General features: G+C 41.5%; 3 protein-coding genes and 1 long non-coding RNA gene across 6 annotated transcripts; 1 reads left to right on the forward strand and 3 right to left on the reverse strand.

The window, feature by feature from the left end:
• Positions 1-17,720: 17,720 nt before the first annotated feature.
• On the reverse strand, positions 17,721-46,591 carry mapk8ip1b (mitogen-activated protein kinase 8 interacting protein 1b). Of its 2 annotated transcripts, none has more exons than XM_028956854.1 (12): positions 46,500-46,591; positions 34,980-35,091; positions 29,355-29,597; positions 26,015-26,096; positions 24,432-25,391; positions 22,443-22,518; positions 20,419-20,591; positions 19,944-20,047; positions 19,436-19,549; positions 18,866-18,936; positions 18,652-18,750; positions 17,721-18,569 (listed from the first exon to the last, which is right to left on the reverse strand). In XM_028956854.1, exons 1-12 carry the CDS (start codon positions 46,550-46,552, stop codon positions 18,497-18,499), a joined length of 2,160 nt encoding a protein of 719 aa, XP_028812687.1. In that variant the 5' UTR covers positions 46,553-46,591; the 3' UTR covers positions 17,721-18,496. The 2 variants fall into 2 exon arrangements, with proteins under 2 accessions (XP_028812687.1, XP_028812686.1); XM_028956853.1 differs by lacking the exon at positions 46,500-46,591 and adding an exon at positions 39,534-40,126.
• On the forward strand, positions 24,745-37,776 carry LOC114766204 (uncharacterized). Its single transcript, XR_003742754.1, has 4 exons — positions 24,745-24,942; positions 32,724-32,786; positions 35,601-35,838; positions 37,703-37,776. It is a non-coding gene; the product is annotated as an uncharacterized LOC114766204 (long non-coding RNA).
• Positions 46,592-48,257: 1,666 nt separating the features above from the next.
• Positions 48,258-57,788, reverse strand: LOC114765992 (cryptochrome-2-like). The gene is made up of 12 exons (XM_028956575.1): positions 57,567-57,788; positions 55,566-55,674; positions 54,904-55,046; positions 54,284-54,468; positions 54,104-54,192; positions 53,528-53,668; positions 51,602-51,913; positions 51,343-51,494; positions 51,064-51,266; positions 50,307-50,378; positions 49,532-49,659; positions 48,258-49,201 (listed from the first exon to the last, which is right to left on the reverse strand). The coding sequence occupies exons 1-11, from the start codon at positions 57,722-57,724 to the stop codon at positions 49,559-49,561; spliced, it is 1,665 nt and encodes a 554-aa protein (XP_028812408.1). The 5' UTR covers positions 57,725-57,788; the 3' UTR covers positions 48,258-49,201; positions 49,532-49,558.
• A 1,116-nt stretch (positions 57,789-58,904) lies between these two features.
• On the reverse strand, positions 58,905-62,415 carry slc35c1 (solute carrier family 35 member C1). Of its 2 annotated transcripts, none has more exons than XM_028956674.1 (3): positions 62,275-62,415; positions 60,877-61,385; positions 58,905-60,780 (listed from the first exon to the last, which is right to left on the reverse strand). In XM_028956674.1, exons 1-3 carry the CDS (start codon positions 62,394-62,396, stop codon positions 60,215-60,217), a joined length of 1,197 nt encoding a protein of 398 aa, XP_028812507.1. In that variant the 5' UTR covers positions 62,397-62,415; the 3' UTR covers positions 58,905-60,214. The 2 variants fall into 2 exon arrangements, with proteins under 2 accessions (XP_028812507.1, XP_028812508.1); XM_028956675.1 differs by having other exon boundaries at positions 62,282-62,407.
• Positions 62,416-144,179: the final 81,764 nt, after the last annotated feature.

Genomic DNA, 144,179 nt, shown 5'->3' on the forward strand with positions numbered 1-144,179 from the left:
TTCTCCTGCACACCACGACTCCTCACCTTCTATGCTGTCAAGACAGGGGGTACAAACTTCTGTCCGAAGACACGCCGAGTTGCAGTTATATACAGTTTATAAAAGCTCATGTCAACATGCATGTTAAAATTATAACATTTATACTCATTTTACTAATGATTACGCATTCTATTTTTATATGGATAAAATAAATGTTATGTTACCATGGTTACAAAGAGATAATGTTTTCCCCACAGAATGGTGAACTTAACTTGAACCCCCTCTGCAATATAGTTTTAACATGGCCTCCAGACAATCAGAATCAAACATTCAAATGTACCATAAAACTATCCAACACTTTATATTCCTAATATTTTATAGTAAAAAATTATAGTATGTATTAATTTTACCAAACCCAGAGCATAGTAGATAGCGTAAACACTCAGTGTAAAGATCTATTTGTTAATGTTAATCATTCTTACTGCATCATTTAAAAATAAACATAAAACGTGGAGAACTGTTTAAGCAACCCCTAAAAAGATAAATATGGTGGTGTGCCATATTCCAAATTTCCTAGCTAATGAGTGACCAAACAAAAATACTCGAATGTGTTTAGGACAGAGACAAATCGATTATAAGCAAACGTTAATAAACTACTAGATAATTATAATGCTATAAAAGTAAGAATTGCCATGGCTGCCAATATTTTAGTGAAAGCCACAAAGGTTACATTGGGATCAGCACCTCCCTGCAAGTCTCATTTATTGCTGCACAGGTTGTAAGAAGAAAATATTTCTTATGTCAGCTGTAATGAATTGCTAATATCAAGGCAACTTTAAAAGAAAAACATGAAGCCAGATGTAAATCCTGAATTTACTGTCTGAAAAAAAGAAGATGAATCCTGTGCCGGATCATTCGCTGAGGAGGAAAAAAATGTGTTTAATAGATTTTCCATCATTTTTATGAAGTTACGTGCACTGGGAGTTTAAAGACGTTGCATGTGTCCATGAACTGCACTCACACACACGCAGTCGAAAGTAACCAGACCCATCAACTCCTTCCCAAGACAAAAGGCTCTAGTGTTTCCATCGCCTTTACAGTCCAAAATATTGCACCATAAATCCAGATTGTAATAGTTCTCTTAAAGAAGAACAATGGACACACTTATTATGGTGGCATTGTAAAAGTGTGTAAAACCTTATTGTGCACCAAAGCTCAAAACTGCCGCTCCGGCAGTTCTCAGAACTATTATTTGGAAATCATGGGAACCCAGCCCGGCCAATTAAGACTCATCCACCAAGATTAGTGCAAATTAACCCGCCGTGTTTGCATGTGGGAAGTTAAGAGGGCAAGTGTCAATTTGCCAGGGATGAAGAAGCAAGCAGAATGAGAAATGGTAATGTGGACGTATAGAAAAAGAAAAGGGGAGGAGCTGGCAGAGGTGGTGGAAGAAAAAAGGAAAAGCTTAGTCCGGTGCTCAGACAGATTAACCGTGACACAGAGTAGACGTTTTGAAGTTCACCGGAGGTGAGCGCCACCGGTCCGTGTCGTCATGTTCACTCCGGGCCTCCTGTTTGCCCAATCACGTTGTTTTTAGAAAGTGAACTCGGTGGTGTTTGATTAGCCTTTATCATGCAAAGAAGGGCAAATTGCTCCCATTCATTCCACAGGACTTGCGCAGACTTCATTACTAAACAATCAGCCAGGCCTCCTTCCCCCGGCGGCACAGCCTCCTCCAATCCACACCATTTTCCCCTCCAGCGCCCTGGCCTCCTTCTCTCTAGACTACCTCTCTGTAGAGTAAGAGGGCTTTTGTCAGTGGGCTTGACCCGGACCCTCCGTTGGTGAGCTTTAATTGGCCAGGCTCATCAGTATTCTAACCCCCAGCTCATGCGTGTACGAGAGAATCCACTTAGTGCCTGTGTTTGACAGATGTGGTCTTTCATCTGAGACAATAGGCTCATATGTCCACCCTCCACTGCTAAATTTACTCTACATAACAAGCAAAATATATTTGCCCGATGCACATGCTACTTATGGCTTTTAAAGGCCATTATGGACACAGAGTTGGGATAAAAGCTTCACGTAATCTAATTTCTTGCACCATCAGATTTTGTTATGAAATGTACAGTATTTTTGTGTAATGACATGCTTTGGTGCACTAGTTAAATGGGTTAAATTAAGTTTTCATGCTACAGGTTCCTCCCACAGTCCAAAGACAGGCAGATAGAAAGACAGGATAATGGGAATGCTAAATTGACCCTTGTGACCCATGTGTGTTTTAACGTTAGAGTGCATTGGCAGCGCTCTGTCCAGGGTTTGTCCATGTAAAAGATTTCCTCGGCCAATCTGCACAGAAAAAGAAAGAGACTGACTCCCCCATTGGTGATTCAGGGTGAGGGCTCAGTGACCTTCACATGTTTAAAGTGCAGCTTTCTGTCCTCTTGTTTTGTCAGGAAGTCAAATAATGCTGCTGCTCTTCAGTGAATGATTAGACTCGATGCCTCTCAGTAAAGTTGGCGAGTTGTAATGTCGGCGAGTTGTAATGACAGGCGATGGCAAAAAATGCTGATTAGATCTAAATGTATAAAACCATGCACAGAGAAAAAAAAAAATATATATATATATATACCACCACTATATATATAGTGGTGGGCCATTATCGGCGTTAATGTGCTGAGTTAACGTGAGACTCTTATTGGGCGATAAAAAAAATATCGCCGTTAATCTATTCACAAAGTTGGGTTGGGAGCTGGGTCTATACTACGCAAGCTATTGTGCCGGAGTTAAATGGTTACTCTAGATTTATAAGTATATTTCTTCTTTCTTGTGTCTTTTAGTTTCTTATTTCCTTAAGACTTTTATTTTGTTTTTGAGACCCGGTTCAGGTCTCTTGGACACATGGCGTGAGTTGGGAGGTGCGTGGGGTTTGTGTGCAAAAAGTTATTTTTTTCATTTTAATTTATGTACATATTAGGAATATTTTGCATGTGTGTTATTTTGTGAATATTTTTTGATGTCCTTTTAATTCTGTATATTGTAGAGAGAGGTGCAGAAAGACGCGATGTGTGACGCGATGTTCTGACGCGACCTTGCTTTTTGTACAGGTATGCAGTATTGTAAATTGTGAATGTTTTATGTTAATGTTCAGTTCTCTTGGACACATGGCGTGAGTTGTGAGAGAGAGAGGTGAAGAAAGACACGATGTGTGACGCGATGTTCTGATGCAACCTTGCTTTTTGTACAGAATACACTTTGCACAGAAAATCTCTTGGGTGTCAGCTCATCATTTGCGGTTCAAGAAACGAAATCAAAAAGTTACACAACGCAGAAGAAGAACCACTACACTATGATGACTTTCACCTTGATATTTTAGCGCGGATGTATACCTAGCCGAAATTCACTGTAGGGGGCGAGAACGAGACTTCGAACTGTGAAATTACCACATCAAACGTGACGTGGTAACATGGATGCAGCTATTAAAACGAATAAACACTTGGTAAACACAAGTACATCTTATTGAACATAATTTATTTTCATCACCAATTATCATAGTAGAACAGCTTTCTCAAGCAGTTTGTGATGCATTTTGGAAACAGGAGATGAGCCCCTGGTCTGATGCGCCACCTGGCTTGGGAAACCATTCTCAATGACTTACTTTTAGTCATTATTTGGGTAGCACACATATTCTGAATGCCTTCGGCAGAATTTAAATGAGCCATTAAAACTGTTTTCTCTGGCTTTTTGTTAAAGTCCTAGACCCTCATTTCACTTCATTTTGACGCAGTGTCAATTATAAAGTCCAGTTTATCACAGAGTCCCCCTGTTAGACACAGACAAAGTTAAATTCACCCTAGTTCGGCTGTCCTAGTTAGGGTACCGGGCCACTGTAGCACCAATATACCACTATAACCACATATTTCAGTATCGGTCGTACAGTGCAACCGCCTGCCGCTGCTTCTGTTTGTTTTTCTCCGAGACACGGAATCAAGCACCCAGACTACTGGCAGACCCCAGTGATCAGACCAGCAAATAAATCCTGGTTCCTGACAACTGCTTAACAAGGACATACCATGAAACAAACCAGAGGGTCACCACAGCCACCACCACCGTTACAACCACAGCTATAGGGATCTTCAAATGGACCAGTAACATCATTATGGACACGTAATCTAGACCATGACACTGACTACATCCTGGACTTCTCCAACCCTACAACTGTAGGACTTATTATTATATCATCCTCAACCCTGCACTGACACCATTTGCAGGCTCGCTCTACCCTGGAAGGGGGTCCCTCTCTGTATCACTCCTTCCCAAGGTTTCTTCCTTTCTTTTTTTCTCTCTCCTAGAGATTTTTGGTGTGGAGTTTTTCCTTGTGTGCAGAAGGGTCAAGTGTGGGGGGTGTCAACTGTAGGGTCTGTCAAAGCCCATTGAGACATACTGTATGTGATTTTAATCTAGATTAATGTAGATTAATCTAGAATCTAGATTAATTCCAAGATTACAGTGAGATTAATCTAGATTAAGAAAATTAATCTATGACCATGTCACGACTACGGACGTACGGGGGAAGGAAGCGCAGAGGTCTGACATACTGGGAAGGGGGTTTTTATTAACAAATAAACAATAAAGAAATACAAATAAACAATGGCGCGATGGCCGAAAACAATTTAACTTAAATAACGAACTGAAACTAACCCGTAGGCGTGTGGCGATTGCCAGAACTCAAAACACATGAAAACAAAACAAGGTCAAGTTCGTGCAGCGAGTTCACGAAAATGCCAGCGACCCCGAACGGGCGGAAACTTCCGGCATTTATGGGGCGTCAGGATTGGGTTCCGGTGTGGAGCCCAGCTGCAGGCAATCCTGACAGAGCCCCCCCTCCAAGGGCTACGTCCTCGGAGCCCCAACAGTACCATCAGTGGAGGCGGCGGGGCGGACGGCGGCAACCACAGGGCTCCTGCCCTGCTGTATCCTCCCCTTGGAGGACCGGTCCCCGGGCTGGCTCCCCGGCGTGGTCAGCGTGGCGGCCCCGGTCCCTCGGGCTGGCTCCCCGGCGGGGTCAGGCGTGGCGGCCCCGGTCCCTCGGGCTGGCTCCCCGGCGGGGTCAGGCGTGGCGGCCCCGGTCCCTCGGGCTGGCTCCCCGGCGGGGTCGGCGTGGCGGCCCCGGTCCCTCGGGCTGGCTCCCCGGCGGGGTCAGGCGTGGCGGCCCCGGTCCCCTCGGGCTGGCTCCCCGGCGGGGTCAGGCGTGGCGGCCCCGGTCCCTCGGGCTGGGGCTCCCCGGCGGGGTCAGGCGTGGCGGGCCCCCGGTCCCTCGGGCTGGTCTCCCCGGCGGGGTCAGGCGTGGCGGCCCCGGTCCCTCGGGCTGGCTCCCACGGCGTGGTCCCGCTTGGCGGCCCCGGACCCTCGGCCTGGCTCCCCGGCGTGGGTCCCGCTTGGCGGCCCCGGACCCTCGGCCTGGCTCCCCGGCGTGGTCCCGCTTGGCGGCCCCGGACCCTCGGCCTGGCTCCCCGGCGTGGTCCCGCTTGGCGGCCCCGGACCCTCGGCCTGGCTCCCCGGCGTGGTCCCGCTTGGCGGCCCCGGACCCTCGGCCTGGCTCCCCGGCGTGGTCCCGCTTGGCGGCCCCGGACCCTCGGCCTGGCTCCCCGGCGTGGTCCCGCATGGCGGCCCCGGACTCCCGTACCTGCACACAATAATCAGGGCCGATCCATCTGGGTACATGTGGGCCCTGTCTCCACACGTCCCCTCTGACACTTCTTGTGTCACCCCCTGCACCGCGCAGGGAGATTGTCCCAGAGCCTCCGGCGACTGTTCCAGGCACCCCAGGCTGGTGCCTTCTGGGACTATGCAGCCCCTCTCGCTGCACGGCCCTGGTGCCAAGGGGGGGGCATTGCCAGACCATCCGGCTAGCCCCTTCTGCGTCCGTTGGGACAAGCAGGGCCCTCTTCCTGCCTGTCCCAGCTGGGTCCTCATGCCTACCCGGGGGCTCTATGGCGCTCCACCCCTCTGGAGGCAGACGCAGGCCCATGCCTGGCCCGCCCTCCTCACTGGCTACCGGAGGACCCAGCTCCATCGCTTCCCCACCTCCCCTCCCCTCAGGAGGAGTCCCCAACCCGAACTGCACCCCCCCAAAAAATTCTTTGGGGGAGCACCCCCCCCGGCTGGACTTAGGGGTACCTTGGGGCTTGTCCACCTCGCCTTGGACCAGCACATTCGGGTCAGGAACCTCCTCCCTGGGGTTCGGCTCCGCGGCTGGGTCGCCATCTGGTGGACACAAAGAGGGGAAGTGGGGGCGACATACGGACACATATGCCACGCACACACACACAGACAGAGACAGACAGAAGAGAGGGTCGTCTAGTTCCCTCTCTGAGCACTCCGGGACCTCCTCAGGGGGCACAGCCAGGATCTCGGGAGGCGCGACCTTCTCGTCGCCCGCCAGTGCTTGGTCTTCTTGCCCCGGATCCTGACTGGCGCTGGATGTGGTGGAGGGGCAGAGTTCGATCCCTGGCTCAGGCTCTGGCCGATCAAACTCCGCCCTCAGTCTCTGCTGGAAGTCCCGAAAACTGCTGTCTGTCTCTCCCTGTTGCCAGAGGGCTGCGCTCCAGCCCCATGCTGACCCAAGCAGACCCGAGAGGATGGTGGTGGTCTTATCAGTGTCTGCTGCCCCACTGAAGGGTCCCGGGACAATTGGGCTGTCCCACATGGGGCTGGGCACGTTGCTGGAGATGGTGGTAGGTGTGTGGTGTGGAGGGGGGTGGACGTCTTCTCCAGCAGGTGTGGACGCTGGTGCTGCGCTGCCTTTTCGCTGGGGAATGTCCGGGCAGAGGGAAGGCGGGTCGGCGACTGGAGCAGGAATGGAGGATTCCCTGCGAGGCAGTCCCGGCAGCGCAGTTGCTGGCTGGCGACATCCCGTCGCCCTCTTCCACCAGCTTTCCTCACACTGCTGGGAGGGACGTGGGTCTCCACGGACCTCGTGACGATCCTGGTCGTCGTCCGTGTCAACCTCGTACCCCCGGAAGTCACATGGGTCATCATGGACGCCGCGATGATCTCGGACGCGCACGCTGGGCGGAGCCATCCCGGCACCGACCGCCCACCGAAAATCCACGTCATCATCGCTTTCGTCATCCGTGTCCTCCCACCGGTGACTCCGAGGGTCGTCCACCCTGCGGACATCCTGGACCCATGGCGCGATAAGCTCCCATGGGCAGTACTCTGGCCATTCGGGCTGGAGGCTGCCCACCTCCTCGCTGGAGGAACGCCGTCGTTGTTGTTGCCGCTTCTCACCCCCCTGGAAGTGACGTGGGTCCCCACGGACCTTGCGACGATCGCAGACTGGCGCGATGGGCGGAGCCCAACTCTCGTCTCCCGTGCTCTCGTCGTCATCCGTGTCGTCCCAGTCCACGGGGAGCCTTGCCAGCAGAGCGCAGAGTTCTTGGCTCGACATGCCGAAGATCGTGGGGGTCGCATCTTCTGCGCTCGCTGCCCACGTCACTTCCTCGCTGCTGCCGACGCCAACGTCCTCACTCCGCCTCCTCACCCGCCGACGTTGTCGCTTCCGGGTTTCGCGGAGTTTCCCGGGGGTGACGTCATCACGCGGCGCCGCGTACCACGGCTTCTCGGGGAGAAAACGCTCCACCAGAACGGGCGGCGCGTCTCTCCCCTGCCGTCCGCGTTCGCCGCGCCGCGCTGCGTCCTTCGCGGCGTTTCTTCTCCTCCGCTTTCCACCTCTGCGCTTTTGGGTGGGTCGCTGGCATTCTGTCACGACTACGGACGTACGGGGGAAGGAAGCGCAGAGGTCTGACATACTGGGAAGGGGGTTTTTATTAACAAATAAACAATAAAGAAATACAAATAAACAATGGCGCGATGGCCGAAAACAATTTAACTTAAATAACGAACTGAAACTAACCCGTAGGCGTGTGGCGATTGCCAGAACTCAAAACACATGAAAACAAAACAAGGTCAAGTTCGTGCAGCGAGTTCACGAAAATGCCAGCGACCCCGAACGGGCGGAAACTTCCGGCATTTATGGGGCGTCAGGATTGGGTTCCGGTGTGGAGCCCAGCTGCAGGCAATCCTGACAGACCACCTCTAATATATATATAACAGCAATGCTAATCCAGACTTATTTAGTTAAGGCTGGAATGGAATGCATGGAATAATGAAGTATAATAAATTATACATTCTTTATGTCTTTATGAGGGAAATTAATTTCCAATATATGACTGAGAAGTATTTTTCTGTTTACCTGAGCGGTTTGCCCCCACGTGGGTAGACTTCCACCCTGCAGAGGTGTCTAGTCGCACCTCAACCACCCACCAAGCAAAAAGCACCTCAGCCAAATACAGGACCCCCTGCGAAGGACATCTTCATAGAATCTCTGGATCCGTGTGGCTTGCCTCCTCTATATTCAAATGAGATGTGTTTTTCATTTCTAAAAATGGAGATTTCCAGGTTAGAGGAATGAAGAATGGTGGAGGGGGGTCTGCTTTTTGTCCTTGAGCCTTTTTATTTCTTTCTGCAAAACTTTTCAGAAAGACGATTACAAAAATTTCAAACACACTGGACGTATTGTTTGGCATTGCTCTTCAATGCCAAACAATATAACCTGGACTTTATATGTCCAGGTTAAATTCAAAGTTCTGAATGAGAGATAAACCACACCCCCATGTTGCACCACATTCTCTACTGCCCCACCACGGGCTGCTTACCTGATCCACTGTCCTCAGGTTAGCGCAAAAGAATCCCTGTGTTACGCTGCTTCTCCCCCCTGACACAGATGGCTTGAGTAAACACAGACAGGAAATCACACACAGTAAAAGTGCCGGGCGGACAGGAAGCTCAATCCGTCCAAACCTGAGGACTGGGTCTGAGTTGTTTTTATCCACATTGCGTCCCTCCCTCCCTCCCTCTCATAGACAACACACAAGTATGTGTAGCTAAAAAAAGACCATTATTTACAGGAACACATTTAATCACGCACGATGTAACCCATGGGATGAGTATTTATAACTTTCTCCTCCAAGGCCTCCTCCAGGACCCATAAAAATTTCAAGAAGTTATATGTCTCTGAAAACAACTTTCTGTATAGATTGTATAAAAACCATAATTATCACTCTGAGCTGGTTTTCTGCACTGAGCAGAGAAGTAGAAATTCAAGGCTGATACAACAGTCAAATACATGAACATCAGGTTCTCAAGTCATGGCAGAAATGTTCCTGTCTGTTCTTCAGCAACGGCCGGATGGGATTTCCCCCATCCCATCCCCCTGTAGCGATAAAACAATGACATGAGCGAAAGTCAGCCTGACACGGGCCATTTGAAGCTGTTATTCCTCCAAAACCTTTTCCAACGCAAGAGCGTTAATACGGATATGAAGGTACAGCAAATCTCGGCTCTCAGATTTACTGCGTGACCAGGTACCAACAACCAGGATTTTCATTTCCTTAATCGCATTGCTCTATTTAACAGGCACCGTTCAGATGGAGTACCACCATTCAGATGGAATGGGGGGTTGTTCCATGCCTTGAGAAATTCTGAGGAACAATGGAAACAATGAAAAATTAAATTCCCTTTCAAAAGACTTGGTGGGGTAGAAAAGCTGTAATTTAGACATCGATAAAACATATTCTGTCGGACGGAATGACAATGAGAAGGCAAAACGCATCCAGATGGTAGAATTGGGTACATTTCATGGCTTGCTGAGGTAAAAGGTAAAACTGGTGCCCTGGTGGGTGATTCAGGTCTGTCGGACACATTATCTATATATTTTGGTACAGAGCCGAGGGGAGGGTTTTTTTTTGTCTATCACTGAATGCATAGAAGCAGCATAGAAGGTACCTCTAAAAAAACCCGCCAAGAAACAAGACATTCTGAAGAAAGCATCTGCAGGATGCAACACGCTTGAGAGGGGGAGTAATCAAACTTTCTTCTGAATGCTGCCCTTGTTCACACACATCTCATCTTGGAGAACGCCACACGGCAAACTCGCTGGGAATGAACTGAGCATGCTCAGAGAGAGACTTTTAAAAAATGATCTGGGTTGACTGTAATTGTTCGGTAAAGTGTGGGGGACACAGGTCTATTGACTTGTTATTGCATGAATGAAATCCATCAAGACCTGAGAAACGTACCATTTGCTGTGCGAGCATTTTCACACATCAAAGGACGGGAGCGCCCCCTGCTGTTTATTCATCCTGTTATAATGATGAAATGCATTTATCTTTTCTCTGAAAGTCCAGAAACACATAAATTCGATAAACCATCTCAATAAAACATCTTTCCACCCTGAGAACTAATCAGCTGCCGACTTCACACTCAATGAAGCTTTTACAGAGAGGGTCTTCTGGGATTGAGTGCTTCAGTCGGACCCTCGATAAACACACCTGCTCTCTTTAACCTGCAGCCGGGCTTTCATACCTCCCTTTGATGTTCTCTCAGCCTTTGTGGCTCACAGCTTTCGCTGCCTGGCTCTCTCTGACTGGAAGCAGGGGTGTTTTACGATCAGACATTAAACCTCTGAGCTCGCGAGCCCATGCAGTGTGATATTGGTTTGGCGGTGGGCCAGGTGAACGCAGGGCCCGTCTCTCACCGAATCCCAGGTACAATGGGCCTTTGTGGAGCCTTCAGGATAGGAATTTATGAGGAACGGGACGAGCCACCCAAAGTATTTCAGCTTTTCATTTGCAGCCGCTGCAATTTTCACCTCATCCTTCAGTTTGGCCCAAGACTCACAGATTCTAACACACGAAAGAAAACACTTTTTTTTTCTGAAAAAAGTCAGACACACCCCCAAACACCAGTCTCATCACACAAATATGCGCTGTGTAAGCGATACTCTGGTTGTGTGACAATACAAAGATAGGGTTGCTTTGCTGTATTCTTCAGCTGCCTTCAAGAAATGATGGGAGAAGAGCTCATGATGCCCTACTTTCATCACATTGTGCACCACTTTCATCACATTTTCCATTTGAAATGCTATGACCAAAATGCAAAGAATGGCCTTGGAGAGGTAATCGTGCATTGTGCATCACTGAATAATGTGAGGGAGGAGGCACAACAAAGGAAGCCAAGGGAGAAAGTACGCAACACTAAAGTTCACTTTTTTCGGACAGCCAATCATCTGCTGTACAATGGCCTATCCAGGAAATATGAAGCCAAGTCAATTATTGCACAGATTCAAATACACCATTAAAGCCTGAGACCACCACGAGCTCTGTCAACTATTTTGAACGTGAATGGTGTGTCTTTTCATGGGCTGCGTCAAAAGGCATTGACCAGGCTGTCTTAAATCAGACAATGTTGCAAAAATGGGTCATGACCATTTACGTTGGTAGATTCTCACTGAAGCATCAGAACTATGAATGAACACACGTGGAGTTATGTACTTAACAAAAAAGGTGAAATAACTGAAAACATGTTTTATATTCTAGTTTCTTTGCTCTGATTACTGCTTTGCACACTTTGGTATTCTCTCGATGAGCTTCAAGAGGTCGTCACCTGAAATGGTTTTCCAACAGTCTTGAAGGAGTTCCCAGAGGTGTTAAGCACGTGTTGGCCCCTTTGCAGTCCAGCTCATCCCAATCCATCTCGATTGGGTTCAGGTCCGGTGACTGCGGAGGTCAGGTCTCCACTTTTTGTTAAGTACATAAATCCACATGTGTTCATTCATAGTTTTGACACCTTCAGTGAGAATCTACCAATGCAAATGGTCATGAAAATAAAGAAAACACATTACATGAGAAGGTGTGTCCAAACTTTTGGCCTGTACTGTATGCCATGAGTTGATGTTTATCTGTGAAGTTGAAGTTGCATGCTCGGTAGCACGGTGTAGAGAGTGTATGTAGACGGTGCTGTCAGAGTTGCACTTTTATGTCAAAATGACCATTCAGTTGTGCAGCTAGGGCTCTGTGCCCACTAATTTCCACAGGGCCCTGGCTCAAAATAACAGCCTGGTGGCCTTGCCAAGGTGGCTGCTGAGTGGCAAACTTTTCCTATAAGGACTGTGTGTGGCAGCCATGTAACAAATTACAGATGGAATAACTAGTAAAATACCACCATGAAATGTATAGATGGTTGAAATTGAAATTTGAAGGCATGATCAAAAACTTTAGGGCAAAACTTTTGTCTGATTTACAATACATTAGCATTCCTACTTTTAACCGATACGGTATGGCTATTGCTGCTACATTCCAAGACCTAGTTCTGGGAGGACCGTTCACATTGCACATACTTTGTAGACGTTGTTCCATGTAGCAATTCGAACGAATTAAAAATCAAGTGCAAAATAATCTGAAACACATGCCTTCAAATTGGACTTTCTCAGGCATCACCTAGTTGGAAATCACCACAGAGCATTTCTCATTTCCACACCACAGAGCCACTGTTCAGCCGTCACCCACGAGAGCCGCAGCCGTCCCCACTTTTCCCCAGTACCCATTGCCTGCTGTGAGGAAGGGGGGTGTGGGGCTCGTTGGGAATCTGCCTGTTTTGCAGATCAGGTTCTGCTAAGTACCTAAGACCTCAGGGGGTGACTGGGTAGTCTGGATTGGGGTTACGTGCTGCAATGGATCTTTGTTCACCGTATCCTTGGCCTTGAAACCATACCCGATTGGCAGGCGAAGGGTTATGTCACATTAGGCTGAGAGAAACACAAGAATAGTCTGTCCCGGGTAAAGACGCATGCTTCCACAGCGCTTCTTGTTCGCATTAGCACACATGGACGGTACCTGCCAGAACTCGGCGATTGTAGTCCGACTCCCGAGTAAAATTAATACAACACTGTACGGGTCCTTGACTTTACCGTAGCTGTTTACTCGGTTTTGTAATGTGTGCTTTCGAGCCCATTACTCACCATTGTTTGCATAGCTGCGCGCCCTCCCTAGCATGAGCCACACCGCGTGCGCTAGCCGCTAGCGACAACGTTAAGCTAACCCAACATTAATTGCTAAGAAAACAGCCAGTTTGGAAGTTCGTTTCTGACTTTCTGCAGAAGTCGGCCTCCTAATTGCCTGGACAAATAACACGTCAGCGTGGCAGGTATTTCCCACAAGTGCCATTTCGACAGGGCCTGGACGTGACATAGTGTTATTTTTCACCTTTTCACTGTCACCTCATGAAAAGGTGATAAAAGAAATAAGTGAAAAACTAATGGCTGCACATAGACCCAAGCACTTTATCAAGAGCACCTGCACATGCTTGTGGAAGGAATAAATAAGCACATAAATGGACTTTTCAAAGTGTTTATGCAACACTTTACTAAATGAAGAAAGGATTATCTAAACGTGAAAGTTACAGGGAGACTAGAGACTGGACACAGGGTCACCAGGTCATGCACACATGCGCACACACACACAGCAAATTGAAATGAAAGTGAAAAATTAAGTTAGTTTGAAGTGATTTTAACCCATCACCCTTGGTGAGCAGTGGGTAGCCATGAAATGCGCCCGGGGAGCAGTCTGTGGGGACGGTGCTTTGCTCAGCTTCTGATTACCGGTCAGTAAGTCACTGCTGAATCCATAATACCCCTGAAATTCTGCTAGTTTGGGAACACCAGCCATTAAATTTGTACTCCATTTTGTCATTCATCAGCCTACATTCATCCAGGACTAAGACTGGGAAAATAATAGATTAGACACAGGCAGGCTCTGCTATTGGAATCATCTCAGAAAGCATGAATGACAACTAAAGAAAAATTATGCAAAAGATTACATCTAATGTCCCAGGAAGGTCTCTGGCAGCCATGACCCACAATAGGAATTAGTAGTAAAGGAAAATGGGTGAGAGTGAGACTGAAATTAGAATGCATTTCATATAGTTAAATTCTGAATATAGGCAAAAAAGAGAAAAAGCAAGAGAACTGCATGATTAATATCAATAATTCGATTTTTGGCTAACATTTTTTCTTAAATCTCAATATTAGCCCTCTGCTGCCATCACGTGGTCAAAACACAATCGGGCAGAAGAAAGGAGGGCCTTTAGTAGGGAAAGGATCTTAAGCCGTGAAAGACGGACAACCCCACCCATAGCGAGACCCACCCATAAAGTTTGCCAATAATTCAGTTACTTGGGATTTTATTTAGAAAGCAGCAACCCGTTATTTGGCAGTGATTTCTGTGAAAGTCTGTAGAAATGTAAATATACACATACATTTTTATATATTTATATCTACAGCATTTAGCAGATGTCGCTATTTTACTTTGCCCGGGTGATTTTTGGTTTCCTTTTCATATGACACCTTTGAATATCTGAGCACTGATTCAACACATAGTATGCACTGTCACTTAAATTATGTACACTCACTTTAATGCAACTTAGCCTTCTGTGATTTATTTATTGCTGTTGCACTTTGTCTTCTATGTTTTCTATGTATCATGTTCTATGTTCTGTCTACGTGGGAGGGGTTTTCAAGTAAGAATTTCATTGTGCTCTGTACGCTGTACTTTGTACATATGACAATAAACTTCAACCTCAACCTGATAACCGGTAGAGGGCGCCAGCTCCGCGGTGACAGCACTTTAAAGCAAGCGCCAGTAGAGGGCGCCAGCTCCACTGTGACCGCACTGTACAGTAATCGCCAGTAGAGGGCGCCAGCTCCGCGGTGACCGCACTGTACAGTAATCGCCAGTAGAGGGCGCCAGCTCCACTGTGACCGCACTGTACAGTAATCGCCAGTAGAGGGCGCCAGCTCCGCGGTGACCGCACTGTACAGTAATCGCCAGTAGAGGGCGCCAGCTCCACTGTGACCGCACTGTACAGTAATCGCCAGTAGAGGGCGCCAGCTCCACTGTGACCGCACTGTACAGTAATCGCCAGTAGAGGGCGCCAGCTCCGCGGTGACCGCACTGTACAGTAATCGCCAGTAGAGGGCGCCAGCTCCGCGGTGACCGCACTGTACAGTAATCGCCAGTAGAGGGCGCCAGCTCCGTGATTATTTTACAACACACAGGTCAATTAACGTTGCTGAAGAGTTTATCGAAAACACTTGTGAGTTTATTATTCACACAAACATATTTATTACATCTCCGGATGCCGTTTATCTCGAGGTCAATCAACTAGTTTTGCCGTCGTTTATGTTAAAACGTTTGGTCAGCGGCCGTTGCATTTAAATGCCTGTATTACTATCGATGAACGTTAATGTCTAGTTTGCTAAAATATTAAAATGTTCCACAGCACTTTGTCGCAGTACAACCGTAAACGTTTTCAACAATGCGAGGATAAAAACGGAAAAAAATATATATACACACACATTTTAAACTTTTCACCATCTCTCCTGCAGCAGCTAATGGATCCGCTCGGTGCGAAGTGCTGCGCAGCTCTTCTGTTCATGTTACTCCTGGCTGGAGGAAGCCTGGAAGCTCCCCTTTCAAAATGGTAATATATCAGAAATGTCTTTACCTTTTTATTCATCTGTTTGAATTTGAAATTTTTTTTAATGTAAAAAGGCGTCATGCCACAAAATTGAGCATAGTTTCACTGTTGATTCTTGGAAATGTTGAAAGATGCAGCATACTCACAAACCACTAAACTAACGACTAACAAAATATGCTGCAGTGTTTTTTTTTGCGGCGTGCTACGTTTCGTAACCTTTATGTCTGCAGGAATGCATATGAGGATGAGGACAGCTTTCCACTGGAGCTGCTGTACGACCCCGGCCCGGTCCAGGAACACCTGACCCTGTTGGACGGTAGCGTCTCTCTACGCGTGGTGATGCTCGCTCCGAGCTCCCAATGAAACTCTGTCGTGTGCTGAATGAGCAGCCATTTGTGTTGCAGATTACGGCGTGAAGCCTGCTCCTCCTTTTGCGATGCCGCCGGTCAAGTCAACGTACCAGGGCACGTACCAGCCCCGCCTGGAGCACGACTACTACTAGAGCTCATCCTGCTTCTTCGTTCAAATAGATGCACAATGCAGTTGCTTTGCACTCTCATGATTCATTTAACGAAGCCCGAGGCCTGCCCTCCCCCACGACAGGCTGTCGGCCTTGATGGATGCGGAGATTAAGCGGCGCATCATTAGGCCGCTCCGCTCAGACTGTGCAGCTCTAATCGCGTCCCACCCTGCTTCCGCTGTGGAATCGAAATACAATATTCTGTTGCCTAAAGCACACCTTCTTTAAATAATTTCCTAATTTCAACTATTCACGTTGCCAGCATGGTTAGCGTTATATGTGAGTGAATAAATATGCGCACGTGGTCTGGTGTGGGGACTCACTAATTGCTAAGCATATCTTTTTAAAGTGATTAGTTCACTTTAAAATATCACCTAAACAACAGTGTTGATCCTCTTATTAATGTCACCAACTCAGTAATGTTGGCAGCCACAGTTGACAAGTTATTGTCATGTTTAGTGACATGACGCATGTCACTATATTTTCCACACGTCTTTAATGAGCTTATTGAAATGGGTTTGTCTCATATTATAAATATGTGACTTTTACCAGTAATTTTTTGGTTAACTGATAAGTGGGATCATTTCCTTTTCAGATTTCTCTATTGATGTCATTTTAAGACCCATCAGTTTGTGATTACCATAAGTCCTTGTGCCAGTTTTAGATGCAGAAATTAAATAACAAATCAAAAAGAGGAAGAGTAACTGTATTTTAGCATATTAAGACATTTCACCATCCAGTTCAAACACTCAAAAATCATTCAAAGACTACGTTCATTGTCTGAATGTGCAGATTACATTATTGGTTCTACTCAAGGAGCAGATTATTTCTTTCCAAGAACAATCCACAGCATTTGTACCACATTCATCAGCCCATAAACAAATATTCTCTGTTATTATCTGCCATTTTAATTACAGTTCATAGAACGATACATTGTGTTACAGGTCCTTGTTAAGATGTTATAACAACCTTGTAATAGTTAGGACAGAGGCCAGCCACGCCAACAGCACACATTTCAGCTCCTCCGAGGACGATAAACTGCTAACACATACGTATGGTGAGGATAAAAAAGAATGAGGCACTACTCGTGAAGATTTCGAAAGACACTGACAAGTCTTTACTCTGCTGAGGGTTTCCCAAAGGCCTCAAAAAGCCTTCAATGATTTTTAAGCTGTATATTACTGTATTTGGTGGGTGGATGTCACATTTTTAGCTTAGTTTGCCAGAATTAAATATGTCATTAAAAGTAGGGATGCACCGATTTATTGGCTGATATTAACCTCTTTGAATAACATATGACCAATATTTAAAACAAAGTTTGCCTCGTTGCCGCCAGGGGGCGCCCGAGCATCCACGCCACTAATTTTCCATATTCATGATGAATTGTTTTCATTAGTAAAAGTCATTTTTAAAATGCGTACGATTGAATTCAGTCATTCAGTACCCAAAGATACTGCGAGAATGTGAAGTGCTAGAAGACTAAATTGTTCAATTACTTTTTAACAAAAATTATTGGTATCATCCACATTTTCATTTCATACATTATCGGTATTGGCCCAGAATTTCAGAATCAGTGCATCCCTAATTCAAAGTCGTGTTAACCTACAGTCTACAGTCACAGAAGAGAAGCAATTAGGGGTTTTGTACTGTGACATTCATCTAGACTCTTCTCCGTCTTGGCCCCTCAGTGGTGGAATGAACTTCCCCTCGAGGTCAGAACAGCTCAGTCACTGAGCACCTTCAAACGACAGCTCAAGACCTTCCTCTTTAATATTTAGATTAAATTGTAACTTTCTTGTTGTCAAACTTGTGTACCGAATCTACAACAGAGTGAATAAAAAGATGTTTTCATAGTTGGGGTCCTAGTGAACCGGAATTGATCTCTAAATCGATGGTAACTTGAAAGCACGTTGTAAGTCGCTCTGGATAAGGGCGTCTGCCAAATGCCGTAAATGTAAATGTGACTACAGGTTCCCCCAAGCAGGAGTCATCCCCGTTTAAGCAACCCCCCCCTGCTGTCATTTAATGAAGGTAAACAGAAGTTCAGAAAGGCCTTGAATGGTTCCCAGCACACTCTCCAACCAAGTTGAAAATGTGATTTGCGGTCGCCCCTTGTGACGTTTCCATTGCCTCGTGGAAGAGAGGCCACCACACATTCCGCCTTGTACATCAGTGGGACACTGGAGGGCTTCAAGGACCCATCCAACTCACCCAATTCATTCAAAGTAATGATAATAAACAGCCACACACACACACACAGAAAAAATCATCTCACAATCATCATAGCTCATCTTTCTCTCTGTCCTCTTTGGCCCGTGGTACGCGAGGTCCATTCTACCAGGGTTGGGTAGAACGTCACTCGTACTGCAAGCCTTGTGCTTTTAGACGATGGAATTCACTGCACACACTCCTTTCATACGAGAGTCCTCCTGAGCAGGGCTGGCCTTCCTCTTCACGTGTTCACGTGCCTCTTATCTGGCCCTCATGATGTCAAGTGTGTTACGTTTTCACTCTCACACACTTATTTCTCTTTTTTAAATTACTCTTTGTCCGTCATGCAACATTGTTAAAATACACATTGCTGTACAGGGCTTTGCACTTAAGAAGGCAGGGGTGAGGCTATTCTAGGTAGATGTCTTCTGTGGGACACGTGAACTCCACAAATTCTTTATAATACAATTGGAAGGCTTTCCTGCAAGGAGACATGAACGCAATTATCAATTAAAGTGCAAAAAAAAGTACTGATGAAAAAAAAGAATCTTACTGCCACTCACCCTACAGCCTCTGCAAGAGGTTTGGTGGAGTTTTCGGACACAAACACATGACAGGCAAACCTTTGATCTGCAGGGTGTTTGGTGATGAAGCCAAAGTACCTAAAATGCATCACAACAGAAAGTGAGTGAAAAAACTTCAGAACAACCACTGTCGATGCATTACAGCCTCTAACATGGTGCTACACATGATGATATAAAGTGCTGTTCGACATACTTGTTGTTCTTGGGATGGTAGCCACAGAAAGAGATGTTCTTCAGCTGGAAGAAGTGACTGCACTGACTCTCCTACATACCAAAAAAACCCCAAGAAATTACAAAACAATCCAAAATATGTTTGCAACTAAAGAGCACTAATTGCAGGTCATCATTTTTTTGTTGAACAACAGTCACCAATAGGACAGAAATGGAAAGATGTAGACATTTTTACCTGCAATTACACGTTACAGACTGTCATCTGAGAATTGGCTCTGATTCATTACTGACAAAATATATAGATTTATATAGATTTACAATGTTCTGGTAAACTATATATGTTCGTGTTCACATTCAGAAATGTCAAATAATATTATTATTATCATTAGTAGTAGTAATAGTAGTTGTTGTACTGTGTATTTTGCATATTTGTTTTTAAAGTAAATAAATAACTTGCACATGCAAGTTATTCTATTAACAATCTGCAGCATATTATTCTATTTTCTTTTGTATTATATTTAGCTCTGTAACTGTCATTGATTGAACAGTATCAATCTGTGCAAGCATCCGTGTGTGTTTCATACATGCTTACCTGGTCATAAATACCATAATCTTCTTGTTCGAGCTTCACCCCTTTCATGTTGATCTCCAGAAAACAGGTAGATGGTGGGTTGTACTGCAACGTCATCCTCCTACTGGTTGCAATCTAAAGGCAAGAATTAGACATGCGAGGTAAGACAGTGCTTTGTATAATGTACTCACTGTAAGTCCCCCTGGATACGCTATGCAGAATATGCTATGCAGAATTAAAAAGCATGATCATGTTCAAATACAACACATACAATAATAGAGGCTTGTTAAGTGCAAGTTCCAAGTACAACTAGATAAAAGTGAATTAGATAAAGGTCCAGCCAACATAACTATTCTCGTTATTCCTTTTATTGATATGCTGATGCTCAGTATTTATGCTTTTGTTAATTGTACTTTCGCTTTTAAGCAAATTCAGCGTTTTTTATAAGGGATGTCTTCATTTTCAGGCCAATCCCCGCGTGTTCACGTCAAAAAGAAAAGAAATGCCTTCCGGGAACTGCTGGCTGTACCTTCTGCATTGCTGCACACAGCACATCGTTGCCTTTGTGATAGGGCACTTGGACCGAGCCCAGGAACTTCAGCCTGTACCGCTCCACCCAGTCACTGCTTTTCACTGCAATCATGGAGAGAAAGAACGAGAGAACGAGAGAGGGATCAGAAAGCAGGCTGTGATCATTATCTTAAACAAATCGCATTTGTTCACCATTTATTTCCACATGTCAGAGGCAAATAGTGGCCTAAACAATATCTGGTCAGCAGTAGTTCTTTGTCGAGAAACTGACCACTAAGCAATATGATAGTGATTGGTGTTGATCAATAGGGTAATGACTGGTCCCATGGAGCAACTGTACACCTTTAAACCGCATCTATATGGTAGTTGCAGATTATGAAATGTTTTGATTGATAGTAAGGAGTATTTGTAATTATCTGGTTTAACTATTGTCCATCAAAAAAGGAGAAAATCTCTCCCTCTTCTCTTGTTACCTTTGCAGTGCTCAGTCTCTTTGCTGACTTCGATGGCGTAGTATGCTGGGAAGATGCCACGGGCTCCAGTTCTCATGTTGAAGCCCTCATACCAGAAGTCCTCCGCCTGGACCTCCACCAGCAAGGGGTCATCAACCTCCAGTTCCAGCTCATCGTCATGACGAGGCACGAATCTGTCACAAAAAAAAAAAAAGCAATCAACATTAGTCTGGACAAAATGCTGCTATGTGACTGAAATGTCATTTCTAATTATGATAATAAGAATAACATCAATGTTGGTTATTACAAATCTAGAATAAGGTTACGGCAAATCATCCTTTTTATGTTATACCTGGGATAAAATTCTACAAATTTTTAGTATCATTATTAGTATTATACAGGGAGTGCAGAATTATTAGGCAAGTTGTATTTTTGAGGAATAATTTTATTATTGAACAACAACCATGTTCTCAATTAACCCAAAAAACTCATTAATATCAAAGCTGAATGTTTTTGGAAGTAGTTTTTAGTTTGTTTTTATTTTTAGCTATTTTAGGGGGATATCTGTGTGTGCAGGTGACTATTACTGTGCATAATTATTAGGCAACTTAACAAAAAACAAATATATACCCATTTCAATTATTTATTTTTACCAGTGAAACCAATATAACATCTCCACATTCACAAATATACATTTCTGACATTCAAAAACAAATCAGTGACCAATATAGCCACCTTTCTTTGCAAGGACACTCAAAAGCCTGCCATCCATGGATTCTGTCAGTGTTTTGATCTGTTGACCATCAACATTGCATGCAGCAGCAACCACAGCCTCCCAGACACTGTTCAGAGAGGTGTACTGTTTTCCCTCCTTGTAAATCTCACATTTGATGATGGACCACAGGTTCTCAATGGGGTTCAGATCAGGTGAACAAGGAGTCCATGTCAATAGTTTTTCTTCTTTTATACCCTTTCTTGCCAGCCACGCTGTGGAGTACTTGGACGCGTGTGATGGAGCATTGTCCTGCATGAAAATCATGTTTTTCTTGAAGGATGCTGACATCTTCCTGTACCACTGCTTGAAGGAGGTGTCTTCCAGAAACTGGCAGTAGGACTGGGAGTTGAGCTTGACTCCATCCTCAACCCGAAAAGGCCCCACAAGCTCATCTTTGATGATACCAGCCCAAACCAGTACTCCACCTCCACCTTGCTGGCGTCTGAGTCAGACTGGAGCTCTCTGCCCTTTACCAATCCAGCCACGGGCCCATCCATCTGGCCCATCAAGACTCACTCTCATTTCATCAGTCCATAAAACCTTAGAAAAATCAGTCTTGAGATATTTCTTGGCCCAGTCTTGACGTTTCAGCTTGTGTGTCTTGTTCAGTGGTGGTCGTCTTTCAGCCTTTCTTACCTTGGCCATGTCTCTGAGTATTGCACACCTTGTGCTTTTGGGCACTTGAGTGATGTTGCAGCTCTGAAATATGGCCAAACTGGTGGCAAGTGGCATCTTGGCAGCTGCACGCTTGACTTTTCTCAGTTCATGGGCAGTTATTTTGTGCCTTGGTTTTTCCACAAGCTTCTTGCGACCCTGTTGACTATTTTGAATGAAACGCTTGATTGTTTGATGATCACGCTTCAGAAGCTTTGCAATTTTAAGAGTGCTGCATCCCTCTGCAAGATATCTCACTATTTTTGACTTTTCTGAGCCTGTCAAGTCCTTCTTTTGACCCATTTTGCCAAAGGAAAGGAAGTTGCCTAATAATTATGCACACCTGATATAGGGTGTTGATGTCATTAGACTACACCCCTTCTCATTACAGAGATGCACATCACCTAATATGCTTAATTGGTAGTAGGCTTTCGAGCCTTTACAGCTTGGAGTAAGACAACATGCATGAAGAGGATGATGTGGACAAAATACTCATTTGCCTAATAATTCTGCACTCCCTGTATTTAGTATTATTAATGCAGGTTTCTCCGTGCTTTCAGGAGTTCCATGTTCCCTAACTGGAATGGAGAGTGGTGCTAGACAAACAATCGCTTACCTGTACACTGCTCTGTGACTCTGATCTCGCTCCTCTCCATTTATAACACAGGAGAACAGGCCAAAGGACTCTGCACCTAGAACAAGACAGGAGCCCGGAACCATTATGTTGACCATGCCGCACATGTTGACCATGACAACCAGGCATTTCAGCCTCTTTATACTCTTTATATGACCAACATCAACCATGGTTGCACAGTTCTCACTACGTCATGATGGCCGTGACACACACAGTTTTTTTGCCAATTTAGCAAAAGGTAAGTGCAACAGTAGTAGCTTCACATTACTTCAAATCTGCCACATAATTGTCTGACATGCTTCATTCTTCCAGTGGTTGAATATTTGGAGGAAAGAGATGGATCTTTCATTAATCCCGTCATTAAACCACCTTTATGTTCAGCAGACTGCACAGTTAGCCTTTTCTTTTCAGAAATAAAAGTTGAATTTGAGTTTTTTGATAGTTTGCATAATTTGATAGTTGTGCATAAATTGCTTCAGACATTTGATGTGATCTTCATAACAGGCATAAATAGCACTTTCATAAATAGCATAACAATCTGACCTCCTCATGTGGGCTTTGCATGTGCAACTGAAGATAAATGGCATCCCTGATGAACGCATTTGGCATCTGCTATTTACAGCTATTTGCAGTGTTTCATTTTCTGCTCTGTACTGTACGCGTCTGTGTAACGGGTGTTCTAATTTATGGCATTATATCACTATGCTGCTCTGAATGTGCTTGTAACAACTGAACAACAGATTGGTTAAACTGGTTAAGATTAAAGTATATTTTAAAGCTGAACAAAGCAGCTGCAGCTTAAAATAAATCAAAAGATTGGACAAGCTTGACCTTGTCCAGTGTCATAAAGAACTTCAGCTTGTTATCTGAGGTCTTCTGAAGTCAGCTTTTCATCTCAATTCTGTAGTGAGAAGCATTTTCATAAGCAAGGAAGATCAAAGCCAGGCCCTGAACCAGCTCTTTTTTTGCAGTGAATGCACACACATACTTATTCCAGCAGTGATATCCATACTTTTCTTAATTTTCTATTTTATGTTATTTATTTTGTTTCCATAATTCGCAACACACGAAACCAGGAGACTTTAGACAATGTGTTAAACTGGCCCTTCTTTACTCATCTGCAAAAGAATTATTAATAGTGTTAATCTATTAAAAGTCTCTTCAGTCTTATATACTCATTAAGCAGCTACAATTTTTACACATTTATAAAATTGTTTGGAATAGTTTGTTTTTCTGCATTCATGATGGCTACACTTCCGCTCAGGAATAATCCAGAGAGAAATTTTACTTAGTGCAGTGAGTCAAAATTACCACACCTCCTGCAGCATGGCCGGTCAAAGCCAAGAGTGCAACCCCTCCACAGCAGGTGGCACTAACCTGCTGCAAAGCGTCCCTGTGCTATCATAGAAGTGGTTCACTAAGGCAGAGCGAATGTGGCTCACCACATTCTTAGTCCCTAAAATAGCACAGTGTCAACTCTGGGGGACTGGGGAATCAACTAGCGCAGTGTCAACTCTGGGGGGCTTCTGATACCCACGATAGGGCGGAGCTATATAAATGATATGTCAGTCATTAACACGAATTTCCCCATTTCAAATACGAAGTGTATGCAAAAAGTCTCCCTAATTAGAGAAACTTGTGTAAAGCGGAGATACATCAAAATAAAAAAGCTTTCGTGGATGAATGATGATATGATGAATGATGCTACAGTAAAAACGGCTGTAATATTTGACATTTTAAACAGTTTAGAATTTTAGAATAAGACACTGAATACAAAGATATGATATGTTTTAATGACATTGTTTCTGAAGCAATGCGACTTTTGCTTAGGGACCTCTGTAACCCTCTGAAACTCAAAATACCTGGTTTGTAAGAAGAAGGTTCTAAACCTGGGAAGTTCCCTTTCCACTCCTTATCCCCTTCACATGTAGCCACCGAATAAGGGAAGAAGGAACAAAGAGGGTTACTTACTGGAGGAGCGTGATCTTCCATTCATGAAAACATTGAGGAACTTTCTTGAGAACGGTATGTCCGCCTCAGGGGTGGAGTCTTCTGACAAGCAGGCGGTGGCCTCTCGCCTGACCCCACCTACTCTCGCCCCTTCCTCTTCCTCCTCGTCCTCCTCATACTCCTCTCCCAGCGCTGACTCATAGGGCGAGGACACGCAGTTGTCATAGACGGTTGCCGAGTCGCTGTCGTCACTGTAACCGTGGTAACACTCTCGCAGGCTGACCAGCTCCAACTGAGCGTGCTCGTCAACTACCAGAGTGTATTTGACCGAGTCGTACGAGAGTCCGCTCGCCTCCGAGCTGCTCATGGAAGTCCAGGGTGCCCCTGAATTTCTCAACTCTTCTGAGAAGGTCTCATCCTGGGCTTGGGCCTCACCCCCACCACCCTCATCTCCATCAGCTAAGTCCTTGGTCACCCCAGGGTCTCGGGAGCAGCCGGAGTGCAGGGCTTCAGACGACGCCATGCAGGAAACGTAGGAGGGGGGGTACATTTCCTCGTCCTGCTCGCGGATGGAGCTGTTTGTGCAGTCGTAGAGTGGGGGCTGATAGGGCGGGGGTCCCTCATTGTCGGAACTGACAGACATGCGGCCGTGCTCGGGGGCCTGTGATAGCATTGGGGGCCTTTCTGGCTCCAGGGGGTCGGCGCTGCGCTGGACAGGAGTTAGGTAGATCTCCTCGGTGGTCTCCAGGCGCACGTCGTTGTGGTAACGTATCCGCTCGCGGTGCCCCTCCCCTGCTGCTGAGGCCTTGGTGGGTTTGGCAGCGGGAGGCGGGGCAGGGGCGTGGGTTTGCTTGGAAGAGACGGGACGTCTGTGTTGGGCGTCGGTGGACGTTCCACAGTCTTTAGTCTGTGTCCCGACGCCGTGCTGAACCTTATCTTCGTCGCTCAAGCATATGTGTTCATGGGGCGGGGTCAGCTCAGCTTAAAGAACAAAAGAAATTAACAAACACAATCAGACAAAATGTCACAAAATTCTGTTAATTAAATGAGTCCAGTCCTCACCCCTTGTTCCAACTGAATACAGAAATGTATTACATCATAATCCCGGTGTTAAGGCTGAATGTGACCAGACTGTCCCCGGTGTCCGGTGCCAAAGACTGACGCCCCTCATCAGTGTTTTCCTCTCACTCTTTCCTCAGTGCCACCACACACAACATCTGACCATGAATTTAACAGTGTGTATCCTGGATCATTATCACACTCATCAGAATGCAGTCAGCATGCAGTGTCTTCGTGACAAGCATTATCAATTAAAAAAAAAAAACCTGTAAACATTTTAATAATTCATATGCCTTCCAGCCATCTCACTGTCCATGTTCCCAGTATTGTGAATGTGCAGTTTAGACAGTCAAGTGCTGACTCTCCCAACATGGCCTCTCTGCTTTTGTCCCCAAAGCTGCTGAGTGAAAGTTCTCTGTTCCAATAGCAAAAACTGGGGGACCCACACAATAATTAATCATAACATGTTGGTGTAGACAACCAAAAATCTGATGAACTTCAAAGTCCAGAGCTGTCATGTTTCGGACAGGGATGCACCGACTCACCGGTTTTGAGGGGGGAGGATGATCTGGAGACCTTCTCCTGCCAGCTGTACTTCTTTGCCAGGGAATTGTTGTTCAGCGTATCCTGTGTGTCAAGTTGCACAGTTGAGAGGCCGTTTTGGAAAGAAAAAAAAATTGTGAGAAATGTGAAAGATTGCGGTGAGAGAGTGAGTGAGAACAGAGCAGAGTGTGTGAGTGGAAGAGCAAGACAGCAAGAGATTAATACAGAGAGAGAGAGAGAGAGAGAGAGAGAGAGAGAGGGATGGCAACTTTGGAGTGAGAGAGAGAGTTGCATTCACTCACACGCACACACATTCACACGCCAGTCACAGGCCTTGTCTTTTATTTGGTTTAAATGGCCAGGGATCTTTTGTGATACGTCCATGTGGGCAGTTTAAAGCCAACTTGCTCACAAACACACACACACACACACACTCACACACACACTCCATAGTGACACAGAAGGGGGACTGTTAGACAGATCTGGGTGTTGGTACTGTGATTCTGGCAGCCTTGTTCTGTACCTCACTAACCCTCCCCCACAGATCCTGTTCCCCTCAGCAGCTCACACAATGTAGGACAGCGCTATCACAGCACACAGGATGGAACTGAATGCACAGAACTTTTCCAAGTTCATGGAAAGCATTAAAAATTCATTCAGGGTTCTTCACGCCATAAAAAAATGTGTTATTACCCAAGCACACAAAATTCACACCAAAAAAAAAAAAAGAATTTTTGACACTTGTATGAGAAAATGTCATTATTATGAGAAAGAGTGAGAATTTGACAGAATGTATAATAAGAGTACAATCTGTAGCGATAAAGTAGTAGGGCTTGTTTCATTCTAATCGGTGGTTCCATTTCATCATCACGCCATAATCTATGAGCTACGATCCCCCCAAAAACTGAACACATTTTAAGCAATAATTTTCAAATATGAAGAAAGTGTTTAGAAACAACATCTATTTCAAATTAACCGAGGTCTCTTGGTTTGAGCTGATCATTCCAAATGGGGGACTTTGTTTGCTCCTGAAAAATAGTTTCTGACATTTTGCCATCTGAAATTATAGACTTATTATAAGTGCTTTGCTCTGTGGGTGAACATTGTGGTAGTATCCTAGTGGGTTAGACATCTATGAACCAGAAGACCACAAAGTCACAGGTTGAAACCCCACTTGCTACCATTGTGTCTGAGTATCTCCATTGTGTCTGAGTGTCTCCAGGGTGACTGTCCCTGTAACTACGGATTGTAAGTCGCTCTGGATAAGGGCGTCTGATAAATCCATATGTACACATGTACAAACACAAAGTGTGTTTAACTGAATGTTCCCATCAAAGCTGATGGGTTTTCAGTAAGGACATTTAAGTAGGAAGAAGAAGAATTTTGCTCCTTTTATGGTGGCAGCTGCAATTCTGGCAGCTCTACGGTGTGTGTGCGTGTGTGTGACGCTATTCCAAATATGACACCTCGTGATCATGCCAGCTCACCCACCCAGCTGTTATTTTCTCCTCCGGTCTGAGTCATCTCCATTGATGCTATCAGTTAAGGCAGCAGTCTGTCCCCATAGCAACTGCATCCGTGAGGTAGCAAGGCATGTTGGTGTGAATTGGTGTGTGATGTGGTACTAGAAATGATGCTTGTGGTTGCTTCTCTGTGTGTGTGCCCTGCTACAGACACCCAATTTATATAATCCTGTCTAATAATCTGAACTAACTACTGTTCACATTCTTTCTCTTTCTTACACGGTGGTAGTAGCCGAGTGGGTAACACACTCGACTATGAACCAGAAGACCCAGGTTCAAATTCCACTTACTATCATTGTGTCCCTGAACAAGACACTTAACCCTTTAGTTGCTCCTGGGGGGGGGACTGTAACTACTAATTGTAAGTCGCTCTGGATAAGGGCGTCTGATAAATGCTGTAAATGTTACACAAAAATAGACACTCAAAAATGCTAAATGGCTGTCCAGTGTCTTCTGGTGTGTGCTGAATGGAGAACATTAGATGAGTTTCCCTTCTGAACAATGCAAAGCATTATGGGTTCCCTGTTGGAAATAAAACATGTGGAGGCTGTTCCACGCTGGGCGTAGGCACAAGGCCAAGTGTGTTGTATCACTACCAGATGTGTGGTGGCAGCGTGTGGCTCATGCATGCCTAGATTAGAAATTAGATTATTAGATAGAGAATCCAAACTCAGGGGTTTCTCTTAACAATTAATGAGTTTTGTAATGCACATTCACACTGAACTATTCATCTCATCAATACTAAGAGAAAAGCTCTTGTGCATGTTTATTAACGTTATCAAATATACCTGATACACCTGGTCCAGACGTAACTGGAAAATTTTGCATTTGGATGAAGTATTAGCAGTCTAGATGGCGGGAAATAGAGGAGGAAGGGTGGAGATGGGACCTTGTGCTACACTTGCATGTGTCAATCGTCCCTATGGGCTCCTATCATTTATGGGGGTAGGTTATAAAAACAACATTAAACCCCATAAAAATCAGTAGCATAGACTCGTTTAGAAGAGCCATAGATGTGAAATACCAGCTTGAAAGAGGGTTACGGCCCTGTCTGGGACATAAGAGTGAAGAACTCATTTTAACCCTGTCTAACATATAAAGACATGGCTGACATTTCCCCTGGGCACTCAGCAGGGAACGTTCTGCAAGAACACCCCCATCTCCTGGTACACAAGCCCCGAGGACAGCGAACCAGGCAATTACACCAATGAAGTCTCTCCAGCTTCCATCACATGACAGTCACACATACACTAACACACAAGCATACACACCTAAAGACACACAGTCCCACTTCCTTCAAAGCAGGAATGACACACTGCCAAATATAGCTCGGCACTGACTGTGAAAGCTATGAGAGCTGTGTGTGTGTGTATTCTCAAACACGCATACACTGTTTAGCCCTTCTCTTAATCTGCATGAATGTCCAGCTTCATTACACCTAAGGGCTCAGTCTCATCAGTATACGAGAAAGAGACACTGAGCACAAACAGAAACCACACACACACACACACACACACACACACACACACACACACACACACACTCACACACAGACTTTTCTATTCTCATATGAGTGTGACGAGTCACACCCTTTTTGAAGCTTAAATACATGTTCACACACACACACAAACGATTGGAGGATTTACAGAGTATTATTTAGATTTTACTGTTATTAGAACTTACATATATACATTGCAGATTGAAAAGAGTGGAACCTTTTCAACAGACATTAACACACACACACACACACACACACATACAGAAAAACACACACAGGAGCATTTTAAGCACTGTGTGGTGGCAGCTCATGACGGGGTACCTGTGTGCGAGGCACCTGCGGGAACAGGTTGAGCGTGGTGGGTCTCTTTGGCCGGTACGTTTCCATAGTGACAGGCGTGGGGTCTTTGGCAGATGCTTTGGTGCCGGTCGGACGGACTTCCAGCTCGCGAACACCGTCGGCAGCATCGATTAGGTCCAAGTGAAGGATTTCTGCCTGGATGTGTCCAGCAGCGCCAGCCTCCACCTTCCCCTTGCTGCTATTGGCTCCCCGCATCACATGGGCCTGTGAGGATAGGTCAGAGCGTATGTCAGTCAAGCAAGAGGGAGAGAGTAACGGGAAAGCAGTGGAGGGAGGGAGGAGAAGATGCAGAATGGATGTATGTGGATGTCTGTGGGTGGGTGCGGTGGGTGACATCGAGTAAAACAATTAACCAAAAGCTCTGACATCAGGGTGTAACGCTCTCACTGCCAGATCTGTGCTTTCATCACGACTCGATGCAGAAGTGATGGTTATCAGCTTCTCTCATAGAGTCGGACAAACAGCAGGGGAAGTAAAAAACTGGCCTTGACGACGCAAAACATGTTATATCCATAGATGTCCATTGAGCTCAGTAGCTATGGCAACCAAATGGTGATGCTTCCATCTGTGTTTTGATCATCTATCTATCTATCTATCTATCTATCTATCTATCTATCTATCTATCTATCTATCTATCTATCTATCTATCTATCTATCTATCTATCTATCTATCTATCTATCTATCTATCTATCTATCTATCTATCTTTATTTATCAGTATATCTATCTGTCTTTTTCTGTCCAAGTGAAGTCTAGAATCTGTAGATCTGTAGTGGGGCACTGGGGTTTACACTATTCCATCACACACATATGTATTTTATCCTCACTGTGTAAAAATCCTCATTGTAACACAGGGAAGTCAGGTAAGAAGAGAAGCAGACAACAACAGTTTAACGAGACTTTACACGTGTGAGCTTGGACTGGGTTCCTGGACTGGTCATGTGACGACAGGTGATTGTACGCAATAAGCCTGTAAAAGACTTAAGAGCGTCTCTTCTCGTTCACCAACATCCAGTGGACCGTCTGACCCCATGAACAAAGGCAGAACAGAGTACCTGCCAGTAGCACATAGCATTCAAAAGGAAAGTGACTAAACTAGCTTCCTCATTCCCATTTGGTTTATTAATTTAATAAAAAATATCTGTAGTAGTATATTAGTAGTATAGTAGTAGTATATTTTGTAAAATATATAAACATCCAACAATTTCAGTCGCAATATGTGATTTTTAGGACCATTGATCAAGCTATTATCTATCTTATCTTATCTTGATCTTATCTTATCTTATTATTTAAATGTTATCGTATCTTATCATGATCTTATCTTATTATTTAAAAGACCATGGTGTTATCAATTTAACTATGAGATAGCTCATATCTCAAACATGCATTAACATAAGTTTCTTACTTACTTAATAGAGAAGGCACAGATATATAAACCACATGTTAAAATTGAAAAATGATGGACTGGTTGGCAGTTTTGTGCAACGAGAGAGATGGTCCTTTATTAGTCCCACAAGTGGGAAATTTACCAGTCTCAAATCAGATTGTAGGTGCTAAATGACATCTGCTGAATGCGATGAGGGGATAAACCAATTCTATGGTCTGATTGCACTTGAAATGGGGCATTTGTATGCAATTCACAGCAATCTTTTCTTCCATTCTTTCATCCCCCCAAGGTGGAGAGCTGAAGGGTGACCAAGCCAAAACTGCATCCTTTTCCATATCACAAATTATATTGCTCAAATAAAAACCTAAATCAAAGAAGGGCCCTTGGCAGACTGCATCGCTACCTCTTCACCGGTTAAGAACAGGGTTAATCGGAAGCCTCCTGCCTCAAGGGGACCTGTCTTATATGCCGTAATCACATGCCGCCCCTTTAAGAGCTTGTTGCTAGGCAACAGCCTGGAGACAGGGCAGGGAGACACAGCAGTGCTTGAGGATTCTTATGTTCATTCAGAGCATCAGACATACATGGGTGAATGGGGGCAACAGGTTCGGACCGTGCCCGGAATTCAATATCCTGGATTGCACAGAGGCAAGACAACACTAAAAAACAATCACTGACACTCATTTTGAGATGGATGCCAGTTCTCAGTGAACAAAGGCCTGCCATTGGCTGTGAGGAGCATCTGAAACTTGATCCCTGGACACTGAAACTGGAGCAATGATTGTCTGTGTGCCCCATGGTTAATTTTTATCTTGGTGGTACTATGAGAGAGTATGGTCTTGCCAATCCCCAGCATCATATTACATGGCAATTGTGCAAATAACAAATTGGCCAGCATGGTTATGTTAATTTAGTAGACACATATTTTTAGTAGACACAGTTTTCTCTGAAGCATCTCATACTTTGTGGTCATCTGGTTCATAGACGAGTGTCTTAGCCACCACATTACTACCGTTTGTCTGGTTCAGCAAGAACATCAGGACCTTTACATTTAGATTCTCTTTTTTTGTATTTTTTTAATTCATACATTTCTCTGCTCCTTATTGACCCCAGTGATAATTGAAGATGTTAGAAATCCATTATGTTCCCATAAGCCACTGTCTCAGGAGACAGCATCTATTCCTTGTCACCAGTACAATGAGTCCTACCACCTGTGCATGTGTATTTCTAGTACACACACATGCGCACACACACACAAACACACACACACACACACACACACACACACCTAAAAAGGTGAGCTCATCACCCTAAGGGAAAGACAGGAAAAGAAATGAAGGGAGAGAGGAGTCTTAGCATATCAATTATTGATAGGCCTGCTGTGTGGTACAGAGGTGGAGGACAGGAACCAAAAGACATTGGAGCTGTCTGTTCCCACAGGGGGTGAGACCGCCCTCGGGTGGGGGCTAATGAAGTGAAGGGTGGAGGGCAGAACACTGGGAGAAGCAACACTAATGCAGCAGCGGTGGATATGGAGGAATATGTGCATATGCTGGCACCCACCTGGGCAGCAGGCTCATGTGATAGGCTTCAGAGAAGTGGGTAGATAGTACTAAAGAAGATATTGATTTGTGTGTGCGTATGCAAGCGCATGTGGGGGAAGCCCTGACGTAGTCCATAATAGGAAATTTGCGAGGCCGTGAGGTTCAGAATTCCAAAGTAAACATATTCCTGGTCCTCTGAGATCACTGCACTAATGGGTTTAGTGGTCATTTGCGGGCTGCATGTCAGGCCTGGCCTCAGCATTATGGCTGCATAATGACACATGCCTCATCTCCACATCATCCCTGAGTGGCCGCTGTAGATTTCAGACCATGACCCCTGAAAGGGCACAATCGACCGCATTGTTATTTCTTAACCATAGCCCCCTTTGTCTGCCATCAGAAACGAAAAAGATGAGCACTGAGAGGAGGAGGAGGAGGACGATGGAAAGGAGGAGGGCTGCTTGTGAGTCAACCAAAACACACAGGCAGAGGATGAGAGAGGAAACCTATTACCATGGCAACCAGATTTTTTCCACCTGCTGCACGCGTCACAGCTCAAAATATACACTGGCTTTTGGCAGCCTGTGCTCCCCCCCCCCCCCCCCCCCCCCCCCCCCCCACACACACACACACACACACCATCCTGTGGAGGTGCAGAGTTATCACCATCATCACATCCGCTCCATATGTTGACAGTATTATACAGCAGCAGCTGCTACTTTCATCACTTCCAACTACAATGTTTGCTGCCATTATGGTATCACCTAACATGACCAGGAAACTGCTCCTTGTAATTAAAATAGTTTTTATTATTATAATCATTTGTGAAACATTGTAACGGAACATTTATATAAATGTAAATATGCTCTTATGATCTAGTTAAATCACTTCACTTCACTTCACTTTCAGTATAATCACTTCACTTCACTTTAATCACAATCACTTCACTTTAAACTTTGCTCTTAAATGTGCGCAGGCTGAAGGAATTTGGGAAAACCTTGAGCCGAAGTGATATGAATTATCAGCACAGCCCAAGAATAATGTAAAATGTAAAAATGTTTTTTTGTCCATGCCCCCCCTGAGCTGTCCTTCCCAGCTGTCTTTTCCTCTGCACCATTTGGCTGGGATTGTCCTTCTGTTAAGAAAGTAATTTTTTATTTCCACTACAAACATTTACATTTACAGCATTTATCAGACGCCCTTATCCAGAGCAACTTACAATCAGTCACAAACATGCTTCAGGTTTTTCACTTAATCAGTATGTAATTAAATACAGTAATCTGTGTTTCTTTATTTTATTATAAAACTATTTGCATAAACGGTGCCTTACATACAATGGTGTCCACTATCGGCAGAAGGGTTTTCTCTGTCTGTGGTCTAGCGCCCCTGCTGGTTAACTGCAGTAGACGTTTTAGTGACCCCTTTTCAATGACAAGAGCCTATTTTCCATGTCACCTTTCTAATCTAGAGTGTCTTCCATCTACTGTTTCCAAGTAAAACTGCATCTTAAAGCTAAATAGTAAATAGTAGAGGTCAGCGAGACATGACCTGTACGTCTCACTATAGCCAACACTGGATGTTCAGTTGACCCGAGCCTGTTCTGATATGGCCCGTGTAGTCTCAACTGGACCATTTTTCCACACATGCGTCTTTTCCCCCATGACACTGTACCAAATAATAAGACAACAGAAAACTGCACTGTGAGTTCATTTTCCATAAAAAGTGGTTTTTCCATGAGATGCAGAGGCATCCTTGGGGATTTCTGCTGTCCTGTTCACATGCCCTACAAAGCTGTGTAATCATCACGTTTTCCTGCTAAAAAAGCATGTGCTCCGCAGCAGTGCTATTTTTAGATAAGTGGCCATAAGATTTCACTGGTTAGCTTTAAAAAAAAAATAGTCAGAAGTGCGAGGAAATGCTTACAAAATACAAATCAATTTATTCCCTAATGATTACATTTATCTTCTCCTTGTCAAGAAAAGAAGTAGCATATGAAGCTTATTCACTTTAATTAGCTCCCAAGGTGCAGACGAGCAGAGAGAGAGAGAGAGAGATTAATATTACCAAGTTTTATGAAGCTCTGTCACTTCTTACAACCGTAGTGTAGAAAAGTCTGACCTTCATTTAGCCAAGGTGACTGACTCTGAGGTTAGTGCTCATGATGAGTAATGAATCGCTGCATGGAGGATGCTGGACTCTGGTATATCACCAATATATCACCCCCTCGTCGCCGTATTTTAATCAGGCGGTATATGAACAGCCTTCGCATCAATCTCAGTGTCCCGGATGCGGCTGTGCTATTGAACCTCTTCTGCCCTCGTCACGCTCCCCACCACCTCTATTCCGAGATGGAGTGAAAAGAACATCAAGCACCGTGCTTGTCAGGGCGAATCTTATTAAGCTTTGTGTACTTGAGCGCAGCCACACTGCAGCCTCGGTTTTTTGAAGGGCGCCTCATGTCACACGATAAGTGCAGGATTTAAAAAAATAAGGTCACAAGAAATAGATACTTTTTTTTAAATCATAAACATTATATTCATATTTTTTATGAATATAATGTATTATATTCATATTTTTTATTCACCAGAAATAAGTACTATAGTGAGACCTTTTTGGGACATTGGACACAATCATGCTCTCCCATGCTCTTGGTTACCTTAATTTCTAGACTGTTGCAGTTGAGGCTCACTCCCCTCTCATCTGTAATCTCTGTAATCTCCGAGAGATCCTCATCCTCAAACTCGTCCAGGCTGATGTCGTGGGTGAGCCTGTGGAGAGCGCGAGAGAGAGAGAGAGAGAGAGGTCTCATCACATTAATCCACATACAGCACTGTGCCTTACTCTGCTTCAACCCAGACTCACTCCTAGATCTCAGACCGCTTTCATCTTCAGTGTGATTTTTAAAAAATAAAAATTTCCTCATTCACTGCCCTACTTCAACTTTAATGGAAAATGAACCTGTGGTTTATTTAGAGTAAAATAAACAGGAACTACAAGTTGGTTACACTACTTGTTACCATGGGAGCCATTGCTACCCACCTAATGGCTTTAAATTTAATAATCTGAATATTTTCTAATTGTGGTTGGGACTGAGTAACCTGAAAGACTCAAAAGTACATTTCTAAGTGAAAAAAAATATGGATGTGTCACATTTTTATTAAATTCTAAAAAAAAGCCAGTTCAGATTATGAATGAAAAGATCACCAAGTCTCCTCCTTTCTTTGTATTTAAAAGCTCTGCACTATAACCGAACACTGTCTGTTCTTTTCATCACCAGTGGACTCATCTGAAGCCCCAAGCAAGGCGCTGCCTGCCATGCCGGGACAAAGGCACCATCTCCTGTTGCAAGGAACAACCACGAGGGGACAAGAGCTGCCCTGTGGCCGTGCAGGGCCAGTCAGAACCAGGGGAAGTTACACGGCCCTGACAGGCTGCGGGGAAGCAGCAGGCAGCCAGATGCAGGACAGGCTCCTCAGGACAGAACTGACCCTGTCTTCCACCGATCACTGTCACAAGTGGGCGAAATCAACTGTAAAAATGGTCTCATAATCATATCCTCACATGCAGCATTTTTACATTCTTTCGCTATACTTTTGCATTACTTTACGTATGATTAATTACATATTACATAGTGGAAATTAATAAAAAAAAACATGTTGCACTGGGTGTTTCTACATGATTTTTCAGGACTGTTTTATTAATGGTGGAAGTTATACTGATCAATTTGCACAATAGCTGAAATTCTTCACAATATATCTTGCCAGCCTATGAATTGTCTGGGCATCTATTCTAACCATCCAGCAGCCCGGTCAACATACTTTCCCTGCCAATATTCATATGCTACTTTTGACCATGTCATGTAAACCATGTATAGTTTTTTGGTGTCACTTTGTCTTTTCTCCTGTCACGCAAGACTGGCAGCCATCACATGACAATCCCCATGACCATACTGTGTTTCCGTCTTTACTGCTCTTCTTCTTTTTTCTGTGTTTGCATCCTTGTGGTTATGAGTTACGCTGGTGTCGGGCCATTACGGTGAGTCTCAGCTCCCGTCGAGACTTGTATATCAAGGGCAGTTGTGTTTATGTTTTGCTGCAGCTACATGCCAGTAATCGTGCCGTTAACCTGCACAGAGAGTCCCAATACCTCGGCCCCCTTTTGTGCTTAATAAAATCCATCTCAGGACTCGCACCAGCGTCTTTCATGCTCACTGGACAATTGTCTGGTGTACAATGGCTCAATATCATTACAGGCAAGAGAAAAATGCCACATGGCTCCCCCTTTGGACTGTGGGATGCCTCACAGGCAGCCTTTGAGTCATTATGTTAGCCTCCCACCAACAAAAGATTAATTTTGCGAGTTTAATTAAGCTCTAATTATGTAGATAAAAGAAGGCATGTGGAGGAAATGTCTGTTCCATGGCACACCTCACAAAGCAAAAACTGAGACTGTGGAACCTCGGTCTATTCAGCCGACAAAATGCTAAGTTTATGCTGAGTTTCAAAGGTCATTGGATCACTGTACGGTTTTTAATGATCCATCTTCCCCGACTGGTCCTCTGGGTTTCAAAATCAAGGTAGAAGTGAGAAGAGAAATTGCACAACTCTCTTCTCAAGCAGCCGTTTTAAAAATGGAAAGACTATGCTCAGTTCTGAAAATCCATAAACTACGTGGCACACAGGGGTCAGTAGGCCAGCCCTTTCCCATCATCCCCTGCCCTGAGCTGTCACTGGTTGCAGCTCACATTTGACTCAACCACATATTCATCATGCTAGATATTACATTTTTAGACTTTTACATATACTAATCCTGCTTTAAATGTCTTAATTTAGTTTTTATAATAGTTTTTACATTTTCAAATTTCTGCAATATTATATCTGTTTCATTTTGCTATGTAAATGAACTTGGCTCGCCTAGATATCTGGCTACAGCTGGGGATGTCAGAGAAGGTCTTTGACCGATGTTTCCAATCACCATTCAACTCACCATCTTATCGGCCTCTTATCAAAAATGTTGGTTTAGCCATAAAGGTCACTGCTGACTCTGACACGTGCCGTACAACATCACGCAATATGGGCTGAGAATGAGAAGTCCGAACAAATGGAGGATAAACTTTAAAGTCCGATCGATCGCAACCATGCCACCAATTAAAGGAATGAATCACAGGACTGGGCGTCGTTGTTACAGTCCATAAAACCCCACAGAGGTGACCCACAGTTTCAGGAGGTGGTGAGAGGAGGGATGCAGGGTTCACCCTAGTTCAGAAATAAGCACGTTTAGCGAAACGCCCGAACAGCGTTCCAGTAGGGGTTTCACAAAAAAAAAAATATATATATATATATATCTCTCTCTCTCTCTCTCTCTCTCTCTCTCGCACAGTCACTTCGTGGCTGGCATGGCCCGAGCCCCATCAGACAACCGGCAATTACCAACCCTGACTCAGCAACTGATGCATTCTGGGTGCTCGCCAAGCAGCAGGTCTGAAAGCTTCCAAGAGTGAGTTCGAACTCCCCAGGGTCCTGGCGGAGAGCACAGGGGGTTAAGCAGCCAATGATGTTGTAGCCCAGCGTTACCAACCAGGATCACAGGTTCAAATCCCAGCTGTGCTTCTCTTAGTCAAGTCTGACCAGGTCAACTCAACATTGACTAAATACATTTTACGAAACTGTGCAAGCTGCATCGTGTTGACTTGAATTATTATTGGCACTGTCAATGGCAATTAATCCTTAAAGCTTATTTCAAAGAATAGTTCAAATAATTTAAGAGACAAGTGTGGGAGAGGCTTCAGCAGTATGCAATCCAGTCAGCTGTTCTTGCCCTCTCTGCACGGCAGACACACTCACCCTCAACCGCTGATGAGACGAATGTATGAGAGTGCACAGTTAATTCAAAGGAATTTATTTATTCAAATATGTAAAAAATATGAAATGACACAAATGAACGAGTTTGTTTCGACAGCCCTAATTATTTTGCCCATCTTGGTTGTCAATAGGGGCAGTGGTGGCCTAGCGGTTAAGAAGGCGGCCCCGTGAACAGAAGGTTGCCGGATCAAATCCCGAACCGCCAAAGTGCCACTGAGGTGTCACTGAGCAAAGCACCGTCCCCACACACTGATCCCCGGGCACATTTCGTCACCGTGTGCTGTGCTGTGTATCACAATGACAATCACTTCACTTTCAATAACATCTAATTAGGGGAGAACTACCAACCAAAACGTTAGAATTTTATCTTGAACAGCCAGGTGTCAATCACTTGTGGATCACACACACAGAATTGATCAAAAACATATCAGTATAGCACAAAATATAGTTATAAATAACTACATCTGTCAGTAGCTAAACCTTAGCAGACATTTAGGATTTTTTTGCAGTGTTGTAAGAAATAAACAACATTTATTCTGATCAAAATGTGAAATTATTCCAGTTTCCTGTGGAGGGGAACACCAATGAAGGGCAAACTGACCTGGTTAAAATGACCTGGATTATCTGATGATTCTGTGCGGAAAATATACATGTAGAGGGGGTCTCAGTCTTTATATACTTAATGATTTTTTTTAAATGTGTCCTAAAAGTGTTTATAAATTACAGTATTAAGTTCTATGCTACTTACAAAGGTTCTTTTGTAACACGCATTACACACAAACACACACTGGTCAGAGCATTAAAAGAAAAAAAAGAAAGAATTTATTTAAATGAATGCAATTTCATTTATACCACAAACATAGCATGCACACAGCTGAAATCTCATGGATTTTATCTGCACAGGTAAGGTTTTGCATATGTTTTGAAAAAAAAAATGTAATTTCTTCAAGTGAGGACTGCAACAACAAAAGCTCAACATTATAACATAAAATGGGAGCAAAATGAAATGACAAATCAGCTAAATTGCACTGATGTCTGAACTGAACGGAAACTGAGACACACGCATTTGGAAAACCACAACAAAAACGCACGTTGCCCCCTGCTGCACGGAACCTTCATCCTATATGATCTGCTGGTTACACTCTTCGGTGCATAATGCTATTATGCAGCATTAAGGCTGAATATCCCACCTCAGCCCCTTCGTCACACGCACGCAGCCTCTGTGTTTCAAGGGCACCCCTCTACGCAGCGAGCGAGCGTCTGACACACACATGCGCACTGACACCCACAAGGTCAAGCAGCCCTTTTCACACAAACGCGGGGATGCATGCACTCAGCAGAGCCCCTACCATTTCTCCCACTGGTCCTCCATCCACCCCTCTCCTCCGTCCCCGCCGGAGTCCATGCTGAGACGCAGAGTACGTCAGTGATCAAAGCTCGCCTCCACTTCTGCTTCTTGCCATTTGGGCTCCATGGTCACCAGGCAACAACAACAACCAAATTCCATAAATGTGAAACCTATGTTTTTCTTCTTTTCAGTGCAACATTATCTCTTCTCTCTCTCCTCAGACAAGCTGCTTCATCTTCAGCCGATGCTTTTTTTTTTTCCCCCACCTCCTGTCTACATCATCTCAGGCACGTGAGATTTACTACAGCATGCCGAGTGGGAAAAGTGCTATCCTGGAGCAGAAAAAAAAAGGAACAGACGCAGGAGTAAGAGCCCAGCTGGAGTGTTCGCTGAAGAAGCGCCTTTCTGACAGACCCCCACCATCACCTCTCTAATTACTATCCAGGATCAATCCATCTCAGGTTGCTCCCTCCGCCAGTCCTGCCCGATGGGACGCTGTGTGATCAGTGGGGAGGAGTGGAGCCGAGTCGGTCCTGGCTCAGATCAACAGCCCCATGCGTGTGTGTGTGTGTGTGTGTATGTGTGTAAGCTGCTTTTAACCCCATCATTTCCATCCTGCTCCTGCACCGAACGGAAGAGGACCGGAAAAAGAGAAGGACAGGGGAGGTACAATAACACATCACCGCTGGGATATTTATAGCACTCTGCTGCCTCAGAGGGAAATCTGCGTGGAACAGAGGGGATGGCTGTGTGTGTGTGTTTTTTTTTTTTTCTTTCTTCGACTAGACCTGATACTACAAACCTACACACATTTAATAAAAGAAAATAAGTAATCCAATTCATAGGCAATTAAGTAAAGGTCAAAAACAGACATGACTATTGGGAATGGGATTCAACATAAAACAATGAGGCTGCATTACACTCATTTATTTATATTAGAAGTTCAGACCCATTTAATTCCTGAAACCTCAGAGACGCTAGTAGTGGGTTTTTACTGGCTAAATGGTAGTATAATAGTGGTGATGTACTGTGAGAGCATCATATTATGGTGATAATTGACATTGATGTTATGCTAGTTTGTGTGGCATATGGCACCCTGGCCTCACCCTCCAAGGTCGGAGGTTTGATTACGGGTCACCGCCTTGTGTGTGTGGAGTTTGCATGCTCTCCCTCTGTCGGAATGGGTTTCCTCTGGGTTCTTCAGTTTCCTTACAGCAATGCTTTTATTGTAATCTAGTAAAGATTTTTAAATCATTGTCACCGCTGTGTAAAGAGTGGTCCAATGACACAAAAACACAGCCAGCATTTTCCTTTGGTCCGACACCAGGCTTAGTCTCCAACAAATTGAATTCATGGTAGCTTTACAGGGTAGGCTCTTCAAATTAATGGCCAGATAAGTGCATTCTGTAATACACACAACATCAAGAAATTAAAATATTAAAGAAAAATTGCCCCATTTAGCACAGAAGAGCCTATGTTTTATTTATATCCAGCTGCACGCTGCTGCATTCTGGGGACTGTGACCACATTTTGCTGCACAGGACGTCCTGTGGAGCGACCCTCTGCCCAGCCTCGGTGACGGACATTTGTGGTGGAATAAAGTGAAGCCTGAGTCTCAGCAGGTATATGGAGCCGGTACAGCACCATATGGTCTCCGGTGGAAGGAAGCCAAGTGACGCGTTACTCGCGGTCCAGATCTCCACATCTTTATCATTAGCCTGAACTCTAAAAATTCTGCCGGAGCTGGCAGGATTATTGAGGATGTGGCCTTTAACAGAGGAAGGGTGAGATCTCAGCATGTCAGATTGGCTCTGGAGCCATGCTGGCAAAGTCACAAGAGAAGCCATGCAGAACACCAGGGTTTGGCAAAAGCATCTGATGCTCTCAAACGTAGCCCTGCCCACACGTTGGTACACATACCTCTGCACAGCTTTTTCTAACATTTAAAAAGTAAATCTATTCCTGCAGGGTTTGCGTTGGCAAATTACAATGGGCAGTGCTGGCCTAGCAGGTAAGGAAATTGATCTATAATCGGAAAGGTGTGGGTTCAAATCCCTAATTGCCAAGGGACTGGGTAAAGTACTGTCCTCACACACTGCTGCCTGGGCGCCTGTCATGGCTGCCCACTGCTCACTCAGGGTGATGGTTAAAAGCAGAGGACACATTTTGTTGTGTCACCGTGTGCTGCACTATTGGCTCCTGAGCCAATTTATAATGCAAGTTGGAGTAGATATGAGTTGAGTAATGCCTACATATCTATATAAATGATGACATTTTACTACACAATATTACATTGTAATACATTTCAATGCAGGGTCCCTTGTCTCCCCTGTTTAATTTGGCAGTGATTGGGATGCTAGTATAGTGTAGTAATAGTATCCCGGTCTATACTGGGTTCTGGTCTTTCGAATGTTCTATGCAGAGTCTTGTGGCAAAGTCCTAATTCCAGGCTCTCTGCTTATTCACTGGAATCCTGCTCATCATGCTTTTACCATGATGTAGCTTGACACATACTGAGTAACTGGCAACACCCAGCACTAGTTCACACAGCATCTTGCTCATACAAAAGATTAAAAGCCCCTGGATATTTAGTGATTCAAGGAACATGCTGAATGTCAGATGAAGGGGCTGCTTAATGGAAGAGATCAAAGTAATAAAGACTAAAAGAGTCCTTCATAGCAAAGGTATGTGTTTTATAGCCTCAAAAACAGTTACTGGTTACTAAAAGTTCACCCAATTAATATCACAAAATAATGTATTATTGTAATTGTCAAGTAATTAAATAAATATCCAAATAAGTAAATAATTCTAAATATTACCCCAAGGCATGATTACAAGCATTGTATCAGCCCTAATGGTGAATGAGGTGGGGCAGTGGTGGCCTAGCGGTTAAGGAAGCCCCGTGATCAGAAGGTTGCCGGTTCGAATCCTGATCCGCCAAGGTGCCACTGAGGTGCCACTGAGCAAAGCACCGTCCCCACACACTGCTCCCCGGGCGCCTGTCATGACTGCCCACTGCTCACCAAGGGTGATGGGTTAAATGCAGAGGACACATTTCATTATGTCACCGTGTGCTGTGTATCACTTCACTTTCACTTCACTTTTAAACAAGTATCACTAAACCCCACGATCTGGTGAGAGAACATTTATCTGGACGTTGACCTCAAACTGACCTTATGCAGAGCTCACAATAGCATGTTGTGTGTGTGTAGTGTACATTCTAGAGAGACATACAGAGAGAGGGAGAGGCAGGACTATAGATCAGCTGACCATGCACGGTGCAGTCAACAGCCAATCAGCTTCTTCCACCATCTTTTATCCTTCATTCTGCACCACACAAATACAACCCCAATTCCAATGAAGTTGGGATGTTTGAACATTTTGAACATTCAATATTTTGTCTTTGTAGTGTATTTAATTGAATATAGGTTGAAAAGTATTTGCAAATCATTATATTCTGTTTTTATTTGTTTTGCACAACATCCCAACTTAATTTGGAATTGGGGTCGTACATGCTCATTTATTACATACACTGCATGCTTAAACCACACCTGAGCATATTTCCAAAATGTCATTTTTATTGCTCTGGGAGGTTACTATATACCCAGATTACCCACATGTACAAACATGGCAGCTGTCCCGCTCCTTCATTTTACATCGGCAGAAATCGTCAAACTCCAGTAGATGATGCTGTCCCAGTTTGAAGTTGGAGGTTTTCATCTGTGAGTGTGCACTTTGCTGATTCCCGATAAAGACAGGCAAGATTCCCGCATCACACTAGGCCTCACAAATCAATAGAGCTGTGCCACAAGCCAGTCGCCGGTAAATAATCCGAGAAAATGGTGGAGTGCAAGCAATTACAGGGACGGGTCCATCCCCATCCCTCTCTCTCTCTCTTTCTGTCCCAGCTTCCCCCAGCTGCATGAAAAAGATTTAAGGAGCAGACTTGAGCGTCGGAAGAGATAGAGGTAATAAAGAATAAAGGAGTGTGGCAGGCTTGGGTATTTTTTCATGCTGTCGCTTCATAACAATGGAGGAACCCCAGGCGGTTGTGGAAAAGCGCTAACATCAGCAGTCTCACGCTGCGAGGTGTCTCGGTTTACTTCAGTTTATTTCTGGGCCATTTCAGAGCTCTGTGCTTTATATACACATGCTTAATATGGTTATGGTTTAGTAAACATATTCATTCAAGAATGTGTTTACAAATGCGTATTTTGAACGTAACCCCGCCCAACTCACTCTAGGACATTTTCTAAATGTGCAGGCATTTGAAAGCTGCCGGTTTATCATGAGAGGTTGACCGATTGTAGGTGGATCACAAGGTGGCACCTATTATCATGTCCCAATCGCCCTCAGCTGCTTAGTGGTTAGAAGCCGGGTGCCCACACTCCTCTGGCCACGCTCATCATGCCCTTTTCTTGGCCATCGTGCCATTTCTTTTTTTCACTCATTAAAATATCACTTATTTAACGGTGTCGAGGGATTGTGTCTCCCTCGCTTCCCGGCATGGCAGTTCCCAGAGGTGTTTAGCCCTTGTTGGCCCCTTTGCCTTCACTCTGCGGTCCAGCTCACCCCAAACCATCTCAATTGGGTTCAGGTCCGGTGACTGTGGAGACCAGGTCTCCACTTTTTGTCAAGTACATAACTCCACATGTGTTCATTCATAGTTTTGATGCCTTCTGTGAGAATCTACCAACGTAAATGGTCATGAAAATACAGAAAACACATTGAATGAGAAGGTGTGTCCAAAATTTAAAAAAAAGGAAAACCAGAAATGTGACTTATATTCTAATTTAATCAATTCTCCATTAAGAATCCTGTTTGTTTGTAACCAGGAAAAGCAGATGTGGCACTCTCCAGAAAACCTCAGATCTCTTTTATTCCTCACTTTACCACCCACTCAAAGAGAACCTGGGCCGAACCTGCACCGTCAGTGCCCCTCGTAACAGCTTCAACCTGGACTGATCCAAATAGAGGTCTCCAGTGATGAAATGTCAGACCAGGCTTTTGGTTTCTCACCTGAATTCCATCAATGGGAGGCAGAACATGGTCCGAGGTATTGTTATTTTTACACTGCTGTAAGCTGGCGGTAAGTACGGAACTCACTGAAACCTCATTTCAAATGAACCATAATCTGCTGGCTGCGTGACCACTGCTGTCCACTTAGTACAAATTATATTTTCTGTCATCAGCCACAGGACAGATTCCTTTATAATCGGGCCGTTGCGCTTTCATGGTGCTTTCAGGGCCATAACATTTGCAACCATCCAAACCCTGTAAAATGAGATTTCCTCCTATTTTGGGAAGTGTAAGGCCACCCAACATCGAACCATAAATAATCCCTGCAGCACCCGCCTGGCGCGTTTTCCTCAAGCCACTGATCACAATGCTGAGGAACTCACTGTCTTCAGATAGCATCCATTTTCATATAATAACATAAGGCGATTGTTCCAGAAAGGCATCTTAATAAAAAAAAGGGAATTAAAAGTGTTTGGTGAAGCACACATCGCATAATGAACTTTTTCTGGTCTCTCTAATTCTCTAGGTCCAGGAGAAGACTTGCTGGGAATGACTCAAATATTTAAACTGCTTAGTCAAACAGACCAAAATAGCATCCGCAAGCCTTTAATCGAGCCACCTCTCCTTACTAGATTGGATTTTAATATTTCTGGATTCATCCTGCATGCAGAAGCATAACAATCATTCGACGTGAAGTTTTATGAACACACATTGTCACCGGTTTATTTGAAGGTTGCTGTAATTCAACATCTGCTACTTCTTTTCTAAAGCCAACATAGAATAGTGTATGTGTGACTTTGAAAGGACAAAAGCGGGTTCAAAAGAAAACGATAGGGGTGTACAAATTGATCAAGGGCTATAAAGAGGAATGAATGGTGAGCGGAGCAGTGGTCACCATGTATCTTGAAGAGGACATGAAAAATAGAGACGAGCAAAAGAAAGACGGTGGTAGTAGCCTAGTGGGTATAACATACTCGCCTATGGACCAGGAGACCCAGGTTCAAATCCCACTTACCTCCATTGTGTCCCTGAGCAAGACACTTAACCCTAAGTTGCTCCAGGGGGGACTGTCCCTGTAAGTACTGATTGTAAGTCGCCGCTCTGGATAAGGGCGTCTGATAAATGCTGTAAATGTAAATTTAAAAAAAAGACTGGCACTGGACACAGTTAAGTGAATTTATTCTGGAACGAGCACTTCCAGAGCTTTTGCACCATGTTGAACACAATAAAGCTGGGTGCAGGGAACCTGATGAATTAGCTATAATACTCCATTATGCAGGCTGACCCGCAGTTTTCCTGGCTGTTACTTCAACGCGACAGAGAGCTGAGAGCTGAGAGGTTGTAGAGCATCTGAACGGATGCCACAGTGTGTGGGATGCAGCCAGTGTTCTGGACGTTTAAAAAAAAAGAGATGTAAATGCGTGGCGTGGCGTGGCGTCTCTACAGGAGCTATGGCAGCGCCTTGTTTACTATGAAATCTGATCCAGCTGACAGGTGAAATCTTGATTCTTTTTTTTCCTTTTCTTTGGACTAAAGCTTTCAGTCCAGCCTGCTGCATAGGATGTAATATCAGCCATAATCTATATTAATAAAAAATGCAGTACTGTACAGCAGTGAAAAAAGTGGTTTTGTTATTATTATTTTAGTTATTATAAATCTTAAAGCATCATATTTTTTATATATGGCTCCATTTATTTCGTCTAAGTGTTGTTTGGAGCTATAAGAGGAGCTACATGGTGGTGGAAATGTATAGCTGCAGAACAGAAAAAGTTGGTGCAAAGTCTAAAAAAAATACAGGTCCGCGTTGCCGCTCCTGGACGGGAATAAACGCCCCGTATAAAAGGCCGCGAACTGCGGCGGGTCCCTGGCACCCGTACCTGACCCACGCACACGCACACGCACACGCACACGCACACGCACACGCACGGCGGGGGAGACGCTGTCCTACCTGACGCCGGCGGGGACGGGTGGCGACGCCTTCCGCTTCTCTCGGTCCTCCATCCTCCATCCTCCGGCGGCGGCGGCGGCTCCGTGAGACGCCGGACCCGGACGAGGGGGGGAGGAGAGTGGAGCTGGAGGGAGGGACATAATACTCCAGGCAGCCGTGTTCAGGACGCGCATTAGATGCTCGAGCAATTCGTGGTTTTTATTGAAATATGCGTGACCACCTCCTGAAGCTGAAACAGAGGCACATGCTCTGGCGTATTGCGGTTTTAGCTACAGAATGGTGGGGTGCATGCCTCCCCCGTTGTGTTCGTGGTGTTTTAATCTGGACCTGTTCCATAAATCACTTTTTAGGCTGAAGGAACAGACCGTCGTTTAGGTGCATTTTAAAACTGCTGTAAACCCCGGTGCCAGTATAGCATTTGTTCGAATTAAACGCCGGCGTCTCTCCTGAAACTGGAAACAGTTTGGTTTGAAAGGGTTAATATAAAAAGGACTGTGGTAGATGAATAAATGATGGTCTGGGATGGGCAGAACTGGGGTGGGGTGGAGCTAAGCATTAAAACACAATGCACACACACACACACACACAATAACATTTCAGCGTTAACAAACAGAAGTGCTGTGATTTTCTGCAGCAGTTAATGAAACACATTGAGCCCAGATGAGCACCCCTATAGCACCAAGGCCATGCATTTATTAGTGTTTTAGTTACTGAGTAATAAAGTGGAGCTGGCCTGCTTGTGGTAATAAAAAGGATATTTATTATATTCTTGGTATTTGCACATGCCAGTATGTGGAGGAGACAGTGATTTTCCTAAAAAACAAGGAGAGCATTTTTCAAATTAAAGCACTTATATAAAGCCATACATGAATATGAAAGCCATGTATGTAGTTGGAAGTCAATTTTGAGATTGCAATGGGCAGAGCACCAGTCTGCTAAGGTTGCACATGGAAATGATGCTTAATTACTTAAAAAAAAAACTTAAGTTGCTTAAGTTGGACTAATGACCCAACCATTGGGGGTGCATGTGACAGTGCATTTGTTGGTGTCAGTCCCAATCCCGGGTAAGGGCACCAGGATGGGTATCCGGCGTAAAACTTTTGCCTGATCAATTGCACGGACAACCAACCTGGTTGGCAACCCCTGACTAGATAAGCAACGGAGAAGACTTGAATCTGGCAAATGCAAAAAAATGTAATAAATTCCCTGACATACAGTATGTATGCTGCATATGGCCACTGTAGCCCACGTGACTGAGAGCAATGCCTTTCTACAGAGCACAAAGAATTAATTGTATTTTAATATTACATTACTGGATGCACTTTTCAATGTCCTAATTTCTACTTACTGCATTGCAGAGTTTAAACGAATTGCCTGATGTGTGACAAATACGCTGTGTTGATGAGGCCAAAGGTCCCCATGTCAAAACATTAGCTTTAATAGCAGTCAGTATGTTTAAAGCATTTTAGAAATCCTCGTTTAGGAGAAAATTCATGTAGCATACAAAAATTATATTCTGACCAAAATGAATGATGATGGAAAGCCAGGTACTGCCGCCCCCTACTGGCAAATTTTCCGATGCACGCGTGTTTTTAAAAAGAAAAGAAACACAAGAAACTTGTGTGTGTGTGCATTTAATGAGGAAAGACATAAAATCTTTTGAAAGTAAAAAAAAAAAAAAAAAAAAAACACACACACAAGAAATTTTTTAGAAAAAAAAAAGATTACTGAAAATACAAATCTCAATTCAACAGAACATAATTGCCAATTTCCCTTCATTTAATATAATGAAACACATGACATTATTGTTTATTAAATTCATGTATTCTGCTACATTTTTGCGAATCAGAAAGCTGTGTTCCAACAGGCACTTCCAACATTTACTACAAGCGAGAATTAATTAATGGACAAAAACATGTGACAACATTCACTACCTTCCTAAATGAAGGCAAAATGTTTCTTTAACGTTAACATCAAACATGGTCGTAATGTTTCCTTTGCATATTGCAGGTTTACATCTCTGTGTGGGCTGTAGACATGAAGTTTATTTCATGCCACAAGATGCCCCTATATCCTACACGCAAAGCACAGTTACTGCTGTGTAACTTCAAAAATTTCAGAAGTGCCATATTGGTCGTTAATTTGACCTGTTATGAACTAGCAGAGCTTGTTATTTTTGTTCTAAAGCATTCTAGATAGATATGCAAATGGTTCATTAAAATTACATTACATTACTATGTTTACTACATTGACTAAATTCCATTTTTCCAAAAAGGAAATCTCATATGTTCATAAGGACTAAAGTGCACACATGCACATACACTTAATTTACATTATCATGCATAAAGGAACAAATATGGTCTCCATATTTCTCACCTTGTATAGTTTAAAGCTGCCCCCAAAACTATTCACAAATTCAATATGTATGTTGAGTGCTAAGTGCGTTAGCGTGTGTTGAGACGGTAACTAATTACCATTCAGATAACCAGTAAAGGCAACTGGAGGGACTACAAGTATTTCTGACACTAAAATGTATGCAAGAGATTTCCCAACTGAAACTGGACAAGTTTAAAATATCTTATATTACATAGATTAGAAACTTATTGACAAGGTGCATGTGCTTGTAAGGCATCAAACTGAAGCAGAAGGAGGGGTGAAGCGTTGTTTTTCTGTGATCCATGGTCACTTCCAGCAGCATGTAACTGTGGATAGAGAACATCACAGATTAGAATCCGGGTGCTTTACAGTGCCGATTAAAGTGGCTATGGGTATGCAACCTTCATTTACTAAATTGCTTCTAATTATTTTTGTTAAAGTGTAGCAGGTGATTAATGGAATGTGTTTGAAATGGTTTTAATCAATACAACTCAATAGCGACAATTAGAATAATTGCATTGGAATCAATTACACACTACTTTCCAAATAACTTGTTTGCATTGCATTGTCCATTGTATAGTGTAATCGTTCTTGATTTAATACTTGTTAATGCCTTGTCAAAGTATATATACAGTACATACATTCGACATACATACCTTTTAGTGTAGCAGAGGGTTTGGAAACTAGTTGTCCTCAGCAGAGCAGTGCATTCTGGGTCGTTTTGACTTGCAAGGGTTCTGCAAGTCTGTCGGCCGCACTCTGGGATTAGGGGCTAGACCACCTTCTGAGACAAAAATTAACAGATTCAAATAAATATCAAATAATTCCAGAACATAAATTGTAGTATCACTGAATGGTCATCAGGGGGTGCTAACATCTTGCATCTAACATTTCGCATGAAAAGTGGGTAAATGTTGCCAAGACGTTTCAGGCTGATAGTCCCCAACCCAAGAACATTGAATGCTATAATAAAAACATACGGTGTTAAAAAAAAAATGTTTAAGGGTGTGCACACTTATGCAAACAGCATAATCTTTATTTATTCTTTATTGCACTAATGTAGTTTGTTTTTCAGTTTAATACACTTTTTTAAAAAAGATTTATTGTGGTCTATTTTTACATCACAAAAATGTGGCATTTTAACAGGGATATGCACATTTTTTATATCCATTGTATATTCACAAATTATCACAGGTTTAGTCTGTAGTCTCAAGGTCACCAAACCGCAGGATGTGGTTCCATGTGGGTCGGTAGCTGTGTAGAATACTACATCCATGGCAACAGTAACGTCTTTCCCAAATGAATTAATTCCTCATTAACACATTCAGAGCTTTGCTACTGCAATGTGTTGTGTATCACATAGTCACCTAATTATGCAAGATAAAACATGACAAACAGGCTACAGTGCTGAAATTGCTTAATGATGTTTACCATGCAAACTGGAGCCGGTAGGCATCTGTGACTCAGCCTCATCCTGGACAGCAGGAACCGAGGACAGCAAACCTGCATAAAAAGGAGGCAGAGAGCAGCAGAAAAAGAGAAATGACTAAGGAGAGTGGTATAAACTACTGGGTGGCTAAATGAAGATGACTGAGAACAGCTTGACATATGAAACAGCCACACGATGTTCAGTTGCCTGCTGGGAAATAAAGTCAGAGCAGAGGCGGCAGTGAGTTTTTTTTTTTCCTCTCTCTGAGGGTCTCATTTGGGAAACAGGGGGTTTATTCAGGTGGGTTAAGAGGGTGAGGGCAAAGAGAGGGGGAATCAGTGGGATGAGGTTCTGGCCCAGTTGTGATATAACATGGACATAGATTGGTAATTATGGGCGATTATTTGGAAATCCTGAAATTTGGAGGCAAACTGAGGTGAAATCTCTGTGCTTTCAGGACACATTTCAGGACTAGGCATTTGTACAATTACCCCAATTTGGGTTATTCTTCTAACAAAGTAAATGACTTTAAAGCTACCTTTTCATAAAATCTGGTTCATGCTGCAAAAGTCTTTCTGCTTTTGTGAGTTAAACTGGGACCTGGCGTGGTGTTGCCTCAAGTTTGTATGCTTTTCAAAAAATTCATTCCAAAGGCTTGCAAACAGAGGCATTTGCAATTTAGTGACGTTTTACTTCATTTTCAGTAATACAAAATATGCATATTGAGAGGTTTGTATGACGATGTACAGTGTTACTCACTCAGGCCCCGGTATTGTGAGAGCTGTTGGTAGACCTGTTTCAGCCTTTCCACATTGAGCCGATGGCTCTCAGCATGGTTCACCATGGGTTTGGGGTAGTCCACCCCAACAATGCAATTCGCCGCCCTCTGAACACTCTCCGGTGCGTTCCATGGTTCGAAGATGTAGCGGTTGGGGTAGTCCTTAAGTTTCGGGATGTACCTCCTTAAATACAAATGAAAAACACTTAGTGAATGAAAATATAAGCTTGCGAACGTTATACTCGGTAACTCCTGGATACCTTATGTATTCTCCACTGGGGTCGATGCGGCGTCCGAATCCCACAGGACAATAGCAGTGGAAGAACTGCTGGAAGAAGGAACTGCAGGACAACCACATCCAGCAGCCTGCATTCACACTCCAGTCAGAGTCCAGCAACAGCTCCTCAAACACCTAACGCACATACATATAATACTTGATCCTAATCTTGATCACTGATACTTGATGCTTAATGCACAGCATAAAAGGCCATTGGACATCAACAGTTCTAATCAGCTGACCTTCATGCCACTCTCCCAGCTGAGCCACAGGTCCCCACGGGTGAGGAAACAGGCGGTGGCGTGGCGGGCCAGGTGGTGGATCCAGCCTTCCTGCCTAAGTTGGATCATGATGGCATCGATCCAAGGGAAGCCTGTCCTGCCCTCCGCCCACTTGGCCAGGGCCTTGGGGTTTTTGTCCCACGGGATGTGGACGCAGATGGGGTTTCCTTCCATGCGGTCGAAATTAGGGTTCTTGGTGGCGGCCGCGTAGAAGAACTCCCGCCACAGGAGCTGGGAGAAGAAGGAGGTGGGTGGGGGGATGTGTTTGTGTGCCTGTGGGTGGGTACAACAAAACAGAGAATTAAATTGCAGTACAACCACATGTTTAAATCCAGAATTGTTAGGCACTGTGTCATGCCTTATCTGTACAGGTATCATCAGCACTGCAAACACAAAGTTCCTTTCACATTACGTTTCACCCAGCCAAATACTTCTATGAGAGAGAGCTGCACCCAGCCTTCTAAACACACAATCACCAACCCTTTCAAGGGAAACATAACGGTCACAACACAACGCACCATTTTGTCTTAACCAATGCAGAAAGGTTGATTAGTAACATAAAAAAACAAGGTTTTCCCAGTTCAATTAAAGACCAACAAGCTTAAATATGATCTCAGCTATTGCCAGAGCCATGTGTTTAATCAGTAAGACTGATAAGGTCGCCTAAATGTCATATTCTGTTTTGCAGGATAATAAATGTGTAGGTACAATACAGTAAAGTACAAAAAGCAGAAACTGACCAGTGAAGGAGGTGCTACAAACTACATGACAATACATTTTAAAATAGTGTCTAATTCTACACATAAGGTTGATAGTGAGTGCATTTTGTTGGGTTTAATATTTACAACAAAGTGCTTCACACCATATCAATCTATAACAGAAGTCCATACAGCATATTGTCAATAAAATAATAGAAAGAATAGAAAAGAATCCAAATTCCTCTTTCAATACTCTTGATTCTTTATTGTATTTTTCCTGGTCTTTGTGGTGAAAAAAAAAACAAAAAAAACAATGCATCACTAAATAATGTGCGCTCAGTTAAGGGCCGCCGTGGCTCAGGGCGCAAATCTACAGGTAAGACATGCTCTTTTGCAAAACAAAATGTTTATATCTCTGGCCAGAATGCAGGAATGCAATGCATTCAATAAGGTCTGTGGGAGGTCATGAAGATAATTTCTGTTCACTGCTGGCTTTGATGGAAAAACATCAGGTACAAGAGGACTGGCTGTATGAGCAACCGAAGACGATGATGATGCCTGAGTTCACTTTTATAAATATATGCCCCGCCTGGGGTATCCTGTGCTGCTTTGCTCATTGCCAGTTATTATTCCAGCTGACTACTTGGTTCTTATATTTTGTGGTAATTATGCCAAACTATACAGAAATATCTAAAAATAAAAAAGAAGAATTCTTTCCAGCTTACTGATTTTGACTCTTTGATGTTGACTTTGATTTCTGCTGACCCAAAAAAGCTTTCTCTTTGGTTTGGTTTACTTTTCTGCAGATATCAGCAGCATTGTATGTACAACTGGTGCACAGGCTTATGGTGACTATGAAAATTAAATAATATGACTTCTGTTCACATTATGATGGTCAAAAGTTTTATATTATATATATTTGTGCAATTATGAAAAAATCCAACATAGGTGCAATAAATTCAATAATGGTCCTACAGTTTTATCATTTTTAATTGACCTTCTGACTTTAAAATACAAAATTAGGCTTGAAAAAGTTATTTTACTATACTTGTCTAAGATGCCTAATGATGTAGGATGAGTCTTATTATGATGTCAACACACACTCTTAGGTGTTTGGAAAGTGAACTATATTACATAGTCATTACATCTTTATATTTAAAGATTTGCTGGAAAAAGTATATAATCTTACCGTCATGTAGAGATCTCTCAGTTTGTAATAAAGCGTTCGGCAGGACAGACAGCCAAAACGGAGGTAAGGACTCAGGCCTGTGGAACTTGCCAGTAGCGAGCAATCGCTCACATGCAGCCTGTCAAAATACTTTCTGCAAGCCTAGAATAAAAAAAAAACCCCAAAAGAACCACTTTCAGTGAAAAGGCTGCAAGAAAAAGAAAGAACCTTCCAGAACAGGCACAAATTCACAAGGCCGTAAATGAACACAAACACTACAGCGCCAAAACACTATTATTACAAGCCTTTCCCCAATTTCAGTTTTGTATGGTTGCTCAGCATTTGCATAACTACCTAGATTACTTTAACAGTGGTTCCACAAAGCCGCCCTGCTCATGGGGTGTTAAACTGGCCCGCTTTTTGTGCTCAGTGCCGCTGTGCTGATGCTGTACAGTTTGTTGACTCAGGCTCAGCAGTGCACTGCCTACTTCTGATTATGGACGAGTCGGGCTCTGAAGAGTACAGTCTTGGGCTGGCTCTTTGAATTTCAGCCCCATAATGGAGCTCGGCATACCGATACAATCGTGTTTCACCCACCTTCTTCTCTAGATGCTTTCTTAGCCTCTCAAGGGCCTCTGTCTCACCCCCCTTCCACACAGCAGGGCCCAGGTCATTGGTCTTAAAACCTGCCAAGCAACAGTTAAAAAAATAAGAACATTCCAAACGGACGGAATGAACCAAAGGACCAACCAGAAAAAAAAACAATGATCCGCTCACCAAGCTCCTCCAGAGAGGGAACACTGTAACGCTCGTCGTGGTTATCATCAATGACGGTGCGACAGCAGTCCATCTGCTGCTCAGTGACACTTGGCAGGGGTTTCTTGGGCAGTTCAAGTGTTTGAATGATGGCCTGAAACCTTCTGAATGTGAGGGGTGGTTTGTGGTTGTTCAGCTCAATGATCCTATAGGAAAAAAAGAGCAGGACAGAGCATCTGAGGACTTATCCATGGCCAACACCTTCATTGCCACACACATTTACTGCTCATTAAATGCAGCTTGGGGGTTGTCAGCATTGACACTGTCACGACTGAAACACTGAAGCAACATTGTGCATGTGGAGAATGCGTGGATTATAATAGAACTAAAGCCCCTGCTGACACTGTGAAACAGAGAGTCCTGTGCGGCTCACACATAATCGCAGGTGTACAGGAACACACACACGCACGCACACACTCATCTTGGGATTTGTATTTTACGTCCCATTTGCATCCAGCACAGCCACTGCTCTTGACTATTGTACGATATCGAGTTGTGCTGTAACATTTTTTTTTTATGTTTTAAGAGTCAGATACATGAATGCATGAAGTTGGGAGCAGAATTAAGCATGAATTCTGAACCTGTCCAGGTCATAGAGTGTGTGTGAGTTCTTCACTCGTGTCTCAACGCCAAAATCATGGGCCAGCTTGATGATGGCAGCGTCCCTTTCCTTCCCATAGGGCTCGGAGTCATACTCAAAGGTCAAGCGTGTCACATTCCACTCCTGGGGACAACATATGAGAAAAGGTACATTAAAGGTACATCAGGGATCTGTCAGTTTGCATGTGACTAGAACTTAATAAAACAAGCATTTTTTTTTCTCAATTTATCAGCTGTGCAGCCCAGCACACGGTGACGCAACAAAATGTGTCCTCTTTATTTATTCCATCACCCTTGCTGAACAGTGGGCAGCCATGAAAGGAGCAGTGTATGGTTAATGATGCTTTGCTCAGTGGCACCTCAGTGGCACTGGATTCAAACCAGCAACCTTATGATTACGGTACAATGAATTACATTCATTGCAGTTCATTAATTTGACCTCCATAGACTTACAATTTATGGATGATATTTATAGAGATCTATCTATATACTGTTTTTGCAGAAATAGAATTTAGCTGAGTGTGTGTGGTTTCATTTAACAGAAGTAGTAGTCACAGCATCTTTACCCCTTTTTTTTTTTTTTACATAATAGTCCAGGTCTGGCTGATTGTGGGGATATGCACCCAGGGTAACTAGTGCTCACCTTAAACAGTCGTGGGAATACGTCGGTCGGCTGTCCCCGAACTACGAACAACCTTGAATTTAATTTCCGAAGACTGTAGTTCAGGTCTTCCAGCGACTCCAGCAAAAACCTGGAGGAAAAGCACAAATGTCACATTACACCTGGTGCACAGGGGTGTAGGTCTGAACATGTTGGGGAGTTGCACAGAGAAAGCCAGTCTGCCGCTTGTTCTTCTTAAATTGCCCGAAACTTACATCACAGCATTTTCCTAATTTACGTAACTGCGTAGTGGAGAGAGAGCGTGTTGGGTGAGTTATACTGTGTGCGGTGTGTGTGTGCTTTCTAAACAGACTATTTTTACCCAGACCTCCAATCAAACATGAAATTTGTCACTTCAGAGTCACCACATAAAAATGACATCACGTGCATTTCTAAAATTAATTTGTTAAATAAGTTTATTTGGAGATAAAGTGTTGTATAAATGGTGCTTAAAATAGTCATATGCGCAAAAATGGTGGCGTGGAGATATATCCACAGATTTCAGGGCACAAAAACAAGGCCTTCAAAGGCAGAAGCGTTCTGTTCCGCCGATTACATATAGCATAAATGCTAAAATGTCTGAACAGAAAAAGGGTTAACCCCCCCCCAAGTGTCAGAATTTGCTCATTTCAGGTGTATTAAGTTTAAGGCCAGATTTAATTTAATATAACCGCATGTCACTGGCTTGGGTGGAAATGACATTTTATTGTTTCTTTTTAGGGCGGTGAGAAAAAACAAAAAAAACAAAAAAAAAAACCCTTTGACCTTGCAGATCACATCTTGTAATTTCACAGTTAGAGGGGTCAGTTTATCTATAGTTTTGGGAGTCTTTTGATTTGAAGTCGGCGTGCGTCCCTATGTGAGAATTATGGTTCATGGTCCAGCCGAATGACCTGACCTGTTGACTTTTAGATTACGGACAAGGATGCCAATATTCTGCCTCGCCGTTGGGTTTTGTTTTCTCACGCTCACAGCTACCAAAAAAAAAAAAGAGTTTATCTTCTCTCCCTTGAAAAGCACACTGTTGCAGCGCTAAACAGAGCTAGACAGAGCAAAAAAAACGTCCTCTCTGCCCAGCCTACAACACATGTCGTGCTTGTTCACTGCTTACTGTGTATTCGTCAACACTGAGGGTACCAAGCGCAAGAGATGCACACGAGCTGTCATTACTGGCTCCGCGTCACGCCTATAGAATCCTCCCGTCTTTCGTACCCTAAAAAACTTAGGAATTACATAATCTGAGTCATACGGACTATTTAGAACTACATATGCGCCATACAATCAGCATAATGAAACAACCTTTAAATGGTGTCCCATTACTGTGGTTGCCACTGCGGTTGTGTAATACTCTGTTAGGTTTACATAATATTCATTTTGAGTCATTCATGGTTATTGATCATGTTGACGTCTCAAGACAAAGGGCATCCAATGAGATCAAGTTGTTAATTGCAATTTTACATGCTTATGAAACCATTTATTTAATTTTTTTTTTTTTTTTTTTAAAGTCATTTTTTTAGATTCATACTTATAAAGAAAAGACACGGGTAAATAACTTCTTACACTGTCCTCCTCCACTGTCCTCCACAGGCGATCGGAGTGCAACGTCACGGCGTTTTATAAACGCTGGACTCTTGTTGTTGGTGACACGTGCACGAGCTGCGCTCCCAGATTCCACTGCCATTTCACTCATTCCACACATTCCTCCATTCCCAGGAATTTAGGATCACTTTGACCGTAAATACGACGATGACATACGGCCACTGGCGGATTATTTACACATAACGATGCAAGACGAGTGATGTGCTCATAATAAGACAACCTGCGTTTGCTTGTATAATAACCTCTGAGTGCACAAAACTGCCCGTAAACACAAGCAGGTGACATTACGCGACACATGCTAAACTTACATAAGGTTAAAAAGAGCTGCAGCAAAACGTAACCACAACGCAACCGTAGCAAATGATGCGGTGAAGGAGAACCAACCTCCATCTGCTGATCCCGACGTTGCCTGAATCGGCGAACCAGGGGTCCAGCACGTACACGCAGCGCACAGAGTCGGCGCCGTCCAGCGCCTCCTGCAACGCCGGATTGTCGTGGAGCCTCAGTCCCTTCCGAAACCAGTGCACGGAGTTCACCGCCATGTCTCAGGTCCGCGTCCGCGCGGCGGAATCGGCGTCGGGAGTTCTGAGTTTGCTGCACATTCTTCGCCACTGGACAACTTTACGCCCCGCCCCCTCTCCGCTCCGATTGGCCGGCGCCCGCTGCGTGTGGCCGTGTGTGCCGCGCCCACCTCGTCGCTGATTGGCCGCTTCGCACGTGTAGGTCTGACCCCCTCACGTTTCGCTGGTGTGTTTGCGAGAGACCAGGGAAATGCATGCGTACTATTACACACGAAACTTAGTTCTGGCCGAATTAAAGCGGACATTCTGTCATTTATTTTTGTCCAGCACATGGCCATTTTAGAATTTCTAAAATGTAATAAAAAAAAAACACAATTATATATATTTTTAAATGAACATTTTTTTTAAATGTACAATGCCTTATGAAAGTAATATGTCGGTTCGCTTGTTGCGCGGCTCGCTATATTCGACAGAAATCGTTAACACGCTGGCCGGGTATTGCATAAAACGATCTCGTGCAGCGCCACCGGAGATTTTATATAACGTCGCCGTTTTATATAAGTTATTTACCACCGCCAAAGCTACGGACTCGGACAATGACACAGGGGGACGCCGTGACGGCGGCGCCTACGCGGTGTGGGACGTTCTAAATGGGAATAGAGCTTTGGGAAAGTTTTACACGTTCCCGCATTCCGCCCGGAGACTGTGAGCCGACCCGCAGATGAGGCTCGTTTTCGTCATGAGTCATATGACTTCCGTCGGTGAAAAAAACCACACACACACACACAAAAAACGCCGAATTGGGATATTTTATCTTTTAGTCGTCAATGAAATAGAGCTTATTTTTGGTGAGAATAGTACATTTAACTTGACACTCATGTTTTCGATCAAGCGAACGCAGAACCCCTCCGGTCTAGTCTCTAAACTAGAAGAATTGCGGATAAACGAAATCTCCGACGTTAAAGTGATACTCTGAAGCAGCCCGGCCGAATGTGGCCTTGTCCCCTGGCACAGTCACACCTAACCAACACACCACGTTCGACAGAATCAGCTGGTGCTCGGTATTTGGGGGGCAGTACCACCCACCACAAGGCGGAAAAGCCTTTTCTGCTCGCCCCCTGCTGGACAGAAGGACGAATTACAGGCGGAGACGTTTATTGTGAAGGTGGTCTTGGACAGAAACACACATTAGAATCCTGTATTCTATAAGCCTATGAAAACAGGCATATAAATGTTTATTTCGTCTTTACAAATGGCTTTTGTATCAATAACTCAAACGTGTGTACATTCATTTTACAATATTGCATATTAATAAACAAAAGTGATCATTAATATTATAAATAATAATAAAGACACACTTGAACTGCAGTATATAATAAAACAGAATGAACCAATTGTGACTTGAAGAATCTCTGCAAAACATTAGAAACATCTGTAGCAATTCACATTACAGCAGCAAGCAGCGCCTACACTGTTTCCTACCGGCCCATACACATGTGCCATTTATTATCATTTCATTTTAGTACGCTAGCACTCTTGATTTATATTGAATGGGTTTCCTGAAACTTTAGCATCAAATTTATCATTCACAATGTTACACTCTAAAAGTGTGTTTTTTTTATAAGAAAAAGACTACAATTACGATGATTAAACACACAGTAATATATAATAGAATAGAATATATATATATGACACTGAATAAGATGAAATTACAACTGATTCGTGGATATTTAAACTCAGGGGATAATAGATAATTACAGATTGAATGCAATATTATTTTATTATTTTTTAGAAATGCATGTCCTTCTTCATACCCTGAATTTGTAAACACCAGAAGAAGCTTAAAGCAAATTGGGTCCAGAACTTGGGAGGAGAACTCTACATTCTACAGTCCAGAATACATACGAATATATATGAAAAATTGTGACATGGGACATGACATACTACATTCTTCTTCAGTTCTGAACAGCTTAAAACAAACACTACAAAACAAGCAAGATATTTAAATAAAGAAACCTAATGAGTGGACCAGGCCCTTAAATCACACTACAAACTACTGTGTAGCAGCTATCCACCGGTAATAAGCAGAAGCTTAAGATACCACACAATTTTTAGTGTGACCACTCATTTGAAGGAACACCTCCAAAAGTAATTAGCACAAGAGCGTGCCAAGACTGGCATCAATAAGACTTGGTGAGTGGGGCGCGTCATGTCAGAAACAACTTGTGCACCCAGTTATCATGGATATCATGTAAAAGAAAATAACAGAAAATGCACTGAGAAATTAAATTCTACATGATCTTAGTGAACTTGCCCTCATGTTCCAAGTCTTATTTATGCCATTTTCCAGTACAGCTTACATGTGCCAACAGCAGAAATACAAAACACTAGTATAGATTTCTAAAGTAGTAAAGTGGCAGTCTTTTCCAGGAAACACTGAAAAATTAACATTTTTAATGTTTTATCCTAGAAAATCATTCACAAGGAAAAATGTATTATTCTAAAAGGTTCTTACACTCCAGGGTCACTCTTTTCTCTATCTTTCGTCTGGGTCTCTGGCGGTACTTGTACTCTCTTCATTTCCAGTCCTTTAACCCAGGTGTAGGCAGAAGACCCCAACAAAACCAGCATGTTGCTAGTCCACCATAGTGCAGACTTTGTGGAATGATAGTACATCACTGCCAAGACTGTCTGTGCGCAGGCCTTGGCTGTCCCAGAGACGTTGTGGGTGAGTGGGCTGGTGTACTTGATCTGAAGGCCAGTCACATACCCAATGGCGAAGCCGAACACGCCGCCGAGGGTCATCATGCCCCAAAACTGGCCATCAAACAAGCTCGGAAAACTTGACAGGCTCCCGATCTCACCAAACACAATGATGAGGGGCAGGAAGAGCACACACGCGTTCAGGTTGTTGTAGTAGGAGAGCTTCCAGATGCTTCCGTCCACCACTGGCATCACCTTTTTTGTGTAGATTGCATTAAGAGACACACACGCGCTGGCTAAGACCCCGAAGACGACCCCGGTCCAAGAAAGTGACCCAGCAACACCTTCTTGATCCACACCTAACCAGAAGCCACCTGTGTACAAAGGAAAATGACAGATCTCATATAGAAAACGTATTAAAACATGGACGATCATTTAGATCAGTTGCAGCCTCGTAATAAAGCGTTCACCTAAAATGACCCCGCAGCAGCACAGCGCCTTGACGGAGGTGGTCTGCTTGATGATGACGTAGGAAAAGAGCACGTTGAAGACGGTGCTGAGGGACCGGCCCACCGTGTAGAAGGCGACGCCGACGTACTTCAGGCACAGGTTGTTAAACGTGATCATCGAGATGAACACGACCGACAGGGGCAGCACCTCCCGGGACACCTTGACGTCGAATCTCATGGGAGGGAAGTCGATGGACCCGGGCAGGAGTTTGGACAGGACGTGCATTAGCTGGCACAGCCCCACGGTCACCAGGCATTGGAAGAACGTGACAAAGAGGGGCGCGTTCAGCTCCTTGTTGTCAAGCAGGTAGTTGTTCAGGAAGACCATGGTGATGGACACGAACCAGTAGAGCGTCACCACCACGGCGATTTTAATGGCCCGCATTAAGAAGCTCTCGCTCTTCTCGTCGTCCGAGGCGTCGGAGCCAGCCAGCGCCATTCTTAAGATCTTGGACCGCTTTAACTGCACCCTGTTCATGTTGAGAGAAGCAGGCACGGGTCAATAATGGCGGCGCGGCATAGGGACTCGTAGCTGAACAGTTACATAGTTGCACGTATGAGCGCTACGCGGACTCCATTCATGCTGCCCTACAAAGGACTCTTCCTTGTTGCCAGATCTCGACAATATGATGAGAAACAAAACACCTCCAAATCCGTTCAACGATTTTCCTCCCTGTTGTACGTTTGTCATTGAACAAAACAGAATTGGCCCATAATCCCGATTTTGAAATATAAAAGATTTTTTTTGGTAAATTTACAAAATATTTGCTTCAATAGGTGTAACAGTAGCGGGCGTAAATAAGTGTGTATTTATCAGGAAACAAAATGTTAAAGCCGAACTATCTACCCACATTTTTATTAGGACTATACATTCGTAAAGACAAACGATCACGCTCAAATTTAGCGCGTCTGGCAACACAGTTTACGATCTTTGACCACTTCCGGGTTTCGAAGCGCTACTGTTAAAGGGGTACAACTCATTGCTTAGCGCAAATTTTAACGTAATGATAAATTGTGATTCTCCTTTCCTTGCATAACCAGAAAACCCCATTAAGTTGGCAAAGTCAGCATATAGTTTAACAATAATAACAGATATTCTCAAATGCATAAGGATGTTTCTCTTTATACATGTCTCTTCTTCCGGGTTTAACATTTTAAAACGTATCGATGCATTTATGAATAGAAGTCTTGTCGTAAAACTTATCAGAAGTTGTATTCTAAGATATTCTGCGTACGAAACAAGGCTTCCTCTCTCATTGTAATATGTCCTGCTTTCACTTTCTACGTCTGACGTGCGAGAGCTCCCACGCTGCCGAGCACATCGTCGAAAAGGTAATGATTATTAAAGAGAAGTCATACATTTTACCTGAATCCCGAGTGATCCACTTCAGCTCCACAGCCTGGCAGAAAAGTAGGATATAACCCAACGCCGGGCCCTTCCCTGGGGCAGAACCTGTCTGTCTCGCTTTACCTGTTCGCATGTGATCATCCCATGAAAAGCAGGGGGAAACTGTCCTGGTTTGCCTACCCCGCCCAACACTCTTTTTCAGTTTTATTGTAATTACAAGAGTTCCACACTCATTGTAGAGCAACATGATACTGACTGAATAACAATGTGCATTGATAGATTAAAGCTATGTTTAAATTACACCATGGCTTTACATCAACAATCATTTTCCTGCGACATGTCTGGGAATTTGTTTAACAAAACCGACCGGTCTAATTGAACTCGATCATACTGAGGTCCACGACGATGATCACTACTGTCCTCAGTCTGTGTGGGGTCTTGAACGATCTCTTCTTATAGAACCTGACCTGTAATGCAGCATTACATGCATGACCCTGAAATAGAGACATAAATATACATGAAATGGAGATAGAGGGCTATCACGCGTGGCCTATTTGTCTTTTCATGCATACCGAAATATCTGTCTCTAAAGAAGGGATTTCAATCCACCTTGACCAGGCAGACCTAAATAGCCTTCCACCTGAAGTCTTCGGACAAACTCACCATTTAACTAATGCTTTACATTATTATGTATGCAGTAAACATACATTTTCTTCTTTTGTAATTCTCAACGTTAATTCAACTGAACACACAAGCTGACGTGGGTGACAGCAGTGGGCCGTGGGGCATGAACGTTTTTCCCGGGCCACTACAGTCAGGCAAAAGACCTGACCTTTCACTTGGACCTGCCTGCACACCCTGGGTTTGGAAGGAGGTCATGTCAGAACAAGCCCATCATCCTCGGTCGTCTTGAAAATGCTGTTTCATTTATAGAATATTTCTTCTGACTGTGAACAAAATAATAAGCTAAAAGAAAAATCTTCTTGCTAAATAAAAAAAAAGTTTAATAAAAGATTTTAAGGAGCTGAAAATGTATTGGCAGGGAATTACTGACAAGTGTCAATGTATGTGATTTAAAAAGATCTTTGAGATGAATATTTTTTTACATAACACATGACATGGTTTGGTTGGGTAGTAAAGCTAACCGCCACTAGGGTGCGCTATGACACCATTATTTTAGACCCATTCTTACTATGGCTCATTTTTTCTTCCATTTGCGGGCCTTTGTCATGGTGAGAGATTATGCGAGAGAACCATAATAAATCAATAAAAATATGTTTAAGGACAGTCATTCACTCATGTAGCATTTGTAATCTCGACACTTACTGCATATTTATAGCTAATGCTTGTTTCATAGATTTTTTTACTCAATTCAGAACAATGTGGGTCACATTGTGTAGAAAGAAAGAACTTGGCAGAAAGCACCAGCGTGGTTCGTGTATGTTAATGTCTCCTGTAAAAAAATACTAGGAATAAAAGAATAAATAAAAGTTATCATAATGCATATTGGCTCTGGGGGGCAGCTGGGCTCCCACAGATTGATTTTCTGCAAATTCATTCCGTGCTGCTCACAATGATTCAGATAGGGAATCACCACTTGTTTGGAGCTACACTGTAAATCTCCCTCCTCATTAGGGTAGAAACGGATATATTTCCTTGTTGGCCTAGAAGATTGCCTCCTGCTAATTTAAATTCATGTAGCGTCCGTGTGGATACATTGATGTGCATGCGCCTAATGTTCTTGTGGAATTCATCGACTCTGGAGAATTTGATAATCCCGAGGATGATAATCGAGAAGCAGGAGAACCTCAGAACTGCAATCTGTTGTGTGAGACAGAATGTTATTAATGACCATCAGCTTTAATGAGTGTTTGGCTACAAATGTCCGTTTCATTAGGACAACTGCAAGAGATAAGCATGGATGTTCAACACAATAATGTCTATTTGAATAGGGTGAGGAAACGTAGCACTCTGCAGCATTTAACAGGAAAGTTTACAGCATCACACATCATGTGTGAAGTGTGAGTAAATTAAGGTAGTGAAGTAATGAAACCGTCTAAGTACGTTTCATCTGTCCAACAGTAACTCTGAAATTGTTCAGGAAGAGTACAAAAGTGTAAATCACACAAATAATAATAATGAAATGAATGTGGTGATTATGTTCCTGTTGATATGGAGTGAACTGGGGGTCGGTATCTCCCAACTCTGTAAACTAATGAATGATCTCCTACAAGCAAGTCTACAGATTGAGAACAGCATTGTATTGCTGCTAAGAGTACAGTAGGAAAACTGAGTCCCTTTCTCTCGATAGAAACTGGCAATGTTTATTAAAAATATGGACATTTAGATAATTCAGCATGTGATCAGTGATCAATATGTTTTTTTTTGTGTGTGTGATATTAACAAAATTGCTTACCGCTTAGATAAACAGTGGTTCTGTTCTCACTGGTTTCATATTTGTGCATAAAACGTTACCACCCTACTGTGCATTGCGCTTGTTGTAAATGCATGCATTATCAGAGTTTAGTAATATTTTTGCACAATGTCTTAATTTGCAACTGAAGAACTACTGATAATTCAAGGACCAGTTAAAAACTGTGTAGCAACATAAGCAAATGCTGTGTATTGCTTTATACTGGAGAACAGATTCATCATGTTAACAGTGGAGTAAAATAAAAAATGTGAATTATGTACATTGCAGGCAGACGACTGATTGCCTGAAAGGACACAGCTGATTGGAATAAAGGAAACTATAACAATATGCTCGTATCAAAGTGCATGACATGCTATAATTTGCTGGTTTAATGTGCTGAAATATTAAACAGGGAACAATTATTGTGAATCCCGAGGTGCCTAAATGACTTTTTATGCATTGCACAGGCAATTTTAATTTTGTACTGAACCATGTAGTCACAGACTCTCACATAATTTCAAAGGCCTCTTTCATTGTGGGAGTCATGTCAATATTAAAATGGCTTTCAATGTCGCTTTGAATCACAAACCTTTCACTCAGAGTCATCAACACAGCGTTTCTTTCCTGCTGGCAGTGACGCCTTTGTTAAAAGTAATGATTTTGTTACAACCGTTGTTATACACCCAGAGGAAAATAACAAGGTGTGTTACTGGCACAATAAAGACCAGAAGAATAGGTGAGAGTGTGCACTGAAATATAACATCTTGATATAAAAAGCAAAACATTAATGAATGCCAGGCCCTGCGTGGCTAAGCTATAGAAAGAAACTGAGCTGAGATTGTTAAATAACCATTTTACTGTTAATAATCTGAACAATCAAACCTGCTTTTTCTTTCATTCTCCCGTATTGAGTGTCTGAAATTACATACTGTGGTCCTTAAAGTTTCTATTTTGAGTGCATAAGTGCATTATTTCGAGGAATAAGGCTTATGTGCAGTGCACAGTCAAAAAGTAGCGGAAGGGTTGGGACCACCATGAAAAACATATGACCAAGCTGTTGGCACATTGAACATCATCCGAACCAGCGGTGATATAATTTCTTATTAAACAAGACACACACACACAGACATTCTAAAAGATGAATGTTAATTTCTTCAATTTCTGTGCAAGCTAGCTTATCTTAATCAACATTATCTAGAAATAAAATAATACCAGGACACAGGACTGAAAAGCACATGTGTCATGTTCCCCTCTAGCTCAGGTGATGAATGGAGGACGCAGGTTAAAAAATGAGAATGGCGTATTTATTTTTAAACTCATGTCCTTTCTTGTAGTGCCACACCTCTCTTCAAGAGGTCTTGTTGAAGGATCCTCAGCGAGGCCCTCAGCGTGAGAGCCGAAGATCGCCCTTGTCCTTCACTGGCCTCGAACCGGTGTCTCCGGGAGCTGCAGCGTGGCGGAGCTGTAGTGAGACTAGAGGGGAGAGTTGAGTTCCTGTCCTACCGTGGGGTTCACAGTCACTGCCGTTTAAGGTTGTGGTTGTGTGAGGGAGACCAAACGCAGGACTAAAGGGACCGGCTGGTTATAAAGAGGGGTGGACAGACCCATTACCGCTAAACTAACCAATCACCGATCAGAAGTCATTACCCCACTAAGCACCCGTGATTACCACCACTTAGAACAGGTGGGAATAATCAGGGTGCTAGTGAGCCCCGGAAGAACACACACTAATACATGGGAGAGTTGGACCGCTGGGGGCGTGGCAGAGGTGGCACGAATGTTACAACATGAGCTTATACAATGAAGAACAGATAAAATTAGCAAACAAGGCAAAAATGTTGATATCATGACTTGTAGGGGATAGAAATGTAGAAGCATGAAATTTGGGAAAAAGAACAATATTTAGTAAAGAAAACACAAAAGAACCTAAACCTGGTGCAATGACTGACAAAAGAAAAAGGAAAGAACAAATACCCAACCCTGTCGTGTGTCATCAGACAGAAACTGCAACTGAAACAGGTAAGGTCCAGTGTCCACATCAATGTCGCAGCCATGACTGCTCACTGCATTTAACAAGTCCCGATTGCCCCTGCTCAACTGGCATCATCTGGGAGGGATCAGGACCTGTTAAGCAGGCATATGAGTGCCTGCTGTTTGCACCCAGCAGCCTCTGGCCATACAGGTTGAACATCTGAGTCTCTCCAAAGCACTGAGCTTTTGCTGTGATGGAAGCATTTCACAATCTTGCTTCTCCCGGCCATCTTAAATCAGACACCGGGTCCTTTATACTGAACACTTTCTTATCATTCACTCATGTTAATGAAGTGGATTCTGAAGATAATAATAGTAAACAAAACACTTTTGACTGGTAGTGTATATTCGAGTCAACGTGGTCAAGTAACCAAGCAAGAATTTTGGGGATGTGGTCATATTTAAAACTGTCTTTTTTGGGAAATTGCAGTTTCAGGCAAATTCATGTCTGCTCAAGTGAGTACACAGTCATAACATACGCTCCTCTGCACTATTAAAGTCTATGGAGCCTCAACGATTCATGCACTACAAGAATCTACTATGATCTTTGTGACATTTTACATTACATTACATTAACGTTACACTGTAAACAATTGCAATTTTGTCATAAGCACACAATTCTCAAATATTAAGTACTCTTCCTTGATACAACAAAATAAGAATATTTACAGTCAAGCAGTAAGCAATGCTTACAGTTCCAGTCTATCTAATGCACCCATTCTGTTTTTTAATTGTCTTACAGCAATTGAAAAGTGCAGGGACATCACATGTCCATCTGTTTGTTGGAACCACCAGACTCTTAAAATATAAGCCCCGGTTAGCTGTACATCCCATGTGGCTTTTGTGCTTGCTGCTGACGGGGTGAAATATTGATGCAGAATAAATTCCCCCTAATTATTTCAGCTGAATTAATAAGGAAGCTCCTAATTAGTGCTCATTTTTTTTCCTGTGGATGAGCCGTATTTGATCTTTGCCATATGTCTGTTCGATGGATGAGTTCCACTTCAGAAGTTCTTGAGCGTGAATGTTATCTCGTCCGCCGGATCCACCTGATGAGCCCTGGACTTGTGCGCTATCGAAATCTGTGCGCTATAGAAAGTTCTGGTTAATGAAAATGCACAGAAGAAGAAGAATAATTAGGAAGAATAATTACTGAATGATGATAAATCTGACAGTGCAGAGTGTTTGGACGTGAGGAGAAGCATCCTGTAGGCATATGTCTCAGTGATTGTGTGTGGGCTGTAAATAAAGGATGCACTGAGAATGAGCGTTGATGGCTATTGCTGAGGATGTCCTTTATGGACTTGATAATAAACCCCTGATGTGATTAATGCGCTCATCAGGCAACAATATTTTCTGCTGTCATCTTCCCATCAAGGAAGAGGAGAGTCTGGCACAGCTGTACGTTTGACAGACATGAGGGTGACGGTTTGTGTGTTTATCTTTAATTGAACAGTACTTGGATCTGGAGCAGTTGTAAATACATGCACTGCTCGATTACAGGAAAGGCTACTTGATGAAACTTCTGAAGGTGGCCTTTGGTGGGGTTCTTTGCACCGGTACCTGTCAAGCTGACAGTCCTCTTTTCAACCTTGAGTCTGATGTGACGCTGCATTGATGTGGTCTGACATTAGTGGCGCTGGCACACCCTGAGAACCCCAGGCTCATTAAAAGCTGATGAGACACTGTGAAGCGGCTGGGCAAAGGCACATCGGAGGTCAGAACTTACGTCAGGATGATGACTTACACTAAGGTCATGGGTTTGGAACAGGGACGGTGAGACCTCAAGATCAGCCCATGGAGAATTATAGCCATGAAGGGCAGGCCACTGGCCACAGGACATCTTCCAGTGTCTGAATCAGTGAGAAAGAAACTGGAATTAACTTCCTGAAGAAGCAAAAGTAGGGCGTTTGTAACTAGGAAGATGACAAATTTTGCAATGGTCCAGGCCTTTGATATGTGAAAGCATGACAAATATCAATAAATGACTTTGACATAACTATTGAAGCAGCCTAGGCTCTTTTTCTCAATGGTAAATCAATTAAAAATAATTTATTATGGAATAAGAATCAGTCTACCAATGATGAATACTGTGCTAACACTTTAACTCTTATCTAAAGACTGGCAGGTTATTTTACTGTCTGCTAAGATGTAAGACGAAAGACAACATTTAGCTGTTGAGACCAATCTGACCTATTCAACTACTGTATATTATTCTGACCATGATGCTGGATTGTCTTCCTTGGCTGTATGGCATTTAATAGCTGATGACTGGCATGTCAGTGGGCTGAGAAAGTTGCTGAAATGCTGGGGGTCAGCACGATGGACAGCAGCCCTATTTTGAATACACATGAATACATATTTTAATAATATGGAGTCAAGTGTGGATTTGGTTCACACTCAAGACTATACAATGCTGCACTCCACTTAATTCTCAAGACCATGCTATATTACTAAATCAGATACTATATATTTTTAATTGTCTGTAAACTGCCACCTCGCTTTACAGCACAGTGTGCTGCATGCCATGTCTGTTTAAACTGGGATTTTATGGAACAATAGCGCACAAGCAGTTTCTTTTTAAAGCAGCAAAGCACATGGTAATGATATGACAAGAGGCAGAGGGGCAAAGGTGCTGTCCCTGTAATTAATGAGCATAAGCAGCTTTTTCTTGCCTCTGGCATGCTTGCTGTGGCGAATTGGGCCAGGAAGAAGAACAAACAAACAAATAAATACAAAATGAGACATTTTTTTCTGCTGTGTTTTAAAAAATTATAGCAGATTTCTCCTTTTAGCAATGATACAGAAAAAAAAAAAAAAAAACACATGCGTGGGCAAAGATTTGAACCTAACAAAAACACAAGTTTATGTTTGAACACAAATCATCATCACAAGACCTCACAAGAATGTCCTCTAATAAAGGTTTTTCAGTGCGATTATATATCTCAAAACATATCTATCTATATATATCTTTGAGATGTGTTATGAATGTGAAGTGATTGCCATTGAGAAACACTGCAGCACAGCACACGGTGACACAACAAAATATTTCCTCTGTATTTAACCATCACTCTTAGTGAGCAGTGGGCAACCATGAAAGGGAATGGTACTTAGCTCAGTAGCACCTTGGTGGTACCAGCAACCTTCTGCTTATGGGGGGGGTGCTTTCTTAACCACTAGGCCACCACTGCCCCAAAACCGTGGCATGCTCTTCTTTATGAACGTCTCGTCCAGGATTGTTCAAGACGTCTCACACCCGAAGCGAGAATCATACCCCTTGACCCCTTATTTATTCATTGCTGCTTAGAACAAAGCAAAGTGATCTGCCAAGGGTGGTGAAAAATTGTAAGCTGGCCTTTCGCCGTGGCTCTGGTGAGGGACCACCAGAAAGTGGTCAGAGCACTGCCTCCTGTTAAAATCCCTGAGAGCAAGCAATACCTCTCCATCATCTATTAAAAAAAAAAAACATGAAGAATGCGTTCTGACAAAAGCTAGCGGTTGATCGGAGAACATTAGCTTGTATTTACGTCAGACAAAAGAGCCAGGCGGCCTTGGCATCCCTTCGGGCAAGGTTTCTCCGCAAGTGCGGGGTCCTTCTCAACAAGGTGACACCTGATGCAATTATGCGGTGCATACAACAGATCATTAGCATGACCCGCGGAAACAAAATAACCGAGCGTCCAACAGGATACAAGTGAACACGTGCCTTCTGTCAAGGAGCGAGGCCTGTGTCTGCTGTTTCATACTGATCATTACCTAGTTTTCTCTCTCTCTCACACACACACACACACACACACTCACATGCAATACCTTCGAGGGAACCTCGTTATTCTGGGACACTGACCTCATGTCGGTTTAAAGCAGAATTTTCTCTTTCTTATTTGTGGAGGCTAAATGTATAGCCCGTTTATTTATTTATTTATTCTGTTATTTGCATTAGCATACTGCTTACCCGGAGAGGTGCACAAAGTGGGAAGTGGACCTCATTTCCACACCAGCTGCATTGATTAGCCTTCAAAGTGAAGCAACAAAATTGAGAACAGCAAACAGCATCAGTGGCTCATGTGAGAGTGTGAGGGCCTTGGTAAGTGGTTTCAATGACCTCTCTCTCATGCATCTATTTCACACAGTTTGCTTTAAGATGAATGGAAATGTACTGCCTTAACTGCCAGTCTTAGAATTGCCTAATCCATATGCAACACTTCAATATTATTGTTATTATTGTTCAAGTGTGAGTAAAACTCGAAGCCTATTTCATGCATTCTAGGCAGACACAGGGTGTTTGTGTGTGTATGTATATATATGTGTGTGTGTGTGTGAATTTCAAGTAGCTTGAAAGAACTGATTAGTTGTCACAAGTTACACAGGACAGCACACAGTGACATGTGGTCTTTGCATTTAACCCATCCCCTGAGGGAGCAGTGGGCAGCCATGAAAGGCATCCAGGGAGCAGCATGTGGGGACGGCCCTTTGCATAGTGGCACATTGGTGGCTCTTCCTTACCCGCGAGGCCACCACTGCCCCAGTGGAACACATTAAACACATTAAAACTATTTCTCATCACTTAATGAAACCTAATTAGGTAAATGAGGACCATTTGTATTTGCATTGGGATGGAGTCCAGCATTACAAGCAACAAGCCATAATTTTATCAGCCTGGTGGGCCTCAGTCACTAGAAGGTGAGGATTTGTGTGATTGTGTCTCATCTGAGCCTTATTCTCCCTAACACCTCATACTGTTCCATTCCCTGTGTCTGTGCTTCACTTCGTTTTTACCCCTGTTTAAAAGGACACTAACTGCATATTGAGTTTCTTAAATGCCTTGCATTTTGAGAACATGTTTTCTTGTATTAATGTTTTTTCACTTGAAGTTGTGTCCCTTGTCCTTCAGGCAAGCTTAGTAGAGAATTTGGAGTGTTCTGATCAGCTCCTTCAAGATACATTTCTTGGAAAATTCAGTGTTTTGAGAAAAAGCATAACATAACATAGCCTCATAAAACTGTTTTTTTTTTCCAAATATACATGGTTCTTCCATCTGCATTAATAGACTTGCTTGCACAATCACACCTATATTCCGATACTATTGATGACATGGTGCTGATATGCAAGTGCTCTTTTTTTAAATCCAATACTACAGTATAACAAAACATTTTAGATCGCAAAATAATTATTGTATTCAATTGCAGATTAAGGTATGGGCAATAAATACAGCCACTTGGGTGGCATGGGTTTTTCTTTCATCCTTTTTCACAACCGGATGAGTGGTTAAAAATATCGCTTCTTTATTCATATTACATTATAACCTTAAAAAACACATTGGGGACAAAACATAGATATTTTCTGTAGCTGTGTGCACAAAAAAAAAAAAAAATCAGAACACTTACAACTCTTCATCTTTGACACAAATCCCAGAAAGTTTAGCCTTCAAGCCGGTATTAACATGGGCACCAGCTTCTAGCTGAGTCATGGCCTCATTAGCTCTAGACCCTTTATTTCATGTTCAGATACAATATGCATTACAACTTATGGTAATGGAATTTGCATTGCTGATCTGGAAAATCCTCTTTGATGTTAATTCCCACTTAGTGTTTTTTTCTTCCTTGAGTTAAATGAAACGTACCATGATCACTGCAATCACATGTGATCGTTTAAATTCCTTAGCCAGCCATCTGTTAATCTACAGCAATTTACATCAGCCTATGAAATTTACATTCATGTGAAGAGTTCATTGTTAAAAAAAAAACAGTGTATGACATTGTTGGCGTTGTGTGCTACACTGGATTATCCTTGCCTTCATATGTTTGGGGAGCTCCAACGGTATTCCAGATTTACATAATAAGAAGTAAGCCGAAGGTGTGAGTTGAGATTTTCTCTAATTTCATATCTCTGCCTCGGCACAGCTGTCATTGGTTTTTCTAGGGGGGATGATGGGTTCAGTGGCAATGGTGGCCTAACGGGTAAGGAACTAGACACATCCAACACTTGCTATGATTGTACTGCTTAAAGATCAAGGACGTAATAATCTCTCTTTGATTTACTGGCAAACATTAATGGAAAATAAGTATTAAGCACAAGTCATCAAAATAAGCACATTGTAAGAATAAGATTAGGACATTAGGAAACATACCCTGTTGTCACACAAAAATTCATTCGAGCATCACCAAAAAAGTTTACATGTTTGAATTTTGATACTTTTCAGGAAGTATCTTCAGTGGGGCCACTGGAGAGATGGTTTGTTTTCTGATGGGCTGCTAGGGTATAGGGTGAGTGGAGGTCACAGAGATTCTACTTTGCAGAGCCTCTGGATCAACTGGCTCAAGTTCCATGCTCAAGAACACAATGTCAGTGATAATTAGAATTCTGCAATTCCCACTGGTTCCTGATCTTGAGCTCTGACCGACTGAGGCCTTTTTCAACCCAAACATATGGAACTAAAGAAAATCCATTGTGTAATCAAGAATACCCCAGAGAATTTAATATATGTCTGCCCTGCATCAGTACTGGAGGCATCACAGTGGCCACCATTACAGTTTGGCCAGCCTTGCCACCTTCACAGTAATACAATACTTCAAAATGATGTGATCTCGAAAATTAAGAAGGTAAAATAATAAGTTACTTACATTTTATCATTTACAATTGACCAAACAAACAAACCAAAAAAAAAAACACATTAAAAAGCTAAAGTTTGGGCACCATCGTAGTTAGATCTTGTTGTAGTTGATATGGCAATAAATTAATTTAGATAAAATACTAGAGGAAGTTTAGCTCTAAAGTTGGCAGCCTATTAATTATTAACCTTAACACACCAATCTTCTGTGCCATAGCCTTCATACTGAAGAACAGCTTTTTCCCAATAGGTAATGTCATACATGATTTCCATGATACAACGTGCGGTTATACATGCTTATATGCATCTTCTTCATGATCCTTTGTTTACTTTTATTGTGTATTTTATCTTTTTTATTGGTTTTATTATTTTTTTATAATGTTGTCATTGTCATTTATCTTATTTTTTTAATCATGGTTGTGGATCTCTTTATTTTATTGCTACATACAGTAGTGCTTGGGTACTTAACTTTCTTCCCGTCATGTTTAATGTGCTTTGGAATGACAATAAACTTCATTCTATGTGGGACACAGAATCAATTTAATGCTTGCCTAACCTGCCCAAAAAGCCAGGGAAAAGTGAAGAGCCTGGTTGAAATGCACATGAACACACACATAATATGCAAACTCCACATCATGTGACCAAATGCACATACATAAACACAAGAACACACTAATGTAAACAGACATAAAGCCACACACGCTGGAGATGGGTGTTTTTCATATTTTTCATTTTAATGAAACATCTCCTGTTGACAGGTTTATTAAAGCTCCCATTGCCATGTCCGTCCGCAACCACTGTCAAGTGGGAAATAAAAGTGATTTAAAGAGCTGTGTGCGTGCATGCTTATATGTGCACATGTTTATATGAGGATATGGTAGTCTGTGTAAGAATGAATATAAATGTCATGATAAAATGCTAAATATACATGCATCCTGTAATTTAGCATAGCCCTTACCCCAACACACACACATTTTTTATAAGCCTTTCAGAATAAATTTTTACAATTTGTACCTTGTTGTGTCTGAACATAATGCGGTTGCTTGGAGAGCGTGCTACTGTGAGGACACACACCCACACACCCACACAGTCCCTCCTGGGAGCACAAGAAAAGGCGCTGCATCCAGATGAGCTCACGCAGCTGTGGAACAGACACCGCCTGACAAACAGAATAACAATGAAGTGCAGTACACTTCCAGTGACCACACTGGAGAAAACGCTCTAATGACAAAACATGGAGACCGAGAGACAACATCTCATCTTCATTAACACCTTCACTTCTCAGGCAGTTCAAACAACGAATGTATTATGGATGAGTGAGAGTTTTACTAGTTCTTTCCTCTATACTATTCCTTTTTATCATTTCCAGCAGACAGTTACACAGATAGATAGAACTTGAATTAGCCCTCAATTTGCAGGAAAATAGACTCTGTAGGCAGGACACAGTATGTCTAGCATGCTGATTGTGTAATGGTGATTCTTATTGTATAACAGCAAGATCTCCATCTTACAGCTGTTTGGAAGTTATACCCCGCTGTTGGAATAGGTCCATCACTGCCTCAGAATAACAGTCTGGTGCTGTCTTAAAGAAAAGAAAATACAAATAAAATAAATATATACTATTCTAAGATGCCATATTAACTTTATTTACCTTAGCATAAGATGGATAGTTCAGTGTATGAAGTTGAAATACTTGGACCCTTTTCTTTCATATGCAAATTTCACAGGAGCAAAAGGGGTCAATAATACACAATTTCAGAACACTAGACTGTTATGCAACTGTCCCATGTCCCATCCCACACTGTGCCTCAGGAGACAGTATCAAAGTAGAGCCCCCTCCTCTGCACTCTGCCACAGGAGATGTTGGCTTGTGTGAGTATTTATACGATGCTGAGATGTCACTGTAACACAGGGAACCTGTCCTGCTCTCTTTAACAGACTGCCCAGATGCCCTCTCCGAAGCGTGTACACAAATACGTTAGAATGCCACAATGCATTTTGGGTCAGTGTTGGCCCAGCGGGTATGGAAGCCAACTCAGGATTGTAGGGTTGTGGGTTCAAATCCCGAACAGCCACGGTTTCCATGGATGTCCCCTTGAGCAAGGTACACACACTGCTCCCTGGGTGTCTTTCATGGCTGCCCACTGCTCACTATGAGTGATTGATTGAATGCAGAGGACAACATGTGCTGTGCTGTGTATTGCAACATAGGGACAGCAAATTCCATTGAAACACATCAAAAAGTGTAATTTGGTAACCAAACAATCACTATTGGACCAGCTATTCTTTAGCTTCATAAGAAAAAAAACTTTTGTTGCCAGATGGGACTGATTCAAATTCTCTTGGGTCAGACCACAGCTCCAGGTGACACTTAGTGACATCTAATTCATGCAGCCATTAAAAGCTGGGTGCAGCTTGAGATAATCCACAGCTGTCAAGGTGGTCTAATGGTGACAAGAACCTTATGTAAAATTCAGCAGGGGGACGCATGGACAATATAAACAGAGTATACATTTGTATTCAATGTAGCACCAGGCAGGTTGACTGTAATTGCCATTTCTGTTGGGCTGGAAAGGGTAACACTGCTGTAAGTGAACTTCAGTTTGGCCTGAAGTAGTGGAGGAATAGAGATAAGATAAGAAATTCCTGATGTTTATGCGAGTTTGGTTCATTTCTTAGTCTAATTGGAACCTTACCCCGTCTACATGAATGGACTTAATCTGGCATGACAATCTCCTGCTTTGGAAGGATCATCCCCTATTTCATTGAGACTGGCAAATTGTGTCTGCATATCTTTACCGCCTGGTGTTGCATATCTTTACTGCCTGAGTCCAAAATCGACCTGAAACCAAACCTGCCATTTCATTCTCATTGCCCAGACAATTGAGGGAAAGGATTGTCTTTGTGAAATATACAGCGACACCACATTTTTAGTGGTACTCTAAGAGAAGTACACATACAGATGCCTCCAAGCAGTCAATGTAAGAGAACTCCTTTAGCTGAAGTCAAGGCATATTGATCATGGAGATTCCTGCTCCTCTTTTCGAACAAGTTGGGCATTGATAGCTTGGCACGGAAGTTCACTATTGGTCACAGAACCTCTGGATATCAACTCTTCTTTCCCCAGTGGCTGAACGTGTCAGACATCAGCACCAGTAATAATTCTCTGAATAACGCAGTTAACTCCTAACTACTGTTTCATTAGTCAGCATCATCAGGCTTGTCATCTGCTTCTTTTTAACCCCTGCAAAAGACAGAGCTACTGCGAATTAGCATTCTTATCTCATAGCAGGTTTTACGGACTGACTAGCTGCTGGCATGCTTTCCATCCACAGCTTTGATCAGCGGAATCCAACCCCAAATCCTGAATATACCAACCTGTAACCTAGAGACAAGCCCTTTAAAACCTCTAGTTATGCCTTGGCACTTCCCAGCAAATCAATGTGCAAAAAGCACTCAAATGCCAACAACCAAATACAAAGAGTTCAGGAAAAAGGCACTTTACAGATCAATATGAACCATGAGGATAAATGTTGTTGCTATAACACCTTAATGGCGTTTTTATTTCCTTTAACATTCAAAGAAAATACCTTTTTTTATTAGCATTGTTTGCATAATGATATTTCTACACTCCTGCCCACACAAACATCTTCAAGGCGTCACCACATGCCTTTTATGGCCTTCGAGTGGACTTAATTTCTCGAATGTCTGCATTTTTGTTCTGTGCAACTACAGAGCCAAAAAGTTTTAGGCTCCCCATCTTGCTGTGACGGCAGCATTTCCCACTCTGATCACTGTTTTATTATTCACTCATATTTATGAGGATCTCCTGAAGCGGCTTTTGATGATAATAGTGAACAAAGCAGTCATGACGATAAAGAGAGGCAACTGATTCATCAAACATACTTTGCTTTCATCTGCTACAAAAATACTAAATATGTTTCATGCATTGGATACTTCAAAATGGCCCCTCATTCTATCAGTGTATAAGATTATGAGATTGCATCTATGACACGTGATTCTCTTATTTTTGAGGAATACGAATATTTTTAAATACCCATAGGGGAAAAAATGTTCCACACTAACACCATCTTATTGTAGTCAATCACAGCTGGGATGTCTAAGTTCTGTAATAGACAAAGACATCACTTCCTTCAAGTGATTGTAAGGCCAAGTTTTTTATAATCAATTTGAGCAAAACCTAACATGCGGAGGAAAACCCTAAGTATCAGAAGTGGGTAGTGTCAACAAGCGAAAGGGTCTGCAGCATCGCTGAGAATTGTGTGGGAGGTTGTTTTCTCCCTCATTGAGTTTTTTTCCCTTTGTTTCCAACATCATTAAGATTCCACCCACATTGTAAGAGCGCAGAAAGACACAACTCCGAGGGCAGCAATCAGCTAATTGGGAAGGAGTGGATCTCCACCTACGCTCAACCCTGCTGCCTGAAATATTTGGTCTTTGTCAGGGCTTAGGGTAATAAATAAGTAACATTTACATTATAAATGTGTAATTACCTCTAAGACAAACTTCTAAATCAAGTACTAAACAACAAATCATTGAAGATCAGTAAAAAGGATGAGATTTTGCTTAATTTCACACAGCAAGCATAATATGAGAGAGTGCTGCTGCTTAACCGTTCTCTTCATGGCCGTTGTAACCTTGAAAATGTCAGAAAAATGAAGATACTGAAAAACATGCAGTATCCACACTGCAGGAATTTTCAGATTTTCTAGATTTTAAGACTGCTATGCAACAGTCTAATCCATCGGATCATTCAGTTGCATTCTGGGGCAGTGGTGGCCTAGCAGTTAAGGAAGCGACCCCGTTATCAGAAGGTTGCGAGCCGCCATGGTACCACTGAGGTGCCACTGAGCAAAGCACCGTCCCCACACACTGCTCCCCGGGCGCCTGTCGTGGCTGCCCACTGCTCATGTTACAGATCCCAGTGCCCCGGGACTGTGACAGATTTAAAAAAAGTGTATTTGTGTCTGCGGTTTCTGTATTTAACAGAGAAAGCACAGGCAGGAATCGTTAGTGTCGTTCGCTCGTGCAGGCATTTCTTTATCTCAAGAAAATACATTTTACTCTCAACTTTACAAACAATTTACATACACTCACTTCCTGAATTGCATTACGTTTTCAGTCTTCTCACAAGTTAATCTCAACAGAAATACACATTCAAATATTGTAAGGGTGGTAGTAGCCTAGTGGGTAACACACTCGCCTATGAACCAGAAGACCCGGGTTCAAATACCACGTACTACCATTGTGTCCCTGAGCAAGACACTTAACCCTAAATTGCTCCAGGGAGACTGTCCCTGTAATACTGATTGTAAGTCGCTCTGGATAAGGGCGTCTGATAAATGCTGTAAATGTAAATGTATTACATTTGTTCAATATCTGCTATCACTTTTACAGAATCAACCCACATACTTGTGCTTTCAGCCCATTGAACGACCATTTTCATAATAGTACAAACCACTATTACTTAACATAAATGCAATAATTACTTTCAAAAACACCTTGAACAGAATATTTCCAGTATTTTCCCATCCCACAGCACATCAGTGGTCTTAACATGTGTACACATACACATAAATAATACACTCAATCTACCTGGCAGTAGTAACATGAACAAAGAAACGCGCATGGCGCGGCCACCATTTCACTGAACTTCACGTGTCTTTTAGTAACTCCTAACCATGTGATACCTGTCGCGTTTTCTGACAGCTCTTATGAGTAATTTCTCTATTATACCTAGTGGGTTTATTTAGAAATAGTGGTGCACTATACTAACCTGTATTTAACAGAGAAAACACCGGCAGGAATCGTTAGTGTCGTTCGCTTCTTTATCTAAAGAAAATACCGCGAGAGTTAACACCAATTCCCCCTTCCAGTGATAGCGCCCCCTGCTGGTAAGACCGAATTCTTCCCTGAGTGTGTTCCTGGATATGGGATAAAATACAAGAAACTAAACACCTAATTATGACCAAACTTTTGAGCGCGTCATACTCACTCAGGGTGATGGGTTAAATGCAGAGGACAAATTTCACTGTGTGCATCGTGTGCTGTGCTGCTGTATATCACATGTGACAATCACTTCACTTCACTTTCTGGGGTATTGTAACCTTTAATCATTCTAATGCTGAATGGCATTCAGAGAAGAGATTTTGCGAGATCAAATTTCAATTCATTTCAGCAGATTTTTAAAGAGAAAATTTATGTCTACATGAAGCAAATATATGTTGAAATGCCAAAATTGTAATCAATTCTCTCTCATTTTTGGCGTTGTGGTGTAAATTGAGACAATTGTTAAACACGTGGACAAAATTGTCAATGAAAGAAAAACTCACAATGGTTACAGAAATAACTTTAATCTGACAAAAGTAATAATAAATAAAAATTCCATGAAATTTAACCAATGAAAGTCAGACATTGATTTTCAACCATGCTTCAACAGATTTATTTAAAAAAATAAACTCATGAAACAGGCCTGGACAACAATGATGGTACCCCTAACTTAATATTTTGTTGCACAACCTTTTGAGGCAATCACTGCAATCAAACGATTCCTGTAACAGTCAATGAGACTTCTGCACTTCTCAGCAGGTATTTTGGCCCACTCCTCATGAGCAAACTGCTCCAGTTGTCTCAGGTTTGAAGGGTGCCTTTTCCAGATGGCATGTTTCAGCTCTTTCCAAATATGCTCCATTGAGGTCAGGGCTCATAGAAGGCCACTTTAGAATTGTCCAATGTTTTCCTCTTAGCCATTCTTAGCTGTGTCTTAGCTGTGTGTTTTGGGTCATTGTCCTGTTGCAAGACCCATGACCTGCGACTGAGACCAAGCTTTCTGGCACTGGCCAGCACATTTCTCTATAGAATCCCTTGATAGTCTTGAGATCTCATTGTACCCTGCACAGATTCAAGACACCCCGTGCCAGATGCAGCAAAGCAGCCCCAGAACATAACAGAGCCTCCTCCATGTTTCACAGAAAGGACGGTGTTCTTTTCTTGATATGCGTCTGTGAACATAGAGCTGATGTGCCTTAGCAAAAAGTTACATTTTTGTCTCATCTGTCCATAGGACATTCTCCCAGAATTTTTGTGGCTTGTCCACATGTAGTTTTTTATGATTTGTTTTCAACAATGGTGTCCTCCTTGGTCATCTGCCATGAAGTCCACATTGGCTCAAACAACGACGGATGGTGCGATCTGACACTGATGTTCCTTGAGCTTGAAGTTCACCTTGGATCTCTTTAGAAGTTTTTCTGGGCTCTTTTGTTACCATTCGTTTTATCTTTTTCTTTGATTTGTCATCAATTTTCCTCCTGCGGCCACATCCAGGGAGGTTGGCTACAGTCCTATGGATCTTAAATTTCTGAATAATATGTGCAACTGTAGTCACAGGAACATCAAGCTGCTTCGAGATGGTCTTATAGCCTTTACCTTTGACATGCTTGTCTATAATTTTCTTTCTAATCTCCTGAGACAACTCTTTCCTTCACTTCCTCTGGTCCATGTTGAGTGTGGTACACACCATGTCACCAAACAACACAGTGACTACCTGGAGCCCTATATATAGGTCCACTGACTGATTACAAGATTGTAGACACCTGTGATGGACACACCTTGGATTGACATGTCCCTTTGGTCACATTATTTTCAGTCTTTTCTAGGGGTACCATCATTTTTGTCCAGGCCTGTTTCATGAGTTTATTTTTTTAAATAATTCTGTAAATAAGCAATGTCTGACTTTTATTAGTTACATTTCATAGAATTTTTATTTATTATTACTTTTGTCAGATTCAAGTTATTTTTGTGACCATTTTGAGTTTTTCTTTCATTGACTGAAGGGTCACAACAATTTTGTCCACGTGTGTAAATGTCTTCAGGTTGGGACAATTGTTGTGAGAGAATTAAAGGGCCGTCTGAGTAATTTCATTCAGCAGGCTAACAGAGCAGGTCAATGCAAACCCAATTCGTCACAAAGCTGACAGCAGAATCCTATTACAAGTCGTTCAACAGTGTAAATAGTCCACCAATTAGTTACAGTGCTTTGCACAAAAAAAGAGTGTGCTGAATTGTGAAAATCGACAGAGGTTATCACATTTGGAATGAAAAGCTGGTGAATACTGGGAATGTCAGACTTGTTACAACATTTTATTTCATGAAAAATACAAACCATTCAATAATTCAAGGTCAGTTTCCAAATATTTATGTTTTGCTATAGTTAAAAGACCAAATATGAGAAATGCTTTGAAAAATGCTGCCTCATCTATATCCATATCTGAAATATCCCATTTACAGCATTTGTCAGACGCCCTTATCCAGAGCGACTTACAATCAGTAGTTACAGGGACAGTCTCCCTGGAGCAATTTAGGGTTAAGTGTCTTGCTCAGGGACACAATGGTAGTAAGTGGGATTCGAACCCGGGTCTTCTGGTTCACAATATTTCCAAAAATGAGTAAGTGGTGGCCTAGCAGTTAAGGCAGTGGCCCCGTAATAAGAAGCTTTCTGGTTCAAATCCCGATCCGCCAAGGTACCACTGAGGTGCCACTGAGCAAAGCACTGTCCCCACACACTGCTCCCCAGGAGCCTGCCATGGCTGCCCACTGCTCACCAAGGGTGATGGTTAAAAGCAGAGGAAACATTTTGTTGTATCACCATGTACTGTGCTGTAGTGTATCAAATAACAATAAGAATCACTTCACTATCACTTTCACTCCAAAAAGTATGATTGCTGCAATGGCATGTCTTTGATGTATGTAAAGTCCATTTCAACTGTATATAGTACATGGATCATTAAATATTAAAGATGTCTTACAGAAATAAAAACAGAAATACAAATAAGAAAAGACTGCATTCTTGTTATAATCATTATATTGGAGAGGAGATACTAAATAATTTAAATAATTTGAGCCTGAAAGATGCTATGGGCATTCTTCATCAGGAGTTGCAGGAGCCTGGCTGGAAGGCCTGTCAAGATCCGAGCCAGTCACATGACAGGCACAGACCATGAGACAAGCCATTCTGGAGTTCGCATCTGGATGTTAACACATGTCAGTGCATTTGACAGCTACTTATCTGTCCTATTAAGTTTTTTTCTGGACACAGTTTTGATTCGTTTTTGATAAATGTAAAAAGACAGTATTTTCCGTGCGACTTGCTTCGCCTGCATCGAGTCCAGAGAACTTTAATTGAATGTAATGGCCATTGGAGCCCAAAATGACCCTTCTGGGTGTTTGGTTCAGGATGCACCAACTAATTTCATGGACTAATAGCAGTGGGCTGGAGGAGTGAGATTTTCCTGATCCAGGAGACCTTCATGAACTGGTTAACTTAAATTCATTATCTGGGTTCTGGCACTTTAAAAGCAGATATTTAAAGTAACATTTCCCAAATAGTAATAAAAAAATAAATGAACAAAAGGAATACATTCATATTTTATTAAAACATTTGATTAAATTATTTCTGTGACAGTTGTCATCTTGACATTCTCTATTTTGTGTCATGTATTTTGGGTCAGTTTGCTTTGTTTGATAGATTCACAAATAGAGCCAGAAAAATGTTGAACGTATTCTAAATTTTAAACTATTCTTATGAGACTTTCACTAACTGCACTTCAAAAAACAACCGTCCAACTCACGTTAAGTTTAAATTGCTTTTATTGTCACATTGCGTGACACAAATACACAGGTACAGTGCAAACGAATGAAATTTTTGTTTAATATCCGTGTTTAATATGTCATGTATTATTTGTTTTTGTTTAATATTGAAACCACAGACCACATTTCTACTGTTTATTCTCTAATAAAGTTCAAAATAATTTGAAAGTAAAAATCTGAAAGCCTTCCAAAACCGAGGAAAAAAAACATTAAAAATACATTTACATTTTTCATAAAATATTGATCCCTTGTTTGATGTGGCTCTTCCTTCTTCTTCCCTCTTCCCATTTTACCATTGATTATTTACATCATGGTGCAGAACCATCCTAGGGCTGGCTGGCCAGATCTCAACATGACCTCTTTTGTTACAAAATATACTTGGTCACATTTTTTTTCATCCTCAATGTCCCTTTCATGTTATTGAACACCTGCTTTTTTTTTTACTGAAAACCTGCTAAATAAAGTAATTGGAATTGCAAGACTCTGATTAATTTAATGAGATTTAACTACTCTTCCAAAGTAAGATGCACAGTCATTTAGATTATAATACATATTATGTGACATTTAATTGCTTGTAAAATAGAAGTGAACGTATTTAAGCTGCATTTTACCTATAAAAGGTACATTATTGCTTTGCATCGCTGCTTCTTAATAGTGATGCTTCTCTTGGCTGCTGGCATCATATAACTGATGTGTAAGAGTCAATGATCCAAGCCTTTTTTATCCCTGCCCATATTACCCAAGCAAATTAGTGGTGCTGATCGCTGCAAAAGCAATTATTTTCTGTCGCTCAAAACACAAGCCAACATTTTAAAGCTAGCCACAACAGGAAATTGAAGTCATTTGTTGCTTCATAACAAAATTTTATCTGGCAAAGAAAATAACTGCACAAAGAGATTTGATTTCTGATTCTCTGTTTCAAATAGTCCATGATGGATGGTTTTACTGAAATTACTCTTGCATTCCAACCTTTCATTTGATGAGATTTACTGGAATTTTAATAGATGTACTACTAATCATTTACTGTAATATTTATATTGCAGTATAAGAATACAGCTCAACTTTAAGTTTAACTTGCAGAAAGTCATAAAAAAAGTCAAACTGACAATGTCCGAAGTCCAGACAGGCACTCAGTCTAATCTAATCTGCCAAGAATGGATAATTGCTGTTTGCCCAGATGATATTGAAGGAGCTAGACGAAGATGACCGTAATTACCACCAAAATGAAATTCGGCACATTTATTCTATTTTTCAACTCATTGTAAAATAGAATTATTCATTATTCATGAAGCTGACATGCTGCATTAGACATCAAGATGTCACAACCACAGCTTGCATAATTATTTCAATTTTATTTATTTATTTTACCATTTATTCTAGTGACTATAACATTATTACATTTTAGTTGGTTTTCATGAATTCAGAATCGGACTCGTCATACTAGAGTATCTTAAAATCTTAGTGACAAGAATTGATCCGATGAGTAATTTAATTAACAATTAATATGTCAGGGGACATGTTGTAACTATACTTTTATGATAGCTGTACTGTGGACCATTCATTGTGCAGGAAAAAGCAAGGGACATACTGAAGCTTTTTTTCTGGTCAATAAAAAAATCAACCACTTAATATGCAAGATACACCTCAGAATGGCATTTTGTGTATTCTGGCAAATGTAATTGGGTGGGCTTCTCTGTGCATGAGGTTGCTTTGAGAGTACAATATGTTTAAATCTGAGATTCTTTTCCCTACTGGCCAAGTTCCTTAAGAGCTATTCCTTAACTCCTACTGATAATTCAAATTCAATTAAGACTGCTGGCATAAATCTATTCAGGGTCAAGCTTACCTGCTTGGGAAGGGAATGTTTTTTTTTTTCTTTTGCTCAGTGTTGTTGAGCAAGTGGTTTTTTTTTTTTACAGAAAATGTCATTAGGTCACAGGAAGTGATTTACGGCACAGACTGGCCTAATACCATGAAAACGGAGTTCAATGTAGGTAGACAGAAAGTGACGTAGGCAAAGGGTCTGGCAACTCCTCTACATTTGTGTGAGAACAGTCGGAGCACCTTGTTTCCGAGGTTCCAGCAGTTTCCACCTTTTCTCATGAACCAGAAACTGTACTGGTTTATGCAAAGGGAACATGTTATGGAGCAGTCTGTCACTTTTGTACTGACCATGCCCTCTGACGACAGCCTCATGCACTAAACGTGCCTAAATCTACACATTCAAGGTTTATGCATGGTTTATTGTTTTCACCAACAGATTTCAGTGATAATGATTCTTTTTTTGTCACTTTCACAATATTCTCCCACAGGTGCCTTTTATTGGCCTGCTGTCACAGAACAGAAAAGCAAGAGCTTGCGGATTAATGCTGAACAAAACCCAAACACAGACCGTTAGACAGACACTGACAAGACCCTGGAGGCTCACTGCCTCCGACCGTGACCAAGACCTTTCTAAAACAAACCAGGGCTAGAGCGTCCGAGCACAACCGCGGCTCCCTTCGCTCAGGGCGGTTCAAGCTTCAATACCGGAACACGGAGCACCGATGCAGGCACGCTTAAATAATGAGGATTTCAGGTTTGGGGAATCAAGGGGGCGTGGCCAACATTTAGAGCTCCGGGTGTGCCCTCTGTCAGTGAGCGCTACCGTGACACCTGCAAAACAGTAATGGAAATAAGCATCAGAAACAACCGACAAAATGCAAAACAGGGTATCGAATTAAGCACAGGGAGCCGATTTGTGCCATATCGTTGTAAAATGATGTTATGCAGACAAATTGCACCAAACTCATTTTTTTTTTGTCAGATGACTATTATGAGTAAAAAGATTATTATAAAGAACCAATTCATTTTGTTAGTAAGATAGGGACAGTCTTTGCTGCCTTTTCAGTTATTTTGCTACTTCTGATGTTTTCTTTCTTTTTTTTTTTTTTTTTTAGAAATTAATGACAAGACTCGTTGATGTCCCACATATGCTTTCTTTGCAGTGGCCACTGGAGCAAACCCAGGAAGAAATGTTGTAACCTGAACCCTGTGCTCAGGGCACAACACACCAGAGGCACCATCTGCTCGAAGCTGGCCTGTTTTATCCTGGGCTGATTGCCGCACCTTCTCAGGTTCTGATGTGACGGTAGACCAGATGTTAGGAATGTACAGACCAGCTCGTGGCAAAGCTTTGGAATTAACAAAACAGAAAAAAAAAAACAGTGAAAGCTTAAATAACTTAAAATCTATTGTTTTTGTTGTGCTGTGAATTTATGATCAGGATCACTGTTACAATACATTATATTTCAATACCACAAACCAATAAATGGCTGGCCACATTTCATTTTTTTTTTCACAAAAACATTGCTCATGTTTACCATGTCTTCTTTACTTAGAACATGTGAGGGTCTTTTCAGCAGCAGCATGACTTCTTAACACCGAATCCCAGGGAGGGGGTCAGTGATCTCGGAGTGATGCAAACGAGCGGAGTGTGTCATTCTCCACAGATCGGCGCAGCGTTCCCCATAACGTAACGAGGGACAACCGAGTGAGTGATGAAAGTCTGACTCACTCCGCCACAATCATCTTACATTCCTCAGGGCTCTCCAGGCTGCTCAGCTTTGTTCACTGACATGCAGCTTCAATCTGCAACAGCACGCAGCGAGCATCTGACTTGACTAATGCGGTGGAACCCTCGTTTGTTCTGTTCAGGGTCTGGCGATCCCAGATCATTAGTTCAGCTATAAACAAATAATACTTTATTTAAGCCTCTTAATGCCGTCGGCGTGTGAAGCCACCAATTACATATCTTTTTCCTGTTAATAAATGCAGCTACTGAGAGGTTAAAAGGGCTGTTTTTTTTTATTTAACACACTATGTAAATAGCAAATGTTTTCAGACATGCAGTGCGCACTGAAGCACACACGTAATTATTTGGAATGATAGAAACACTTCTTCAATATTTCATGCAAGGTCAATTATTCAGTGTCATAAACCTACACTTGCACACACTGGTTCCTTTGTGGTTCAGACTCGAGGGTCACTTGCGTCATTCTGTTGAATCCACCAAAAGAACCTCCAATTCCTGAACCATCTACTGAAGCTGAGCATGGCCCTTTATATACAAAATGATTTTGGCCTACTGGGCATTGGATCTTCTTTCCATTTTGATGGATTGTAGGGACACAACTGCTGCAGTGCGTATCTATTTATGAATTGTGCCACCTTTCAGTTCCCAGGGAGTGAGAGGTCAGAGAGGGAGAGATTGATTGTTTGGAATCCGATCAAATAAAACCATGCTGCCTCCCACACTGCATGCTGTAAAGAGTGTAAGAAACACGAAAGGTTACACAGAAGTTTGTCATCCTTCAAAAATAACTAAAAAAGAACACCAACGCAATGTAAGCTATGAAACTTTGTTTTGCTTTCTTAACATATTTTTTAGCTAACTAATTACCCACCTTTAATTTCTCATAATATGGGTCTACTATGTACACATTGCATTGAAAATGGATACTATTTATTATTCTGTGGATCTGCAAATGGTTTCCTTTTTACAGCAAATGTGAAGTTCAATAAATGAAACAAGGACGCTGGCCAAAAAACCCACATAGACCAAACAGCAACACCAGCTCAACACTGCAGGACTTTGCAGGACTTTGCAGGACACTGCAGGACATTGCAGGAGATTACAGGACATTGCAGGACACAGGAAATGGCCGAATGAGCGGCATCTGTGAGTGATCAGGACCCAATAATCAGGTCAACAGGAGCAGCACACTTAGCTGTCAGTTTCTAAATCAAGCTTTTAGAATCATGCTCTATTAGGATTACAATAATCTGTTAAAAAATTAATAGAAATCAATGTGCAATTTGAAATTGGAGGGTTAGTAACCTTCGTTGTGTACTTTCCACGCAATTCCGTTAACTGTTTGGTGATGTGCTCTCTGGTATGCCCCAATAAATCTAGCAGGGCAAATGAATTCAATTGTTCTTGTCTGTCTTTGAGATAATCCTCCTGGAAAATGGTAGGTCTGTGTTTTTCAGAGGAGAAGATAATTGCTTTTAGTGGAACCAGCAGAGCTAATTTGTGGAGCAATTCCTGCTGAGGCAGGATAAAATTGCAGTTGTTGTTAATACCATAATGAATACAGCCTTGCTCAGATTACCAGATGCATTTATGAGTGCCATGAGCTGACATACATTATATTAACTACCTTGAAATGGCCAAGGAGGCCACATTATAGGTTCTAATTGTAAATTTATAATAGGTCAGTGTATCATAGATTTTAGAATTATGTAGAGATAAATTATATCAATTTTTGCACTTCAAATTCTGATTGGTTCTAAATGTGTAAACCAAGTCTGCAATTCAGTGTTACATAGAGTGAGAATCGAATGGATGTAAGTGACAAATTATGGGAAACTGAGTTATACTTCTTGTAAAAGATATAAGAAAGTATTAATCAGAGAATGTGGTTCTCTTTACATTTTTAATAATCAGACAAGAGTATTTTACAGTAGATATTACAGTCAATGCTGTTGAGTTCAGTGTAAGACATTTATTATATGTTAAATATTTCTGTTAAAAATATTACTCAAACAAACTGACTTGATCAGAGGGAAACACAAGCAGGTACACAGACAGGGGAATTACCATGACCTGACGGTGACATGATACAACAGGCACACATTAATAACCACACACAGATGTACATTCTCAGGGCAATCAAAAGCACAACATCGACAACATGAAAACTCCGTACTGAGCCATGGAACCTTACTAATCATACAGAGGTTTTTTATCCAAGTTTTATTGTCATTTCAGCTACATACATGTTAGACAGTACATTGTAAAAATTCCAGAACCTGGTGCTACATGTAACATTTACACAATTAAGCAAACTTACAAACTGACATGAAGTGCACGTGTAAGACACAGACTAACCGAGCTACATAAAGTGCAAACAGGGCACACAGGCAGTACAAGAGTAACATTTAACAAAAAAACATGTTGACAATAATGAGACAGACAGAACTAATGAAATAAATAATCAATGTGCCAAGTAAAAATAGTGCAAATACTGCTTTGCAAAATGAAATGGTGCAATAATAGATAATATTACTCAATATAACAGCGGTACTGTGTGAGTCAGTCCAAAGAGGAGAGTTAGTTATGGAGAATAATTTAAACTATGTGCTGACCACAGCCTATCATCAGTGTGTCTTCAAATGCACATTCTGAAATGAATTGTTTCATCCAAATAGGAATAGCATTGTTCATTCTTGTGATACCATGAATTATAACAAATAAAAAAAAAAAAATGTACACTACATTTTTTTCAATACTCGGATCTCTTCCTCAAAATGAACTGTTGGAATGCAATAACAATAACCAGTCTGAGAATTCCTACTTCAGATTAATTTAATCTCCAAACTGTCAATCAAAACACTCATGGGATGAGAGGCATTGTGAAATGAAAGATAAGGCCAGTTTTGACCTTCCACAGAATGTTGATTAGAATTCAAATTATTCCGGTGTCCTGAAATCCATGTATTTCCAGTATTTATTTTAATTATTATCTTAAACTGAGACATGTTTTGGTTCTGCAATGTTTTCAATAAAAAGAAGCCCATGTAAATGAATATTGAAAGATATGATATTAATTTCCACACATGAGATTAAATACATTTATGCTAGAGATTAGTTTTGCCTCCTGGTCCTGCTGGGGCAATGCTGCAAATCAGCAATTTGCAGCATCTGTGAGGGATGGAGAATGGAGTTTAAAAATTTATTATGGAAGAAGTTGTCTTTACTTGGAGGATCACGGCTGGCTTCAGAGGGGATTACAGATGTATGAGATCCCACCAGATCAATGGCCTTTCAATTCGCCTAAACGCACGAGTGCTGTGCCGAGCATCTTGCTCAGCCTGGCCCAGTTATGTTAAAGCATCATGAAAGATGCAAAAAGATATTCACACAGGGGTATTTATTACCGTGAGCACACAGCTTTGTGGTTATAGGTGCTTGAGTGCACACAGAATATGTGCAATTAAAAAAAAATGCTCTCAAGGTAGATATAATACGATTCAGGTTTGAAAGCAACCTGCCTTTCCCTATGCTGATGGATCACTGGCCAAAGATGACAGCATTGTCATACACTTGCAATACACAGGAGACAATTTCTATGATGCACTTGGAGTAAATCCGAAGGCTCCAGAACCTCCCCTCCCCTGCATATCCTAAACAAGAGGAAGAAAATCAGATGAATGCTGACCCCCCGAGCTCTCCCGTCGAACTCGCAAGATTGGATTGTCTGTTTCAAAATGTCAGCAGCACTGTGCCGCGTGCAAAATGTTTTACCATTTAGTCTCTGAGTCTCCTCTACTTACACGAAACAGAGCTGGGCGGCGGGGAAAACAAGCAGCTCGGAAAGCCATTACGAGAAGACGAAGCGCCATTATTCCTCTTCCTCTTCCTTAAGGGTCATTTTCACTCTCTCTCAGGGTCAACAAAACAACTTTCCAGCCGTCAGGGATCGGGGACTTAATCAGTCAGTCCTCCTGTGCTCAGATTCACACCGCCGCCGCAGAGGTAGTGCAAAAACAGAGTGAATGTATGAAATAACTTTAATGGTGGATCGTTTCTTTCTCCCAGGGTGCCCGAGAGGAACACGGCATCTTGCAAGCATTTGCTGCGGCTAATCACAAGATTAATTATTCACTCGGTGTCTCAGTCGTGCACGGTCCTTCGCTGTTGGTAATCTGGTGTGAGTAATTGCTAGCACTGAAACCACGGCGTGCAGATCTATTAACTTGTCTGGGACAGAGGCGATTCGGGCAGTCTTGTGAATATGCAGAGGACGGCTTCAGCTGGAGCCAAGTATTGACCTAAAGCTGCAAGGGTTTACTCCCCTGATCAAGACCTGCAGCACACTGGACTCTAGGTCTTATGACCTTAACCCTGTGATACTTTGTAAGACTGGGGCCTGGGGCAATTAAATGTTACTTTTATGTTTTAATGCATTTTATGAAAATTCTAGCAATGAAAAATCTGATGAGAAAGTAAAATAAAACAGATCAATGAATGTAGATTCGTTTGTAGATTTCAAATAAAGCTGAAGATTCTCTGTTATTTATTTTCATCATTTCATGTGAGATCCCATTGTAACAAACACCTGCTAATGTCCTAGATCTCTCCCATCTGTATCAAAATGCACAGTAATTTCCTCTTCAAAACAACACAACAATATATATCTTGGATATTAACATTTTTTTTATTAAGAGCTGAGTAACCATCATAATCTTTGCACATGTGCCCATGAAAAATTGTCTATTCTATTGTCTAATGTTTAGTTTTTAGCTTTTCTTCATTGTACCGTAAATCCTATATTACACATCCAGCAAATCATTAGAATATTTTCATCGTACGATCATTCAGGCATAATTGCACCAAGACATATTTATAGCTCATCTGGACACGACTGGTGCTTTGGTTTCCTGACGTTTAATCTCAGCCTCTCCTGTGAGTAATGCACCAAGGACAGCAGATTGTGGGCCTGGCAGGAACCAACTCCCATGAACCCCATTGTATCAGCAGAATAAAGATCCACTGCGGTGCAGCATGCCAGAATAACCTTGCAGAACATATTCACTCAACTGTGCAGAGAGCTATTTACTTAATTATGCAAATGAAGGCCACAGTGGAATGAGAGGCAGACTCTAAACATGGCACAATGTATGTGATCAATTATTTACATACATATCATCCACATCCATATACATAAAGATTTATTATGCACATATATTGTATAATTTAACATCATGCATATACATGCATACTTCTGAGAGTGTGACACCTTCAGAGAGGTCCTTAGCTTCTTCAATTAATCCAAGGCAAAAACAACTTATTCATAAAGTAATAACTATGAAAACAACTAGAAAACCTGATGACTCACTGCGGAAACATAATTGAACTCAAGCTTATCATAGTCATTTCCAAAAGTCACACCATAGTTACACCTCCATGGTTGTGAGTTTAAATGCCGGCTTTATGTGTGTGCAGTTTGCATGCTCTTCCTGTGCTGACTCTGGTTTTCATCTGGGTCCTCCAGTTTGCTCCTCCACCCATTCAAAGGCATGCACTGTGGTGGGCTGACACCCTGCCCTGGGTGCGTCTTCACCCAAAAAGCCCCTCATGCGAAGCCATGGGTGTGTGTTGTGCAACTTTTTCCCCCACTGCGCTCAAGGCATGTTGAGCTAGAAATAAGGCAGCTGGAATGCCAATTGTCCCTCCTCTCTCACTGATAAATCCAAATTAAGATGGGGTAGGGGTGGTGGGACTTACAATATCTACAATGTCAACAATGATAAAGGAGAGACCGGCGTGTGCCTTTTGTAGCCTAGCAACAATAAGTGCTTGAGGGAAGCACTCCGGAAGCACTCTGAAAATGAGAGAGATATTGAAAATAGAAATAAAAGAAAGGAAAAACAGATGGGCCCTTGAACCTCCTATTACGTTGAAAAAGACAAGAATACATCCGTTAGGTTGTGGCTCACACATTTTAAATAGAACCAAAACTACAGAAGAATTAAAGGAAAATACAGCAACAAATGTTATGTGTATCTTTTTTTCTAAACTGATTTGAGTCTTAATTTTTGTATGGGCAATCTGTAAAAACAATTCCCAAAAGCATCAGTGTATTTCCATTTCACATATAGGCTCAGGTCCATTAATGAGGAAAAAAGTTTGTCTGCCTCTTTGTGGTGCTCATTTCAAGAAAGTTGTCCATTCTCTGGATTGGATTACTTCCAGGATGATCATCTTGGGGATTCTGTGGCATTCCTATCCATGAAATAATGAAGTCCCCAGCTTATGTCTGAAAATGTTAAAGGGTTGAAGGAAACCATTGGTGATTTACTGCAGACTGTTATAAAACTTATCTATATTTCTACACACTTCTGTCCATTATTTATTAATTACTGTACACCAGCTCTGGTACATAGTTACTAGTACTGTAGTTTCCAACAATGCTCTCCAATCAGACAACAAGAGGTGATCAAACTATTTTCTTCTGTTCTTGAATAAAGGGAATGGTGCATTGCAAAAATATACCTTATTTATCTCACTTTGAAGACTCTTTTAAGGCGCTTTACCCAGCCCAACATCTGTTTGGGGATTGTATTGGCCAAAAAAAAGTCACATTGGTTTATCTCCAGAAAGCATGAAAATAATTCTCAGCTTATTTTGTTATGCAACATAATAGGCTGCCGTTCAGTCAGAATTTAGTGCTGTTGCAGCTTTAAACCTGCCGGGGTAAATCCAAGTCCATGACTGTGTTAATGAACGGCAGAATGTCACCCGGCGTAGGCATCTGGCTTCTCTGACCACTGGCCATTTTCACATTCCTGGGCAAGTGTGACCTCATCTTAGCTTAGATACCACCTTCGTGGACATTCCGATGATATCAGAACATGAATTCCAGGGACCTATACCTTTCTCTTCACAGTTCACATGACAGGGGCATGGTGGCAGTGTGTGTCACCACAGCTCATTCCTTTGTTCCAGCTGTGGGGCACAGATTCCTGTGATTCCTCTTTCTGGTCCAGATGATAAGAAAGGGCACAATGAAAACGCCAGTAAGCCTGTACAAGGCAGGCGTCCTCTGAAGTCTCAATTGCTCTTTTTTTTAAATGGTGTCTGAAACCAACCCAGATAATTAGCCGATGTTCCTGTGATAACTTTTATGATTTGGAATAGCAAAGATCTCATTAACACAATGTTCTAATTAGCTGCCAAAGAAATATCACAAAAGCCTTGATCGGTGCCCTGACTCACTGGGTTCTATTTAATTGTTTTCAAAGGCAAAGATAAAGAAAATGGCAATTACATATCAAAAGGTACTATCATGACAGGAGACAATTCTGAACATTAGCAAAATGTCATTAATTAAAACGAATCAAAGTGTTCGTAAACTAGTTCACAAACAATAGACAAGATGACATGCAGCGAAAAATAACATAAGTGTTAACCTAGAAAGGCATTGCTGAAGAAGGGCATCATGAGGACTGGCTTACAGTGGTTACATAACGAGATGTAATTAAACAATCATAAATCGCCGGTAATGCAGCCAACAATGTGTGACTGCTTTGAAATTGCTGAGCAATTTTAATTAATTTAATGACCCAGCAGATTACTTACCCTGTCGTCTGCTTTCAAATCACTTTACTAATGCAAACTCCTGGGAAGTGTTTCCATGCTGTTCTGTGCTATGGGGTTTTTTGTTTGGGTGTGTGGGTTTTATCCCAGTGGTGAAAATGGGTGGATTGAATGAGTTCACCTCACATCACCGATCATTTTGGTGGAAGCAAAACCCCTAAGGTGAATCGGATCTTAAAGTTCATGGAATAATGCGTTGTTAACCATTCAGCCACCATTGACAGTAAATATCACTAAATACTTTTATTTATAGAGCACCAAAGTACTTTACAGAAGACTAAAATAAGTGTCAAAAGATATGGCCACTTTTGCAAAAATTATGATAAAAAGATGAAAAAGAAAACAAAAAAAGAAAACAAATGTCATTAAATTAAAAATTAAAAGGAAAATTAAAAACTGGCGAACTAAAGATTTCCCAGCAATAATGTTCTAGTATGAATAAAGCTTTTATAAACTATTCTTTCCTTTTCTTCCTACCTCCATAACATTTTTGAAAAGTATTTCAGGTCCTTGAAACCAAACCAATTTAATAATTCCGTGTGAGCTGTATATGGTTCTGAATCCTGAGGTTTTACATCTGGCAAGATGGGTTTGCTGCAATTTATCAAACATGGTTGTCGCTGCAATTTTTCTAAAATATTGTATGTGTGTACTGTGTTTTTTGAGACTTTCCAGCAATATTTGACATGCCTCCCACTGCACCTCTCATTTCACATAGATTCTTTTTGGGTTTGATGGCTAGGAGCTGCCACAGCCCAGACTTATCTCTGTGACAATCTAAATTGAAATTGGTTCACAGGCCTCCAGCCAAACTACACACTAGAGGCAAAGAAAACACAGAGGAACAAGTGAAATAAACAGATTTTTATATTTTCATACAACACGATATTTACAGATGGAAGGAGGCATCTGAACCAAGAGGGAAAAACACTTTTGCCACTTTGAAGTAGCACAAGTGCTTCTTTGAAGTTTACTGGAATTACAGATCTTAAGCAAATGTCATCGGACTGTCTGAAAAAAAAAACAAAACAAATGAATTGCTGCTTGTATGCATGGCCAATTATTTTAATACTGTTTGAATACTGATTTCTTTCTGAAGCCACAGAAGCATCAAATCTTGCAGAAGAAAGGTAATATTACAAAAGGACTAATGGCAAAAGTACATATTAATAATAGTCCTTCCTGTACAGGTTCACCTTTTCAAGCACTGGCAGAGGTTGTGCGGCCTGACATGAGAAGCGGGAAACAGATGGCGCGGGCCTGCCGGAGAGAAGAAAGCAAACAGGAGCATGACGGCAAAAAGCGCAGAGAGAAAATCCAGCTATTAAGCGGTGATTAGACATGTTTTTTTTTTTTTTTTCCTCACTGCTTTCATCTCCCCCAGGAGGTCTCTGGCACAAGCTCTGCTGCAGCTAAAAAAAAAAAAAAAAAAAAAAAAAAAAAAAAATATATATATATATATATATATACACACACACACACACACACACACACACACACACACACACACATACATACATACATACATACATATATATATATATATATATATATATGTGTGTGTGTGTATATATATATATATATATTTTCAGTCGCCCCATCCCCCTCTTTCTTCCGCTGTATGCAACCATTAAGCCAAACAACTTCGGTAATTCTACAAATGGGTGACACAGGGCCGCCCATTTGTCTTAAAAGCCTTTGACAGCTTCGGTGATATGAGAAAGGCTTTTGGTGTTTCTTTGCTTTAGTTATTTTTTTCCGTTCACCGAGTCGTGCCCCAACCTTTTGGATTTCCTTATTGAGAGACAAGAACATGAAATGTTCTCCTGGTTCAGGTTCTTGAGAAAGTGAAACCAAGGGTGAGTGGGAAAGCTTTGCTAAAAGGTGTCGGACAAAAAAGTGTCTCAACGTTTCAAAGGGCCCCGTCTGCACCATATAGCGTCCAGCTGACTTGTGTTGTGAGAACAGAGAGGCCACTTCTCACCAGCCTTGAGCGCTGAGATTCCTTACCTCTCCCAGACTCCGGCCCCCCTCGGTGTTCCATTTTCTACCTGTCAGCCGCCGTACCTCTGCTGTCGGCTTATTGACAGGTGGCTTAACAAACGAAGCCACTGTTAAATGGCCAAATTATACACTGTGACAGAGAGGCTGGGACGCCAAGATGTAAGAGGCTGGGGGCGAAGGAGCTGCTGCACTGGCTCTTTAGCGTGGTGCGTGCAGGGTGCGTAACTTTAAAACGACGCCTTTGGTGCATTTAACGGATCGCGCCTGCCAGGGAGCGTCCTGCTTGTTTAAAAGTCTGAGTTTCGCGAGCTGAGAGCAGAAAGAAACGCAAGACACAGAAAACAAGGGGAGTCACACCAAGGTGGCTTAGAATGTCACCCGTCGACAGAGATTTGTTTCTTTCTCCCCAAGTCCTTCTCGCTGTTTGCTTTGTTGTCACTGGCAGTGCTGTGCGGGCACCCATCTCCTCTCATTAATTAGCTTGTTCTCTGGCAGTGTGTGTGGGTGCAATGCGTTTTGTGTGTGTGTGTTTGTGCTGCAGGCCCCACAAGGGAGTGTTGACACTGTAATGTCTTTACAGCAGCCACAAAGTGCTAAATTAATATTCATGACTAGCTGCTGTTTTGGTTACTAGAATTTACCAGATTGGCTGTATGATATCTTTGCATCTGTTTGGATTGCAATGAAATATTTAAAGGGATGTTTTACAGAAAAAAACAGAAGTAAAATGAATCCTATTTCATTATGAAATTCAATAATAAATAGTATTACAATGTTGAAAATCAATTGAATTTTGGTGTTTGACACAATTACACATAATTGAAAACTGAAAGTCATACATGTCCTAACAAAGTAATTTGTGTATAAATTGTGGAGGATGGTGAAGCCAAGGCAGCCCTGGGCTTGCCAGGTGCTGCCAGTCACATGCACACAAGGGTCACCCACAACTGCTGCTCATTTGGCATGGGCGATTAGAACCCTTCATATGTTGGTTTTCTCCCACGCTGCCTTGTGCTGCGTTATTCTGTTTAGTTGGTGGTTATGCTACAGTTATTGACAGGTGTGCCATGACAAATCTGTAGCTTAAAATAAAACTTGCGGATTAATTTCAGCATTGATGAACAAAATCCATGTACTGTTTTCCCCAGTATAAACATTCTCAGTTCAAGGCTACATCCTGAAATGCATCTGAACCTCGCCCTTGCACCAGCTTTGCTACAATTTTTTTTTTTACTACATGGCAATAGGGAATCTGGCACACAAAATTAACAATGATAGACTTGTTGTATGAGAATGGGATCAATATTAATATGAAACACATGGAAATATGAAACACGTCATTGTTTATATTGAAAGGGGAAAATGTTACTGCTAATGATCATATTTCTCTATTTTTACTATCCAATGTAGGGTAAACCAAGGTCTTAATTCTGGGTTAAGGGTTTCATTCCTGATTTGTTGCACAATGCTTAAAATTGAACAAAAAAACAAGCTAAATCAACTCATCTTAGATTTTCCTTAAATAATTCTTAATTTAATCTTTGCTATAGTTAACATTACACTTGGCATGAGCAATCCATATGCATTAAATTCATCCGAGACAACGTGCCAAGATTTGACTAATGTCACGTCCTACCACTGAGTATACATGGACCTCAAACAGCTCTGGTAGCCACAGGGTTTCAGTTGATGACAGGTGGCCAGGTGGGTCCATATGTGATTCCAGCAGATGTCCAGTGAGCTGGAGCTTTGGAGCTAGTGACCCCAGTCATGGGGAATAGGATAAAAGAATCACCTACAGTAGTTCACAAATCCAATCAGTTCAATAAACCCAACGTGAACTCCCTGATATGGACAATAGATGGCCACCATACTTTTGAATGCTGCTAGGTCTCTCTTCTTTCTGGCCTGAGACATATTGTAAGCGGTTTTTGGCACTGGCTAAAGTGAACACATCATCAATCCAGTGATGGCTCCCAAAGTGAGGCGTAAATGAACCACTGTTTAACAGATAATATCCTCCTTCAGTTAGTCTGCTCCAGTGAGCTGCTCCATCAGGGCTGGTGCAACAGGCCACAAGAGCAGAGCCGGGGGAAATGCTGGTGCTGATGGCAGCAGTTTTCTGTGGTCAAGAGCAAATTAATGCTGCACATTGCAGTGCATCATTTTGCCTTACAGTTCTGCAGCTTGTAAACACAACAGAGTTAGTTAATGAACAAGGGTCAGGTTTTTCACCAATTGTGTTGTTAAATTACCACAGTAAAGTCATTAATAACCAATTAATGCAATCCACATTAACACCACTGTTTTCGCTCAATAAGTCAATTATGAATTCATGCAAATACTAACACAATGTGTGATCTTGCAATTTGTAGTTAATGCTTTTCCTAAATTTACACTTTTTAAGGATCTCATATGAAATGGTATATATTGCCATTTGGCTTTGACCATTTCAACTTTATCAACTCTGATGATTCTTTAAAATACCTGCAAATTGGTAACAAATGTTGTAGTCACATACAATTTCTCTACAGATGATTCAAATGGTGAGGTGTATTTAGCACATTGCAAAACATGCTTGAGGATGCAGTGGCAACCACAAGCATTAGAGTAAGAAGCCAAGAGCCACTGGGGCTGAAGCACAATTAGAGTGCAGATGTCTACAACTTGTCTCAGCTTTGGCATTCCAAAAGTAACCATCCATGCATTTAGTAAAAATATCCAATTTCTATTGGTGCTCTAGTTCATTGAAGGGTGCACCAACTTTGTTCATGCATGTTGATATCTGGAAGTTAACAAAAGGACCATCTGGAGAAAAAGCAAATGACCAGTGAAGTGACAGTAACTCCCATATTACCATATACCACTCTGCCTGAAGCCATTTTGTTTTCTCATGCTATGGTCTTCCGCTGTCCAGTGACAAGTAGGTTCCTTAATGGAGACATGGAAGAAGGTGACTGAATCAAATTAATCACATCCTCTGTAAGATCATGTGCAACTTTCTGCTGGGAAACTGGCAAACACTGTCACATTCTACTAAAACATTCTTGCTGACTATGTTTATGGTAATGAGATAATTGAAGCATAATGTGCCACACCAAACTAATAATATTTTGAGGAACATGCAAAACGCTCAATGTGATTGTTTAATTTTGCGGCTGATCGGTGGTGTCCCAGTTCTTATAGCAAGGAAACCAAGGTTAGCAGACTGCACATCAGTCATAATGTACTCTGTCATCTGATCTAGGCCATGCCACTGCTCTACAAGAGCAGGTGCTGTAAATAACCCTATTTTGGCAAATAAAATAGGTTAAAATAAATAACTGGTGTCTCGTAAATGGAAGATGGAGACAAGTGCATGTGTGATTATCTGAGATGTGTCAGCCATTTAAATAATGCATGAGAAGCTCAAAGTAGCTCAGTGGGGGAAGTGCGGCAGGGAAGGGAAAAACACCCCAAAACTGTAAAGTGCTACAGACAAGGTCAACTGTTTCTCACAGACAGAGAGTCCTGCAACTGCAAGACTCACCTCATAAAGTTTTACCTCCTCTCTGAGTGCAATTTATCTCTAAGACAGTGTTTCATTTAGAAGGTATCACTGCAGGCTTTCAAAGACGTGGTGTCCGGGTCAAAGCCGATGTCATTGGGCTAATTAAGACAAGGTTTATTATAGTTGTTCAGAGATGAAAGAAACTTTGGGTGGTGATGAAATGGGGCATTTTTTGTTTCTACTGGACATACCTGAATTATTAATTTCTAGAGAATTTCTAGAGCATGGTATGGTCTTTTGCTGGGGGTCTTGGAGGTCATCCAATATGCTTAGTTCTCCATAGCTGATGTTGGAGATAGAGAGGTGGTGAGAACAAGCTAAATTGTGTCGACTTAATCAAAATATATCAAAGTGGGGTTGTCACATTACTCAAAGTCAGAGAAAGAACATGCAAAATCCAAATCAAAGGCCTTATGATCAGAAATAGTCATCAGCTCCACCTACTGAACAGCGATTGGCTATTGTTTTCTTTTTAAGGCACAACCTATTAGCTCAGGTCCCTACCCTAGATGGAGACATGGCTAAAGAGGTCCAAACGAAATTCCAGGTACATGACATATCATGTTTTAATTTAAACATCCTTTGCCAACACACACACTCATTATCTCCAAGTTGTGGCTTTCCACTCACTTTCCACTCACATGAACACATCCCTAACCTTTCCCTGCATAACCATCATCATATGCCCCTAATGGTTACTGAAAAAAGCCTACCTGTCGGCCAAATAATAGAATCAGCGGTGAAGTGAGAAATTGCTTTGACCTCATTAATCTGACATAATTCTTAATTTTTTAAAGTTACACAATATGTTGTTAAATATTCCTTTAAATTGGTCTTGAGTTCCGCTTTTGCAGTTATATTTTTTGAGAAAAGGAGAGCAAGAGAGAAAGATGGAGAACAGTAATTTGTATTTGTTCAATCCCAAAGCAGCCTGATTAATTTGGTTCCAGAGCAGAGTAAATTATGTACGCTTTTAGACTAAGAAAAATGGGGTGCTTCTTACTAGTTCATCATGGAGACATGGTACCAGCCGTCTGACACTGATAGCCCTCACTGGAGAAAGTAAACAGAGGCTGGGTGGATTTATGAGATTTGATGTTAAATGTGGAATAGGCAAATTTAAGCAATGAACAAGACTCACAAGCCCAAAATGGACATGTCATTCACTATTGACAAGTCCAGATTTGTGTATGATTGATGATGGTAGTTACAAAATTTACATGAATATTGTAATCAGGACAAATTTAACAGACTATCCCCACACCCCACACCCAAGTCTCCTTTTATAAAAATATATCAGCCATAGGTTGAAACGTGAATAGTGTTGAGCCATGAGTGAAGAAGACTGTTTAGGGTTCACTAATGAAAGATATGAGATCTTTTTCTTTCTCTCTCATACACACACACTCACACATACTTATGCATTGCTCAGTGGGGTGCCCCACACTTCCCTGCTGTTAGTCCATGAAATAAGCTGCTCCATGCTGTACCGATCCCTCTGATGGGCCTTCCAGGCATCAGTGGACCGGACTGGACGCATGTTTCCATTTTCATATTCACTCTCCATTCATCTTGAAATCATATGGACATGTGGCAATGAACACATCTGTGAAAAACCACTGTGCAGATATGAGAGATAGAAAATCATGAACAAACAACCTTAAAAGATCTGTAATAATTATTTCTACAAACCTTTGGCACCAAAAGCTATTTTATTTTTCGATTTCTATGCAGAAAAAATCTGTTAATCACAACAACAAAAATTAACCACAAAATAAGAGGTAGTACTTTTGTCACACAGCACAGGATGTGGTCCATATCCATGCAAGTAGATCCACACACAAACAAAAATTAACCATAAAATAATAGGTAATGCAACTGTGACACAGGATGTGGTCCATATCCATGTAAGTGCAAACATGGATTCAGCAGTAAGGATGAGACCCTGCCGGGGCCATTTCCTAATCAATAACGCTCTCATTTCAGCTGATTACCTCTAGTGGGGGGTGTCAGGGTTCCAGTGTTATTGTGGTGGCTGAAAGGGAATGTATTGATTCCTTTTCTTCTCATAACACACAGAAAACATTCAAATGACTGACCTGTCCATCATGAAATCAATCACATTCCCAACTGCCATGTTAATATCACAGTATGCAAGGATTTTGTCTCTGCTAATTTTTTTTTCAACTATCCACCCCAGGTCCATAAGGTGTGTCAAATGGACCAACTCAAAATAAAAGATTTAATAATAAAAAAAGAGCAACATCTTATGGTTATAGTAATCTGCCTTGTCTATCATAGACTACCATAAGAAACATGAGTTAGAACAATGTGTCCATCAGCTACAGTTTTCATGCGATATGTCATGTTTTTTGACCAGTTAGGCTGCATACAAACATGATAGCAAACCGAAGGATGTGTCAGTGCAAATTATTCCATTCCGTTGAGAAGCTCTGTATGCACATGAAATTTTTGTCAGTTTAATACTACTGTAATAGACACATTGGTATTGACGTATCAAATGATTTCATAAACATTGTAGAATACAGTAATTTGTTACATTTTGTACAGACATGCAAAATTGAACAAGATTATTTTTATATAAGATTGTAGTCTAAGACCATATGTTCAAACATGAGGACAAAAGCTGTCCAAAAATGAATAATAAAGTTCCATTAGATTAAAGCTGAATTTAAAATAGTCTTGGTAGCATCCTGTTTGTCTCCAGGCTGACTCACTGAGTCCATTTCTTCCTGTACTGTAATGAACCCCTGAGGTGAATCTTCTCTGCACCTGATCCTTTAAACCCACATGGCCATCGCTTCAACACCCTTTAATCCTAACTGGCAGATACTGGGAACCAAAAGACCAGGGGAGTTGAAAGAACCTATGTGAAGTCCCGCCATGCTGGCATTTCACACAAGACAACGGTTGCAGCGAACCTTGAAATGCTCCACCAAGCCACATGTCATGAGAGCAGCCCTCTGGTGCAAAAACGGCAGACTAAAATTAGATTGCTTCTTGTCGGACATGCCCCGTCGTGTGAGAAGATCTAACAGAGTCAGAAGTTATGGCACTACACAGATATATGAACAGTATAACAGATTTGGTCATTTACATTACATGGAGAAAATGAATGAATAAATAAAAATGAACATGGCCCGAGCTGTCATTTGGCCCAACAGCTAAAGACAAGAAAATGCAGTTTCTTCCAAGTGCACACAATGGGGGAATATTAACCTGAAACAAACAACCAGTAATATACACTGCTTAAAAAAATAAAGGTAACACAAAAATAAGACATTCTTGAATGGGCTCACAACAAAAACACACAAATTATTGATGGAAAGCAAATTTATCATCCCATGAAAGGTCTGGATTCAGAGTCACACTCAAAATTGTAAAGTGGATAAACACACTACAGGCTGATCCAACTTTAATGTAATGTCCTTACAAGTCAAAATCAGGTTCAGCAGTGTGTGTGGCCACCACATGCCTGTATCACTCCCTACAACGTCTGGGCATGATCCTGATGAGGTGGCGGATGGTCTCCTTAAGGACAGTCTGTGGTGTTGGTGGATGGAGTGAGATATGATGTCCCAGATGTGCTCAATAAGATTCAGGTATGGGGAACAGGTGGGCCAGTCCATAACATCAAAACCTGCAGGAACTGTTGACACACTCCAACCACATGATGTCTAGCAGTGTCTTGCATTAGGAGGAACCCAGGCCCAACCACACCAGCATATGGCCTCCCAAGGGGTCTGAGGATCTCATCTTGGTACCTTAAGGTGTTCAGGCTACCTCTAGTGAGCACATGGAGCCCCCCAAAGAAATGCCTCCCCACACCAATACTGACCCACTGCCAAACCAGTCATGCTGGTGGATGTTGCAGTCGACAGAAACTTCTCCATGGTGTCTCCAGACTCTGTCATGTCTGTCACATGTGCTCAGTGTGAACTTACTTTCATCTGTGAAGAGCACAGGGCACCAGTGGCAAATTTGCCAATCTTGGTGTTTCCTTCATACCACCCTCATGGAGTCTGTTTCTGACCATTTGAGCAGACACATTCACATTCATGGCCTACTGGAGGTCATTTTGTAGGGCTTTGGCAGTGCTCCTCCTGTTCCTCCTTGCAGTAAGGCATAAGTAGCTGTTGGGTTGTTGCCCTCCTACAGACTCCTCCATATCTCCTGATGTACTGGCCTGTCTCTTGGTAGCACCTCCATGCTCTGGACACTACGCTGACAGACACAGAAAACTTTCTTGCCACACCTCGCATTGATGTGCCATCCTGGATGAGCTGCACTACCTGAGCCACTTTTGTGGGTTGTAGACTCTCATGCTACCACTAGAGTGAAAGCACCACCAGCATTCAGAAGTGACCAAAACATCAGCCAGAAAGCATAGGAACTGAGAAGTGGTCAGTGGTCACAACCAGCAGGACCACGCCTTTATTTATTACTAATTGCCTATAAATTCCACCTGTTGTCTATTCCATTTGCACAGCAGCATGTGAACTTGATTGTCAATCAGTGTTGCTTCCTAAGTGGACAGTTTGATTTCACAGAAGTGTGTTTTATTTGGAGTACATTGTGTATTTAAGTGTTCCCTTTATTTTTTTGAGCAGTATAAATAGGCCGCGAACACAATTTCGAATAGGATAAGACTATGACAAGAATACAACAAAGACTAGGACTGACATTCTTAACAAGATTTTTTTGAAGGAGCAATATGGCATCAAGACCAGACAAGGAGTTGTGAAACAGGAAGTCCTTTTATGTGGTTAAAGGCCACTGGCCTAAGACAAGCCACATGAAAAGATGGGGAGATATGCATGTGTGAGGGAAGTGGCAGTGTATATGTGACCGGGTTCCTTTGATGTAAGATGTGGCAAGGGCCCTGGAAACATCATTGCCGTTTCCAACAAGGCAGAGGGAGATTCAGGTCTCGTGTGGACAGCTACACCCCTCCCAAGCGCATTTGAAATGTTCCAGTCGTTGACTGCCGGGATGTCTGACGGAGAGCAATCCCAAGGAAACAGAGGTGGTTGGTAGCCCAGGACACAGGACCTGACATAACTCCTGGTTTGACCTTTCTGCCTGCCCATTATTTTGGGGATGATATTATGACATTAAAATTAAATAAAATTATCAGTTACAGTGTAAAGATTCCAATTAAATTCTTTGTAAATTCTTTGTATATTGATTGTGCAATAACCAGTGTAGCACTGACAGATTGCAGAGTGATGAGATGGTTGAGATGTGAGGTGTGAGGTATGGTGGCATGTTCTGATTCGTCCTTAATAACCTTGATGGCCCTGGTCCTATATCTCTAGGTGTAAATTTCCCACAGAGATGAACGAGGTGACCTGCATCAGTGTTCTGCCGCATGTATCACCCTCTGCAGGGCTTTTTGCAATCCTGGACACAGCTTAGACAAACCATAAGATGAGGTTTTGTGTCAGGATGCTCTCCACAGCAACAGTGCCTGGAAATTTCTCAGCTGTTTCAGGTGGTACAGGCGCTGTTTTGCCCTTTTGATTGATGTGCTCAGATCATGTCAGGTCCTCCGAGAAGTGGACACCCAGAAACTGGGTCAAACTGCTCACCCTCTCCACTGGTGTCCTACTGATGTTAAGGGGATTATGGTCCCATTGCTGCTTCCAGCTGCAACAGGACACCAGTGCACCTTCAGGGCCGGTAGTCATTCAGGCATGAGGGCTTACTGTTCTTGGGTATGGGGACAATGGTAGACTTTTGAAGCATGTGGAGATCATGGGCTGCTCCAGGGACTCTTTAAAGACATTGGGAAACACACCTGACAGCTGGTCAGCACAGCAGGCACCCAGAGATGCCGTCCAGACTCACTGCCTTCCTGGTCTCATGATTTCCAATGACCAAAAGTGTTGAACTGTTGTTAATTAGGAACTAAAACAGTGCACAGTCTGCGTGGAGCGGTCAGGAAGGTGTCTGGAAGTAGCCTTTGTGTGCATACCTCTGTTTGCAGATCATTACATGTTGTTTTTGGAACTCTTTGGGGTCTGAACACAAATAAATTAGTCTAGCTTAAGACCAACCCAGCCATTTCTGTACCATACTCTACATCTCTCTCCATGCACTCACTGCACAACCCTTGGTGGAGAAAGACTATTAAACATTGAATGAAACCAAGGATAATCCACTGATTACCCATAGCAAATCTCTCCCCACTACTCTAATCAAAGCATTTAAGCCCCCAAATACTGAGAAGCCACTTGTATGGTAATTGACCTTTATGCTACCGAGAAGAGCTTAAACACTCTAGACAGAATAAATCACAGAGGTGTCCACAGAGATGTTGACACAAATGACACACATGTGAGTTTTTGGGGTTCCAGAATAATAAGATGAGGTGATGAAGGCTTGTGCAATGTTTAGTAAATTGCAAATGATGCTCTTTGCCACTTCAGAGCATTGCCTGAATAACAGACATTTCTTTAAAGCCTAAGAAAGGTTCCCACTGAACCTTTTAGGAAATAGGTAAATCAATAAACAAATGACAAATTATTTTTATGCTTTCAGATTGCATTTGGTTTTCTTTCTACTTGGATCTCTAAAACAAAATAAGTGTTTTATAGAAATGTGATCAATTATTCCTTTTTCTGGAAAGTTTGTTGTGAATAAATCTGTATAGTTTAGTCCATGAAAATGCATCCGCAGAAGGTAATATAGCAGCAAATCAATGAATCAACACTTAAGACTTGGCTCCATGTAAAAGCAGACAAATCTCTTTAGAAACAGTTAAGTGGCATCTCTGTGGTTAAAGTGGGGTCACTCAGAAGGTGATAACATCACCTTGCATGGAGCCATCAGTCCTCTCCAGTGCATGTCGCGATTAGAAGAAACAAATGACCGTGACTCATGGGTTGAAGGCCCCTGCAGACCGATGTTAACTAGTGCAGATACTTCACCCGGAAACAGGATTTGTAAAAAAAAAAACTATCAATTCAGACAAGATGTGACCTGATTAGAACTGCTACTTCTTCACATTCAGTTACAATCCCGTGTACAGGTAAGTTTGGGAATTTATTGAAATCACAGAATGTAAAGAACTGAATATTTAAGCCTTTAACACCATACATTTCCATGTGGTTTTTCTTGGTTTAATCACATTTAATCTACTTACAGCTGAATACCTGTTTCCAAATGGTTCAAAATAATGCATTTTGAACCAACTCCTTAAACAGCTCTTTACTCTTCAGTGCTACTGGAAGAACATTTCAGTATTGATTTTTCTAGTCACATGTCTGATCAGTCAATCTGCTTATGTGGTGCAGTCAAACTATTAAAATTTAACCCCAACATGCAACCTCCACGATTAATACCACTAGAACAGTAATCAATTTATTTGCGACATTATTCAATTGTAATTTGTCATGATGTTAAGAAAAGAAAGTTGTTGTTTCAGAAACATTAGTATGCAAGAACAGCAAAACACCTTTTCCTTTTGCAGCATTGGGCAATTGGGCTTAATCCCATCCCAAATTACTTTCACCCAGGCAACCTCATGATTTCTTTGGGAACAGAGGATCTTCAGTCGGTAACTGAAATCAAGGTGAGGCCATCTATAAGGTTTCATTATTGGATACATTTAGCTTAATTCTCATTTGACCATTCTCATTTAGTCTTAGACTGATAAAATTTAGATGTCAGTGTGTGGATGAGAAAAGAATGGTTATGAAAAAGTGAAGAATGGTGAGAATGGCATGATGAGGCAGGTGAACGGAGAGGAGGACGGATGCAATCACATGATGTCATGAAATCGGGGTTTAATGGAGAAAGCACAAGACAGGGGAGCTTTATACATTTTACACAGGTGAAAACGATTAGGGAACATTACACAGGACAACAGTGAAACTCCGGTCTGGATCCCGGACCGGAGTAACCCCTTTTCGGACCAGATCATGACAGATGGAAGGTAATCCAATTAATAAAAAACAATTACCATGACCAGATGCAGCTGTACCTTCCATCTTACTGTACATGGCAAACTTACACGTCTGTACAAGTATATTTCTAAATTACTAAATAGCCACAAACATGGAGGCAACTTGTCTGATGGTCTGAAAAAAGAAGGGAGAGAGTTGTCGAGTCTATTGCTCCGGGCTGCCAAACCTACACCAAGGACTGCAGTGACATACCTTCACACAACTTGCTTTAGCAAGTGCTCTACATATGACAACTACATGACACACTCATGGGCAAGACAAATGAAAACTTGCTCAAATATGGAGGGGGATATGTGGTCAATAGGTGCCGCTTGATGCCTGTTAGTGTGGAATATTATGATACTGAAAGTTCCTCTAAATGAGAAATGTGATGTACTACCATAGTAGTAGATGGATCCACAGATCTTTCAGGAGTTGTTCTTTTTCTGCCAGTGTATGAAAGCTTTGTCCACTTGAACCCTAAATTGCATTTAGTAAGACACATGCATACAGAATGACTACTGGTGTTGCATTATTAAAGTTATCCCACACATTCAAACTTATGGCAAAGTACATGTATATGTGATTGTAACCCTTGTTTTTATGACCTTTTAACATGTAATGAAGGATAATTCAGTAAATGTGTTGATGGATTTCATCAAACAATTGAATATTATAACACATTTATTTCTGACCTAAGACTTTTCCCGCTCCGATCCCACCTCTAAAATATCAGTTTGTTACTTTGTTTAGTGTTACATCTGAAGCTGTAAATTTGTCAGTTTGAATTAGCTCTCAGAAGCTTCTACTGCTGTTAATAATTAATCCACTTTGGGATTTAAGGTGAGCAAAAATCTCATACTGTTTTGTGCAAGTAAGGACTACTCCTGTGAGACTTTCTTCAGACCACAGACTTTTTTGTTAAAAAATAAAATGAAAATATATTGCAATTATCATCAACACAATAATAAAACAAGAACAAACGCAAGAGGGTGTTACCTTTTAAACCATAGGTTGTTGCAGTTACACCACAGTTCAACAAATTAAATAATCGGAATGAACCTTGACAGCCAATAATGACAAAAAAATGGCCTGGTTTATATGACTCGATCTATCTATTAAAAAAAGTGCTGTAGAGAAGAGATACTTTGTAATGGAGTGTCTCATTTAGAGAGAATGTGTTTTTCAGAGTCTCTGGGTTGCACAGCAGACAGATCCGTCTTCTTACTGCTCCTGGCTTAATTGAGACCAGCTCAGTGTGGTCTTAAGCTCTTTTGAATCAGAAACAGAGTGGACAAAGGTAAAGCAACTTATCATTTAAGTGATAGCTATTTATATATCACATTGATAAAAATATGAGGGGTGAAGGATTATTATGCCATATTCATTGCCATATATATATAGAGAGAGAAAGATGGATTATTGAACAGTAGTCTAAAAGCCTATAAATACTGCGTCACTCAATTATCAATGGCAATATTCTGCTGAATGTGTATCTGAAACATCTGGAAAACATTGTATATACTAAGCTCCTTTTTTATTTTCACAAAATATAGGATTTGTGAATAAAGTCCTGATTTTTTTGCAAAGCAGAGGTCTGATCTTACCTTTTTTTTTGGTACTCCAAGAAGGCAAGGTCATCAACATAAACACCATCAGTGAGGGAATGAAAAATGGGTTTTGTGGGCCATTTAGTACCTTCCTTTTGTAGCACAGTGCATCAGAAAAATCTTTAACTTGATGGGCAGGGCATCTTTGGCCAAGCAGAAAGGTTGTTTTGTGTCAAGTGGAAATTACTGCAGTGACAGTAAACGTTGATCATTTGTTACATTACTTAGCTGCAAACTCGGTTGGTCTCTCATTACTCATTGTTTGTGTCATTCTATTTGAAATGTCTGCCCTTTTCTTTATTAATTGATAAAAAAATCCATCCTCTGGGGATGCATGTGACTTGGTGTATTGCTCGGTGTCAGGTCAATTGTGCAGACAGCCGGACCGGCTGATTCACTGTGGTGACCCCTAACAGGAGCAGTTGAAAGAAAGGAGAGAATTGATATGGAGGAACTGAAGGCAGTACAGCGTTGCTGTCTAACCCTTGTTGACACAATTTAACTAGAGACATTGCATTCAATGCAAAAAATGCAAACATATGTGCTGCTGAAAAAAAAATTTGTCTGAGTGTAGAATGACTTGCCGTAGGTGACCGGCAGGAATCAGTAAGCACTACCTGCTGAGCCAGCCCCAAAAAAGCTGTGGGGGTAAGTTTGAGCTCAAAATCATATCCACATAACCTTGATCGGTGGACCCCAATATAATTGAAAACAATGTCACTGTCATGTGACTCCGGTCATGTGACAGTTGTGAATGTAAAACTGGTTTATAGTTTCTCGCAAAAGCCGCTCTTTCAATCTGCACCGGTTGCCCAGCCTGTCAATCTCCGAGCAAGGATGTTTCATTATTATTAATGAGATACCACAATGGATCAGTCTTCGGCTGATCAGTCTGCACACTGCCATGATCTGCCATGTTCAGAATGTAAATCTTGTTTGGGTTCACCATTATAAAGTCAAGTAAAACAATATCAGTAGTGATATGAAAGGCTGGCAATAAAGAAGAGTATGTGTTCACACATCAGATGGAAATCTGAGAGGATTAGCAGTTTGGATCAACACTCTATCGTGTGGTGAGTAGAATTTTTTTTGATCTCTACAAGCCATCACTGCACCACCACGACTTGGGTTTGTTTCTGTCTCAAACAGTGAGAACCCTGTGATCACTCTGAAGATGCTTCATCATCCAACCGACCAGTGATCAAAAACACGCTGCTGCGGAGGCTTAAAACCAAAATGTAATTGTCCTGGAGTAAACAGAATATGCATCAAATGCCACACTGAGACACTCGGAAATCTCAAAGGGTGCTTCTCAAATGCAAAACACCCAGTGTGTTTTCATATGTTTTTGTGCAAATGATGAATGTTACAGGCTGAGATATATTCGCAATATTGATTTGTTTTAGATTTTTTTACAGAACACAATGTGTAGCTCCTTAACAGATCACTGCAGGTTCATTTGAGGAGGGTGATCCATTACCAATATTGTACCAGAAGGTTAAGGAATTCTTGATCCAATTGGCAACATCATTCTTCAATAATAGATGTCTTTCATTCTCACATTCGTGCCAATCAAGATTTTCAAAGAATTCCAGTCCATCCGATTCAGTGAAAGTTTCATTTTTCTCAAAGATAATACAATAGTATACTGCTTGGCCTTGAGAATTTAGTACAGCACAATAACCTTCAATACTGTTTAGTAAAAACTTTTCAAAACATAGTGGACAGAATTACTTCATAAATGCTGATATATTTCATGTGGCTGCACAGTGGAAGCTCTTTCTCTGGCTAAACTTCAGTAATCAGAGCGCCTCCAGTCCACACTAACTGAGAATTGGATTTTTTTTTTATTATTTTTGCAGACATTTTCACAGACAGTAATAGGATTTGAGATGGGTGAAATTAATAAACATTTTCACAAAGACTCAGTGAACAGACCTTGGCAGAGATTGAATCAATTTAAATTGCCCATTTCAGACTCCAGCTGCTGATAGGCTTACTACAGATAGGTGAAATAAGAAAATTATAGTCCAAATAAAAAACAGCAGCCCAGGACTGTAGGATCGATTAGATGTGGGGATATGGGACCTACTTATACCAACTCGCAGGAATAGGGTGAGGGATAAAGGGGTTTGTAAAACCCATATTATTGATAGGCTGCTGTGATTTCAATTTTGTAACATAATGTTTTTACCACACTTAATTCACACTCAGACCAACAATGTATCAGCAGAGGAGAACTCACTAAGTACTAGTTGTTTTCCTATATAAAAGACTTATATTTAAAATTGGCAAAAAATGTTCTGCCTTTACAATTATGGAGTTCTATGAGTGCCAAAGTGCTTTAAAAACTAGAAAAAAAAAAATCATTAATGAATTAACTGTGCCCTATACTGAAAAATAACTCTAAGATATTTTATTATTTAATTAATGATGGATTTATCTATTTAATTTTGACACTTTTACTACTATATATAAAATTCAGCACATGGTTACAGGTTTGTCAGGACTAAATATTTTAATTTCAGAGAAAGAATACAATTTTCAGTTCATTTTTTCACATAGTCCACATCATTATGTATTATGCATTATGTATTATTATCACAACAATTAACACAACATTAGTGCAACATAAATTTAGACATAACAATTTTGTAATCACACCAATCACTATTGAGTTTACTTGTGTGGTCAAATAACATAATCTGAAATTACAACATTATATTAAACAATAGATTAGATGATAATGTTATTCTAGTATCTAGTATCAAGAATTTGTAATTGTTTATTTATTTATTGCATCAATAAAAGTTTTTTTTTTTTTTTTTTTTAGAAAGACTCAACCTAGTGAGAAACACAAACTCAGAAGATTACGGGAATCACTAAATTCTTGTTCTGCTTGCTCTCAGAAGGGTATTGACCTTTTTGAACTTCTTCAAACACTCCTTAAGAAAAGAGTAGCTTCTGAGTCCCTTGGCTGATTTGAGGACTATGGGAAAGCACACAAACAAATGAAGCATTGGTTCAAGTGTGTACACTGAAGGTAATGCAGTCTGTAAAATGTTTTTCTTTTGTCTTATTTAAGTCAAACACATTCGCATATTTTACATCGATATGACTGATATATGTAGAAATAATTTAGAAAAGGGAGTCAGTTCTTATGATGACATGTGTGTCATGTGCGGTGATGTGTATTGATATGCAGAATATTGATCCACTATAATAGAGAAAAAAGAATGTTTTAATTGGTCAAACAAAGCAATCATTAAGCATGGAACATTAACACCCATCACACTCACCTCCTCAGATGTTTGCACTGCTTTGAGCCGATTCGATGCACGCAGGGCTGCTGGACCAGACGGCATCCCGGGACGCGTACTTAGAGCATGTGCAGAGCAGCTCGCTGGAGTATTCACAGACAATTTTAACATGTCCCTTGCCCAAGCAGCTGTTCCAACATGCTTCAAATCCACCTCCATTGTGCCAGTGCTGAAACACTCTAGCCCAACATGCCTGAATGACTACCGCACCTGTAGCACTCACACCCATCATTGTGAAGTGCTTTGAGCAGTTAGTCCTGGCACATCTGAAGGACTTTCTCCCACCAACTCTGGACCCACACCAGTTCGCTTACCGTAGCAACAGGAGCACAGAGGATGCAGTCTCCATAGCACTGCACTCTGTACTCACACACCTGGACAAGCAAAACACATATGCACGGATGCTGTTTGTTGATTTCAGCTCAGCATTTAACACTGTCAAAGTTTAATCACTAAACTTAGAGCCCTGGACATTAATTCCTCACTTTGCAACTGGATTATGGACTTTCTTACCAACAGACCTCAGCATGTGGGGTGGTAAGTAGGGTGGTAGTAGCCTAGTGGGTAACACACTCGCCTATGAACCAGAAGACCCGGGTTCGAATCCCACTTACTGCCATTGTGTCCCTGAGCAAGACACTTAACCCTAAATTGCTCCAGGGAGACTGTCCCTGTAACTACTGATTGTAAGTCGCTCTGGATAAGGGCGTCTGATAAATGCTGTAAATGTCAGGCCACATCTGCTCCCTACCGTCATGCTCAGCACTGGTGTACCACAGGGCCCCTTCCTCTACTCCCTCTTCACCCACGACTGCCGACCTGCCGACCTGATAACTCCGTTATCAAGTTTGCTGACGACACCATGGTGATAGGTCTCATCGACAACAACGATGAGACTGCCTACAGGGAGGAGGTCCAGCATCTGGCCACTTGGTGCACAGACAATAGCACCTCTTCTTTTTGAGAACATTAAAGAAGAACCAGCTATCTACAACCATCCTGGTGAACTTCTACCGCTCTACAATAGAGAGCATCCAGCTGTCTCACAGTGTGCACTTCAGCGGGTGGTGAAAACTGCCCAGCGCATCACAGGGACTCCACTCCCATCCATTGAGGAAATCCAGAGGAAGCACTGTCTGCGTCGAGCTCGCATTATTCTTAAGGACTCCTCCCACCCTGCCCACGGACTGTTTTCTCTCCTGCCTCTGGGCAGACGCTTTGGATTACCACGAACAAGAACCAGAAGACTTAGGAACACCCAGAGCTGTCTCCCTGCTGAACTCCTCTACCCTCCCCCATACACTCCTGATAACCACCATACTAATCTTGCACATTTTTGCACATAATCATTGCACTATATTGTACATAGAATTCTGATTATACACTTTTTTTATACATACTTATTCATATTTATCCATCTGTAAATATTATCTCTTCCTGTACATATCACCTTATGTATACACATAACTTATTTGACCTTTATCCTGCACTTGCTGCTTATTGCACTTCTGGTTAGACCTAAACTGCATTTCATTGCCCTGTATGTGTAATGACAAAGTTGAATCTAATCTAATCTAATTAAACTCTGAAATCTAAAGGGTTTTAAGCAGTAAACCAGACTAATGGCCAAAACCCTATGTCCTCTAAAAAAATAATGTACCTTAAGGTGTCCTACAGTAATACACTAATTTCATATGGAGACGTATGAAGTGAGCAAGATATTTGACTTTCAGACTTTCAGGCAGACGGTAATTCAGCAGTTAAGGGGCAGAAAGAGAAAACAGAAGCAGCGATCTAATGAAAAATGAATTCAAGGTGTTTTAAAGAGTCTCACTTAGCCCTCATGCTCCATGTAGGGTGCTTTTAAACGAAATAATTTTATTCCTGTGGTGGGGAACATGCATTTGAAAAGTTAAGGCTTAGGAGTAATTTGCAATTTGCACCTATGTTAATGGAGATCAAGGTAATAATTACACGACATGCACGATTTATTCCTGAATGTGAATTTCTAATGCATTTTTTATACAACCCATGTGATTAAAAATTGTTGCCTGAGGTGTGCTCTCAACCAACGTATTATTCGGATCCATTCATTTGCATGTTCTTTGGAATCTTCATCTGACCAGGATTTTGCCATTAGGGGTTGTGGTTTAATCAGTCTACTAGAAAATATCTATCCTAAATATGTAGTCGTGATCTATTCATACTCGTAATAAATAATAAATTGAAGTGATTGTCATTGTGATACCCATCACCCTGAGTGAGCAGTGGGCAGCCATGACAGGTACCCGGGGAGCAGTGTGTGGGGATGGTGCTTTGCTCAGTGGCACCTTAGTGGCACCTTGGCGGATCGGGATTCGAACCAGCAACCTTCTGATTACGGGGCCGCTTTCTCTAACCACTAGGCCACCAATGACACACTCATTTTAGTCATTTAAAACACCAGTCCCAACTAATCCCATAGTCTGATAATTTACTGAGATGAGTCTGTTCAATTAAATGCACAAAAAGGACAAAGAATGAGAAGATTACAAAGAGAAAACAACAAAATATGTCCTCATTCTGTCATTTGACCAGAATCTGGCAAGGGACTCATCTCTACTGGGAGACAGAAATGAGATCAAGTCTCTGAGTGAGACGGGACTGTCTCCATCTGGTATTTTCAAAATAATCAGTCTTTGTCCTTGCCAGTGAAAGATCCCAGCCTCATTTTGACAGGATATCCTGATCACTGCTTTCCTCAGCATTACATCTGCTCTGGGTAATTACCTGGTGCCACTTCTCCCCACTGGCTGTTCAGTTTGCATGACTGGTCATCTTTTAAAAGTTCAGTTATTATTATGTGCGAATACCGAATTTTGCAGCAAATTTTGCAGATCTCTTGAGATTGTGTTTTTTGACATGCTCAGGATTCTCGATTCTCACAGTTTGATTTTTTTCTTCAAATGTTAGATTTCAATTTATTTAATTTCAATGTTATAATGTTCTTTTTTTCTTTTATTATATTAGTGGTCATAAAATGCCAACTAAAATACTGATACAACTATTAAGTCAGATATGCCATGCAACATTTACCATTATCAACATTCATAAGAACAGTCTCTGGCAATAATCATGTCTTCATGGAAATATATTCTGCACCAGGACCAGTTATCTCTGTTGACTCAGAGGTGCATGTGTTTCTGCATTCTGCCCATGCCCCCATAGCATTAAACTTGTTATTGCTTTTTTGTTAGATATATATCTCCATCTTATTCCTCTGCATGTGTTTGTGATTCCTGTCTGCCATGTTCAGGTGTAATCCTGACAAAATTTGAATTCATATGTATGGCATTTTCCATACGCACACACACATTTTTATCATCTACTACGTTTCAGGTTTTAATAAGATATGCCGTGACTGTGGGGTAGGTGCCTGGTGGAGCCGCCACTCACAGACTGGCATCTGACCAAACATACGAATCTGCCAGCTGATGACAAGCTCGGTTCCAAGGAGCCACTCACAGCCGAGGGAGTCATCCTGTTGACAGCGTCATATTAGCACAGCTTAAACAGAGCAAATGTGCAGAGATGTGTTAAAGGGAATGGCTGTCTGCCATGTGATTTAAAGGCCTGCAAAACAGACAGGAGGAGACTTTTTTAATTGGGATAATGAATTTTTCATATTATATGTTGCCAGTCTGGGTTTACTACATCAACTGTTGATTCTAACTTGCATTATTTGTAAGATTTGAAGGTTAATATCTCATCAGGTGAAAATCTGGGGCAGCCTGCCCCTGCTCTGTCCTTCATTGATTCCATGTTAAAAAGTACTGGAAAAAGACAGAATGTATGCTTGGTATCAAAAGAAACATGGCTCTAAGGACAGGAACCTCCTACAAACTCTAAAATATATGAGGTTATCTGTTGTTGTAAGGTTTTTTCTCTGGAAACAAATATTAGGATACACAACACCATGAAAATGAGGTTTCTGTCAGGAATACAATCCTGGGTCATTATGGGATCTTGAAATACAAACAATGTTCTGAAGCTTATGTCCAAGCTAACAACATATGATTAAATGATGCCAGAATCTGTCATCTCAGATGGCCCAACAATGGGCCTAGGACCCTGGATAATACAAGAAGATGCTGTATAAAGATGCTGTTTTGTCTGCAATTAAAGGCTGAAAAGAACAAATACATACAAGGCAAATATTGAGGTTCACATGTTGTTGTTTATGTTGGATGCATTTATTTTAAGATGGACCCTCACCTTCAAGTATTTAACCAACGTGACTGAAATAGTAGCTTACTTTTGTTAAAACTCAGTAGACAACTAGTTCCAATCCCATCTACTCTAAAGCAGAGTTTTGCATTTGCCTCGTGAATCCCTGATTGCCTTGATTCTTTTCATCTGTTGTAATCTGTATAAATGTATCCTTGCCATGTCCTGTCCTCGTTCTGTCATTCGTCATTTCAGTCTTGTTTCATGTGTGCATGCTTGTGTCTGTGTGTGGGCCAATGTGCCCCATTTATTTATTAAAAAACAGTGCTAGATGAGTGTTTGCTTCCTTCTGTTCACCGCCACACTGACCTGACATGCATATATGCAAATCATGTGATGTAAGATCAGATATCACTAAAACCTTTTTTAATGCAGGATATTTCCATATTCACTGTCAGTATTAGCATGACCTCATCAGTGATTTGTGATCCATAGAAGCTTCTGCTGTAATTGGCAGCATTATTAAATATAAGGTCAATCTCTGTATGTCCATTTTATTACATTTTACAAGGTCACAAAACAGACACTTCTATCTTAGTCAGAGTCTATAAATCAGAGTTAAAACATTTTTATTTGTGCCTATGTGTGTGTCAGAGGTCACTATCCTTCAACGACTGTGAGGCTATTCTCAAAGAAAATAATTCAAACAATTCACTGTACATGATCAATAATAAGTTTTAATGTGTCCCACTATAATGTACTGCTTTCATAAACATCCTATTTAAAGTCTTTGCTTCTAATTGATTTAATTTTGTTAGTTGGTTTCGACCAATTACACTTTAAATTTTGTAAAAGTAAAGAACACTTAAAACCAGAACAACAAAACAAAGAAAGTTGACATGACACTAAATGGAAATCAATATAATATGTAATATTTTTTGTTTGTTCTTGAAATCAGTATAATTGGAAACCGATTTCCTAAGTAAAAAATACTATCTATTTGGTAAAATAACCCTGACCAGCTACCCTATTCACCACTAAAAAAACAACCTTTTTTATTACATGAAAAAATATTTTTTTTTCATTGTCCTTGTCCAGTCTCCCCGACTTCATGTGACACAGAGGTACAGTATTATGGCATGTTTGTGACATGGTGCTATAGGGAGCCATGTTTTCATCCTCCAGAGACGGCTGTGACTTCCTTCAACTTCGGCTGATTGCACTGGAACAGCATGAAGCCACCTGACAAGTGACAGGCAAAGAGACCATGGTCCTCTGGTCTCACCACCTGGAGAGTTACACAATCCAGAACCTGCAATCTATTCATCCTGCATATAAAAATGAAAAGGCTATAGTGCAATTGCTGCCCTTGTTCTATATATTTGCTGTATGATTTATGGTACTGATTAACCTGCTAGTTGACTTACTAGTTGACAATGACAATATAATTTAACCAACATATAATATTAACGTATGTATTTCACCCCCCCAAAAAACTTTGAGCATATAGCATTTCATAATATCACATATATCATGATATCACATGATTTCAAATTATGGCTATGATTGGGATTAATTCTGAGTGATGTTGAGAATGCCCATGGCTCGTTTGAGACACTATATATATATATAGTATTTATATAGCATCTCAAAAGAGCCATAGGCATTATGAACATCACTCAGAATGAATCCCAATCAGCTGTCGGCTGTTATTTCAGCTTGGTGTTTATTGCATAGCGAGGTCCCTCTGGCCTGGGTCAGGCACCCTATTATAAATGCACAGCGCCATCCTGATCATGTTGGGAGAATCAAAATCTTCAGTACCATCATTTCTGCTCTGAGTGATGCCTGTTGACTGGTATCCAGGATCTTTTGTGGATATCATCAAGAACACAAAGTTCCTCTGTGTTCATCTAGAGGAGAACCTCCCCTGGACTCTCAACACCAGCTCAACAACCAAGAAAGCCCAGCAGCGTCTCCACCTCCTGCGGAGGCGGAGGAAAGCCCGTCTCCCACCACCCATCCTCACCACCTTCTATAGAGGGACTTGAGAGCATTTGGTCACTGTCTGGTTTGGGAACTGCACCACAGTGGATATTGAGGGCAGCTGAGAAGAAGTTGCAGTCTCTCTTCACTCCTGAACAAACATTTAACAAACACGTAGCATCTCGAAAGCCACCAGCGTTGTGAAGGATTCTACACACCCCTCACATGCACTCTTCACCCTCCTCACTGCCAGACTGTGCAACAGCTTTATCCTACAGGCCATCAGACACCTAAACTCACACACACACACACTCACACACACACACTACCTCTGCTCTATTGAGTAATATTATCTATTATTGCACTGTTTCATTTTGCGCATGATTTTTACTTTTTTATTATTCATTATAATTATTATGGCACATTTATTACTCATTTCACTAGTTTAGTGCTGTCTGTCTCATTGTTGGCTACATGTTTTTTGTTAAATGTTAGTCTTGCACTGCCTGTGTCCCCTGTTTCGTTTCACTATGTAGTGTGTAACATGTATGTAGCTGAAATGACAGTACAACTCAACTTCAACTTCAGTCAAGACACAGGCTTGATTTAATGCCTCTTGTTTTGTTTATTGAAGAGTCTAGAACAATGCTGCCTTTTCGGGGGAAAAGTAAAGTCGGTTGTTTAAAGATTCCCTTTGTGGGCGAAGCCGTTGGTTTGAGACAGATTGCGTTTTTGCACCACCTCTGCCATTTCAATTGCTGCAGCCATTCCTTTACTCCACGAGTCCATCCATTCTGGTCAATTACCTCCAGAAATGATGCATATCATTAATCCCTCTTGTTTGGTTTATTGAAGAGTCTAGAACAATGCTGCCTTTGCGGGGGAAATGTAAATTCAGATGTTTAAAGATTCCCTTTGTGGGCAAAGCCGCTGGTATGAGACAGATTGCGTTTTTGCACCACCTCTGCCATGTCAATTGCTGCAGCCATTCCTTTAATCCACAAGTCCATCCATTCTGGTCAATTACCTCCAGAAATGTTGCATATATAAAACTACACTTCATATCTTACATTTACAGTTTAAATACAGGTATTGATTCAAATACATTTTCACAATTTTTTTACTATTTAAAACCGCGAGGGTTGTTTTTTCCCAGTACCATCAGACGTCATTTTAAAATACCCTGCCCTAAAAGCACGAAATAATACGAGGACAAACAAACCTTCAGGACCATGGCTCCCCTGTGAGATTAAGGACAAAAGTTGAATGTGACGCTTCATTGTATTGAAGCTGCTTGGTTTGGCCTTGCTGAATCAACCTTTTTTTTTTTACACAGGGCTAACTCTAAAGGTGAGCAGAACTTTATTTTCCATGTTGACAGCATTTTGCACACACACACAGACACGTGCACACACACCCCTGTGCCATTACCAATTACAAACTGCAGTGGGTGAACTGCGGATTGCCTGGAGGGATTCAAGTGCACAGTGTGTGACTTGAGGGGCACATTTTATGCTGGTGAACAGATGACTTCATTTCTGTAAATATTCAGAAAATTTGAAAATCAGGAGTAGCAGATGGGAGGAAGCGGGTAAAGGTAATTTTATACTACGCTAAAAAAGAAATCACGTATTCCAAGATTGAAAGGGTTTGAAAGCAAGTTGTTCTGTAATGCTTTATAATTAGGGTCATTTCAAGACCGAGTCTTCCACTGCACATCTATTCATCACTGTAATGTTGCAGACTGAGCGTTCAGGATTCAGGGCCATCATTCTGTTATGATGGATACGATAAGCGGTGTGCCATTTGATGGTCCTGGAATTAATAACCCTGCTCTGTCCTCAGTGAGACCCTCGAGCTGCCCTTGCAATGTGACCTATTTGTCAGACTCGTGGGGTATTGTGGAGAGGCACAACACCACAGCAGAAGGAATAAGGACATAAGACAGTCCTGACTTTAAAGCAGTCTGGACAGCTGGTGAAAGAAATACGGAAAAAAAATACTTTATGGAAATAATAACAGTTCGTACATCCTGTCAATCTAGTGTATGTCACAAGAACCCGAGGTACACAGTGTGTGTCCATTCACTCCCTGCAGTCAAACTGAGAACTTGATTGACAGGTTCCAGTGCACCCTGGGTAACAGCAGGCATTTAATGGGCTGGCAAGATGCTGTGTGCGATGCTTCATTTTCCCATTGTGTTGGGTCGGTGACAGCAGTACATATCAGCCCTGATAACAGGCATCAGTCACAGACGTTCAGCCAGACAACAGCTCCATTAGATTGCGGCAGTCACACATGCCCATTTCTGTGGAAAGTGCACATAAGCGGTGATAAGTCCAGGAAAAAGGACAGAGCCGACTGCTGTGTGGACTTCGGGATTTAGCATTTTGGTTTTTCTTGATTTGGCTTGTGCCCCTTTGCAGAGCAACACTGTTATCTAATTACAGGTTCAGTTCCCCAGCGGTCCATACTTACCCTTTTCTTATGGTATCAATGCAGTATTCTCTGGACTTGCTAAAGGGATGCAGAGAGATGTTTCCAGCTTCCATTTCTGCAGTTATTCACAGGTGAATTAATAACATGGCCAATGAAGAATCGCATTGTTTTTCATTTTTAATGATAGTTTTTATTAATTCTGCATGGCAGAAAGATACTGGAGATATTGTAAACATGTGAAAAAGATTTAGCTTGAACGGGTTCCACGTTTTGTAATGCCTGTAATGCCAGCAGATTTAAAAATGACTTATAATGCAATACGATACAAACCAGTTTCTAATTTTCTAATTCATCCTTGGTCATAATTCCAGGCAGAAGTTAGAACAAGGTCACTGACTCCTTACAGAGCAGGCAGCATATACTAATGGTACTACTGTGTTCCTTCAGTCAGAGACATTTAAAGGTGCACAGAACGTTCCACAAACTTTTTCGTGTATGACCTCCTTTTTTCCATTTCTCTCCCTGGTGAACACATGGTGGACATCAGGTCCCACATTACCTGGCCTTGAAAATCTGATTTCTGCTGCATTAGCCATGGAATACTTCCTGCAGATCACATCACAGCGAGCCCAGAGGATTACACCTCTACCTCAAATCATCTCTAATTAAGGTGCCGTTTGTCTGGATGGTACCCTAGGGCTTTCAGGGGACAAGAAGGCATGGTGACAGTTTATAGTGTAAAATGCTAGAGTGAGAAAATTTTAATGAATGAGCATATGGTACATGAATCGGTTCATGCCTGGAAACCGGCTAATAAAGTCAGCTAATTTTACATCTCTTTCACAAATAAAACGTCGGCTTCTTCGAATCATCATTAATTTTAAATTTAATCATTGATTTTACGCTGTATAATGCTTCCAGTGATGCACATCTATAGACTTTACACCAATGAGGGTAACATTCACATAGAAAAAGGTCACTGAAACAAATGTTGATGCTGATGGGAATGCCTTCCGGATGACAATGATGTCTCCATTCATAGGACACAAGTTCCTCAGAAAGGCTGATGAGTATGAATATATGCAAAAGTTTTATTATATGACCTTCAGTGATCAGCACTTAACCCAACTCATGACCAAGCAGCAAAGTCTTTGACCACTTTTCCTCCAGTATCATCACAGATACTATGAAAAAAAGAATACAATCATGAATCTGCTTGAGCTACTTGTCTGTATGATATTTCACATACTTAATGTGACATTAGGAAACAAGCCCCAAGACCTATTACAGCATCAGGACTCAATGTGTTCAAAACATATGGAGCAATATATGATGGCTGTGACCTTTGATTACCAACATCTTCTAATTCATCTTCTAATTCATCATCATCATTTGGAATTTTTGTCCCAATTTTTCCACAATGGCTTCTTCAGCTATTACAAAAAATGAGTATAATGCAGATGAAGTCTGAAAAGTTCTATTTCTCTAGGAAACATGAAAACTGCCTAGGGGGGACTTGAAGATGAATTGCGCTTAAATAGAAAAATATACTTTGAATGGAGCAAGACAAAATAACTTGATGCATAACTTCACACGCAGAACATGAATCATTTGGACAATAAAGGGATTCAGAGAAATGCAACCAAGGCATTTGTGCCACATTAAACTAAAACCAAAGCAGAAAACGTAGACCTCTATTGGATTACAAAGCAAATCGGGTTACTCAGGGGAAATTTGTATTGAGTCTCACTCTCTTTATAACTGGTGATGGCCCTGGGCAGTTTTGGAAATGCCAAAACAGCAAAGAAAGACCGCAGATTTCTGCTGACTCTCGGACATTGCCTTGATGCAGAGAGGTTTTTTCTTGCCTGCCATGTGATTCTTGCCTCTAGCCAGCAATTCCATGCATTTAGCATTTTAGGTATGGGTTGTCTTATTATCTTCTCTCTACTGGAATGTTTACTGCCATATCTAATGAGCCATAGTAATACCATTTATACACAGATCAGCCACAACATTGAAACCTGCAGTATAATATTGTTTTGACACACATCATGTAATAAAAGAAGGTATCTTGTGGAATCTGAGGTGAAAGTGAAGTGATTGTCATTGTGAAACCCAGCGGTGCACACAATGAAATGTGTCCTCTCTTTTAACCCATCACCCTTAGTGAGCAGTGAGCAGCCATTAAAGCCACCCTGGGAGCAGTATGTGGGGACGGTACTTTGCTCAGTGGCACCTGGGAATTCGATCCGGCAACCTTTCAATTACGGGTCCGGTTTCTTACCCGCTAGGCCAACACTGTGCCTTCTGACAACAAGATGTTAGCTTCCGGGTCAATAACTATTCATTGCTTAACTTTACATTAGTATTGTTGTTGAGTATTTTAAAAATAATTTAAATAAAGCCAGAAAACAACATAATTACTCTGCATGAGATAATAACATTAAAGAAGCCTGTTTGGCACCTTCATGTCTTTCAATACTAATGACGCCCTTTGTCTAAAACCAGTACATATGTTCTTCCTTGGACCACTCTGAGGTGCTCAGATTCTTACTTTTGCCCATTAATCTTGCTTCCAACACATTCAAAACAGCTTTCAGGACTTTCTGACCAAAATAAAGAAATATGCTGTTTTTTTATATGATTGACTGCTCTTCACAAACGTATAAATAAAACCCCAGCATGTGACCAGTCTATAAATCATCAGTAAAGTGTCAATATGATCTCAGGTTATAAATCATGTTATTGACAAAATCTCAACAATTTGTCTGAGGCTATTAATCTTATGTAATCCAACAGCACATTCTGTACAAAAATCTACATCGCAACCCTGATCCCAACCCCAACACTTTTAACCAATAAATCACCTGCACACTGTCTAGCATTTGTAATGTCTGTAATGTCTGTCATTGCGTCTCTCTCACAAACCTCGGGAGGGTTGGAGAGATGAGAAACGTCCACTAGCAGCTTTCTAACATGAGTTTTTTTTTTCATTATTAGAAGTCAAGACAAACACACAAATAAACAAATGAATTACTTAGACATGCAGGGTTGTCTTCTAATTGATCTGCAGCACTTAACATAAAAGTCAGATGTCATTTAACAAGGCTCTCAACAACAATTCACACATCAGCCACAGCACTGCTGTCTGCATCTTTCAGAGTTAAATGGTTTTTGGGAGAAACAGTGAATTTTTACATCCATGGGAGTCATCGTTTGGTTTGGTGGGTTAATGATAACTCAGGGAGCTCTTAAATGCAAAGACGTGTTATATAAGGATCTGTTCACAGCAGTGTCAAAGACTGAATGGGATGCATTAGAGCAGGGGTGTCAAACTTGCGGCCCACTGGCCACATCCTGCGAGATCACTTTCATCTATTAATATGGCCTGATGATATGAAGCCCTGATAACACACAAACTACAGATCCCATAATGCAGTGCTCCAGTTGCATTGCCAAACATGATCTTTACACTGCATCTGAATCTGTACAGGAGCAGTTTCCATGTTTCCAAGATTCACAATGGACTGTGAAGCAGCTTGAAAGGATTTTTTTTCATGCTTCAAAGTCACCAAACTGCCGGACAAACTCATAGCGTAGGGCGCTCAGTTTGTCAGTATCTCACAGGGCTGCGAATCTGACACATGTGCATTAGGGGAATTCTGCAATGAATGTTATTGTTGGGGACCATCGTATATGGGGCACATAAAATTATGTATTCAGTAAAGTCAAGTGGAGTTAATCACGGTGTCCGTGATTTCCTTTAGAGACATTATTAAAGGTTTAAGGGGGACAAAAACAAAAATACCAAGTCTAATTGGTTGAACAGAAGAGTCCAGTCAGTGTATTAACAGGCTATATTTCAATGGCCATGTCACTATCTCTTGGCCTAGGGACATATAAAAGTATCTGCTACTTCTGCAGATTGATCAGGGCTGGTACTCAAATTATTACTCTTCTCCATTTTGGAACAGTTGCCTATTACCAATTTTGAAGTCAAGGCAAACAACATTTCCACTACCATACTGCACTGCCCAAGCAATGCTGGAGACAACTAGATGATTCACTTGGTTGACCTTTTGAGAACAGGAGCATAGAAATGATGTAGATGACTGTGCTATGAAATGGGTTGTTTAGTAATTGCCTACTGTCATTTAGTTGACATTTATAAAAATGAACGGAAACAAAAACACGAAAAGGTGTGAAGTCGTACCTATTTTTTCCACTGAGAAGCAAGGGTACAAATATAAAAAGGTTTCTATCTTGTAACCCTGGCAGCCAATTATTGTGAAACAATGCTTCTGATTGATCAAAGTGTACATTTTTTAACTTGGCTTAGGACTAGTAGCTGCCTTTAGAATTTTATGCAAAAAATCCAGGAGGCAAAAAGAATTTAAATAAGGGTCAGGCATAATGAGAAATATTCAACCTCCATTTTTTTCTCAGCAGCTTTATTTTAAGAACCTTCTTTGCTCTTCCTTGATGCTTGAAGTGAAAGTAAGTGCTTGATATATTGAATCTCTGGTTACTTGTACAGTATTTAACTCATCCGTTTCATCATGGTTTTTATTGCCTTTGAGTGGGACAAACTATAACAACAGTATGTTTAGCCTGTCACGCTGCCTGAGTGGCTGTGGGTCAGGGTGGTGACTGCAGCAATTAACATTAACTGGATAACAACCCATACTTACTGAGAGCAGGTGACCCCGATAATGAAGGTCAAATCAGAAAACGCCACCATTTCCCCGTCCACTCCGAGCAGCAGAATTAATGGAATGTGAACGCACAAAATGACAGGTTTATTTACTGTCAGGTTGAAGATAAAGGTATATTTTGGCTGCACACTTGGAGTACAATAATGATAGGGTACCTGATTAAATAAATTGCTGGGTTATTCAGTGGCAGGTTCAAATGGATGTTAAAAACTGAAAGAGATTTTCCTGCAGAAGTAGAATGATTGTCTTCTGTTGTTCTGAATTGTTTATATAAGAAAAAGTACTTTAAATGTAAAACAATTCAAGTAAATGCTGCTCTTGCATTACCTGTGTCTCATGTATGCACTTCATGTGGCCCAGTTTGACTTTGTCGCACACATGCACTTTATGTCCTTATGTAACTTTGTTTAAATGCTATATGTAGCACCAGGTTCCAGAGAAACATTGCTTCTTTTCACTATGTACTGTCTAACATGTATCTAGCTGAAATGACAATAAAGCTTACTTGAAGTTGAACTTGCACACGTCTTTTAAATGCATGTTTTAAAATGCATCATTAGAGAGTTTAGTAGATCAGTATACCAATGGAGATGCAAAACCCACAAAACAAATGCAAAAGCTACAACAGAAGTTATGCACACTGGAAGTGAAGCGCTGATGCTAGAAAACATTTATTAATTCCTGTAATAATGGGCATGTTATTCACTATGATGGGTTTACGTAAGGGATAATGGACACTGCATTCATATATCAAATATTATGTGCAATATATGATATTTGATATACAAATGCAGTGTCTGAAACTTGCAATGTGCATGGCTTTAGTATTTGTGTTGACCATTCTGGGACACCGTAATTATGACATACAAATAAAAACTGGCAGTTTTGATACATCCCTACGAAGAGTGCAAAGCAGAGGTGCAGATGAGAGATCCCATCATCCCATGAGCAAATGGAAAAAAGTAAACATGACACACTTAGGCTAGTTGCTGAGCCTTCCCTGCCCCAGATGCACTACACTCAGCGGCTCATGTTAGGGGATGTATGTGTGTCTTTATTGTGTGTTTGAGTCATGTGGGCTTTTAGTCCCTTGACGGCAGACGATGAGTGTCCTTCAGAGAAGATATGGGAGGATGATACATCTGCCAACAGCACCGTCAGGAAGAAGGAGCATGAATCCTTCTCACATACCTAAAACATATTTATGTAAATGTGCACACAATATCATGAATTATGTAGATTAATGTTGTGCTTCAAACACTTGGATCTCAAAAGAAAAAAATTGTATGTGTGTTTTCAGTAGCATGCCTGTTGTCCTCTCTCTCTGTGCCCTGTGACTCAGCCGATAATGACCGCCCTTTGGCCTTATCCCGCTCAGGAAAATGAAAATCCACTGGCAGCCTTTTAAAACGCCACTTAAAATGGTAGCCGTCGCTGAAGGATACGTGTGCTTTATGCCAGAGTGCTCAAAAAACCAACTGCTTTTTCCATTAGTATAACCTTGTGTAGCAGCAGCACCTTCTATTCGTCACTCCTCACCCTGCTATAAATACACAGTGTAGTAGACACGGCAGAGCACATTCACACTGAAAACCTGTCCTCTGGCTTCCGGAATCTTTCTGACTTTGGTGATTTCTTCTTATTTTTCGTTTTTTGATTTAATATGCTTCACATCTTAGATGCAACATTGTAGCACCCCCCCATCCCCCTTCCCCCGTCCTCGGCCATGCGACTGTATCACTAATGAATGAAATCCAGACGACTGGGTCACAGCATGCAGAATGAGATTAAGACGGGGAGGACAAAACCTTTTCTTGTGCAGAGTAACATAATGCTTTCTTGCAGGCTGGCTGTACCACACTGTCCCGCCACTTGATATAAAGGCTGGCACAATGCAGGCCAGTGTTAAGAAAAATAAGAAAGGGGATTCCTGAAGTTGGGATTTGGGAGAGTGACTCAGTAGAACTGCTCCGTGATCGTCTTCCAACCAAAACACTCCCAATCAAATGTGTTCAACTTCAAACAGAAAACCTGCACATGGACCATGTTTTCGTAGGCAAACCTTTTTAAAGTGACACATGCTGAAAGCCTCTGCATAGATAAAATCAGCTGTGAGGAGGAAAACCTGAAAAGGCTTCCTAACCATTTCAGTTCTTGGGTTTTCCTTTTACTGCTGTGGTCCACACTGAAACATTAAACTTGTGCAAACGAGAGCGATGGTACTGTTTGTTACTGTTCAGAATTTATGGCTTAATTTGGGAACAAATAGTAGATCCAACATGCAAATCAAACATGACACAAGATCTTCGTTTCCTGTTTTGGGATTGTTGTAGCAGTTGGTGCTCTGCTATGATGTATTTTTGCATCTCAGAATGAAAGGCCCTGCACGCTTCCCACAATAGCTACACTCCGATGCCCAAAAACACAGTGGCAACTGTCAAGCTCAGCGATGGCAGTTTCGTGTTGTGGGTCTCTTTTCTATCAGCCGGCACTGGCCCTGGATTCAGATGGGGAGGGGTGTAATGAAAGTCTCCAAATTCCAGCATATTTTGGCACTGGTCCTGCCAGGGAGCTGGAGAATTTCACCTTTTATAACAGGACTGACTGGAGTGCACAAGCAAGGAGTAGACTTTACAAGCAAGACAAAAAAAGACAGATCAATGCCTGCAGATCAAGCTCCAACCTCACCTCTGTACAAAGAAAAGTGAATAAAAATGGCAGAAGACATGTTATACCCACAGTCTGACTGAGCCTCAACTGAAATCCACTGCGGAGAGTCTGTGTACAACAGCGGCTTCCATGGGCATTTAGGGTCTGATTTTCAGATACAAACAAGCCGGTTATGTTGTTATAAGTATTTCTGAAACCCAGAAGACAAACTTAATGGTGCTTTGATAAACAATAATAAACATGGGATGAGCCTGTAGGCATGACTGACATCTCTCACACACCCTACTTCCTCATTCTTGACTTGACCCATTCCTGCTCAGTTCTCTGTGAGATTTTCTATGTGATGAGAAAGTATAGAGATTTTATACTTTTTTTTATATATATCACACCATTCCCAGATGTATTTCTTGACTTTGCAACAAATGGGGCAGTGTTGGCCTAGCGGTTAAAGAAGCGGCCCCGTAATCAGAAGGTTGCTGGTCATGGCTGCCCACTGTTCACCAAGGGTTATGGTAAAAAGCAGAGGACACATTTTGTTGTGCTTCCATGTGCTGTGCTGTGTATCACAATTACAGTCACTTCACTTTCACTTTGAATGTAACAAGATTCACAAATATAATTTATGACTTACAAATAAATATAACACCATTCACAAATGCATTTCTTGACACAAAAATAAATAAATATGTGACGTACAAAAATATGTCAGTGCAGTTACATTTATTCACAAACCGATAAACCTGCATTTACAAATACATTTATGAATATCCTTAGATTTATTTGTGGATTTTTGAAGCTTCCCTGACGGTGATCGATTCACAAATGTTTTTTTGTTTTTTTCAAAAGGTAGCCAATCACATCAACTGATGTTGAAAAGTTGGATTTAATGTTGACAATGCTACACTACTTTTGTGCATTGTTGTAGTCCCTTGGAAGGAATTGGGAAAACACAAGTTTCATTAAATGAATCGGGAAAACGTCAAAAATATAACACAAATCCTCCAATGAAATTCTCTGAACAGGTTAGCAGCAAAATCCTTACAACCCAATGAAAACGGATGTTCAAGTGCAGCTGTCCGCTATGAGTGTCCGTTACCAGACATTCACATTCTGTATGTGTTGGGTGACCACATTAAAATTTGACCCGACACAAGTTAACACAGGCATGTCCCGATAGATCCTGACCAGCAGCTGAACATGCAGCAGGAATCGTTACATTTTGTTACATCTTGATACGTTGTTATTATATCTGTTAATGTAATATTTATAATTTAAGTCCACTAGTGAAGGGTTCAGCTCTGCTGTAAACATCTGGGGACTACAGCCACAATCAATCTAGAAATTCAGACAGATGTTTAGTGCTTTAATGCCACCATTCTGATTGGCAAAACAGTGAACGTGACATTAATCATCCACATAAGTCTTAATATAATTCAAATTATATGGTCAACATACTTTTGACCTTGTAATGATGTCATGCAGACATTGCTTCATTGCATGTCTTTCATTTAGTTAATGCATTAACGTTTATTTATTTAATGACTAGATACGTGATAATAAAGATGAGCTGTCTATGGTGCTGAATTCTGAAGGTTCTAAATGTAACAGCAAGCAAGTCACCCTGGGTAGATGAACAAATCTCTTTTCAATTGTAAAAATCACCACCACTGACTAATTTTAAATGAAAATTAAATTCACATAAATCAATTGCTCAAAATCTACAATTAGTTGGCAGTATATGTACTGAGGTTTTATTTGTTTTAGTATTAGTATGTAATGATTTCTGCTGGTTCCCAATAACCCTGACCTGAGTTAGTGGGTATGTGACACCCACACATACAACATTACTCTAGCACGCCCCATTACTCAATACACACATATTGGATATATTGGTTTTCAGTTGGCTGAAATGGGGAAAAAAAGGAACAAAGAAAATTATTTGAGGCAGTCAACCAATCAAAGCGTTTATCTCCAAATGTTATTATCATAGTGTCATGAAATTCGTGGAAAGGAGGGTGGGACAATTAATGAAATACATTTCACTATTAAAATTACAAAAATAACATTCTGGTATCCCTGTGTTTCAAAAAATACCTTTCAAGCTCCTGTGTGCCTTCATATGACAACTGAAGGCATAAACAGCAAACTGCTCCTTGAGTCATAACTGTGCTACAGTTTTACAATTTATGGACAGCCTGTCCTGTATATTATGACAAATGACAAATGTCATCCCAATATTACTATATGAGAAAGAGAGAAAGAGACAGGATCAGCTATATTTAGAAGTGTTCAATAGGCTATTATCATAACATAAGTTTGCTGTCATAGTCAGCTTTGAATCATCCTCAGACCTTCTTCCTCCAAGGACAATTTCATTTGCAAATCGTATCGTTTTTTGTTTGCATCCTAAAAAGCACTGCACTGCTGTATTTAATGACTGCAGGCCTGAAAATGATACTGGGCGCCCCCCACCCACACTCCAGTGTAAGCACAGCCTACTTATTATGATACGTATCCTCCCAGAGCTAACATCCGACTGAATGAAGTGCTCTGAGCCCCCTCCCAGATAAGCAGGGTTGTATGTACGAGGTCAGCACTGCTGTCATTCACTCTCCCCTGCTGTTGAACAAGGTGGAGGTTTAGCGAGCAACCGCTCAATGGCTGCTCCCAAGGCCGGGCTTAATGAACTGCTCTTTAACGGCTAACCCTGTGGTTCAATTAGCCTGCTTCACTGAGCTGTTCACAAGAGCAGGAGGCCACAGATGTCCCATGGAGACCAGAGTGAGGGAACCTTCCTGCAGCTATAATCTATTTTGCAGTCAGTATATTGCCCGGTTTTAAATGCATCAGTGGTGTTTATATGAAACACATCAGAGAGGAGGTGTTGGGTTCAAACGCAAGAGGCGTTTTATGAAAGAAAACCTCAGACGGAGGCGTTGCTGCGTGGATATAAAAATGTACGCCGTGTTGGATCGGTTAAATAATTGATGCGGTGCTCAGGTCGACAGCAAGCCAGAGCCTGTCTTGGAGTCCTGTGGATTACAATCGAAAAAAAAGAAACCTGGCAAATGGGCAGCTAAAGGTCATGTGTCAGCGTTCAGAGCGCTTTGAATGGGCCCAGGGAGGACGGAGCTCTGGTGAAAGAGGGAGCGCGATTAGACCCAATATTCTACAAAGTCAGCAAGGCTCTAAGGATATTAAATTCTCTACTATAGGACGACATAATTCACCGTGTAATACGTTTCATAATTTCCAACCCTTGTGTCTTCGGCAGGTTTTAAACTGCGGCTACTATCTATTGCCGCAGTGCGCTCTTGAGAAATTAGCTTCTGTGTATATGTTGGATTGCTTTCCGTTTCCCCTACAGCGAATGTGTCGTAAATCCTACCGCTCCACCTTTCTGAGCTTTTTCAGTCACATTGAAGACGTTTTTGGGAAAGTTACAGAGTTTTAACACAGGATTTACCGCAATCAACATCACAATACTGCCTGCCCTTGTTACGTTCCAATCCGAATGGTGAAAAATGGCCCAAACAAGGCTACTGATGGTGAGCAGAAAATAATGTTTGCTGTACAAATGTGGTTCAATCATGCATGCTGCACATACATTGCATATTCTCATGGTATTATTATGCCTTGAGGAGCAACTGCTCATATTAGTATGTAGGCTCATCAATTTTAGCAGGGAAAACAATCCACGGTACAAGCTAACAACAGAGACTCCTTCTCAGGTGGGCACCAATATGAAAACATAATGATTTTTAAAAAGAGATTATCCTCACATTTCCCTTGTTGCACCATACAGGTTTGTGTTTCAGGGCGGAGGGAGTAATTGCTTCAACTGACATCAGAAAAGATTATTTCCCAGGTAATTTAAGCGGCTATGGAAGAATAGGAGCTGTGGACTGGAGGTCATTAATTCAATAGAATAATGACTGAACGCCTGTGATGACTCCATGGCTAAACACCACCGCCCGCATGCTAATCAAATGGCATAAAAGTGCTTGCTGGCATGCTCCAACAATAAATAGGTGTAGGAGGAGCTGATCTAAGCAATCACCATCTCAAATTATTGCTGCAGACCTGTAGCACACCTGGCACAGTTCTAACAGCAAACGCGTGCCTGTCTGTTTAACCATGGGTGTGTCAGTCTGAAAGCATTTAAGCCATTTACCAAAAATAGTCTAATGTTAGCATCTTCAAGTTCTGTAAGATACACATGATGGTATGTCAAATTTTTTTTATCATTTGTTAATGAGAGCAATTCTGTTATTAACAGTCACTGATTGAAAAGAAAAGACCAGTTTCTGATACAACACCTACCAGCAAGGATATAATATATATAAAAGACATGGTCTTTTTTTATCTAAAGGATGAGATCTCAAAGCTTCCAAAAGCACTACAAGTACTACAAAGTACAGCCAAAATAAAACACTTGAGGACATGAAGAAATGTCTTTCCGGTGAAATGGTACTAAGGAAAATACATAATTTCCTGAATTAACATTCTGCTGCTCCAGCTCCCAGTAATACAAGTAGCGTAAAAAAAATGCTGAACTGTGTCAATATCTATGAAAAAAAAATTATGAAGATGCTCAAGTACAATTGCATTTAAGTATGTGACATCTGCTGTTTGCACATTAACAGTAATTGTTTTGATTGGCCTTGACAAAAAAAGGACATTTTTTTTAAAGTAATGCATTGAAATAGACTATTTATAATTTGGGAAACGTACCAGGCATTTTGGTTTATATTCAAATTAAAATTTGCTGGTGCGAGAGATTGGACTATAATACATATTCAGATGCTAATGCAGACCATTTGTCGGAGGAGCAGTGGCCCATATAATTTGACTTTGTCTGTGACTGTCCAAAGTGCTAACTCAAGCAGGAGTGGGGAAAATTAAATAGTTATGAGAGTCTGGAGAGAAATATATTTGAGAGATTTAAAAGGGCAAAAACAAAACCATAAACAATGGAGGGCAGAGCTTAAATCCTATTGCAAAGACATGAGAATGGATCATGAAATATCTGGCCTTACTGAACCCTGCTGAGAAAACAAATTTAACATTATTCAATTTCCTTGTCTTCACTGCTCGCTAAATATAAGGAAGAGACACTATAGCTTTATATTATTAAATAGAAGATATGTTGGATGTATTTGCAAATTATTTCAGTACGTTTATTGTGCTTTGTGTTGTACAGTTCTGTACTTCTTTGTCCATTAATAACCGAATATTTGTGATGCACTGTGCATCTTTGATAACCTGTAGAAGACTTGCATTTTCACAATGGATGGATGCCACCATTCCCATATTAGTCATTATTTCACAGCTTTTGTGAGAACAATTAAAAACCTTAATGACCATCATAAAATTGTTCCAGCCTGGGATGTGCAATGAGCAACATCATTCAGTGGGCAATGCGCAATTGATGCTGGGACCATAGACAATATGATCAAGTTTAAAAAAGACAAGGCTCATTGCAAAACACAACACCAATATAATATAATATAATATAATATAATATAATATAATATAATATAATATAATATAATATAATATAATATAATGGGGCATTGCTTTTTAATTTATTCTGCAGAGCACATCAGGCGTATTATGTTGTTTTTTATACATTTAAAAGACTTAACATTGCCACATTGTTTAGTCACAAACTTTGATCCACTGCTGTTCACTGTGCCTGATTGTGAATGTCACAGCTTGCATGATTCTTAAAATAATAATTTAAAAAACGTGTGTAATAATGGAGTTTTTTTATGCAGACATTTTTCTTTTATTCTTGATCCTCTGAAGGTTTTATTTCTGTCACCTTGGAGTCTTTGGAGGGTTTGAGGCCACCAAACTCTTTAAAGTTGTTTTGTGAAATTGTCTACTTAGGTAACACAACATTGTGTTACATCTGTGTTGTTGTCCTGGGTGCTGAAATGTTGTGGCTCAAGTATGTCTATAATTTAATGGACATTGTAATTGCTCATTAAAAATACATATATTTTAAAGAAATTTTAATCAAACATGAGTTCAAAATATAGCACACTTACAATTCACCAACTCGATGAATCATAAAATATTTTTGGTTTGTTTTTGATGGTGGGTCTGTGCCACAATCCATCACAGAATGGCAGTTTTGACAGAGCCGCAGTCTTCATTGAGATGATGCAATGACAGCAACACAAGATATTAAAATGCACTGTTCATTTTTAATTTTATGCTCCACTCACTGAATAATAGCCGGCGCATATGTCATTAAACTGCCTGACCTCGCAGCCCAATCTGTAGTCTTGGTGTGCTTTTGTGAACAATGAACACTGGTCTAGCCACGATTCCCACAACGTTAGTGATAAATGAAAATAGCCTCTGTATGTATTTTTGAATTTAAATGTAAAGGACATTACACTGTGTTACGTCTCTATGATCTGTTGGGTGATGGGACGCAACATACAAGTATAAAATGGGGGATGGTAAACTCCCAAAATAAATAATAATTAAACAATAAAATAAACATCACCAAAAGAAACACCCCCAAACCATCAACTCAAGAATTCCAAAGATAAAGATGAAACAAAATACTTTTAATCAAACAATAGAGCTCTAACGCATTAGAAAACAAAGAGTTATACAACATTTGTCCCAAACACTAAGCCTCAAACATAAATCTAGAACCTCAACCCAATCTACTTACTCACCACCAAGGTCAACAACAAGAAATCACACACAGGGCAGGAAGAGAGTCGGTCGGTTCATCACATTCTCAAGCTGCCAGAGCTCCGCAAGCTACAGGAGCTTCTGGACACAGTTTACCCTGCTTACATCTCCTGTGAGTGTTCAGTGTGGAGTAGACCCTGTGAACAAGGAAATGACATATTCCCAGATTTCTCATAAATTACATCGCTCGATGTAACAACTGGGCGTCCATTCCATGTAAATGGCTGCTCTTTTGGAAGACAGACAAGGGAAGATTGATTGTGCATGATAGTGATGTTCTCATTGTTGTGCGTCACATTAAAGCCGATCATATTTTCATCTGCTGTTACGTGGAAAGAGAAGTGTAGCATCAAACCGCCATGCCGTCCCCGCGTCCCGGGTGACTGGGTTTAAGTGCAGATTGCTGTGCAGTTAAGGGTTAGGTGGGAGGCATGAGATGGAATGGAGCCTCCACGGTGGGGGTTAAGTGGTACCATGGAGAATGACAATGCTCGCCACCTTTGGTGCAGAAAGTTTTTTTTTTTTTTTCGTCCCCTCACACCATCACACCAGCCCTGCACAGACAGCCATTTTTAAAAGAATGATAACCGTCTGAAAATAGAAGACCTACTTTCTCATTTTGCAGGTTCTTTTTTGCCACAATGTGGATCCGCATGGTCCTGCCTGAGCAAGACAGTTGGGTCCTTGGAAACACTTTTTACGGTGCTCACTAATGGGCCAGGAATGTTAATGCTTCACCCAGTTATGTCGAGATCCTCAAAACAATAGGAAACTGGCCCCGGAAGGCCTTTAAATGGGGTTAGTAAGTGTGTTGTGGCATAGCTGATGACTTCCTTTTAGGCACAAGAGTGTACATGAGTGTGTGTGTGTGTGTGTGTGTGTGTGAGAGAGACAGAGAGAGACCACTGAAACACTTCAAAGTAAAGCCTAAGAAATCTGCTTAATTTTTAATTTCCACTAGACGGTATTTTGGATTCAGCTGTGAAAGTGATTACAAGGTGACTGAGGCTTGCAAAAAAGTGGACCGTGGACAACGTGAGGCTTCCTGTTTTGAGAAGACTGGGTTTGATTGAATAGTAGGCTAGTCTGCAGCAAACCTTCCTGGAAAATTAAGTTTTCATTTATTGATAAATCTATGAATCTATGCTGTGGCTGGGGCAGCCACATCGGGCACCATGGAGATGGGGTATCTATATCCCAGGATATTTCAGGTTGAACTAAAGGATCCCTAACTCACCAAATTCTGAAAGCTGGTTGAGATGTTTCCAGCTTTTGAAACAATGCTTAAAAGTGTTTAAAATAATATTTCAATAAATGGTCTGATGATAATTGTTTCATTTTGGGTATTTTAATGAAAACGTATGTCTCTAAACAACAATGATTCCAAAAAAAAAAGTCATGACAGCTGGTTATCACAATCAGATGACTTTACGATAACATTTATGATATAATGAGTTGCAAGGAGATGTGATTCTGCCATGATTAATGAAACTCATGAGAAACTACAAATATTGGTCAAGGTTGTGGTGAATGGATACATAATTCAATGTGGCTGGCAATAATTAATTCAAACTGTTGAAATAGCAACATTGCATGTTCACCGTTTTATACTTCTTTGCAATGTGCTAACTTGCTATTGTTCATTTATGGTATTAAAGTTATTCAAAAGACACCAAACTGTTGCTTCTTGCGCTCCTCAGCCTATAAGTCTTGTTTTTTTTTTCTTCTTCCTCTTCTTCATTCTTGGAAACACATAACTTTCCACAAACAATAATTTTCCTTTATAGCTTTTTGACAATGGCTTATTTATCTTCTTCTAATTACTCACATTTTGTCTGACACTGCTAACAGCCATAATAACCCCAGAAGCAGAAGTAGGCAAACATTGGAAACCACTCACAAACACAATTGCTGCAGTAGCATTAAAAGGCTTAGGTGAAATTAGCCAGCTAGACGCTTGCTCATTCCACCGTTTAAGTAAAATAAACATGGTGCTCATTGCAAGCTTCAGCCAACCTTCAGTGGATTTACTGTGAAAATTGCTTTGGAAACTGAAGGGCAAATGTGTTTTTTTTTGTTTGCACAAAAGCTTTGTTAAATATGAAAATGTGCATGCATGAGCCCCCCCATTTAATAATAATAATCACCCCCAAAAAAGAGATTTGAAGGAATTACCCTCAGTGTGAAGCAGGTTTTAATAATGGAGAGGTCAACTCATGTTCATCTTTGTCCTTTCGTTTGAAGAAGACAGCTAAAAAATGAAGGCCAGTTCAGAAACCTTTTCCAATTTTTCTCGATGTAGCAGTTTGCGCTTTTAATAATGACCCCGTGCCTTGGTGTTTTTAGTCATTATCTACACTAGGCTCAAAAGTGAGCATGCATCCACCCCCTCGCACCAAAGGTCACCTAAAGATTGCCCTCCTTCAATGCATTAAACAGAAACAAACATCTCCCTGTTGGCTAGATAAGTCTGAGAGCTCGCGGTGAAGGCACTGGGTTCACATCGTGGTCCTCCTACCTTCCGTCCAAGAGCTCCCTAATGGGCCAGACCCCTGAAGATGTGTGGTGTCACTGCGGAGGACTGTGGCGTCTGCTAGATGCAGCCTCATTAGTGATTATTAGCTCGCCTGAGAAGTCTGTGTTTGCAGTGCAACATGCACTCTCCCTCATTAGTGTGTAATACAGACATCAAAAGTGTGTGTGACCATGACCAGGTCACTCTCCAGCAACCAATTATCCTGTGTCTGATTGCTTCTCTCACACACTGTCCAGGTATAGCTTTTCATCTTGGCAAGGCTTAGTGGCATTAGCCGCTGTTGCAGTGGCTGATGAAACACAGGGCCCTCTCAAGGTTCCACGGGTACGACCAGGTAAAAAACATTTGCTTAGATGCCTGGGCCTTTTCTTGGCCGGAGCCCTGTCCACTCCAAAAATATTACTTTAGACATAATACAATGTATTTGTGTGACAGTAACTTATTGCAACTTTTATTTTTGCATGTAAATTTGCATTCGGGCGGCGATTCCAGTCAGATAATCGCCGAGACTGGATTCCATGTTGGACCCGGAGCCTTAAAGCATACTTTTTTTTTCCACCCAACCATTTTTCTGTCAATCACGACAGACTCTTTAAATCACCCACCAACAAGCCAACCACTAAGCAATAAATTTAAAAGGTCAGACACAAGCTTAAAATGGCAAAGCACCATGACTTGATGGAATACGTCCAGAGGCTTCAAAACAAAGTCTACCAAAGCCACCTTTTAGTAAAATTAGAGGAGTCTAATTAACCGCAGACAAGTTGACATGTAAAATAATCCCCCCAATAAAGATTTCACTCTGCTAGAATAATTGCGGAGGTACTTGGTCATGCATGCGGCAGAAAAATTTTATTCATATGCGCCACTGTACCTGTTCACACTGACATCTTAATAGTGAATGTTCCATTAAAACAGCACAATGTCACTTGAAGCCTTTAACTGATATTTAAATAAAAAAAAAAAATATTGGAAGTTTTAGGAAGAAACCAGCAATACATAAAAAAGTCAAGTCTAGACAAGTCTAATTTAGACAGTGTAGACAATGAATTAAGCACAAATAACAGAAATTGATTTGCAGATAGATTGTTTCATTTTTAATTGACTACATGACCATTTCAGAGGGTTAATTGTTGTACTGAAAACAATATTATTAATTAAAATCAGCCACGGTTGTTATCATGGCCCTCCTGCAGTCTGGGTCATTCTCGGGAGGAATTTCCAAATCCCTGAAAACCATAAACCACGATCAAGTTGTTCGTGGAGAAAGGTATGAAAAGCCATTCAGATTATTATGAGACTACTCAAAACACTGGGTTTCCTTACTGTTTTCACACTGTTGTTCTGACATTTGCCTCCATACGTTAAAGAAGTGATCCCAAATGACCCTAAATAGGGAATGCATGAAATATATGTGACTAATGTCAGTTACATGGATGTCAGTGATGTGTCACTGAGACAGCAACATTACTGAAGAACATCAAGGAATCAAATATTGGCTCTAACAGGATTCTATATAAAAAATTTACCTGTTTATTCCTTACAGACAGCTCTCCATAACATTACAAAGGATAACGAGAAATAGGAATAAGATTTTATAAAGTTTTGGGGGTTTTCAATCATACTCTGCCATACGTTTGAAGTTGAGTTCTTGATACCTTTTATTTTTTCTCTGAAAGCGTCTGCAAATGAAAATTTAGTTGGATTGTGCTGTCGGCCTGAAATTGCTATTATGGTGCAGCTTTCTGCACACCCACAGCTGCAGTTCACCAGGGAACAGGGGTGGCAGTGCCAGATGAATAAAGCAGGAACTGTGAAATGGTGTGAGATGAATAACCGATTCTGTTACCACCTCGGCAGAGGCCGAGTTTATAGATAAAAAAGCACCTATCACATTACTATGCTCGCCGTGTCTCACCAAGCCGAAATCCCAAACAACTTCAAATTGGGTGAACATGAAACTGAACAGCTCCCCTAAGGCTTTCAACATGTGGGGAGAACAACGTTGGCGCCTGAGCCCCCAAAACAAGGACAAATGCATCACAAACACACAGCAGCGTGCTACTTAAGAGTGGATTTAGTTGTGCAGCGCCAAGGAACAGGGGACTGTGGATGAAAAAAAAAGCCCAGATAGCCAGCACTCATGGGCACAAGATTAAAATATACTACAGACCATACAGGTCTGAGTAAAACCCAGTAAGTGGCTTCACCAGAAGTGTAAATTGCCTCCATGCGCATAATACACTTAACAGCACGGTGCAATATGTGTGTCACCATAGAGAAATGTGAAAGGAAGCTGCAGCCACAGGGGAGAAATGCAGAAATACGGGAAGCCGATCTCTCCAATCATGTCATGTCAGGTTCCTGTGCAGAGTGCTCAGGATATTAAAGGTCAAAAGAACAAAAACTTATAACATATAAAAGTTGATGCCCAATTATGGGAAATATTACTATAATCAAATAATTATATTTTTATCTTGCTAGGTTTTTTCCAAATAGTCATGCCTTTTACTGAACACCATTTAGTTGGATTTACTGAACAGGCATGCAATTTTGTGTGCAGATAAATAGAACTAAAGATTATTTGCAGCGACCAATCACCATCTTGCACGTAAATACTCTCCATTTCATGCCTATTTTTAGCCCATTTTTGTCAGTTCCCTTACATTGTTGACCCCGACTAAATCTTATACTCTGGATGCTAGCCAGGCACTATCGGTGCTGTCAGGGATTTTTCCAGAAAAGTGAGTAAATTAACCTGGGATTTGTAGTTTAATCCGGTACTGACCCACAGATATCTGAAATCACTGTAATCCAACAGGCATCCAGCTGCATGAGGAGGACAGATGCCTGAACACAGTGCATGAAACAAGACCAATGGGATACCCTAAAGTCTCAATCCCAATGCACCAAAATGCACCACATTTCTGGTCAGCAACCATGTACAGCAGTACAGCAACCATGTAACAGAAATTGGATGTTGCACATAGCATTAATGTATGATAATAGCCACCTTTACAGACACTTCATTTAATTAAGGATGGTAGTAGCCTAGTGGGTAACACACTTGCCTATGAACCAGAAGAGCCAGGTTCAAAACCCACGTAAGCAAGACTCTCAGGGGGACTGTCCCTGTAACTACTGATTGTGAGTCACTCTGGATAAGGGAGTCTGATATATGCCATAAATGTAAATTATGCTCAGAAAGGTTATTATACCACAACTTTAAGATGATATTATTAAAGAATCAGTTGAAATGGTTGATTATTATATGTTTAATACCCCAAAACACACATGTGTGTGACTTTAAAAAAAACAAAAGTGCAATTAAGGCTACTTGTCTAAGTATACTTAACTAAACATTTGATTTCATTTTTTGTCATTCTTTTACTTGCCATTTATTTTTTTTACATTTTTTGTTTCTAACTTAAACAATAAGGGACAATAAAAGGGATGCACCATAAATGCTCCATTTCTGTTGGAACAAAACATGCTGGAAGCGCCAGCGTCATTAAGCTCTTCCTAGTCTGTATTTTAGCCACATTTCATGAATCTCCAAATTGATGTCATTCCACAGTGAACAGAAAAAGAAAGAGGCACTAGGTTACTGGAACTGCCCACTGCTCTCTAAAAGTGCAGTCAGTGATTCCAACACAATTCTAATGCAATTTCACAGCTAATTTGCTTCCATGTTAGGAACAAGCGTGAGAGTCTGTGATCCCGACAGTTTGATACACTACTGCTCCAATGATATGACCCAAATGTCCCCATTCTTAACGTCACAGGCCGACACACATGAGAAAAATGAAGCCCTTCACTGGCCGTTGCTACTAGTCTGTTCTGGGTCTAACTCCTTTTCACTTGATGTCACAGAAACCTGAAGTCTTTGTTTCTCTTGGACTAGGGGTGGATGCCCTTGACTGAGCTCCCTCATCTGAGATGAGCCTGACCTCTCTGGAACTTCTGATGTGATGAGCAGTGACAAGGCAGCAGTCCATCCCCTGCCATTTCCCTCACATCATGAGCTCCAAGCATGTGTCTCCAGTACGGACTTTCCGTCACCCCACCCTTTGGTCATGCAAGGAAAAAAGGGGAGAAGATGATGATGAGTCCCCCAATTTGACCTCAATGTCATGCTGTGGCTGAATCACAGTGTGTGACTGATGACCCTCTCTCTCTGAAAGGGCAACTGTAGATGAAAAGCAGCAGAGCAGATTGTTCATAAAACAAGCAAAAAGGTTTCTCACATTGACAGATCTTCTATAACACACATAACGCTTTTAAGGCTGGGTGTAAAAGTGAAATAGATTACCGTATTCACCCAAATACAAAGCAACTACAGGACATTGCATTTATTTATTTATTATTCCGGAAGTGCTAGACACATCTAAGTAAGAGACATATGCTTATTTGGAAGAACTGACTTGTGTATGGGTGCCCAAAATTGGCCTTACAAGGTTAAACCTCCAATAAAATTTAGCAATTTATTACGAAGCAAGACAAAGTGGGTGATTGCTGAGTTAAAAAAAAAAAGGTTATGCACACAACTTTACCTTCGCATGCAGTAATTGGCATTTTTCACAAAGGTAGTCCTCACCCTCCAGGCTTGATTAACCATTCATTGCTCAATTACTCCTTAAATGACATTTTAATGCAATGACTTTATTTCTAGGCCAGTCAATTAGATAAATGTAAGAGACCAGCCAAAGCAATGTGACTAAATGCTGATTAACAGACCAAAATGCAATGGTATAACAAAGACCCAGCAAATAAAAAATGCAATAACAGGAGAAAAGTGAAATACAAAGTGATGAAAAAACAACCTGTGGTTGACCAAAGGGCTTTTTTTCAAAGTTAGTTACTTTGTTGATCCACAGCTTGGCCTTGGTCATGGAGAAAGTGAGGCGGAGCACAGCAGCTGATCAGATTCACATGCAAAATGAGTAAGTCTGTTGACTAATTCTTGGCAATAAAATGGATTTGTTTTTCCAAAACACACGACAGATGCTCTATCAGATTGAGTTCTGGAGAATTTGGAGGTGAAGTTGTCACCACCAAATCTATTCCTGAACAATATTACTGGCAATGGAATGTCCTGCTGAGAGAGGTCACTGCCATCTGGGAATACTATTGAGTTAATAGGGTGAGTTCAGTTTCCACCAATCATAAATACAAGACCCAGTGTTTGCCCTTCTCCCGGAAAGCATCCAGCTGCCATCTCTGTCCCAGGTAATAAATGCATAATGAACTTAGCTGCTCATGATTGCAAAAAGGATTCAACCAATCAGGCCACCTTCTACCAATATTCCATGCTCCACTTCTGATGCTGACATGTTTACTGTAGCCAATTTTGCCAGTGGACAGGGGTCAGCATGGACAGTTGTAGCACAACATCAACTGTCTAGTTTAACTCACCAATGACATATAATAAGTAATTAGGTGTAGTAAGTAAGTAAAATGCATTTGTAGAGCACATTTAGAAGGCCAGAGAGTACAGGTGGATTTTGAGCATTGATTTAAATCTTATAATGTCAGATGGCAGTTTATTCCACAAATGGGGAGCAGCAACAACAACTGGTGTGTATAAGGTCAGAGATGTAGGGTGGGGCGAAACCATGTAGAGCTTTGTAAACCCATGTTAATGTTATGGGAGATCATGATCTAAATATTCTAAGACAGCCAGTTCAGACAGACATCAGTCAAGATTTTGTGAATCTGAACTGAACTCTTTCTGCCACTGAAACACATAAAATGTATTTTCAAACGTGTTAAACATTTTCCTCTTCACCCCTTTTGGTTGGCATGAATCACAGACTCAGGAGAACTTGCCTTGGATTTGTTCCCCAGAAGAATTGGCTTTGTGTTTGCCTGTTGGCTTATGCAAAGTCATGTGCAAGCTCCTCAGGCATAAACAATATCAGCAGCCTGGAATGATCTGAAACTCTGTTTCTGTCAACTAAAGACATATCTAAGAGGTGTTGATGGTTGATATTCTATCACTTTCATTTACATTTACATTTACATTTATGGCATTTGGCAGACGCCCTTATCCAGAGCGACTTACAACGTGCTTTCAAGTTACCATCGATGAAGAGATCAATTCCGGTTTACTAGGACCCCAACTATGAATACATCTATTTTATTCACTCTGTTGTAGATTCTGTACACAAAGTTCGACAACAAGAAAATTACAATTTAATCTAAATATTCTTTAAAGAGGAAGGTCTTGAGCTGCCGTTTGAAAGTGGTCAGTGACTGAGCTGTTCT

The sequence above is a fragment of the Denticeps clupeoides genome, chromosome 16 (assembly GCF_900700375.1).
Source record: "Denticeps clupeoides chromosome 16, fDenClu1.1, whole genome shotgun sequence".
In the NCBI taxonomy this organism is placed as follows: Eukaryota; Metazoa; Chordata; class Actinopteri; order Clupeiformes; family Denticipitidae; genus Denticeps; species Denticeps clupeoides.

What these genes read in the sequence shown, in the direction of transcription:
- mapk8ip1b (XM_028956853.1), bottom strand. Translation starts at nt 39,589, where the DNA reads ATGGACTCCGGCGGGGACGGAGGAGAGGGGTGGATGGAGGACCAGTGG. An exon ending in ATCCTCCCCCCTCAAAACCG is followed by an intron (nt 25,392 to 26,014) that starts GTGAGTCGGTGC and finishes TTGTTCTTTAAG; the next exon opens with CTGAGCTGACCCCGCCCCAT. An exon ending in TACCATCCCAAGAACAACAA is followed by an intron (nt 18,751 to 18,865) that starts GTATGTCGAACA and finishes GATGCATTTTAG; the next exon opens with GTACTTTGGCTTCATCACCA.
- LOC114765992 (XM_028956575.1), bottom strand. Translation starts at nt 57,724, where the DNA reads ATGGCGGTGAACTCCGTGCACTGGTTTCGGAAGGGACTGAGGCTCCAC. An exon ending in GTCGGGATCAGCAGATGGAG is followed by an intron (nt 55,675 to 57,566) that starts GTTGGTTCTCCT and finishes CTTTTCCTCCAG; the next exon opens with GTTTTTGCTGGAGTCGCTGG. An exon ending in TACCGGCTCCAGTTTGCATG is followed by an intron (nt 49,660 to 50,306) that starts GTAAACATCATT and finishes TTTTTGTCTCAG; the next exon opens with AAGGTGGTCTAGCCCCTAAT.
- slc35c1 (XM_028956674.1), bottom strand. Translation starts at nt 62,396, where the DNA reads ATGCGAACAGGTAAAGCGAGACAGACAGGTTCTGCCCCAGGGAAGGGC. An exon ending in ACTCGGGATTCAGGTAAAAT is followed by an intron (nt 61,386 to 62,274) that starts GTATGACTTCTC and finishes CAACATGAACAG; the next exon opens with GGTGCAGTTAAAGCGGTCCA. An exon ending in CTGCTGCGGGGTCATTTTAG is followed by an intron (nt 60,781 to 60,876) that starts GTGAACGCTTTA and finishes CTTTGTACACAG; the next exon opens with GTGGCTTCTGGTTAGGTGTG.